The sequence below is a fragment of the Emys orbicularis genome, chromosome 7 (assembly GCF_028017835.1).
Source record: "Emys orbicularis isolate rEmyOrb1 chromosome 7, rEmyOrb1.hap1, whole genome shotgun sequence".
Taxonomy (NCBI): domain Eukaryota; kingdom Metazoa; phylum Chordata; order Testudines; family Emydidae; genus Emys; species Emys orbicularis.
In genome coordinates, this window is record NC_088689.1 from 61,683,893 (window position 1) to 61,828,071 (window position 144,179).

Consider the following 144,179-nt stretch of genomic DNA (forward strand, 5'->3'; position numbering starts at 1 on the left):
GTCAGGACTCTTGGGATGTATACGTACTTATGCCACTGACTCACAGCGTGCCCTTAGGCAAGTGGTACAATTTCTCTGTGTTTCATTTTATCTTTTGTGAAATCCACCTTACAGGAGTGTTGAAAAGACCTTCTGAGATCCTTGGACACAAGGATGCACTCAACAACAGATACGAGTGCACTCAACAACAGACAGACCTGAAATGCCTAACCTTGGAACCTGACTTTTGCTTGGAAATATTCATGAATTAACTAAAATTAAATTATTTCACAATACAAATGGGGAAAAATTTGGTTTTCATTGAACTATGGCCACAAAAACTCTTCTATGATACTGTTCCTTTCCAATACCTTCTTGATACATATTTGCTTGTTTTTCTGCTCTCCACCAAATATTCCACAAAAAAGACATAAAATTGAATTTATTATTAATTATTAATTATTATTATTATTATTAGTGGTAGCAGGGAACACACGCACACACACACACACAATGGCAAATTAAATTATTTCAATGCATGAGATACAAAAGACTTGACATTAATTTGTCAAGAGACAACCAGCAGTAATGTCCATTAAGTATTATTTCAAGGGCAGAAAAATGACCTGCATAGTATTTTTTGAAGAAAAAAGCTCCTTTAAAACATGACTAATAAATTCCATTGACAGGCACTGCAATTAAGATTTTTGTCTGTGTATCAAAAAACTATCATTTAACAGACCTCTTCTTTAATCTCTTTAATAAGTCAACTTTCCAGTCTATTTAGGAGGTAACGTGAGTGGAACAGCTCTCACAATACAATGGTCTGCTTTTCCAGAAATGCTCAGTATTTATGGAGATTCAACAGCCCTAACACTACTTCCATCTACACAGAAATCTCTCCCACTTGGGCTCAGAACTAAGGTCCTTGAACCCTCAGTGGCTGGAGAATTCGATCCCAAGCCAAGCTGGGACCCAGGGTTCGGGCCCTATTGCTTTGTAGGGTAAACACAGCTCCCCGACTCTGGTCCTGGGAGCCCACCAAAAGCAACCCACAATCCCATGAGCCAGCTTTCTTTGTCCTCTCTATCCCAAGGAACTCCAGCAGACTCCAGGGAAATGGGAGCAGCCCCCCTTGGTGTAGTGCAGCAGCCCAGTGGGTCACTGTTTAACCCTTCCATTGTCTTCTGAACACCAAGCTGCTAACAAACCAGCAGAATTTTCTGTGATTGTAATGGAGATTGAAGAGAAGTCTTCTGCAAAGCACACTGCTTCAAAGTCACAGGAGCACAGCCAGATTTTGGTAAATCTCTGGTGCTGAAACCAGACTCAGAGGAGGTTTTGGAGCAGAAGCAGTAACAGCACATCCTGGGACCATACTCAGAGAAGCTGTTTTATGCCCATCTCCTAGGGAACAGCTGGCTGCAGAGACTGCAGCAGACACAGAAGGGATAGGAGCTGCCCCTGAGCCTAGTAAGTTTCTGGCTCCATTTTAATGTTTATTAATACAGTAATGGGAGGGATTTCCATTCTATGAATGAATGCAAAATTAGAGGCCCCACCTAGCAACGTGTATCTGCTAATGCCAGATTGCATGCCACCAGCAGCTTGGCTCCCCTCACTCCCCATTAAAATGGTGACCAGAAAATGCAAAAGAGTAAAAATGCCTTGAAAGGGAATTTTAATTTGAGATGGCATAGATTTTTGCTAGGGCCTTCCTGTTTCTTAAAAATAATAACCTTACGTTGCCATGCCTGTAAGTACACTGCGCTGTAACCACTCAATAGTGTAACGAGCCACATGGCAACAGTGAGTCGAGGTGAGGGGAGGTGGAAATGTTTTCCATTTACAATCTCGTCCATTTCAATTAAAGGCGGTCCATTGGTGACAAAATCGTTTCTGGATAAAATTTCAAACCGAAACTGAAAATGGCACAAACATGGTGCGGGGAGGCAAGGGGGTAAGGAGGATGGCTGTGGAATTCCATTGTTTGCATGTCTCCATAACCAAAAGTCTCAGCCATGTGGAAGCTAACGCATCATCCCGTTGATTCCATCAAGAATTGTGACCCAATTCTGGGGGCTGAGCACTGCAAACTTTTCCATATTGAAGTAAGAACTCTAGATAGATAGTCACATTATAGGGAAGGGCCAACTCAAGAGCTGACCAGCTCACTCCACTCTAGATGTGCTGTTCAGTCATTATATGTTTGAATATTTGGGTTGCATCCACTACAGGTTTCCCAACAGAAACTTGGAATAACATCTCCCTTTGGCAATTGGGCACAACAAGAACTGTTATGTCTTCCAAAATGCAGAAGTCCTGAAATGATAGAAAAAGCTTTTGTAGCACAGCCACGGGCAGCACTCCCTCTGGAAACTCAAGTAATTTTGCAAAACAAAAAACAGTTTGAATATTAAACTTACCATTGTCTCTGCACTTCACTCACTGCTATTAACCAGGCCGTGTTCAAGGAGCTTCTGTGGTCTGAAGCATCCCTCTCACAATGTACACAAGTTCAGTTTGGAAAAGTAACAATTTATAACCTTGAAATTCAACAGGGATTTATTTTGTGCTCCTCCACTGAGCTATTTAAGACAATAACCTTGCCTTTGTCTTGTCCTATTCCTGGCTCCTCAACCTCTACCGGCTGCAGTACCATCACAGCTTGCCCACACTGCAGCAGAAGACTGGGACAACATTCCTTCACGGATCATTCCAAGAGAAAGCATTTCCATGATGAACACATGGTTGAAGTTCTGAACAGGGCCAAGCAGGACAAGTACCAAAGATAGAGGGACTTGCAGCTAAAAAAAAGGCATAGCAAGAGGCAAGAAGAAAGGCTCAAGCTGGTTGCACAGCTTGAGGAGAGCGTTTCAGCAAGGGAACAGGCACTTGCTTTGCAATTCCTGGAACAGAAACGGTGGCTAAGAGAGGAGGACAGAACTCAGCAGAAAGAACTGCTTGAGGGGCTCATCTCACTATTGGCTGCAAGAGTATTGACTCCTGCTGCATCAGCCACACCAAAGTCTGAGTCCCCTACCAGTACTCAATGAAGAAATCCAGAAACTGGTTGGAAAATTCCATTACTGAGTGACTCATGCAATCAGGCCCCATATATGACTGGGAAGGGCAACTTTGCCCCTTGAAGCCCTCCATATTGGCCCCCTCCCCTGTGGATACCTCCATCCCCCTCCCCGGGGCCAAGTGCATGGCAAACGAGGAAAGAAGGAAAAGAGAATGGGGGGGCTAGAAGACGTGCAATGGTAGGGAACTTCTGTTTTGTAGATAGAATAGTATAGGTGTTTGCACATCTTCATGCGCTTGTTTGTTTGTTGTTTTTTTAAGGTTCTGTTGTTATAGGTGTTTCAGTGTGGTAATGGCAGATGGCTTGCCTGGCAATGAGTGAGTGATGTACTTTTCTAATCTATGTTTATAAATAAAACTTTTTATTTCATCACCACAGTTTATTGTTATCATTGTATCACAATGAGCATTTAAAATAATAAAGTTAAACACATGATCAGGGACAAATGGTAATTACTTTGCAAACACTATTCTTCAATACAGCGGCCTACATCACTCTAGACATCAATCACTTCCTTACATCAATCCATATGGTGAATTAACTCCCCCCCTCCCCGCATTTGATAAGTGATCATGTTATTCACAAAGTACTTTGCAATCAACCCCCCACAATCAAGGAGCCCCATTCCCACGCCCCACAAGCACATTCATAAAGGTACTATTCCCCCTCTTCCATTGGGCCATGCAAGTCCATGATGTGGGAGCATCAAGCATCCCTGACCTCTGTTGCCTGGGTACATCCAGCTCCACTTGTGGTTGGTGCCCTTTCTGGCTGTACCAGTTCAGCAGCCCCTTGCTGTTACAGGTCCATTCAGGGGGAAATGGTTCACCTCTGGCTTCACAAAGATTGTGAAGAGCACAAGAAGCCACAGTAATTGTTTTTTTAAGGTTCTGTTGTTATAGGTGTATAGTAATTGTACAGCATTGATGATACTGGACTACAAACAGGTCTGTAGACATCTCCAACAGGATTTCAATCTGCCAAAAGCACACTGAACTGAGAGTGTAATTAAGCCATCTTTTTCCAGGGCCTCTTAAATCAGGATACAATTTCATAAGCCAAGCTAAAAGGGTGTATTGTGGGATCCCCCAGAATAATGGTGGGTACAGTAGCTCTATTTATGTTAATGTCATTTGGTAGGAATAGTATCAGAGCCTGTCCATGAATTCAGATTCCCGATCGGCAAAAAACCCTGGCACCATGAACTTTCCCAGTGCAACCCATGTTGACATTCACAAATCGCCCTCTGTAGTCCATGGGGGTCTACATAACAATGGAGTTGTACCCTCTGCAGTTTATGTACTCATGTGGTCCTTGAGGAGGGCAAACCATGGGCACGAGTCCCATCAATGGGCCTGGTGCAGTTTGGAAACCCCCATTCTCTCAAAGTCAGCAATTATATTGAAGTAGCAGAGAGGTTATGTTGAAAAGGAGATGCTTCATTAAGCATATATTTGCTTACTGCAAAAAAAATAAATTGTATATCTACCCATAAAAAAAATATGTAATGGTTTCCCTAACCACTTTCTCAGGTAGGGTGTATTTAATGGATAAGCAGCTGGTGTGATGAGGCCACTGCATGACCTGGTGACCAGCACTGTCGTTTTATTTTCTTGTGCTTCCCCATATCCGTTTGTTGTATCCCCATCGGTTGTCTCTTGTCTTAAGACTTAGATTGTAAGCTCTTTGGGGCTGGAACCATCTATTTGTTATGTGTTTGTACAGTACCTAGCACAATCCATTCCCCCATTCATGACTGCGGCTTCTCAGTGCTACTGAAATACAAACAAATTATATGTAAGTCTGAACATGTTTGTGCCCACACTATATAAATTGCAGATGTTGGGGAAAAGGACAGTTACCTGTTCCGTAACTGGCGTTCTTTGAGATGTGTTGCTCAGGTGTATTCCACAGTAGGTGTGCGTGCTCGCCACATGCACCGGTGCCGGAAGATTTTCCCTTAGCAGTACCCGTAGTGGGGGAGCCCCGCTGCGATCCCTAAAGTGGCGCCTCTATATCACGCTATAAAGGGGGCTGCGCGCTTCCCTCACCCTCAGTTCCTTCTTGCCAGACAACTCCGACAGAGGGGAAGGAGGGCGGGATGTGGAATACACCTGAGCAACACATCGCGAAGAACACCAGTTACGGGACAGGTAACTGTCCTTTCTTTTTTGAGTGATTGCTCATGTATATTCCACAATAGGTGACTCCAAGCTATACCTGATGGAGGTGGGTAGGAGTTTAGGGGTTATCCAGGTGGAGTACTGCCCTACCAAACCCGGCGTCATCCCGCGTTTGGGAGACGATCGCATTGTGTGATGAAAAGGTGTGGACCAAGGACCATGTAGCAGCCCTACAGACGTCCTGAATAGGGACATGAGCCACGTAGGCAGCCGACGAGGCCTGAGCTCTCGTCGAATGAGCCTTCACTATAAGAGGCAGGGAAACCCCTGCCAGGTCGTAACACGTGCGTATGCACGAGGTGATCCAGCGGGAGATCCACTGGGTGGAAACCGGTCGCCCCCTCATGTGCTCGGCCGAAGCAATGAAAAGCTGAGGGGATTTCCGGAATGGCCTGGTTCGGTCTAGGTAAAAAGCCAGCGCTCTACGCACATCTAGCATGTGCAGGCGTCATTCCTTATTAGAGGAATGGGGCTTAGGACACAGGACTGGGAGGAAAATGTCCTGATCAACGTGAAAAGCCGAGACTACCTTCGGCAAAAAAGCCGGGTGCGGACGGAGCTGGACCTTATCCCTTTGGAAGACCGTATATGGGAGTTCAGAGGTCAGGGCCCTATGCTCAGAGACCCGGCGGGCTGAGGTGATAGCCACCAGGAACGCCACTTTCCATGATAAGTGGGACCAGGAACACGTGGCCAAGGGCTCAAAGGGGTGACCCGTGAGGCAGGAGAGCACTAGGTTCAGGTCCCAGAGCGGGACCGGGGGTCTGGAGTAAGGGAATGCCCGATCCAGCCCTTTTAAAAACCAGGATGTCATGTGGTGGGAAAACACCGGGTGACCATGCACCGGGGGGGTAGAAAGCCGAAATGGCCGCAAGGTGTACCCTGACCGAGGAGGGCACCAGCCCTTGGGTCCTAAGGGACAGGAGGTAATCGAGGATGATCTGGATAGATGCGGAGGAGGGGGAGGAGCCCCTCTCCCTCGCCCACATGGAGAACCGATACCATTTGGCCAGGTAGGTTCGTCGTGTGGACTGTTTCCTGCTCTCAAGAAGAACCTGTCTAACATCCTCAGAACACCTCCCCTCCTCCTCGTTTAACCATGGAGCAGCCACGCTGTCAAATGAAGCGTGGCCAGATTGGGGTGGAGGAGACATCCTCCCTCCTGGGAGAGGAGGTCCGGTCGAAGCGGCAGCCTGCGCGGGGGGGCCACTAAAAGTTGCAGGAAGATCCCGTACCAATGTTGACGGGCCCAATCCGGGGCTATCAGGATAATCTGCGCCCTGTCTACCTTCACCTTCTGTAGTACCTTGCTTATCAGGGGGAAGAGCGGGAAGGCGTAGAACAAGCGGCCCGACCACGGAATTAGGAACGCGTCCGATATCGCCCCTTCGCCCTCTCCCGCCCTGGAACAGAACCGAGGGCAGAGAAGATTCTGGACGGTGGCGAAAAGATCTACCTGGGGAGTGCCCCATTCTAGGAAGAGCCTCTTGGCCACCTCCCTGTGTAGAGACCACTTGTGCTGTTGGGAGAAAACCCTGCTTAAGCGATCCGCGAGCGTATTGCGCTTGCCGGGCAGGTGAAAAGCCCTCAAAAGGATATTGTGGGCTATACAGAACTCCCACAGGTGCTGGGCTTCCTGGCACAAGGCCACGGAACGTGTGCCCCCTTGCCTGTTGATATAATACATCGCGGTCGTATTGTCCGTGAGGACTCTGACCACCTTTCCCCTTAGGTGCCGGCTGAAAGCCACGCATGCCAGGCGTACCGCCCTGAGCTCCTTGACATTTATGTGCAGGGACAATTCCGGGGGCGACCATCTGCCCTGGGTTTTGAAGCTCCCCACATGGGCTCCCCAGCCCAGGTCCAAGGCGTCCGACACCAGATCGAGTGAGGGAGGGGTCTCCCCACAGGGGATACCGTGAAGCATGTTGCTCGAGAGGGACCACCATTGCAGGTCGGCCACTACATTGGGTGGCAATGTGACGACCTTGTCCAGGCCGTCCCTGTACTGGGAGGCCAGCCAGAGTTGGAGGGGCCTCATCCTGAGCCTGACATGTCGCACCGTGAAGGTGCATGCTGCCATATGGCCTAGGATTTGAAGGCACACCCGTGCCATCTTCACAGGGAAGGCCGTGACTGAGGCGATGAGACCTTTGAGCATCTCGAACCTGTCCCGGAGGAGGGAGGCTGTGGCCTGCACCGAGTCTAACATCGTCCCTATAAAGTGTATGCGCCGAACCGGGACTAACGTGGACTTGTCCTCGTTTACCACTAGGCCTAGACTCATGCAGGTATCTAGCAGGAATTTCATCTGCGCCTGCCCCTGGGACCGAGACCTGCCCTTGAGCATCCAATCGTCCAGGTTGGGGAAGATCTGCAACCCGTTCCTCCTGAGGTGGGCTGCCACTACCGCCATGCATTTGGTAAAAACCCTGGGGGCCGTGGAAAGGCCAAAGGGAAGGACCGTAAACTGATAGTGGTCTCTTCCTACCAGGAAGCGGAGGAAGTGCCTGTGGCCCTCGAAAATATGGATATGGAAGTACGCATCCTGGAGGTCCAAGGCTGCGAACCAATCCCCCGGGTCTAGGGACGGAACAATAGAGGCCAGGGACACCATACGGAATTTGCAGGGGACCAGAAACTGGTTGAGATTCCGCAGGTCGAGGATGGGCCTGAGCCCGCCTTCGGGATCAGGAAATACCGGGAGTAAAATCCTTTGCCCTGGAATTCGTGAGGTACCCTCTCCACCGCGCCCAGGGTGAGGAGGCGCGTCACCTCCTGATTTAGAAGGAGGGCGTGCTCCGGGTCTCCGGGGACATCATGGGATGGAGGATGGTGGGGTGGGGGTGAATCGAACTGCAGCATGTACCCCTGGGAGATGGTACTGAGGATCCACCGGTCCGACGTTATACGGGACCATTGCACTCGAAAGGCAGATAAACGGTTGCCAAAAACCAACTTTATTAATTGAAGGGGGGGTTTCCCTGGCAACAGGCCAGGTGGCCCCCCACAAATAGTCAAAAACGCCTCTTCCCCTGCCTCTTGCCCTTCGAGGGGCCAGGGCATGGGGTCGAACGGGACTGGCGCTGTGACCTGCGTCTCTGGTCCCTAGGCCTCTTAGGCGGGGGCTCGTATATGCCCCTTACGGGGGGAGATGAGGGCTGCAGCCTGGGTTTGTCCTTGGCTGGCGGGACACACAGGCCGAGAGTCTGCAGGGTGGTGCAGGAGTCCTTCATCCCGTGCAGACGAGTGTCCGTTTGGTCCGCAAATAGGGCCTTTCCGTCAAAGGGCAGGTCCTGCATGAGGGACTGGGATTCCACGGACAACCCCGACAGCGAGAGCCCCGACGCCCGTCGCATGGAGATAGCCGAGGCCATCGAACGAGCCGCTGTGTCGGCCGCATCCGACGGCGCCTGGAACGCCGCTTTTGCCGCTGCCGCACCTTCATCGACTAGAGCCTTGAATTATTTCCTGTCCTTTTCTTGGAGGGGAAGCTCGAATTTCGGCAGAGACCCCCACAAGTTAAAATCATACCTGCTCAGGAGTGCTTGATAGTTTGCCACCCTGAGCTGGAAACTCGCAGAAGAATAAACTTTTTCCCCAAAAGTGTCTAGTCTCCTGGCATCTTTATCCTTGGGGGTGGGTGCAGGCTGGCCGTGTCTTTCACCGTGGTTGACGGACTCCACGACCAGTGAGTTCGGGGCAGGATGAGTGTACAAGTACTCATGCCCCTTCATTGGCATGAAGTACTTCCGCTCTGCCTTCTTAGAAATGGGCGGCAGACAGGCCGGGGTTTGCCAGAGCCCGACAGAAATATTGGCTACCCCTTGGTGAAGCGGCAGGGCCACACAGCCCGGTGCCGAGGACAGGACATTAAACAAAGTGTCCGACGGCTCCTCCATCTCCTCAGCCTAGAGCTGGAGATTTGCGGCTACGCGTCAGAGAAGCTCTTGATGAGCCTTAAAATCCTCCTGAGAAGGAGGGGGCGCTGCCGCTATGGACTCGTCCGGTGCCGACGAGACGACCGGTACCGCCCCTAGGGCGTCGGGTGGTCCCGTCGGGTTGCACTCCGCGTCTCGGTCCGGGCACGGTGCCGGTGGTTCGGTACCCGAGGACTGCTCTCGGTGCCGAGACGGGGACGCCGAGTGGACCTGGGATGCCCCAGCCACTGAACGGGGCCTCGCTGGTGCGGGCGCTTGGGGCCACGGTGCCCACTGGCACCACTGTCCTTGCCAGGGCGCCCCTTGCCACTGAGCCGTCTGAGGTCCTAGCAGAGCTGCTTGCTCTTGAGGGATGATGCGGCCCAGGGAAGGACGGCAGGGGGCCGAGGAGTTACCGAGGAGTGCACGGTGCCGTACGAGCGGCTGGACCGGTCCCGGCCATGTCGGCTTTGACCGCGGGATTTGGACCTCGACGACGAGGAGATGTACACGTCGGAGGAGCTATGTCTGGAATCCCTTCGGCAACCGTGGCTACGACGCCTCGGTGCTGGTTGGGATGCACTCCGAGTATGGCACGCGCCATGGTCTGAGCGGCGGTGCCGATGGCGTCGAGATCTGCTATCACTCCGAGTGGAAGAGGAGCGTCGACGCTTTCTGTCCTGGCACCTGTGACCCTTCTGGGCAGAGGAAGACTCCGGAGACTCGCTCTCAGGTGACCCAGTCAACGGAGTGGAGATCTGCCGCGGGCTACGTGAAGGCCCCGCAGATCGAGCCGGGACCTCAACCTCCGACCTGGCAGGGGAGGGCTGGTGAGCGCCCAGCGGCCGTTTCCCTCGGGACCGGGGGCCCGACTCGGGCGGCACGCCCGGCACCGGCAGGACGAGGATATCACGCGCTGCCTGAGCTGCCTCCGGCGTCGACGGCATCCTCACCGACGGAGAGGCACGAGCAGACGGGGCCGGACTACTCCGCTCAACGGGAGTCGGAGGTCTGGATCCCGAGGGGGATCGTGGGCTGCCCAACTCGGGTCCTGCCTCACCCCTGTCCTTGTCTCGACGCCGCTGGGTCTTGCCTTGTTTCTTAGCGGGGGAGCGGTGCTGACTGGTGGATGGGGACGTGGTGCCCAGCGCTGGGTTGGGTTGGCGCGTCGGTCCCGGGACCAATGCCGGCTCCATAAGCAGGGCCCAGAGTTGGATATCTCGTTCGCACTTAGTCCGGGGCTTGAACGACTTACAGATTTTGCAACGCTCACTTATGTGAGTCTCGCCCAGACAGCGAAGACACAGAGTGTGGATCGCTTCTGGGCATGGAATTGCGACAGGAGTCGCACGACTTGAAGCCTGGGGCTCAGGGCATGCCCCGAGCCAGGCCACTAATTATAGAAAACTATTTACGGTCGAAGATCGTTCTACTAAGGATAGACGCTACAGTAATGCTGGAGCATAAAGTTCCGACTACCTTCACTGGAGGCAAGAAGGAACTGAGGGTGGGGGGAGCGCACAGCCCCCTTTATGGCGCGATATAGAGGTGTCACTCCAGCAGTCGCAGCGGGACTCCCCCACTACGGGTACTGCTAAGGGAAAAACTTCTGGCACCGGTGCACATGGCGAGCACGCACACCTACTGTGGAATGCACATGAGCAATCACTCGAAGAAGAACTTTATTTCATGTGTTATTTGCTCGTTATAAGAGGAAAACTAATCAATTTGAGTTGGTCAATGTTAAGGGACCAGTGGATGGCGTGGAGAACAGTTCTAATTAGAGCAGCAACATTGTTTTTACTTCTTATTAATATAACAGAAAAGTAACATCATGCTATATTGAATGGAAAGTGTGTGAAACGTTACTTATTTGATGAGGATTTTGCCTTTCATTAGACTATTACTGAAAGACTCCACTAAGATTCTGTATGAAATACATGCCCACATTCAATTAATTACTTTGAACAGAATAGCACTTAAAGCAGGAGATCTTATCAAGATGTAGGAGTAAGAGGATACTACCTGTTTAGGGTGAGATTGAGTTAAATATAAGATCAATAAAAAGAATAGCATTAGAGCTGCTGAGCTCTGGAATAATAACACTGCTACCCCATTAGCAACAATATCAATGTCAGCACCCAAGATTTCCAAAAGGTGAGTCTCAACCCAGAAGCAGTTTGCTTATCATTTGGTTGCTTTGCCAGCCACTGCACTGGGAGATGGCTGACTTAAAAAAAAAAAAAATCACTAAATTTAGTTTGCTATTGTTTGACTGACGTCACTTCTAATGATTTTTCCAGCATGGCAACTCTAAGGAAACTAACACATACTGAACAGTGTACTGTAAACAAAACCAGAGTCAAATTCCAAGCGGGGCATCGCATCCAAATCTGCAGCTTTCCTGCTCTCCGTGAGCCAACTCAAATACTGGATTTCAAGGTATATTTGCTAGTTACCTTGGCACACCCATCAGAGAGGCCTGGTTAAGCTTCAGCTGAACTTTATGGTGGGACAATCTATATGGAATAAGTAATTCACTCCAGGAAGCCCATGAATGTGAAAAATTAGTGTATGCTGGTAAGACAGTCTGGGATAAAGATATAAGGAAATCTAAGCATGGGGACAAATGGGGAGGGGGGGAAGAAGGGGAGGAAATAACCTTGATATTGATAAATTCCTGATTCAGGATGTACACACTCTTTTCTCCTCCCCCTGATCTCTAGAATAACCACTGTCATAACAACATACAACATTTCTGCAGGTGGCAAAACATCTGACAAACACTCTCATTCTACAAAAATAACAGGAGTACTTGTGGCACCTTAGAGACTAACAAATTTGTTAGTCTCTAAGGTGCCACAAGTACTCCTGTTATTTTTGCGGATACAGACTAACACGGCTGCTACTCTGAAAACTCTCATTCTACAGCACTTTAGCTATTCATGGTCCTCCTTCCTGACTACGGCCAGTCCCAGTAACACTGGAAAACCGAGACGACGATTATAATTGCTGGTGCTTCTCAAACCTAACAAATTACTTGGGTGACCACATATAGCTAGCCAGTAATTCAGTTATTTCAGAAGCAAAATGCATTGACATTAGAAGTAGGGCAAACCACCACAGGTAGGAACACCAGGCAGAACTTTAAATGCATGATTGTGTTAATATCAACCAAAGTATTTTTTAAAATGCTGGATTCAATTTAGCCAATGCATCCAAATAGATATGACAGTAATTTATAATACAGTAGATGGAAAGGACAAAAAGAGAACAATACGAGACAGTTCAACGATTACCTGTGTAAACAGAAATGGATCTTAACCTTGTTGTAGCCTCACAAAATGCAAAACAATGTTTCCTCTTCAATTTACGTTACCCCTGAATTCTCACACAGCAGACCTATAATGCAGCATGTACACAGCTGTGCTTTAAGGTCAAGCACATTATTTAGTATAAGGTCCAGGCCAGCAAGGACTCTACCAGAATACAGTTCAAAGCAGTGCACACTTGACAGAGAAAGGCTGACCCGACTGCAAATAGTTATTCCTGAGTAGCAGAAGCCTTTTTGGGGCTGTGATTTGGTATCATAAACCCCACATTTTATTTAAGAAGCAGTCTGGGTTTTCCCAGAGACAGAAGAATAATTTCGTATGGGGTGAACATTTATTTCCCCCTTTGGTTTGCCAGACCGGCAGTCATGGAGGCAGAGCCCTTAGTAGAAAAAGGTAAAGCACAGTGCAGCACAGAGTGTTTCAATCCGATTGTTTGGAAAGCATATGGAGAGCTTTGGATGGTAAGAGCTGTGTAAATGCAATGTATTACTATGTATTATTTAATTATTGTAAGGGAACCACTGACAGCGCTGATAAGGCACTTCAGTCCGATTCAAACTTCAACCTCCATGGTAAGACTGACAGGCTCCTTGGTTTGCAATGGTAGTGTCTGTGACATGGATAGCTGACCACTAGCAATGGAATCAGAACCATACAATCATTTCACAAAGACCCAAGAACAGTCAGACAGTGATAACATCTGGTTACTATCAATCACCATGTCTAGGCTACGGGGATTATAGCAGCATAGATATGGCACCACAGCTGAACCGGCATAACCCCTTAAGTGCAGACGCAGCCTACAGCAACGGAAGGGGTTTTTCCATTGATGTAGGGACACTACCTCCCCTCAGTGAGGATAGCTAGGTTGACAAGAAGCATTCTTCCATCAACCTATCTGCGTCTGCAGCTGGGGTTAGGTCAGCATAGCTAGTCGCTCAGTGATGTAGATGTTTCGCACCCCTTGAGTGCCATAGTTGTCGACCTAAATTTCAAGTCTGGACCAGGCTTTTCTTAGGATGGATTTCAACCAGTGAATCATTTAGAGGTGAAAAGCTTCATAGCCCCTTGACTACTGAGCCTTCCAGAATTGGGCATTTTTTAATCTGTTCCTTAGAAGGGCATTTCTACTAACTGGGGGATACACAATGGATATCATAAAGTGGTTTGATAGTATTAAAATTTCATTTTTAAATGCACGTACAGCAGAAAACAACGGTAGGCAGTGACGTAAATATAGAGATGTGGTTTCCTTACCAAGGCCAGATGTGTATTTCTAGAAGTAGAATGAAAACTGAACAGAAATGTCAGTGTAGATCCCACACAGTAAATACTACTTTGATTAAGATAACATAACTTGAAAAAAATTAAGGTGTTTATAAGACGATAGCCGTTTGCTGTTAGACATGACACTTACTTACCAGGCAACATTAAAAAAAAACAGACCAGCTTAACAGCTCCCTTAATACTTTAAGTGTTCTCTTAACCCTTGGCAAAGACAGTTAATTTCTCAGTGCCTGGTAATATTTCTGTAGGCTACCCAACCCTTTATCTTTTGACATAGCTGAATTTTTTTATTATTATTACCCTCAACCATAAAAAATGCACTTTTTCCTCATCATTTCCCATTCCCAAAGAAGAGGTGGAAATAAATTGCATACCTGTTAAAAACAACAAGATTTAAAACTTTACGACAGAACAAGGCTCCTGTTGTACCATCTGGTTAATAAGCTGTCTGTTCGTTTATTAAGAACTGTACAGATCTGATAGAATTTGGGGGAAAGGGTTGACAGCCCATCATATTTCTAATGGTAAGGTACATCCTGTCTTTCAGTTCATTTTGAATAAAACACAATTCCACATGCCAGCTTTGCAAGTGAGCTGCACAAAGAACAAAGACACTCTGAGGGAGGCTTGTAAAGATCTAAGGCTCTGCAGTGTCTAGAGAAATTTATCTATAACGAGGCACTGAAGCAGATTCTCATTCTTCTCCCACCCCGCAATTTCTCCCCTCCCTCCTCCACTCCGTACCACCTTCTTTAGAGCAACACTGTCTGAAGGAAGGTTAGCAGAAGGTAATCAGTCTTCGAGGTTGGGAGGAGGAGTGGGGGATGCCTCATCTGAGTGGCTAAAGGGAGGAAGCTGATCTTAATGGATAGCATCTGTAACTGTTCTCCGGTTGGCTTTTTCAGACTCACTGAAGAACAAAAACAACTCTCAGCTTGATCTGAAAGAAAATGGAGGGGACGTAGGGGAAGAGAAAACCCTTAAGAGTTGTGTTTCACTGCAGCGTAAAGTAGTCTTTGAAAAGAGTTCTTGCAGCACAGAAGCTAAAAGTAACAAAGGTAGCTTTTAGTGCCCTTCCTGGATGTTTTACTACCTCCTCACCAGGGTCTCCATTAAAATCCTATTTAAGTTTAAGTTGCTGGCTGGTTGCAATGGTAAAGTGGCACCCCTGGGATGCTGCCCGATGTGATTAAAAAGCACACCACAGAGTGTCACAAATTGTCGCTTTTTCGATTGAAAATACTTATGCTCAAAAAACCCCTACATTTAGATTGAAATCTATTGTGTGTAAAAAAAAACAACTTGTGTTACTGGGGGGGGGGGGGGGGGGGGAAGGGCACAGCACTAAGTAGTGGGACTCCAGCAAAAGACTGGACAAGTGGTTTGCTTTGATAAAATACCATTTGCCCATTGAAGAGCTTACCTGCCAAATAACCAATAAAAGGAAATTTTCAACATCAAGGAAAGGCAGCCCTGGTTCTCTCCAGTCTGACTTCTATCTTCTTTTCCTGGATGTTCATTGCGACCTTCTGAGACTCGAGCAAAAACACCATAGTATCTATTTATAATTATTTGTTACTTTTATTACAGTAACCTTGAGAGGCCTCAACTGGACATTGTACAAACACACCATAAGGGAGAATCCCTCCCCAAAGAGCTCACAACCTAATACAATGATCCTGCAAAGGCTTAAGCACAAGCTTAACTTTATGCATTAAGAGCAATGCCAGCATGTACCTATCTTTGCAGAATTGGGGTTTAAATAGACATGTCCATCAAAGGGAGACTGTGAGAAAAGATGTATTATCACAGATGGAGAACTCAGACACAGAGAGGCTAAGTGACTTGACAAAGATTACACAAGGAGTATGTGGCAGAGCCAGAAACTGAACCCAGAGCTCCCAAGTCCCAGTCCTGTGCCTTTATTTATAGTTTCACATTTTTAAAATACAGCCATATTCACAAAAACATCTTTCCTCTTAGTTAATGTTTAGTCAGCCCTGTTTATGAATTCTTGGCTGTGAAACACCTTGAACAGTATAGGTTGTGCAACAAGTTTAACTTAAAAATGTTACAAAAATGTCCCTGTTACTAAGGTTGATCTAAATCAGCAGTTCTCAAACTATGGTGATGGCCTACCTAGAGAGGCACAGGACACAGATGTGTCAAGGGAAGCGCAAGCTGTGTGCCCTTTTTTTTTTTTTTTTTGAGTGCTGGCTGTCAGCCCCAGGTGGCTGGGGCAGAATGGTCGCGCACATCTGGGAGGCGAGGATAAAGGGGACAGCCAAAGCCCCACCAACCTGGGGCTGACAGCCAGCCACCCAGGCTCTCCGCCCCAATCCCCCACCGGGAGGCAGCCTGGGCTCAGGCTCTGCCCCCCAACACACACAAAATCCCTCACCTGGAGACAGCAGGGCTCCGGCTGTGACAGCAGCAGCATAGAAGTAAGGGTGGCAATGGGGTGCTAAGTCTGCGGTGAAAAGTGATATTGATAAATATCACTTTTCACATTGCCACCCTTACTTCTGTGCTGCTGCTGGCATGACACTGCCTTCAGAGCTAGGCGCCCAGTGAACAGCCACTGCTCTCTGCTCTGCCTTCAGAGGTGGGTGGCGGTATATGTACTTGTGGGGGTGTGTACAGACACAAAGAAGGGGGGGGGCGATCAAATAAGTTTGATCTAATTGATAAATAATGTATTCGATTTCAAAATTTATTTTTTCTTTGTGGGGGTGGGGGGAAGAGAAGGGATAGGAATCCAGTACTGCTACCTTTATTTTACCTGGATTCTTATCTTATATATATATATATATATATATATATATATATATATATATATATATATATATATATATATATATATATATATATATATATATAAAGGAACTTGATTCTCATAATGCCTACTCTGTTATGTAGGTATTATTGTATAGCCATTTACTGATGAATAAAATGGAGAACCCCATGAAACAGAGAAAATGAGGGGCATAACCAGAAACAAGACCCTTTATTCCAGAGTTCCCATGCCATGTTATTGGCTATTAATTAATATTCTCTGAATATACTAAGGCCATGGTAATATTTACATAGGCCCCAAGCACAGCTTGAAAGAGGGTTTCCTACACAGCTTTGAAAATCCTCCCATCCTTCCTAAAATGTCTGTCTAACCCTTGCCCTGCTCCTGGTGGCTCCTCACCAACCCCATCCTACGAGTTCCTGCTGGCTTTGTCCCTCACCCAAGTTTCTCTGCCCACTTGCATTTGAGGTTAGTAAAGGAAGCTGCCATCACTGTTTACCACGCCCTAGTGTGGGTGGCTGCCTTCCTATATGTGCTAATCCCTTGGCTGGCTGCTCCAGGGGCCACCGCATGGGCTGGTGGAAAGGAAAAACATGAAAGCAGCTACACAATTTTTCTGGCAGTGTAGGGAACTTCCTGCAGTGACAGCTGAGATCTGGCAGCTTTCCTCCACTACTCGTGGTCCTACCCTTCCCCTCCACCATTCCCTGCTGTTCCTCCTCTGCCACAAAACTTGGTGAACTGGGCCACAAAATGGCAGATTAAATTCAATGTTGATAAGTGCAAAGTAATGCTCACTGGAAAAAAGAATCTCAACTATATATACAAAATGAGGGAATCTAAATTAGATGTTACCACTCCGGAAAGAGATCTCAGAGTCATCATGTCTAGTTCTCTGAAAACATCTGCTCAACGAGCAGTGGTAGTCAGAAAAGCTAACAGAATGTTAGGAACCATTAGGAAAGGGATAGATAATAAGACAGAAATTATCATAATGTTACTATATAAATCCATGGTACAACCACACCTTGAATACTGCATGCCGTTCTGGTTGCTCATCTTTAAAAAGCTACTGGTATATTAGAATTGGAAAAGGTACAAAGAAGGACAAAAAATGATTAGGGGTATGCAGAAATTTAAAAGATTGGATTGTTCAGCTTAGAAAAGAGACAACTAATTGGATGCAGGGGAAAGGGGAAGATATGTAAGATATGAAATATTGGGTTTGTTTAGTTTGGAAAAGAGAAGACAGAGGAGACATGATAGCAGTTTTCAGGTATCTAAAAGGGTGTCATAAGGAGGTGGGAGAAAACTTGTTCATCTTAGCCTCTAAGGATAGAACAAGAAGCAATGGGCTTAAACTGCAGCAAGGGAGGTTTAGGTTGGACATTAGGAAAAAGTTCCTAACTGTCAGGGTGGTTAAACATTGGAATAAACTGCCTAGAGAGGTTGTGGAATCTCCATCTCTGGAGATATTTAAGAGTAGGTTAGATAAATGTCTATCAGGGATGGTCTAGAGTATTTGGTCCTGCCATGAGGGCAGGGGACTGGACTCGATGACCTCTCAAGGTCCCTTCCAGTCCTAGAGACTATGAATCTATGAATCTATGTTAGAAGTCTATAAAATCATGAATGGTGTGGTGAAAGAGAATTAGCAAGTTTTATTTACCCCTTTCACATAACACAAGAACCAGAGGTCAATCGATGAAATTAATAGGCAGCAGGTTTAAAACTAACAAAAGGAAGTACTTCTTCACACAACACATGGTCACTCACGGCCTGGAGACTTTGTAAGAGACATTGTAAAGGCCAAAAGTAAAACTAAGTTTAAAAAAAAGAAGTATTTAAATTCGTTGAGGATAATTCCATCAATGGCTATTAACCAGAATGATCAGAGATGCAACCCCATATTCCGGCTGTTCCTAAACTTCTGACTTACAGAAGCTGGGACTGGATGACAAGGGATGGATCACTTGAAATTGCCCTGTTTTGTTCATTCTCTCTGAAGCATCTGGCACTAGCCACTGCCAGGAGACAGGACACTGGGCTCGACGGTCTATTGGTCTGACCCAGTATGGCCATTCTTATTTTATGTTCTTTCACCACAAGCAGTCAGCTGTAGAGGAAGTGTCAGCCTTTCTGCAATTACCTCCATGGCAACAGTTGTTTTTGCAGGGCTCCCTGGACTGGCAGGTCCCCACACGCCACTGGGGCTGCTAGGGCAGGGTTTATTCCCCTGTATCTAACTTGTACAATTTTTCCTAATATTACAGCCCTGATTCAGCATAGAATCAAAGTATGCAAAACATGTGGTCAATGTTAAGCATGCATTTAACTCCCATTCAAGTCACATGCTTAAAAGCTTTGCTGAATACAGCAAAGGTTACTCTTGTGCTTCAAGTTAAGCATGTCCTTAAGTCCTTTTCTGAAACAGGGCCTATCCTGGAGATTTTCCCACCATCTCATGACTTTTGGGAATCATGCTTTATATCTCAAAATCCATTCACTGGTTATAGCACCTCAGATGTCTATAATGAATAAGCTTTGGGTGTGCAAAATGTGTTTTTAGAAAAAATCTACATTGCACCAGTTCCTCACTGGCCAGACACAATCACCATGTTTGTTTAAAACACAGACAGTACTTGTTTTGTAATACAGATCTGAGCATGGCTCCCTTATTCATAACCATAAGGAATACACAAGGGACTAAAAATGTAGTCATTTTTAAAACTGGTCATTATTTTTCAACACATTGCTCTACTCAAAATTGCAGTTTATTCTCTTCCTTAAAAACAGAATAATGGTAATACTGCAGAAAGGAAAATACATCAGCTCTCCCTTAGGTACTTGTGTTTATATTTCAAATGTAAGCTTTGTAGCAGAGAGCTGATTTGTGGAAACACCCGGCATCTGAACACTTTGAGCTGAATAAATGTAGAAATAAGAATCAGCAAATTTGGTTTTGGAATTAAAATTAATGGTAAATCTCAAAAAATGTTCATTCCAATTCTAAAGGCCCAGTAAAGCAAACAGGCTTACCAAAAGCCTCATAAAACCTGCAAGGAGCATGTCATGGTGGGGGAGAGTTTTCTTGGAGTTATACTTTCCCTTCAAATCCACTGGGACCTGCAAGACTCAGACTTCAATCAGAACACTATTAAATAAAACTCGTGTTATATCAAACTAAGCTGAAGGTTCCAGAGTGGCTACAAAATCATCCATGAAGTACGATAAAATGGCTTTAGCCCTCATTTTCTAGACACTCCTGGAAAGCCACAAGGCGTCCCAACGTTGTCTTGTCCCTGTTCTCTCACCAATGGCATGTAGCTCTGGACCACACAGCAACAGCAGAAACAGGAGGTTGGGTCAGTGGCACATCCATTTGCTTGAATGAGAAAATAAGCAAAAGTTCTAATATCAATAATCCCACTCCACATATATTTATAGCTAATCTCTTGGAAACTAGAAACCCGAAATATGAATGCTGCATTGCTTCCAAGAACAGCCCATTTCTTTTCTTCAAAATTAAAAACAAACAAACAAACAAACAAAAAGCAAAGGGACTCTCTGGTCAGGTGGCTAATGTCTGAAAGGCAGGTTTTTTGGTTAAATTAAAATTTTGAAAAGCCTAATATCAACGAAAACTCTTTAATAAACATCTTTTAAAATCTGTGATGACAGTTCTTACTTCACTTGCAGAATTTGCAAATGATATAAAATTTTGCTAGTGTAGAAGAACGAGAAAGATAAACTGTTAAATGTCTCTCCATTAAAAACTGGAAGTCAAATCCTAGTGAGGAAAATAGAAAGAAGCATAAACTCTGGCAAGTGAAGTGTAAAAGTATGCTAAAACAGACCAAGAAAGAATTTGAGGAGCAACTAGTTAAGGACACAAAAACTAACAGTACATTTTTTTTAAGGATATCCGATTCAGGAAGCCTGCCAAACAAGTCAGTGGGGTCACTGATGGACCGAGGTGCTAAAGGAACATTCAAGGAAGTCAAGACCTTTGCTGAGAAGCTAAATGAATTATTTGGATCAGTCTTCAATGCAGAAGATGAGGGGGAGATTTCCATACCTGAGGCATTCTTTTTCTATGACAAATCTGAGAAACTGTCTCAGACTGAGCTGTCAATAGAGGAGATTTTGGAACAAACTGATACATAGTAGAAATCACCAGGATGGAATTCCTCCAGGAGTTCTCAATGAACTCAAATGAGAAACTGCAGAACTACTAGCTGTGGTATGTAACCTATCACTTAAATCAGCCTCTGTACCAGATAACTAGAGGATAGCTACTGTAACATCGATTTTTAGAAAGGCTCCTGAGGTAATCCGGGCAATTACAGGTCAGTAAGTCTAACTTCTGTACTGGTAAATTGGTTGATGAATATGATATGTTGGAACAGTCAACATGGCTTTGTAACATGGCTTTTGTAAAGGGAAATCATACTTCACCAATCTATTAGACTTCCTTGAGGGAGTCAACAATCATGCGGACAAGAGCGATCCAGTAGATATAGTATACTTGAACTTTCAGAACGCTTTGACAAGATCTCTTACCAAAGGCTCTTAAGCAAAGTAAAAAGTCATGGGGTAAGAGGGAAGGTCCTCTCATGGATCAGTAACTGGTTACAAGATAGGAAACAAAAATAAATGATCAATTTTCACAATGGAGAGAGGTAAATAGCCGGGATCTCCAAGGATCTGTACTGGGACTAGTGCTGCTCAACATATTCATAAATGATCTGAAAAAGGGGTGAACAGTTAGGTGGCAACGTTTGCAGATGATAACTATCTTGAATAATTTTGTAAGTCCAAAGCTGACTGCAAAGAGTTACATGGGATCTAACTAAACTGGGTGACTGGGCAACAAAATGGCAGATGAAATTCCGTGTTGATAAAGGCAAAGTAACACATGTTGGAAAAAGAATCCTAACTATACATACAAAATGATGGGTTCTAAATTAGCCATGCCACTCAAAAAAGAGATCTAGAGTTATCATGAGTATTTGCCTAAAAGCATCCGCTCAATGTGCAGCAGCAGTCAAAAATGCTAACAGAATGTTTGGGACCATTAGGAAAAGGATAGATAATAAGACAGAAAATATCATAATGTCACAGTATAAGTCCACACTTTGAATACTGCACACTGTTCTAGTCACCTCATTATAAAATATATATTAGAATTGGAAAAGATGCAGAGAAAGGCAGAAAAAATGATTTTGGGGTATGGAACAACTTCCATATGCGGAGAGATTAATAACACTGGGATTTTTCAGCTTGGAAAAGAGACAACTAACGGGGATATGATAGAGGTTTATAAAATCATGACTGATGTGGAGAAAGTGAATAAGGAAGTGTTATTTTCTCCTTCACATATCACAAGTCCGGGGGTCACCCAATCAAATGAACAGGCGGCAGGTTTAAAACAAACAAAAGGAAGTAATTTTTCTCACAATGCACAGTCAACCTGTGGCTCTCATTGCCAGGGGATGTTGTGAAGACCAGAAGTATAAGAGGGTTCATAAAAGAACTTGGTAAGTTCATGGAGGATTGGTCCATCAATGGCTATTAGCCAAGATGATCAGAGATGCAATGTGCACATGCTCCAGGTGTTCCTAAACCTCTGACTTCCAGAAGCTGGGACTGGATGACAGGGGGTGGATCACTCAAAATTGCCCTGCTCTGTTAATTCCCACTGAAGCATCAGGTACCGGCCACTGTCAGAACAGGATACTCGGCTACACAGACCACTGCTATGACCCACTATAGCCATTCTTATGTACTTATAACTAACTGAAGAGAAAGTGGTATGAGCAAACCTAGTATCTGTCTCCAAGCTGGAAATTAAGGCATGCACTACACAGAATGATACTTTAAGGCCAGAAGGAACCACCAAATGATATAGTCTGACCTGCTGTATATCACAAGCCACCTACATATTAAATCCAACAACCAAAAGCTTTGTCCTTTATGTCCCAGTGCAGGATAATGGATTTTAGCATGGATTTTTTTATTTAAATCAATGAGGGGCTCTGGTCTTTAAAGGAACTATGTACAGTGGGACCTTGGGCCTGTTCAGAGCTCAGTGTTAGATCAGGGCCTAAAATACTACTAGTGACACAGGTGAAGAAATTTCGTATGCTTGAACCAATCTGTTTTCCTGAAGCAAAACCAGATTGCAAGTGCAAAACTGGAATTCCTTAATCAGATAATGGATATGGTCATCATGTTTTTATACATAAACATAAATAAAACAGAAAGAACCAACAGCCAACCCTGCACCATTCTACCCACTTGCCAGCAGTAAACTGGGGCCACTATTCTGGGTGAAGACAAACCTAGGACCTGGATTCATCCCAGAAGACGTGCATGCAACTCCCAATGATTTCAATGGGAATTGCATGCACAAATCTCCGGAGGGTGATCAGGACACTTATACTCAATTAACTCTGACTAGCTGGTACAACTCAAATGAGCACAATCAGAACTTAGGTCAAAGACGCAGAAAGTACTAAATACATAGTATCATCATCTTTTATTATTTTTAAGTAGTAATGGGGTTAAAGATTAAAAAAAAAATACTTTCTCGAATAACAGAGAGCAGAATGCTGCTTTGTGTCCTGTGCTTAAATATAGCTGGCTCTGTTACTGCATCTGCAGTAGACATTTCTTAGAAATTTCCCACCACTGTCTCTGGTGCAGCTCCACTGGTGTACAAACAGTAAAGAACCAGGGCAGATTGCCTGGTGATGCTTGAGCCATCTACTCAAAGCCAGTGGCTAAAATGCAAGCGGGCCAAGAGCACCCTTGCTTCCACTGGTGCAGCTGTATCAGATATAGCAAAAGAGGAGATTTTTAAGAAGAAAAGCGCAGGGTAGGGAAGACCCAAATTGATCAGTTTCTCATCCCCAAACCACTTTAAAATCTAATACATTTTATATATTGTTGCAAGTTTCCTGTTTTTCAAAGGCAAAACGTGCATCAACTTTTTTGACATCATTAGTTGTGACTAGCTTTGGGCAAACCTCAAAATTCTCAGAGGTTTGGGCTTGTATGCACAGCTGACATACCGGCCAAACATCTTTGATCTAAAAATCCTGAGAGATTTCCAGTTCTTCCTGGTTCCAAACTGGTAAGAAAAATTTCAAGAATAGACCTTTCTGTGGCCTTTCTCTTTCTTATTCCAAACAAAATCATTAAGTTCAGAGGCATATTAAAAATGTTGTAAAAGTTTATCTATACCTTTTTCAAGCTTCTAAAACGGTTCAGTTAAATTTTTGGATGAAGACTTCCTTTTAGAGTAGAACATACACATGATTATTAGGTGCTGTAGAAACAGAAAAAAAATTACCCCAAAGGACTTACAGTCTAAGTTTAAGACAAAAGACAACAGATGGATACAAACATGGGGGAGTACAAGGAAACTGTGGTACAGTACTGGTTAGCATGATAGGTACAGATCGTGCCAACAGCCTACTCGTCATTACATACAAATGTGACCCATAACGACTACAAGGTATGTTCAATGCAATAGTTTATTCTATTGAGCAAATGGGGCATCCATGTAACAGCCCTTTAGGACTAGTTAATGCATTTAAACCCTTCTACAACAAAGGTCAGAATCTCAACAGCGTCAGCAACTACTCTGCATCATTTACAATGCAGATATGTTTATGTCCATACTTTCCCAATGGAGTTACTCAAGCCAATAGCTGATCTGTCCCTTTAATTTTTAGTTAACCTTGTAACAATACAGGCACCCTGAAAGCAATCAGGTCTTGCTATTCATTGATTTCAGTGGGAAGTAGATTTTGCACAAGGATGCATTATCATCTCAAGGTTGAAAAAGACTTATATAATGAAACTTTGATAAAAATCAACTCCTAAGAGTAGTTACAGGAGAAATCAAAGGCTCCAACTATTTGAGGCAGCAAATAGGCTTCAAATTATGTTCAATTTAACACTGCTGGGGCCAAACACTGGATGTGTATCTCCATTAATTTCTACAGAGCTGCATCTGCTTACACTCCGGCTAAGTCTGGAGCCCTATATTAAGGGATGACCTAATGATCCATTCTGGCACTAAAATCTATGAAACATTACATCTATAAGAATAACTGCATTCTGTTTTTACAAATGGCTAAATGTTTGGAAAAGTGGTCAATTTGTTTTTAACAGTGCGACTATTCCTGTTTCTGATTACTCTACATTCGCATGTTGTATACCGATGGTGGCCGGCTAGTAGCCTGTTGAAGATTCTTGGTCTCAGTTTGGTTGTGTCCTCATTGAAAAGCTTCATTACACTGGAATCCTTAAAAGGTAGTTTCAGGCCAATGACTGAATGGACAAGGCTGTTAGATATCTTCTCCCCTTTAAGGATTCTCTTCACTACAAAACACAACCCAAATTAGAGGGGCCGAGTTTAAACATGTAGCTTGAACAATGTCGCGGCTGGGTTGTGTTCCCAGATAGGCATGAGCTTTAGACACAACCAAAGCTTTAGCTCAGTTATGTAATATGGATACACGCTAACCACGACATAGCAGGGTCAGGGAACAACTATGTTGTAACTGGGTTCCCCCAATTTTATTGTACTGCAGACAAACCTGCAGAGGAGGTCTATCCCAAAAGAGCACTGGGGCACATTGCCAAGACTGTGAAGAGAAGCTGATATTAGTTCTGCTGCATCTGTTCAGTGGACAAACAGCTGACTTCACTCTCCAGGCCTGTTGAGCCGGTACTTTTTCACAAGCATGTAATTCATTCAAAAAATAGTCACCCTCCTTCCACAAGACTAGCGATGCTAACTTATGTTGTTATGTTATTTCCGCAGCCTGGTTACAGAAAACATTTACTGCTTACATAAAAGCTCTGAAGAAAAGTCTTAGAAGAAATAAGGTAGTTGGGCTTTCTATACAAGGACCTGTCTAAACAGGCAAACTGATCATAGTTTAACATCAGTGTTATCATTATAACCATCAGGGGGTGGTCCACCTACATCAAACCATATTATAATATGGTCAGGGACAATCTAAAGAGATGAGGGATAGGAGAAAGGATGTACTATTGTCCCCCTTTTAGACAAGGAGGAACTGAGGTGCAGTAGGATTAAGTACAGTGCCCACAGTCAGATAAGAAGTTTGTGGCAGGGCCAAGAATTGAATCCAGGTTTCCTGAATACCTGAACCACAAAAACATCATTCTCCCTGCCATCCCTAGGACGATCAGTCTACCCAGGTAAACTTTTCATATCTCTCCAGTTTGATCACAGGTCTCCACTTATGGAGAAGTGTTGTATCAAATGCTCTAATCTGATGGTCATGGGAAATCTTAAGTGAGGAGACTATAGTTTATTAGTAAACCAATTAGCACCTCACTAGCACCATGTTCATATTTAATTGTATTCTGGAAGTAATTATCAGCACAGGCCTTTGCCAATATCCTCAGCACTGTTAGCAAAACCATGCCCAGGGAGATGATAAATTGAACACTATTCAACAGTTTAACCACTTGACTATTACTTTTTATGCCTGCCGTACACTGGCCCTCTGCACATTTTTAATTTTTTTTTATTGCTGTATCCAGTGATTGATCTTTTTAAAACATTGATAAATAAAATATAAACTTGATGCAGAAATTATTGCTTGAGGTTCTGTGACCTGAGTTATGCAGGAGGTCAGACTAGATGATCACAATGCACCCTGCTGGCCTTAAAGATCTATGAATTGATGAAAATAAGACTTTCCTCCCACTATCAAAATACACACAAACTTTCTAAAGCTACCGCCGAGGCCTCATCTGCACTAGCGATTTGCGCTGGTTACATCTATCGGTGCTAGCTCCCAGGGCAATTGAACCAATCTAAACCTTTAACGGAAACAGGTAAGGCTACAGTTTGCCCCCATCCAGCTTTCCTGCTTATCCCAGTAGGTAGGGATGAGCTTCCTCAAAGTGCAAAATGCCAAAAATGTCTGCTCAGAATATTGCCCATGGTATTCTGTATGCCTGGAAGATAAAAAGCTGAAATGAGAATGTGATTGGCTATATACCAGTTCCACAGTTTTATTACTTCGGCACACAGAGAAGGGAACTTTGACGAGCTGCCGGTACCAGAGACACTGGCTGCCTCAGCAGTAGCCTTTCTGGAACATGAAGTCTCCAATTTTGACTGTGACACAAGTTTCTTTGAGGTAGGTAGGGATGAGCTTCCTCAAAGTGCAAAATGCCATTTATAGCAGCTTTGCCCGTCTGCACTAGGGGGTTTCCACGAGGGGCTCCTATCACTGGCTGAAATCTCCAATGCCGACAAGGCCTCAGAAGCAGATTTCCCCTGTAGTATGAGCCCTCAAGATCCTAGGAGAAGAGCTGATCTGTTCTATCTACTCAGCACTCTGCACTGTTAAAAGGGCCAGCTGAATTCCCTGTGCATGCAGTATGCTCCTAAGACTGTACAGGCTAGTTGCGACCGTAGTTTGGCACGGCAGTAACAGCAGTCATCATCTGAAAAAAGTTACTGAATTGCACTGGTCGGAGGGACTGTTTGATTGTATCATGATGTTAGCAATAGTTAATATTTACTTAAGTCACACCTCCTGCACACAAGTGATTCTCAACCTTTATTAAAAAAAAATTAAGTTATTAACCCACATAATTGTGGAGAAAGGCTTGAATATATGATCCAAGCAAACTGTAAAGGCTCAAAAACCAGAAGGCAAATAAAAGGAACCCCAAATGAATTTTATCTCATGATTTTTAAAGCAATCTTATGATATTTTGGCATCTGACTCATGCATGATATTTGAATGGTTGGTGTTGGTAACTCCAGGATTATTAATTTTATTTTTTTTAAAAGACCTATTAAAGCATCTCATTGATATTAAAAGTTCTAAGTCTTTTAGTTAAGTTCTTTCTGTAGGGGTAAGAGGTCAGAGAAGGTACAAGCAGCTAAGATTAACCCCCCCCCCCCAATGAAACATCTTTGATGCTAATTCTGCAAAACACAGGGCTAGATTTCCACATGAGCCACACACATTGCAAGTCAAGCTCTATGTGAGGCAAGAGAGCAATCCTCTAATAATGGCTGGTTGTACTGGTAAAGCATTTTGACATGACCTATTATGCAACAGGCTATTTTTCTACACAGGCCATGGGCTAAATAAGAACAGCTCAGCAGCTACACTGCATCACAACGTAAGTAAGTGGCCTGGACACAAGTCAATCATCCGGAGAGGCAATTTCCCTTTGAAGATTTTTCTCCAGCATCAACACAGGCAATAAATTATCAGCTCAAAAAGGGAAAGTGTTTGGAACCAGAGCTTGATCATGTATAATAATCCAGTTACTACGCGTAAGTAACAAAAGCCAGGCTCATTATGATGTTTATATGAATGCAGGTAAAGTTATGACTGGTTGGCTGCCTTTCTCAGAGTGGCTGCCTTCTACTGAGAATGCATGCATTGTGCCTCCAAGTCTAATCACCAGTCAAAGGGGAAACTGCCAGTAAAAACTGCTACATTAGTAGAAAACACTAGTGATAGTTATTTTTTGATGTACTTTTGGAAGATCACTCAATTATCCCATTTATTTAATGTAATCAAGTGGCTATGGAAAGATCTTTAAAAATGACATAAGCAGGTTCCTCTCTGGCAAAAATCAAATCAGGAAAGCAGCAGTATGTAGAAGTCTCTATGTAGCTACTTCCTGCAGCAAAGCAGGGGATCTAGGTTGACACAGCAGCCTTGAACTCCATATAAGTCAGAGAACTGCAAAGGTATATGGCCAATCAGAGGGGAAGGTCTTCTGAGCATCCCTTGACAATCTAAGCAGCAGTTTTTAAAACATGCCCAAACAGTTGCTATAGACAAGAAGATACTGGGAAACAGATGATCATTTCCAAGAATGAAGTGTTCAAGTGTGTGACACAAAGGGGCCACCTTATTATTGTCTATATTACAGTAGCACTGAGAGGACCCAACTGACACCAAGGCCACAATACACTAGAACCTGTACAAAAAAAATACAAGACAGTTCTTGCCCCAAAGAACTTACATTCTAACTAGGCAAGACCGAGAGGGGAAGTGACTTGCTTGCAGTCACACAGAAGGTCAGTGACAGAAGCAAGAACAGGAGGAGAGGTTACTCACCTTGTGCAGTAACTGGAGTTCTTTGCAATGTGCGTCCCTCTGGATGCTCCACTCCAGGTGCACATGCGCTCCATGTGCCTTTGATCAGAAATGTTTTTGGTAGCAATGCCCGTTCAGCCTGCGCATACTTCCTACACATCCTTGTGCCCCGTACCAAGGATATATAGGGCTGCACTGGAGAACTTCCCTCAGTTCCTTCTCCACCACAAAGACCCGGAGAGGAAACTTCAAAGCAGAGAGGAAGGAGAGTGGGTCTTGAAACACCCCAAGGGACACACATCTCAAAGAACTCCAGTTACTACACAAGGTAAGTTACCTCTTCCCGTCTTCTTTCAATGGCATCCCTATGGGTGTTTCACTTCAGGTCACATCCTAACGGTATCTCCTGTTAGGAGGAGTGGGCTTCAGAACAGGATCCAACACTCCAGAAAGGACTGCTGTGCCAACAGCCGCGTCTGATCTAGAGACAGATATCAGAGCATAGTGTTTGGAAAAGGAGTGCACTTATGCCCACGTTGCAAGTTTTAGCAATTAGAACATCTTTTCTCCCAACTGGGTATCAGCTGCAAATTTTATAAGCATTCTCTCCACTCCATTATCCTAGTCATTAATGAAAATATTCAACTGCACCAGACTCAGGACCGACCACTGCGGGACCCCACTAGATATACCCCTCAATCTGACAGCAAACCATTGATTCTACTGTTTCAGTATGGTCTTTCAACCAGTTCTGCACCCATCTTATAGTAATTTCATCTAGACCATATTTCCCTAATTTGCTTATGGGAATGTCATGTGGAACTGTGTCAAAAGCCTTACTAAAATCAAGGTATATCACATCTACTGCTTCCCCCCATCCACTAGCTCAGTAATCCAATCAAAGATATGCATAAAGAAGGTCCCTTGTTCAAGGGATGAGGAAGGCATCTCCCAAAAAATGAGGACCCAGACCTCCTCTTGAACAGAACCTTTTGCACTTCCTGTTGATGGCAGTCGGGAAAAGGTCCGCACGGGGAAACCTCCATGTCAGGAATATCTATCTGCGGATCTGAGTGTTCAATTCCCACTCATAGTCCAGAGAAAAATGTCTGCTCAGAATATTGCCCATGGTATTCTGTATGCCTGGAAGATAAGAAGCTGAAATGAGAATGTGATTGGCTATACACCAGTTCCACAGTTTTATTGCTTTGGCACACACTTTGACGAGCTGCCGGTACCAGAGACACCTGCTACCTCCAGCCTTTCTGGAACATGAAGTCTCCAATTTTGACTGTGACACAGGTTTCTTTAAGGTAGGTTCTCTGTGGAGAGATGAAGAACTCTTCTTGGAAGCTCTAAGAGAATTATCAGAGCTCTTACCCAGTGAAGGTCTATGTTCTGAGGTTGATGGGGCACTCTGTTTGCTTGGAGGTCAATGTCCAAGGATGGTATCCAGGCCTGGACCTGAGTCTGGTCAGAGGGAGCGTTCCACCATGAGAAGCTTAAGTTTAATCTCCCAATTTTTACAGGATCTGCTTTTAAAAGCTGAGCAGATCTTGCTCTTTGATGGGATGTGGGTGTGTCCACTGTCTGGGTGATAGTGGGAATGTCCATTGCTGACGAGATAGCTTCCAAGCAGTCAAGACAGCATCTGAATCACAGAAATCCCAGCATACCAGTAGAAGAGAACTCCTGAACAAAACCCCTCTGAATGGGGGGGAGAGGGGAGAGGAAGGAGGCGGGGCATGGAAATGGAGTCCCTCAAAATAAAATCAAAGTTAAATCAAGATAAACTAAACTACACTGACTGAAAATCAAATTTTAATATTAGAATTTGAGGCTATAGTTATGAAGTAGAAGGCGGTCACTGCCAGACACTCCATCGTAGGCCATAAGTCGGTTGAAAAGGAATTAAGGGCAGTTCGCCGGTGCAGCCCTACATATAATCAGTACGGAGCACAATGATGCATAGGACCCATGTGCAGGCTGAATGGGCACTGCTACCAAAAATCTCTGATCAAAGGCACATGCTCACCTGAAGTGGAGCACCCCAGGGGACACTACTCAAAAGAACTCCTGTCTCCTGACTCTGAGGCCAGCACCCTCTCCACTAGACCAGTGGTTCTCAAAGCCGGTCCACCGCTTGTTCCGGGAAAGCCCCTGGCGGGCCGGGCCGGTTTGTTTACCAGCTGCGTCCGCAGGTTCGGCAGATCGTGGCTGCCACTGGCCGCGGTTCGCCGCTCCAGGCCAATGGGGGCTGCGGGAAGTGGTGCAGGCCGAAGGATGTGCTGCTGCTGAGAATATAAATGCTTTCAATGAAGCCATGAAGTTAACATCTCTGAGGTGATGTGGAAAGGCTGGAGGTAAGGTTCTTGAATTTGTATTATTGCAAGATGAGAGTGAAAGTTCCTGAATTACATCCATAAGGTTACTTTCAAATGGACAAAAGAAACCTTTAATTAAAGTTTATGACCCTAAAATCATAAGATCTGACAAATTGTTCCTCTTGAGATGTTTATTGCTGCTAATCTTCTATGAGCAACATTTTAGGGAGAACTCAAGTAATAAGAAGCATAAGCAGAACTACTATCCTCCTTCCCTGCTTGCCTTTGTTTACCATTTAAATTGCCACCCACACACTTTTCCATATAGAACACTGTGGGGTGTTATTCACCAGCACAGAAATTCAACAAATGCAACTCCTGTCCCCAGCAGAAATAAGGTTCTGCCTGGCGTTCCCTCTCTTTAAGTCATATAAATTTATTTGGGGGAACAGAAAAGAGGTCTGAAAACAGTCACTGAGCTAATCTGACTTTCGCCTAATGGACTGGGGGGAGGTGAGAATAGAAAACACATAGGAATTAGCTAATTTCATACAAAGTCATTTTTAGTCACATGAATTCTCATTTTATTTGGTTCCTTACCAATATGTATAGCCTACATATTTCATTTAGAATCTGACACGGTTTAAATAACCCAAAGATCCAGAATCATATAGGTTTCAATTCTTTGAGCAATGAGAGTTGTGCATGAGTATCAGAGTTGAATTTGTCCCTCAGAGTATAACATCTTCCACCTTCAAAGTGCTTTAATAAATACTACATAGATTCATAGATTCTAGGACTGGAAGGGACCTCGAGAGGTCATCGAGTCCAGTCCCCTGCCCGCATGGCAGGACCAAATACTGTCTAGACCATCCCTGATAGACATTTATCTAACCTACTCTTAAATATCTCCAGAGATGGAGATTCCACAACCTCCCTAGGCAATTTATTCCAGTGTTTAACCACCCTGACAGTTAGGAACTTTTTCCTAATGTCCAACCTAGACCTCCCTTGCTGCAGTTTAAGCCCATTGCTTCTTGTTCTATCCTTAGAGGCTAAGGTGAACAAGTTTTCTCCCTCCTCCTTATGACACCCTTTTAGATACCTGAAAACTGCTATCATGTCCCCTCTCAGTCTTCTCTTTTCCAAACTAAACAAACCCAATTCTTTCAGTCTTCCTTCATAGGTCATGTTCTCAAGACCTTTAATCATTCTTGTTGCTCTTCTCTGGACCCTTTCCAATTTCTCCACATCTTTCTTGAAATGCGGTGCCCAAAACTGGACACAATACTCCAGCTGAGGCCTAACCAGAGCAGAGTAGAGCGGAAGAATGACTTCTCGTGTCTTGCTCACAACACACCTGTTAATACATCCCAGAATCATGTTTGCTTTTTTTGCAACAGCATCACACTGTTGACTCATATTTAGCTTGTGGTCCACTATAACCCCTAGATCCCTTTCTGCCGTACTCCTTCCTAGACAGTCTCTTCCCATTCTGTATGTGTGAAACTGATTTTTTCTTCCTAAGTGGAGCACTTTGCATTTGTCTTTGTTAAACTTCATCCTGTTTAACTCAGACCATTTCTCCAATTTGTCCAGATCATTTTGAATTATGACCCTGTCCTCCAAAGCAGTTGCAATCCCTCCCAGTTTGGTATCATCCGCAAACTTAATAAGCGTACTTTCTATGCCAATATCTAAGTCATTAATGAAGATATTGAACAGAGCCGGTCCCAAAACAGACCCCTGCGGAACCCCACTCATTATACCTTTCCAGCAGGATTGGGAACCATTAATAACAACTCTCTGAGTACGGTTATCCAGCCAGTTATGCACCCACCTTATAATAGCCCCATCTAAATTGTTTTTGCCTAGTTTATCGATAAGAATATCATGCGAGACCGTATCAAATGCCTTACTAAAGTCTAGGTATACCACATCCACAGCTTCTCCCTTATCCACAAGACTCGTTATCCTATCGAAGAAAGCTATCAGATTGGTTTGACATGATTTGTTCTTTACAAATCCATGCTGGCTGTTCCCTATCACCTTACCACCTTCCAAGTGTTTGCAGATGATTTCCTTAATTACTTGCTCCATTATCTTCCCTGGCACAGAAGTTAAACTAACTGGTCTGTAGTTTCCTGGGTTGTTTTTATTTCCCTTTTTATAGATGGGCACTATATTTGCCCTTTTCCAGTCTTCTGGAATCTCTCCCGTCTCCCATGATTTTCCAAAGATAATAGCTAGAGGCTCAGATACCTCCTCTATTAGCTCCTTGAGTATTCTAGGAAGCTCCTTGAGTATTCTAGTATCCATCTCACAACAACTTTGTAAAGTATCACCCTACCCGTTCTAGAAATGGGAAACTGAGACACAATTTAATCAACTTGCCCAGACAAGTCAGTGGCAGCTTTTGCATCTTCTCCCAAAGATTTAGTATATACTAGACAAACCCATCCACTAGAGAAGTTTGGTCCATTGATTAGGATGCTCCCCTGGGACTTGGGAGACTTAGATTCAACTCCCTGCTGCACAACAGACTTCCTGCGTGATTGGTGGGCAAGTCAGTCTCTCTGTGCCTCAATTCATCATCTGTAAAATGGGGATAATAGCACTTTCCTACTTCACAGGGTAGCATAAGTACATTAAATACTGCAAGGCCTAGACACTTGTACATTGTAGCTTAGGGGGGGAAATAACACTTTGTGCACAGAGCAACTTTCATCCTAAAAGCACTTCATAAACTTGGGTTTTTACAGATGGGGAAAACTGAGACACCGAAAAGCAAGCCACTGCAGAGCAAGAAACATGATCATTGCCTCCTACAACTGACACACTGCTGCTTTTACAGCCCTGAACACATGTACCCAGAAAGTCCAATATATCTATATTTATTTAGATATAGATACAGATATATACACACACGTACATATGTTCTACTTTAGTAAACCCCTAGCGTTACTGCTTTCCTATAAAATTGCGTGATGAAACACATGCCACCAGGGCAGGAAAGAGCCACAAAGCAACTTAATTCAAAATGCATGTCCAAGCATTTCCAGGTATCGCTTTTCAAGGTACCTCGGTAATAATCTTTGGGTAGCTCATAAACACAGCACCGGAGCCTCTTCCAGGTTTCAATTAGTCCTTACTATCTGAAAGTCTTCACTTTTTTGAGTGTGTGTGCACGCACGTCAGTGAAATGCTTTGCCATTAAACAAAATGGAGGATTAGGAGTAATTACTATTAATGGAGTAAATGTTTGTACAATGAAATCATGCTTGTATCTGCAAACAAAGCAAGACAACGAGGATAGCCTTCCCCATTCCAGATTTGCTACTGTGTAGCCTCAACTATTACAGGAAAACAATTTAGAGTGAAGGATTATCCTCCGGCTCTTGATCTGGTGTTGTGTTTACTGGGAACAAACACGGGCAATATTATCCCAAGTGACATGCTTAGCATGTTCAGAACTTCCTTTCTTATTCTGCTGCCTATTTCTTTCCCTCCCTGCCACCTTCTAAAAGAGAGATCTTGTGAAATACTTTAGTATTTTTAAAGGTCTGTTTATTCCCATCACAGAACAATTTCCAAGCTGATGAAGTACGGTGTTCAATACCTAGTACAGCCTGTTTCAATGGGATCCCAAATTTCTCATTTTACAGACCACTTTATAAGAGTAAGACCCTCTCCTTCCAGTCCCAATCTCCCAGTACTTGGTTCTCAAAACATTCCATTCCATGGGCCACCTAAAAGAGATCTATGGCCTAGTGTGTGTTCAAATTTTACAAGAGCGCTATATTTTCAAGAGCCAAATTCTGCCTCTGATGTACATAGGTGCGATTCGCATTGAAATCCAATGGGAGTTGTGAGGACAGAATTCAGCCATAAGAAAAATTCAAAGAGTTTGAATGACAGAAATTTCCTGGGAAACTTTTGCAATTGAAGCTGTGTTGGAGAATTTTATTCAGATGGGTTTACCGCGAGTTAAGTTCTGAGTTGCCTTGTGACACATGAGAGCATGATTTTTCACAAATAATTTACTAATTGCACAGTTATTCATACAATTGCCATGACATATCATAAAATATTAGGTCGCTTATTTCAGTAGTGACGTGATTTATCCTGAGTTAGTGAGTGCATACCGAGCTATAGCTATAGAAATAGATATTACACCAAAAATATGATTAGGACATGATGAAAATCAGATTTTCATGTTATTGATTACTGTGCACCTCTCTAGATTGTAGATCTCAAAACTATAAAGAAAAACACCTGGTTCTCACTTCTCTGATCATAAACTGCAGTGACACAGTCACGCCTAATTTTTGAATCAGTGATTGCTTACATTACTATTAACACTTTTAGATACACCTCTACCCCAATATAACGTGACCCGATATAACATGAATTCGGATATAACGCGGTAAAGCAGTGCTCGGGGGGGGGGGGGGGCTTGCGCACTCTGGCGGATCAAAGCAAGTTCGATAAAACGCGGTTTCACCTATAATGCGGTAAGATTTCTTGGCTCCCGGGGACAGCGTTATATCGGGGTAGAGGTGTAGTTAAAACAGACATTTAGAAGTCTAGTTTATTTCGCATGGTTTATGCCAGTTGCTTGTCGCATTTAACTTAGCAGTCAAACTAGACTGGTTTGTTTATATTCAGCTTCATGCTCTGGCCCAATGCTGTTGTTTTTGGAATCCAAACTCTGTAAGGGGATATTTAACGGGATCTCTGGGGCCCTCTCCTCCACAGCCCAGGCAACAGGAAGGGGCACTGGGACTCCCACCCTCCACTGTGGCCAGGGCTCCTTCCCTTATTCTTTCTGTCATCCCCTGCTCCGTTTCTCTGCCTCCTTTTCCTAACAAGGAGATGAGACAGAGAGAAGGGTATGACACTGGGGAACTGTCCAGGAAGGGAGACATGACACGCACTGGGAAGCGAACATGGGCAGAGGTATGGGTGGTGCTTAGAGTATGGGCCTAAAATGGGAGATTATCACCATTTTCCCCATAATGTGAACCCCTTTTTCTTACATATACGCACACCTATGGAGTGCATGACAATATCCACATGCATGTAAATGGGGATTTGCCCTCACATATCAGAGGTCATAGCCCAGAGAAATCACTGAAGATTACCCTTCCATGAATGACAAGACCTTACTGACTCAGTTCATGTTCAATCATGCCGTATTTCCTCAGATGCCATGCCTTCAGTTATTCACAGGTGAGTACTGCCCCCCAAATGACAACAGCACAATTACTGAGCAAGCAGCTGCACCAGACCCTCATAAGGGAAGAATTATGTCAAGTTTGTTTGCTATGTAGAATGTAACGCTGTGCTTTTCATTAAAGACCTTCCCTTCCAGAGTGGAGTGACAGCAATTTGTACTTATAGTAACAGGTTCTATTATGGAATTCGTTAGTAGTTCTAAGATAATGATCTGTATTATTTAGGCAACTGCACCTGTGGATTTGACTGGTCAGTGTTGTAGTTAAACCGTTTTAATTAATTTATTTTATTTTTGATGGAAGGAACACAGTCAAGGAGATGTAGATACTATAATCTTCCAAAGAATCCCTAGCAGAGCTCAGGGAGCAGTGAATAGGGGGATACAGTGTAATAAGAGGAGAAATTAAAAGATAAAAGGGAAAAAGGAGTTTCACTTTCTTGTCTTTATAATATCAAACAAACCTTAGAAACAGACATACAGTATAATGTAAAGGAAAGTCAGACACTATCATTCTAAATCTAAATCAATATTGCTCAACTGACTTTTTTTTTAAACAGTCAATTTTCTGATCCTTGGAAAGATTGGTTATGTACAGTATTGTATCCTTCATCCACGTTCCCAGTTACTGCATCTCACTGTTAGTTAACCTATTGTTTGGTCCCTTGTGTGCTGATAATTTCTATCCTTTCCTCTGTGCATGTGTGGGTAGCATGGTCAAAACATTGTATTTTAACTATACAAAGAATACTGTTCTGCTAAATCACATTTATGTCTCAAGTGAGTGGCAGAACTAACCACCATTTTTATCTTATAATCAAATATTTCACATGTATTTTAAAAAACTGAAAGGCATTTTTGAGAAAAACACTACCTCCTTCATCCCTGCCTCCCTCTTACCTCCAAAGGAGCCAAAAATACATAGAATCTACAGACATATTAAGACAAAGATTTGAAGGTTTTGAGCTTCTCCTTGCATACATGCAAGCGACGCTCCACTCATGCCTTTAACTGATAAAGTAATACAGCTGTCAGAATAATGGGTCAGCCTGTAATAAATTTCTTCATACAATATTTGCCTTGGGACAAGGTACAACATACCCCAGGCTGCAATTCAATGTCTAGTAAAAAGAACTTCCAACACATATAAGAGAATGGGGAGAGGGGGGATGGACATCATGTTAAAAATGCTTGATTTATCCTCTAAACTATTGTAAACAATTTTTCCCCCTCAAGGAATCCCAGAGATGCACCTACATTTAATTATACTGACAGCATCCCTGTAGGTTTTATTTATTGGGAATGGTGTGATTAGAGTGAGTAGAATTTCCTAATGCTTTCATTTAAGGGTAGTCAACAATAATATTACACCAAGTGCACAAAAACAAGGACTGACCTTTTTATGGCAGGTCCAAGATACCACCCTATCACCCTTACTGGTGAAGATGGGTCTATGCCACAAAATTCCCCGAAGTCCAGGGGCATTTACGTCTGAGGCTTTGGTTCAAACCCATCCTTCGTAATTAATAGTTAAGTTTTAACTGCCAACCTAACACACATGCTCGCAGATGTTTAATGGAATGGTAAAGTGTGGTCACTTTATCAAAATTAGATTAGATTTGTGCTGTTGCTTAAATTTGGATTTGTTCAATAGCACATGCTGAAGGGCAGCAGTCTGTATCTGATATCATCGCTGATATCCCAGGTGTACAACCTCAAGCAGGCCAGACAACATGGCAGCTGGCTCCCCTGAGTCCCTTATAAGAGAAGCCAGCCAGCTATCCCCAATAAAACCAACTGTGGGAGAGGAGACTGTCAGCTGCCCCAAATTCTCCCACCACCAAGAGAAGCTTGCAAGCAGACTGTCTCCTGTTCCCCATGACAACTTGGCATAGATATGTTACTGTACTAGTCTTTAGGCACTGAAGTGCCTATGAGACCAATGAGATTAAGGACTTCAGGGTATTTAAAGAGAAACAGATATAGTAATGGTTTGTCCAGGGACATTACAAGAAGTCAATTTTACTGCTAAAAACAGCTCCTATGGCTGTGTACATTACCTTCTAGCTTTGGCCAATACTGGATATATCACAACCTCAAGAATAATTTCTACAGATGAACATTTTTTTACTGCTATTGTCTTCTGAACTATTCACTATTTCCATGCTTTAACAAATTTAGCCAATATTTTGCTGACTGTTCATGAAAGGATCTTGATTTCTATGAATACATTTGTTATTCATCAAAGAACAAATTTCAGCCCATGTGTTATTTGTGACCTGTTCACCTCTACTATATGCTATTCATGGTATTCTTGCTGCTCTCTGATCTGGCAATCAACTAAGGAAGAATAGCAAATAACATGCTTCCAACATGAATATTCAGGAGAATAATTTGTGCTAAAATTCAGGGATCTTTCACTTCACTAACATTTTCATGAAAAACCCAGTTTTTGCCCAAACACTTGAAAAAAGTAATAATGTGACCCCAGAAACAATAATAGAATCAATTTCTTACATTTACTTACAGATCACTTCTTGTATCCTTCACCAGCTTCATTTTACATAAGTATATATTCAGATACTCATATACAGCATATTATTGTTAATTACTCTGTCTGAAAGTCTGTAAAATTCCTCTATCCTTTTATTTGTAGCCATTTCCAAGTACTTTCCATCAGGGTTTGAACACTGGCAAAAGGTATGTAAATTTTTATTAATCAATCAGTGATGGCAGTGGTGGTGTGTTCTAGTTTTTCATTCGGACTGCAAAGCAAAATTAAAAGCTGCATTTTGCAAATTTACGCATTATACATTGCACTGGCAGCTGGTGGACTGCTGCTGAGACAGACCGTCTTTTCCTTTCCAGTCCCCTGTGACCGAGATGGAAGAATTACAGGACAGCAATAGCAGCTGCTACTGCCACCCCACAAGCAGCAAGCCAAGGTCCCGGGGGGGGGGGGGGGGGGGAGAATGGGGACGGACAACGGCAAAAAGGAAGAAGGCAGTGCCAACGCTGGCAACACAAAACATTGCATCTCACTCACAAAAGAAACAACAGTGGAACTGGTTTTGGCTTCCCCTCAGCTGACACAGGGGCTCTTGCAGTGCTATTCACTTTGAAAACACTAAAAATTTTGATCAGAGCTTTTAGGAATCAATGGCATTGTTCTCTCCTCTAGATGATTGAAGCAGCTTGTTTTGGGGCCCTCGGTCATTCATAGCCAAGAGTTGCCAATTCTGGTTGGACGTATTCCTGGCGGTCTCATCACATGACATAATCTTTAATTAAAGGTTAACCTTTAATTCCTGGGGACTCCAGGACAACCCTGGAGGGTTGGCAACCCTAGCATAGCCCCTCTATTAAAAATACAGCGTGGCATAAGGAGCCACCCTTTGTTTAACACAGGACAATTCAATGGCGTGCCACTGAGTAGTGATGACATGAAAACCACATTAGGTGCATCATTTCAGCAATCAGCTCCCCCGCTCCAATGATTGGTAAGCCCCACCACTCCTGCCATGAAATAATGGCTAAGCCACACCACTCCTCCCCTGCAATATTGGCGAAGCCCTTTCAGCCAAACCATTCCTCTCCCGTAGTAATGGTTAAGCCATCTTGCCCCTACCATTCCTCCCACATCCCCCCCCCCCAAAAAAAACCCCTCATGCCCATGTTCGGTCACAGTTGCAGTGCCTTGGCACAGGGAGACAGCACCTGCCCATGCTGCTCAGTGCACCGAACGCCAACAGCATCTGGCAAAGACAAATAGCAACCTGCACAAACACAGTGACCAAGCAATGTTGGCAGCTCCCTGTGCCTACAGTACAGACCCAAGTTTTAGCCCAGAGCATTCATAGATCTTAGTGGATCTGCCAGAGGCCACAGCTATCCATTCACAAACTCTGAGCTATCCCCACTTCAGGCAGCTGCAGAAAGAGACCTCCTGGAACACTCGAGCGTTGTCAAGTGAGTAAAAAAAAAAAGGAGAGAGTGAAGAACACATTTTTCTAAGGTCATTTTCACTATAGCACAACTGCTCTAGTGATTCATATTTTCACAGAGATATGGTTACAACTTGTATTACACAGGACAAACAAGGTCACTCTTGCCCAGTGTTGAAAAACAATGTTCCTAAGTACTCTCTACACATAGGTAACTACACAAATTCTAAATACTGTTGTGTGAACTGGAGACTGCTTCATTCCCACATTTTTTAGGACAAGGAAAAAAATATCTAGACTAACCACAAGAGAGTCAAATTCTATGAAACATTAGGTTATTGCTTCCTTTTTACATACTAGGATTCTATGCAGGATCTGTGTGGGCAGATGAGCATAAAAAACATTCAAATTATCTAAATAATTTTTGGCTGCATAGAAGAACTGATTTGCTGTTTAGGTGTTGATTTTGTGTCCTTATCTTTTAATTGCAAGAGTTCTTTTTCCCAGTATGTTTGGTCATTCAAAAAAAGAAAAACATCAAATCCTCTTTGAATGAATCCTATACACATAAACTAAAGGATACTTAAGGTCACAAGAAACCACTGGTGGTTGAAACTGTTTTTTATCAGTTTTGTTGTGTGTCAGAACCCCCTACAAGATAAGAGCAGAATTCTGAATACAAAACAGGCACCATTATAAGCGGATACAGGCCTCTCTCAATGCTCCAACTACACGTTCATTTTGGGAAGCTAAGCCAACGATTACTATCTGGTGAAACAGCTTTTGAAATATCATCAATTTCCTGAAGAATGTATCAGTTTATTGAGCAGAGTTTTTCAGACTCCTCGTATCTCATTCGATAGGATTATGCCTCACAATTTTTTATGAACCGTATTTAAAATATTGATATGCCTGCACAAGACACTTATTTCCCCAACAATCTAACCACTGTTATCTGCTGTTAAGACTGTCAGGGGCTCAGCCTGTTAAAAAGGTAAAAAGAACAACAACAAAAAACCTGTCGTCTGAGCGTATTAGATGAAATCCTGTCCTGTATCTAAATCCGAAGAATATCTAGTCAAAACACTTGTTCATGTGTCACAGACTCAGCCTATTGTCGTTAGTTTTTAAATATACATATGGAAGCACTCTCAATAGCATTAAGTCCTTTTTTTCTGCCACAAACCCTTCAGAGCTCCTTCCGCACATACAGGGCTTTACTAAATACACCTACAAGCCTTTATCCAGCAACAAAAATTTCAGCCTCATGTCTGCACAGTGTTCATTATGAAACATCTTTCAGATTTAGTTCTATGGTAGTACTGGAAGTTAGCAACCCAAAGTAGGTATCATTTGATGCCTGTTGTAGGGCCACTCTGAAACGAATTGCTCATCTCAGTCCAGCTCCAAGTGGACACGTGACCACAACACAAACTAGTGACACAAATGGCAGGAACCAACATCCTTTCTGGCAGGCTTCGCAGAGGAGCCAAGAACTGAATCACCTTGTTACTCATAGCAGGGTCTCTCACGATCAGGACTGAAGCACAATGAAAGGGCACAACAGGGAATGCTGTTCCCCACAGTATCAGAGTAAGAATTCTGCTGGTCAGCCCAGTTTTAAAGATTGGGAAACAAGGTTCAAGTACAATAAAAATGTTTGTGCTCCTGAGGATGCAGAGACACTAAATTGCCACGGATATCCTAACCTGGCCTCACTTGCATTTTTCTCGGCTCTCCTGAAAACATGGGGAACTTTGTTTCATACCTCATTCTTATAATTTGCATTTTCAGAAACAGAACACCTGCTCACATTCTTAGCATGACGTTTCGGGAAGATAATGGGTTGTGTGCGTGCATGCAAGAGAGAGAGAATTACAAAAAGCATTCAACTAAAATCATTTGTAAGACTGAAAAAATTTAAAAAAATAGAATCTCAGTGACACAATGAAGTTATTCTAATAAAAGGAAACACCTTTAGGTGCTTCTCACATTATAGCAGTGATGATGGTAACTTATGGTATTTCATCCATGCTATAAACACAGACAGACAGACAGACATGGAAGACTGAGGCACGTCAAAACAAAACAAATCAAAAACAAAACAAACAATAAACCAAAGATTGGATTATACTACAGGTATATGCTGGGCCATTACACAACCCAGATTCAAGTCTGCTTTCTTCAGACAATCCCTAATGGCTTTATTTAATAAAATAGGTCAGTTTGGTTAATTCTCTGGGGACATAGAATCATAGAAGTGTAGGAATGGAAGGGACCGCAATAGGTCATCTAGTCCAGCCCCCTGCACTCAAAGCAGGAATAAGTATTAATTAGACCACTCCTGACAGATGTTTGTCTAACCTGTTCTTAAAAACCTCCAGTGAGGGAGATTCCATAACCTCCCTAGGCAATTTGTTCCAGTTCTTAGCTACCCTGACAGGAAGTTTTTCCTAACTTCCAACCTAAACCTCCCTTGCCGCAAATTCAGCTCATTGCTTCTCGTCCTATCCTCTGAGGTTAAGAAGATCAATTTTTCACCCTCCTCCTTGTAAGTACCTTTTACGTACTGTGACAGACCCAGACCAGTGGGGTACAGGAGTCTGGTAGAGGGCAAATATACTGGTCACTGGATGAGTAGTTTTCTGTTCCCTGAGTGACCAGAGAAGGGGCTGCACTAGAGTAATCAGGAACCTGCTAGAACCAGTTAAGGCAGGCAGGCAGGCTAATTAGGACACCTGGAGCCAATTAAGAAGAAGCTGCTAGAATCAATTAAGGCAGGCTAATCAAGGCACCTGGGTTTTAAAAGGAGCTCACTTCAGTTTGTGGTGCGAAGAGCTGGAAGGAGCTAAGAGGGTGTGCTGCTGGAGGATGGAGGAGCACAAGTGTTATCAGACACCAGGAGGAAGGCCCTGTGGTGAGAATAAGGAAGGTGTTTGGAGGAGGCCATGGGGAAGTAGCCCAGGGAGTTGTAGCTGTCATGCAGCTGTTACAGGAGGCACTATAGACAGCTGCAGTCCACAGGGCCCTGGGCTGGAACCCGGAGTAGAGGGTGGGCCCGGGTTCCCCCCAAACCTCCCAATTGACCTGGACTGTGTGTTCTTCCAGAGGGGAAGGTCTCTGGGCTGTTCCCCAACCCACATGGTGAATCTCTGCGGCAAGAAAATCCGCCAATAAGCGCAGGACCCACCAAGATAGAGGAGGAACTTTGTCACAGTACTTAAAAACTGTTATCATTTACCCTGTCAGTCTTCTCCAGACTAACAAATCCAAATTTTTAAATCTTTCCTTATAGGTCATGTTTTCTAGACCATTTTTGTTGCTCTTCTCTGGATTTTCTCCAATTTGTCCACATCTTCCCTGAAATGTGGTGCCCAAAACTGGAAACAATACTTCAGCTGAGGCCCTATCAGCACAGAGTAGAGCAGAAGAATTACTTCTCATGTCTTGCTTACAACACTCCTGCTGATACATCCCAGAATGGTGGGTGTGGTTTTTTTTTTGTTTTTTTTTTACACAAGTGTTAAACGGGTGACTCATATTTAGCTTGTGATCCACTATGACCCCCAGATCCCTTTCCACAGTACTCCCTCCTAGGCAGCCATTGCCTATTTTGTATGTGTGCAATTGATTGTTCCTTCCTAAGTGGAATAGTTGCAACCCTCATGTGATGAAACCTCCAGGAATACATTCAACCAAATCTGGCAAACCTATTAATTTGTCCTTATTGAAGTTCATCCTATTTACTTCATACCATTTCTCCAGATCATTTTGAATTTTAATCCTACCCTCCAAAGCACTTGCAACCCCTACCAGCTTGGTATTGTCTGCAAATTTTATAAGTGTACGCTCTATGCCATTATCTTTGATGAAGATATTGAACAGAACCAGACCCAGAACTGATCCCTGTGAGACCCCACTCAACATGCCCTTCCAGCATGCTGTGAACCACTGATAGCTACTCTCTGGGAACGGTTTTCCAACCAGTTATGCACTCACTTTATAGTAGCTCCATCTCGGATGTATTTCCCTAATCCGTGTATAAGCTCACAAAGGCAGCAGAACAGAAACCAAGCTAGTCACTGGTGAGCCAGTGTCTCTAATGAGCCATAATTTGTTATTACCTTAACACCACTCACACTGAGCAACTAAGGGATAAACAGTCAAAGATAACTTCAAGGAGGCTCCTTCTAAAATGCTCTGAGGGTAACCCATAAGGCTGTCCTCTGAGTAAAGCACCTTCCTCCTTCAAGTATGAGCTGAAAAGTTAACTTGGGAACAGTGCAGCCAATAAACTTTGTTAACATTCAGACTCATTTAAGAGGACTACCGGTCTTGTTGCACACAACTCCCATTCACACTAATGGATATGACATGGTTGTATCAATGGGGGAATTTATACCTCTTACAGTTCGATACCTTTTTAAGAAGCTCAGTGGAAAATGAGTATATACAGGGCTAACCTAGCCATAATTTTGAAAAATTGAAAACTAGATCCTCATTCTTAAGCGTTTATAACTTTTAAATGGAGACCTTAATTTGTGATGTTATAGCAGTGGCCAGAATCTGAAGTGGGGCAGCCTCTGATCATTCCAGACAAGTCAGCTGGCACGATGTGAACCACACTACACATTGGAAGCTCTCCAGAGTAAAGTTGCGTTGAGGTTTGTACTTAAAGCTGGATTCAAATCCCTCTATTTCATGTTTTAATGATCAAGTTCAGTCTCCAAACATAGCACAGTAAGTCTGCATGTGATTTTTGTGGTAATATTGTTACTAACTTTTGTCAAGGAAATGTTGGGGGGCCCTCTTGCAAAGAATCAGTCCCTCCAAACTTCTCTCTCACACATATATGTACTTTAACGAGATCCCAGACATTGGCCACTTTTCAAACATTTAACTTAATCATAAGAAGACAGTCTGAAATGCTAGATTTTAGCTTCTATTTTAACATCTAGTACTTTTAAATATAATTTCCCCCAAACTCTAATAATTCTCCTATGTATCCATCACTATGCAAGTTGGGTATAATATGTTAATATAAATACATCAACAAGACTTCACCTCACAGAAATATTAAACATTGCAGACATATGTAGACTTGCACACACCTACCCACCCTTCAAGTCCAGAAACTTATAAATTATAAAATTGCCAATACAAACACTATTCTGTGTAATTATCATCCAATTATGGAAGGAATCAAAGGTAATTAGTTGCAGTCCAAGTGCAAGAGCACTTATCCATAATTTGAGTAGCATTTATTGCTACTGGTAACCTAATGTTTTTAGCAGTTTGTATTAAGCTACAATTGCAGAATGAACCTAGGATAAACTGCTATATGTTTGGGGAGGGAGGAAGGGGTGGAGGGGCAGTATTTGCTGTAGATATTCATCTTCCTCACACTGCTCAGTCAGCAGCATGCTAGGTGCTGTACAAATGTATAATTAAAGACTATCCCTGCATTGCCCCACCAGTGGTCTGACGTGGTCACTTCCACTGACCCCAAAATCTGCCTATAAACATACTGTAACACTTTTAACAGTGTAGCTCTCACCAGGACAATAGCTGGAAAAATTCCATCACATTATATTGTCATGGGTTGCTGCCTGGCAACAGATATGAAGATATATGACAACATGATATAATTCCCAGTTTCTTACATAAACCTCTATATATTGCCTGAAAAAGCTTTAATTATATAAACATATGATCTTAAATTATTTAGCAACTTCACTTAGAAACACTTTTTACTTTTTCTTTTTTTTTTTTGCCTCAGAGCCTTACAGATAAAATGTTAGAAATCTCTTGGATGCCAGCGGAGCAATGCACTATCCACTGATCTGTAAATAAAGATAAACTAAACTGACAGCCTAGTCAACAAATTTCACCAAGGCAGCACAGGGCACGTGTGCTACCCTCTCCATATCTACATAAAGAAGCATCCAATTGACTCTGTAATAAGTAGAAAAGCCTGTTAAATATGTATAATCTTATACAGACATTTGTGTTTGTTATCAGCTGTGCTATGCTCACTACCTCCCTAACACTCATAAGGGCTTAATGAGCTGTAGGTGTAGCTGGTTTAGTTTATTGCACTCAAGCTTCATTTAAAGTCTAGTTTTAACAGTCAGACAAGGGAATTTAAGCACAGTGTGGCAAGTTTCCAGACCAAATACTAGGCCAACACTGTTTCAAAATTAGTCTATCCAAACAGCCATGATGGGTGAAATTGCATGTCACAGAATGCCAAAGGAGTTTGTATTCCAGATATCTGCCTCCAGTGAACTAGGGGAGAAATAGTTTTCAATTATTTACCATCACTGAAACTGGCAAGATTATTTCCTGCTTTGACTGAAATTTTCAGCTGTTGGATCATCCGAACACTAACTACAAAATGTGAAAACGGGAGTTGGTCCTGCCACAGATATGCTGAAAGGGCAATTGAACTGGCATGGTGATGTTAAGCAAATAAAAGCATGCATTAAAAGTCTGGGGTGGCACAGGGTTAAGGTTTCTGCCCAGCCTGAACTTTGTGTTACTTCTATTTCACCACGTATGCCTGTGCCCTTCAGGCAGGAGTAGGGGTAACAGAAGGTCCCCAACTTTATTTCAGGCTAGTGCAGGGGTTCTCAAACTTCATTGCACTGTGACCCCCTTCTGACAACAAAAATTACTACACGACCCCAGGAAATATTTATTGATACAATAAAGGGAACAACATCAGATTATTATGTATTTTGCCCTATTTTTTCCTAAGGGATCACTATGCTGACACCTTTCTTATATTTAAGTTTTACAATGACTGTTTTAAATTCTCTATTTTTACTTAAAAATGACAGCTCGTGATTAATCACCAGCCTCCTCGGTCACTAGAGACCCATCCCTGGCTGAGATCTGTTTGTCTAGGGAAATTTCTGAAAAAACACCCATTGACTTTCACTTCAAAAACCCATCCAACATGGAGCAGGAAGCTAAGGTCATGCTGCTCATTTTAAAATGAAGGCTGATTACTTTTAAACCACCATCAAAACTGTGAAATGACCATCTGCTCTGATTTGGGTGGAAATTACCTCTGTGCAGAGGGCCAGGACTAGGTCTATTCATCACTTAAGTCCTACTTAACTTCTGTTATAAGTATTTACATGGTGCTTAGGCCATTCATGATACTCTGACATGGGTGAATTTAATCCATTTGTAAACCCAAACCATTAATGTGATCAAACCCAAGGTTTCCCCCCCACACACACACAATATGCATTCCAAAGTCAGAGAGCCCTCACACAAAACACCCTGTCAGCATCCCCTTGCCTTTACATCATATTCAATTCTATCAACATTGAACAGCTGTTATTAGTTTCAAATATAGGTTTATACTAAGATACCACCATCTCCATTACATTTGGAGCATGCAGTGCCTCAGACATTCAGGTGTGTTAGCTGCTAGTAAATGCTGACTTTCTAATGGTGATCATTATATAGCATCACAGCTTGCACTGTATTCTGTTCTCGGTGCAGAAAAACACTAGCAAAAACTACAGGTGCTTGGCAAGGATCACACCTTTGACAGGTGAGATAAATTTGCCATGTTCTGTTGCAGAGGTTAAGCCACGTAATGGATTTGGTTGGCAAGATCTTGCCATCACATTAAAAAATATGAACTTTTTAAATGTTACCTTATCTCATTCTTCTAATTTATTATTGCAACTTGCTTTAGACTGCAACCTTCTCAACCACCAGCACTATGCACTGTTTATAGGATTGGCAAGTTGCCGTCAGCACCGCTCCTGCCATTTTAAATAATTTCCAATCACATGGAACATAGCAAGAGGGAAACAGAGTTGCCATACTGTACAGAATCTATCTACTTAGGCCAAGATAAATAAGTAGCTGGATTTTCAGAACTGCTGAGCATCTAACATCTCTCACTGAAGTCAACAGGGGCTTCTGGTGCTCTGCACTTTTGAAAAATCAACACACTGATTAAGCTGTCTAAATATGAATTTAGAGGGAGATTTTCAAAGACATGAAGGGGAGCTAGATGCCCACTCCCCATTGTGCTTTCAACAGGCAGTGGAGGCCTAATTGCCCTTTGTGCCTTTCAAAATCTCCTCATTAGGAAGCCAAATTTAGCCTTGTATGTTTGAAAGTCCTGGCCTTCATTCTGAACCTTGCCAATAACTGGTGCTTTATAGGAAGACCAAATCTTCAATTATGCACCTAGCCACTGGCTGCTTAGATTAGATCAGAGAAACTCTCAATAAATGTAGAATTACCAGTTGGCCTCAACAGAGAAAATCTTTAAGCAGATATTCTTTGTAAAACTGGTCTGGATCTGAAAATCCCTCAAATTCAGGTTTTCCCCATTATGTCATCTACCAGTTGAACTATTTATGTAAATGGCCATGTTTCTTATTCCCACTGTCTTCTGTCTCTCTCTCTCTAAGCATTTGTTCTGGTAAGTATTTAGCGGTACAAGCAGCAGATAGATGATGTTCTGGGCTGAGGAAGAGAAAGCGCTTTGGTCCGTTAGGTGTAATTGTTTTTATAAAACCTCTAATCTATGTATTTGGAGAGGCAAAGTAAACACAGTTTATACAATTCACCCTTGACATTCTGCCAAATATCCTCAATCCTATAAAATGCCTCCTAATGACCTGAATGTAATACTGTGGTGCTATAGTGTCATTTAACTACTTTAGGGTTCTTTTAGTAGCAGCACTATCTGCAGACTTAATATGAAACGTACAGGATTATGCTGCCACTAAAATATTATTCAATGCTCCTGAAATTTCAAATTAATTCCAAGAGACAAATCATTATTCAGTTCTGTCTTTAGCACAGATACAATCCCCCAAGTTAGTTTAGCTGTAAAATTGCTTTTATTAATGAAGGTTGATATTGTCTTTTTGAGGATACTGGCTAAATGGAAAAATTACTTTTTAAACAGCAAGTGAGTTAGTATCAGCGATGCATTAAGGTTTGTGTGTGACACAGAAAAACTTTGGAGGAAAGAAATAATTTGAGGACCATTGAATCGAGTTACAGAAGAGTTGGTATGAAATGTGCTGAGGAAGCATTTTGTTATTTCATTAAAAGACTAGACTGATCTAGCTTTCACTAGATGTTTCAAATTTTTCTCTCTCACACACACACACACACACACACACACACACACACTCTTGCACGCACATGTCTTCTCTATGCTGGCAACCCTTCCCCCCCCACACTTCTAGTAATATCGGGAAATTTCCCAAGAATTACCGGCCATGTATGTAGGGACAGAGTCTCAGCTGACGTAAATACATATAGTTGCCGCTAAACCTACTGAAGTCAACAGAATTAGGCCAATTTATGGCAGCTGAGGATGTGGCTCGCAGGCTTTGCTGTGCAATGGTTTTCCAAAGTTGAATACACAAACTCTGGCTTTTCAGTTTTGTTTTGACATAATTCCTGTTTCTAGATGAGTATTACATACCTTTAACTTTTTTCATAACTACTGGCACTGAGAAATACCAGTCTGGTACACTCCTATAACCAATGTATAATTCAGCGGTGAACATTTGCTAACTGACAAGCAAGGGCATTCGTTGCAGAAAGTGGTCGGGGCAGAGGGTTGAGATCAAGAGCAAACTTTCCCCCTGTGGAATTCTGTGGGTTTCTAAACTTGTATTTTAGGTTAATTTCTCTTCTCCTTCCCCAGTTAGGACATTGGGCTACTCACCTCCCTCATAATGAAGCAGCTTAAATCTGAGAGAAAATACCCTGGAAAAATTAAAGAAAAAGTGTATTTTGGTAGTATTCTAAAGAACAGGAGAAAACACACTGAAGCCAAAGACAGGGAATGAAAACCATTTATGGTGGCAAGCCTAAATCTGGAATAATCAGGCCTTTTCCTCTTTAATACTGCTACTCACCTCCTCATTCATTAGTCCACCCATTCACCCGGACATAATATTTCCCCCTCCCCATACACACAGTTTCCTACTATTGACAGACCCTTTCATGTCCTGATCTCCTGTGTATCTGCTCCTGGCTATTTTGAGCCTGTTTCTTTTCTATTGCCTGCCAGCGCATAGACACTGAAGTGCTCTGAATGCTACTACAGCATGATTGATAAGAGAAAAGCTTGCTGAGGGTTACTAGTGCCACTACAGACAGCAGATGGAAGAAACAGGGACCACTGTCACTCTGGGGATTTCAGGGGAGCTGCAAGAGCTAAGGCAGCAGATAAACAGCTGTGAGTGTAGGGATGGGAAGGAGGAGATGGCTCTGGGGACTGGTAATGGGAATAAGGAGTATTTCACCTCTAGGTCATCAGTTCAAACCAGGTCCAGGATGTTAATGTCTGAAAGGCATTACCATCTGACAGATGTTCAATGGGCTCACGCCAGCTCCTAGTGGGCAGGAATCAATATGACCAAACAAAGGAAAACTACACCCTATTTAGCAGCCCTACTGGTAGTCTCAGCAGAGAGACCAAAGGTGGAATGAGTATGGAGAATGAAATATCTCATATCACACTGCAATGGAGGTTCATACAGAAAGTATTACAATGCCATTATGGAAATCAATGGTGCAGCTGCACCTACTGTACTCTGTGCAGTATTGGTCACCCCATTGCAAACAGAATATTACAGAACGGGGGGGGTCAGAGAAAGAAAACAAAAATTAATAGGGCCTGTGGGTCTCCCAGAGCCTCACAGGCTCACATGTTATGGAACTGTCAGAAGTAGGCAGGAGGAATAATATAATGGAGCCCTCCTATGGACAGAAGTAGGCAGGAGGAATAATATAATGGAGCCCTCCTAAAAAGTACAGCCCTGAACTGTGTTTTGGGATGTATCTAGGGCCCTATCAAATTCACAGCCGTGAAAAATGCATCATGAACCGTGAAATCTGATCTCCCCTGTGAAATCTGTCGGGGATGGCAAGGCAGGGCTAGAGATGCCCCAGCCAGGGCTCCTACCATGCCTCAGACTCCAGCTGCTAGTCCTGGCTGGCCTAGGGAGGGATGGGACTTCCTCTTCTCCTGCAGGGGCTGCTCTGCACTCCTGTCCCACTTCCTGCCCCATCACTCGGGTCTCTGCACAGGGAGCAGCCGCAAAGCTTCATGCAGCGCGGGGGAGGGGAAGGTTCCCAGTGCGGGGTCTGACCTGGCCCTGGGAGCGGCCCCTGCAGGAGGAGAGGAAGTCCCATCCCTCCCCAGCCTAGCTGGGACTAGCAGCTAGAGCCCACCCTACGGCAAAAGCCCCCGGCCAGGGGCACCCCAGCCAATGGCACAAGAATGGGGGAGGGGTCATCCAGGGGGCCATGCCCCCAACTTTTTAACATGGGCTTAGTTTGGGGGGGCAAGGGGCAGCATTGCCCCCCCAAACTGCAAGCCTTGCTCAAACGCAGAGCGGCACTGACAGGGGCTACACTTCGTGGCAGAGGAACTGATAACAGTGATCGACTCTATGCCTGCCCAAGGTTGCAATTTGGGGGGGCAACAACACCCTGTCCCCCAAACTATACCCATGTTAAAGAGTGGGGAGCATGGCCCCCAGCCCTCCTCAGTTCTGACACCAGTGTCCCCATTCCCCCTCACTTCTACAAAGGTTGTGGTGCCCTTGCCTCCAGCCTTGCACCTCCCCGGCTCCAGGCCCTGCACTCAGAGGTTAAAGGGGCCTTGGGCATTCTGGGGGTTGGGGAGGAACCACGGTGCTCCCTTGACCACAAGGCCTTAAGCAGTCGCCTGCATTCAAGGCTGGTCCTGCCCCTCCACCCCCCCAATACCATCTGACCCTCACGTCTGCACTGCCCATTGCTCTCCAGCTGCCCAGCTCTGAAGGCAGCGCCTCAGTCAGCAGTAGTGCAAAAGCAAAGGTGGCAATACCACAACTCCCCTACAATAGCCTTGCGACCCCTCCCACAACCCTCTTTTGGGTCAGGACCCCCATGGTTATAACACGGTGAGATTTCAGATGTAAATAGCTGAAACCATGAAATAGATTATTTTTAAAATCCTATGACTATGAAATTTATGAAAATGGACCTTGAATTTGGGAAGGTCCTAAATATATCCCATCATCTTTGCAACTCTCCAACTCACGGAAAGTGTGGTTCTCCAGAGCAGTCCTTGTAGCACAACGCCACATTATTCAGCAGGAAGAACAGACTGCCTGCAGGGATAGGAGCTTGGGTCAGCAATCTGGCAGCTAAAGAGCAGGTAACATTTCAGAGAAGACGGGCTTCCGACATATTTGAAAAAATTTGGCATGACTTATTGGAAATCCTTGGTTAATTTCTGGCTCATGGAAATCAAGATGTCATTCTCTTTTCCCATCCCTGCCCTCCTTCCTTCTTTTCCTTTCTCTCCCTTTCCAATACTTTAACTTCTTTGTTATTTTTGCCTGTTTTTGTTTTGTTCTCTCCTTATTTTGGAGGGATGGGAGGAAATTAATAAAATATGAATAAAAAATTATTAGGACCATAAGGAAATTCTCATATGAAGAGATATTGAAAGGACTGGGATTGTTTACCTTGGAAAAGGGATATGATAAAAGTATATTAAATAATTCATAGAATAGAGAAATTAAGTAAGGAGCTTCTGTTCTCTCTGTCCCATAATGCAAGAACAATGGACCATTCAATTAAATTAACAGGTGGCAAATTCAAGACTAATTACAGCAAACACTTTTTCTAATGTGTAATAAGACCGAGGAACTCACTGCTACATGATGTCATGCTTCAGGAATCAAACCAATCTTTAAATAACTATTAGGGAGTACTAGACAACTAACATGGGAGACAGATTATCTGACATCTGCCTAATGCAAGGTTTCTTGCATATTCTCCGAAGCATCTGGTGATATTGGAGACTAGATGGACAATATGTCCAATCCAGTCCAGTCCAGCAACTTTCAGAACTGTTGCTTCCACTTGCACACCTCTTCTTACCCCATTTGTAAAGTACAATCTTTAATGTTAGTTTTTATTTTTGGCTTTATACTGCATATGTTTCAGGGTAGAAACCAGTAAAAGGCAATTGCCTTCTGCAAATAAACCATCAAGAAGACATGATCTTTTCTTGTTACCTTTTTTAAGCCAAATTTTGTTTACGTTCATTAGGAGATTTCAAAAAAAGGATTTTTTAAAATTATTATTATTATTATTATTTTGTATGTGGGGACATTTGATGTCTCTCTAACTCAAAAAGCATCCTTTGAAAATCCTGTGGTCCTTAGGGTAAAATAGACATTTTCAACAAATAGCTGATCTACTTTGAACTGAAATCAATTATATTCACATGTTAAATCATAATCACATGTTAAATCAGTTATATACATTCACCAACCTTGTCTCTCTTCCATTCACATGTGCAGCCATATTACATAGCACTGTGTGTGTGTGTGTGTGTGTGTTATACAAATAAATAGAAATATTGCAATTTACATATCTTTATGACTTTAACCAGCATTTACATGAACAGGTAATTAATGATTCCCCCCCCTCCCATTTTTATATATTATTGTAATAAATCTAGAGGAAATTTAAGAATACAAACTAGATTAAAGTAACATAAAAAAAGATTAAAGTAAGGTAAAAAAAAAAAGATTAAAGTAAGGTTAAGAAACATATGTAGATATATACAAGGGAAGGAAATTCAGAGTTAAGATTGAACTCGCAATGTGCCTATGTATCGAAGCTTATATGGTATAAAGGTGGTGTGAACAGAAGTACATTTCACCATCCAGAATCTAGTCCATGTGTTTGTATTATGCCAGTGGCTCTCAAACTTTTTTACTGGTGACCCCTTCCACATAGCAAGCCTCTGAGTGTGACGACCCCCCCCCTTATAAATTAAAAACACTTTTTATATTTTAACACCATTATAAATGCTGGAGACAAAGCGGGGTTTGCAGTGGAGGTTGACAGCTCGCGACCCCCCCCCCCCATGTAATAACCTTGCGACCCCCTGAGGGGTCCCAACCCCCAGTTTGAGAACCCCTGTATTATGCTTTGTTTAATTTTATAGAAACATATGCCACACAAGTCATACCACCCAATTATCCCTTCGACATGCATTTCACTAAAACATGCCAATTCCTAGAACAGCTTATGAAAGACCCCTAGAACAATACATTTCTGATAGCTGGAAGAACACTGAACAGATAAACAAGATTAAGAAAAAAAGTAAAAATGTAGCCAGTTAGCCAATAAACTGTTTTTATATAGCAGAAAAAAATAAAGACGCGGGCAGTATCTTATTTCTTTTGGAAATATTTCTCTACACACAAAGAAAAAAATGCATGCTAACACCCTTTAAAAGGACACGAAAATATGCTTGGATCTTCTCCATAGCAAAATAAAATGTTTTCTAGTACAGGATACAGCAATAGCCATCCTGAAAGGTTACATGATGATAGAGTATTTGAAAAATTGCTCTTATTTAGTCTCCTTTAAAGCAGTGCAGACCAAAAAAAAACCCAAACAGAAACAAAAAACACCCCACAAGAAGCCCTATTTTCAGAGGAAAGTACACCAAACTAAGGGCCTGTCTACACTGAGTTTTTCTTTTTGCACCCGTGTAACACAAATTCCTGATATGGAAGTGCTACGCAGTATAATTTATCCCAGCCAGTATGGAATCAGGTCGTAGCGTGTCTACATTAGGGGGTTACACTGGTGCAGTTATGTCGGTATAACTTCGCCAGTTCTAAGACCGCAGGGTCAAAAATAGAACCTATTCTGCCCGCTTTTCGCTACCGTGAAGCTCCATCTTTCCCAATCACTGTGAAATTTAATGAAGAAAGTGTAGCTCGTGAAAAGTTAGTTTCAACTGTGAATCCCTTTGGTCTACCGTATACAAGATTTCCTTACAAAGGCTTAGAGGACTTAAGATGACTTTGGATGGCTAAGTCTGTGCATGAAAAATAGCCTCCCAAAAATAAACTTCCGTTTAAAAAAAATGAGCTGCAGAAACTCCCTTTGGTGTTCCCACTAAGACACAGCTCTCAGATAATGGCAAGATAAACTAAGAGACAAGGGAAAGCACTGAGACATTTTAACTCCAGGAAATGAAACTCACATACAATGTTTGCACTATCTAAGAAGTCATGTTAGTGTCTTTTATTCCAGTTGGGCATTTACCAGGGTGTTACATGTGACAGCCTTGAAGACAACTCAAGTATAAGATTAATAAAGGTTTATTCAGTTCTATCCAATACAGAGTTAGTTGGGTATTTCTCTATATTTATCTGTGTTCATTTCTCCTCTGTATCAACTTTTTTTTTGAAGGAAATATATGCTTAAAGATCTGGCATACTTATATTTAATCTGGTAAAGACAGTATTTGTTTCACATGTAAAAAACTAATGTTATTTAAGGAATCATTTTACCTGAGATTGTTTTTCTGTCACTTGGCTTCTCTAGTCACAGGCCGATGAGTATTCCCGTTCTGGTCTATGCCAGTCTAACAGAGGCAACCAATAACCTTCATATGATTTTTATGACTCAGGACGCAGTAGTTTGCTCTGGATTCCTCAACTGAAAATCCTTAGGGGTATGAAGGAAAACTACGGTGTACACTTCTAATCCCTAAATGAAACTCCACTAGTGTCAGGTGAGTAGTCTTGCAACAGGTTGATAAGACCCCCCCAAAAAAATAGAGCATTAAAAAACCTACCCATTTTTAGGTTCAGTGCAGGCATCAACCCAAATTTATGGGTTTCAAACCTTGAAGCAAGGTAGGCTAAGGAACCAGACAGTGCTAACACCGCTGCCCAAGGTAGCACTTGCTGCAGCCTGTCTAAATTTACAAAATTTAATGAACACGAGAGAGCACTTCCAAAATAGTCACGGTGTACAAAGGGAATACAGCACAGGTGCAAACTGCTCTTCAGTTTACAGGAACTACATCGCTTTCTGACCTGCAAATCTGCCTGTTGTTGGCTTCTATTTCTTCGGGCATGACAAACCTACAGACACTGTCTCTTTCTTGAGATGTCCCAAAAGGACAAACTAGGCATGAGTTTTTACAGGCCAATCAAGAGCTTTGGAGTAAAACTGAATATCAATTCATAGAGGTTAAGATGGAGATTAATTCACTGAGATTGCATTGTATGCCATGTTCCCCTTCCAAAGAGGAACTATAGTCTCTTCCCAGGCAAGGAGACTTCCCTTCATTCATTCCAAGCTACACTCACGAAAAGCAGAGCAGGACTAGTTAGTGGTGTGCTGTAAAATATGGCATCCAGTTTCTTATCCTCACAACCATGATACAGCTGCTAGAGGATAAAGCCTTCATAGTAAGTGTAACAAGCCCTATAGTTTCCTCCAAACCAGGCTAAAGTACCCAACAGAGGCCGAAAAGTCACTGAATGTAACCTGCAGCCTGCGCTGAGTGTGGAAAGAACTCTTCTGATCGAAAGGCATTCCTGGACCATTTCCATTTCCTGAATATGTCGATTGCTTTTCAGGGACCAATCTACAAGAACAGTTAAACACATCTGCTGTGGTGACCTCTTGATGGTAAAGGGGAGGAGAGATAAGAAACATCTGCTTATCAAGGAAGAGTATTTGACCCAAGCCCTCTAGTATGCCTGTAGATCTTTCCAAACACCCACCGATCTGACTAGCATACTATAGCTAAAAATAGCCTCTCAGAAGGCCAGTGTTACATGTGGAATTTTCTAACTGCTCTCTAACATTGAATATGTACATCAGAGATCGGCAACCTTTGGCCCGCGGCCCGCCAGGATAAGCACCCTGGTGGGCCGGGCCGGTTTGTTTACCTGCCGAGTCCGCAGGTTCGGCCAATCGCGGCTCCCGCTGGCTGCGGTTCACCGCTCCAGGCCAATGGGGGCTGTGGGAAGCAGTGCGGTCCGAGGGATGTGCTGGCTGCTGCTTCCCGCCGCCCCCATTGTCCTGGAGCGGTGAACCGCAGCCAGTGGGAGCCGCGATCGGCCGAACCTGCGGACGCAGCAGGTAAACAAACCGACCCGACCCTGGCGGGCCGTGGGCCAAAGGTTGCCGATCCCTGATGTACATGTTTATTTGGGTCTCTTTTTTGATCATTGATCTTTAACAGTGACGTTATCACACGATCCCTTAACGCTTAAGGCTCGCATTAACAATTCAACTCATCCAATGGTGCACGCTGCAGGAAGACCTAGTAAGACCCTATTCGCTGAGGTAGAATTATAAGAGGTCGAGCTGTGAGCTGTACTTCCATTTTGGTCTTGGGGAAAATAATGGAAGAAAAGACGAATAGCATGTGACCTCCATTTCCAGTTCCAAAACCCAGAACTGCTGTTACTTCCCACCCACACCTCCTGCAGCCTTGAGACCCAAGGTTTGGTACATTTACTTCTCCCTATACAGGTTACTGGCCCCTGCCCTTTCCTTTCATGTAATATTTTCCTTCTATGAGCCTTGCTTTTTTTTCTCTTAATCTCTTCCATTCCTCTCCTCCCTCACAGCTCCTACTTCTTCTTGTCCTTTGCTACTCTCCTTCTTTCTTTGTCATCCATTATTGTCCTGGGTTTTTTTTGTTATCTCACCTGCCAACCGGAAGATTGCCTCTCCCCCTCTTCCCCATGTAAGGTTCTTCTCCACTCAGTATCCTTTACTCCCTTCTGTCAGACTTTCCCAACAGACCCTTGACACAAGTCACAGGAGTTCAGTGCTAATAGCTGAGACAGACAGGTGGCACCTGGTGTGATCAATATCCCAGAGTTTACTGGAACAGGAAAATATTCCAGTTTCAATAAAGCCACTGAGACTGCATTTGTAGACCAAGATAGTCTCATTCAATAGGAATATCCATTCACAAGATGAACTGCTGAAGAAAAGCTTAAAAGAGAAGGATGGTTTGTGGTTAATGAGCTGGTCTGGGATGCAGGAGCTCTGGGCTCACTATTAGACTCACCTACAGACTTCCTCTTTGACCTCATGCAAATCACTTAATCTCTCCTTGCCTCAGTTCCACAACCATGACATGGGGGTAATGCTACTTCTTTTCCCTGCCCTTTCTCTGTCTTGTCTCTTTCGAGTGTATGATCTCCAGGACAAGGACTGAGTCTTACTATGTGTAGCGTCTAGCACAATGTGTCCCAGACCTCTGCTGGGGCCTCTAGAAGTACCATATTATAATTGAATGGAGCATGTCAAAAGCATTTTTTGTTTATGAAAAATGGCCTTCCATTTTTAAAGGTGAGTATTTTCACAGAATTGTTCAAAAATTTCTAATTTCAATGAAAACCTGAAAAAGTTAAGGTTTTTTTATCTATTTTTTTCCAAACAAAAAAACCTGACAATTTCAGCAATATCTTTAACCAAGTTTTTTCATTTCTTTCCATTTTTTCATGGATTATATTTACCATTGTCCAAACAGCATTAATGAGAGATTAAAATAAGACAGAGAGTTTTCAGAGAAGTCCAGAGAACTCCTTTTTAACAGAAGGAAGATTACTTCCTCTACAAGAAGCCTGTGTTTGCTATTCTCGGGGCCAATGGCTCTTCCCTGGCTAGATGCATCTACAGTATGAAATTTTGCAATGCTGTTTCAACACAGTCCTTGAGAGCAGGTATATATTTTTGAAGTTTAAACAAGGCCACGGTGTCATATTGTGCAATTGCAATGGGACCGGTATGTTCGTCTCTAATTTCATCACTCATCACTAATCTCACTCATGCATAAAGCTGTATCGATATGGCTATAAAGCTTCCACTAACCAGGTTTCAGAGTAGCAGCCGTGTTAGTCTGTATCCGCAAAAAGAACAGGAGTACTTATGGCACCTTAGAGACTAACAAATTTATTAGAGCATAAGCTTTCGTGGGCTACAACCCACTTCTTCGGATGCATATAGAGTGAAACATATATTGAGGAGATATATATACACACATACAGAGAGCATGAACAGGTGGGAGTTGTCTTACCAACTCTGAGAGGCCAATTAAGTAAGGAAAAAAAAAAAAAACTTTTGAAGTGATAATCAAGATAGCTCAGTACAGACAGTTTGATAAGAAGCAAGTGTGAAAATACTTACAAGGGGAGATAGATTCAATGTTTGTAATGGCTCAGCCATTCCCAATCTTTATCAGGATAAGATTGGGAATGACTGAGCCATTACAAACATTGAATCTCTCTCCCCTTGTAAGTATTTTCACACTTGCTTCTTATCAAACTGTCTGTACTGAGCTATCTTGATTATCACTTCAAAAGTTTTTTTTTTTTTTTCTTACTTAATTGGCCTCTCAGAGTTGGTAAGACAACTCCCACCTGTTCATGCTCTCTGTATGTGTGTATATATATCTCCTCAATATATGTTTCACTCTATATGCATCCGAAGAAGTGGGTTGTAGCCCACGAAAGCTTATGCTCTAATAAATTTGTTAGTCTCTAAGGTGCCATAAGTACTCCTATTCTTTCCACTAACCAGTCACTCGAGTGGAATGGCCCCATCCTGTCCAAGATCGAGGCCCTCACACTTCATCCTCCAGCCCGGTCTGGATTGGTGTTTACAGAGTCTCAGAAGGAATGTGTGCTCTTCTTACAATGAGAAAGAGCAGGTTTGCATAATCTTAACTGCAGGATCCCAGGAGCCAGAACTAATTCAAAGCTCTCCTAATTTGACTTGGGGATTCTACACTGTGACAGCAAGACTTAGGGAATGGCTCTTCTCTATAACCTTGTTTGAGTGATCATCTTTTGTTTCCATTACTCCAGTTTGCAAGATGACAGCTATCAAGACAGATTCCAGAATGCCTTTTAAAATGACACATGTCAAAAGTGAACTGTTAAGAGCATCTAAACAGAGGGGTTTGCGTTAATATTTAGCTTGCCAAGAATCACATTTCAATAACAACTGATTTATTCTCTCACACATGTGCAACAACAAAAACATTGCCTGACATTGTTTTTCTGATTTTTCTTTAATTAAAAACATGCACTTTAAGACACACTTGCACAGTTTATAACAGAAACCCTCATCATTTGAGCTTTTAGCACTCTCGGATTGTAATGTCCTTGTGCTGGCAAAAAAATAAAAAACCTGCTCTTTCTGTGTGTTTATGAAGCCTCCGGAAATACCATAGCAAACATTCCTGCTCTACAGCAGTGAAACCATGTGACCTGAAGGCACAGCCAGGAACTTCTTTCCCCTGAGTTTCTTCATGGAATGGAAAAAGGAAATTTTTCCTTTGAAGCCAGAATCCATGGCCAGGACAGCATACACAAGGTTGTTTTTAAAGATTATTTGGCTTAATTCTCTAACCTATGGCTGGATACGTCATATTATTTTGTACTGAAAGGGTCAAGTCTTTAGACATATATTCAGATGTAGGACACAAACCCGAACGAACCTTTTAGGACACTGCTACAAAAATATTCCCAGGGTATTCTAAAGCAAGGTTTATCATTCTTGTTCTGCAATATTCTATTTCTTGGTATAAATAATTAAGAGGTCTTTCCCTCCAGTGAAGACTTGGTTAATTGCTCTTCTTTTTTTTTCGGTCTTCCCATTTTTCAGTTTGGTTTTTGTTAGTACTGTTAATGAATGGATTTGTCCATGCAAGTTCTGCTAAGTGTGACCAAAGATGACTTAAAGCATAAGCCTGAATAATAGCTTTCCATTTTTATCAGTATTTGTAAGTAATCATTCATGATGTAGGGGGTCGAGGGGGGTCATACAATGCTAGTTTTATACCAGTGAATATTTGTTTTCTTGGTTTAAAAGAAAAAAACACACAAAAAAGGAAGGCAGCACTGCAGTAAAAAAGTACAGCAAATGGCAGGCACACACCACTAACTGGTTCTAGTGGCCATGTCAGAAATGTTTCTAATTATCGGAGGCAAAACTGGGATGGCATTTTCTGCTGGAAGCAAGATTTACACTATACCCTCCTCCCCACACACCCCCAGCATATAAATATTGGTCAAACAGTTTTTTCTCATTTGGTTCTTGAAATAAGCAGTGGGCAGGAGCAGGGGGCGTTTGGAGGTGAGGCTGGGAAGAAACGTTGATGAAGAAATGCTTCAGGTCAACCGTCTGCACCTCACCAAGATGTATCATTGAAATGCTGGGGAGCAATATTGGTAGTAATAGATAAGGGAAGTCTATTCGATCATTAATGCCAATCCCTCTCAAAGTGGGCTTTCAAATTATGATCCTTGGACCACTGGCTGGTGAGCTGCAGAAAGCTGGATGGTCACATGGTACTAACACCACCTCCTTATTTCCAGCTGCTAATTTGCATTAAAAACAACTGAAAATACATTAAACATTTCCCTGAAGTCACTTCCCCACCTATGCAGTGCCATGTAGACATTCTTGAGAGTTGAAGTGGAAATGGTCCACATGATAGCAAGTGAGAGGGCAGTTGATTCATAAGACAAAACGTGAACCACACTGCAAAAACACTTGAAACCCACTAAGGTACTCTGGAACTATGCCAAAGGCAGAGATGCAACAACCTATCATCTTACGTATTTTAAATACTCTAAAAAATAGATTGAACCAAACAAAGAGTAGAACAAGTTTGAAGGAAATGTCTAAATATGACAAAAACAAATAAAAAAATATTTGTTGTGTACTTTTCATTCCTCACTACACCTGGATATAAATACTAAACACTACTTCATTGAAACTACTGTTGAATTTCTACTAAGGGACTGCTAGTTTGTTTATTATAAGTGCATGTTTACTGGGAGCGTGCAGAACATACTATTTTACAGCTGGAAAGGCCAGTGCAAGCATCATTTGTTTGTACTGTATATTAGAATCAACAGAATTAAACCAAGGTAGCCAATGAATGTTTATACCGAGGGCTTTGCTAGCAGTGTTTTGTCATTGCCATCAATTGAACTACTTCTCAAAAGAGCTGATGAACCTTGATAGCAACCAGATGAGTGGTTAAAGCATAAACCATGATGCACTGGCTAGAAAAGACAAGAGGCCCATATGTATTTTACCAGCTGAGAATAAAAATCTTCCTACCTGAGTTCCACAAGTGCCTTCTTCCTCTCAGGAGCTGATGACTATTTCCTCAGTGCCTTCACATAACACGATCCATTTTCCTACAATGAAATATAGATGCGTTACTCACACATCCTCATTGGTATAATGCAGCAGCATTTAAGCTGCAAGAGCAGATCTGCAAAAATTCATGGAACTTTAAAAGTTCTAAAAAGCAAGATGTGGGGGGAAAGGATTAAGATTTGGGACCCCAGGTTCTATAACAAGCAATTCCACTGATTCGTTGTGGGACTAGGGTGAACCCCTTCATCAGTTTAAACCTCAAAGTTTGCTCATCTGTAAAATGAAGATGAGAAGCTGATAGTGAATTCTACTAACGTGAGTATCCAGATTTATTAACCTGAAAAGTAAATATTTTTTCTTCAGTTAAATGCCATGCTGAACTCTCTTTCATTCTCTTTATGGAGAGTCTTTGCTGAATGTTATGAACTATCATTTAAAAAAAAAAACAAAAAAAACCAACCCTGAACTTTGCTTAGGTGGAGGAGACAAAATACCACAAAACACCACCCTGTCTGAAGCAAAACAAAGCAAATTTACAGATTACTTTGGCACGGGCCCTTGACTTCTAGGAAATGCTGTTTAAATCATAAAAGAAATGCTGTAAGGGGGGACAGTGGAATGTTTACTGGCAGCATGGGTTCTGTTACATGCTGTCTCAGCAATCAAGCAGGGTATCCTTATAGGCTTCTGTTAATAGGCACTAAAACTCAGAATACTGGGCAGAAAAAATGAAGAACATTCACACACGAATACAGTTTGTAATCCTTTTTATTCATTTTCAACTAACTTTTACACAATGATTTTTTGTTTGCAAGAACGTTCATGAAAAGCCAGTCTTCTAAAACAGAAAATATCCCACGTGATTTCAGTGCCCAGTCCATCAGCAACCGCTAATGATCAATTATCAGGAGTTGAAGCCAGATATTAGGGAACAACTCAGACACCGCAAAATACTCACATTCAGGGTTAGATGACAAATGTAGAATAATGAAAAAATGTAAGTTATGATTACTTCCTATTTGGATTGCAGGAGCATTTAGTTTGTTAATGGATAATTCACAAAAAGTAAAAAAGCTAAAAATTAAATTGTTTCCTAAGAACAGCATCCTCAACTGAAATAAGTATATTGTCATGAAGACACAATCTGCCTAAGAAACGGATTCGGCTGTATTTCTTGTCCAGGTAAAAAATAACCATTTTAGGAAGCCTGCATTTTGACAGACACTATTGGTGAAAAATTGATCTTTAAGTCTCCTGACAATAATCTCTTCAAAACTCCATTATGTATTTGTTCTCTTCCACAGATTCCTTCCCTCTCCCCCCACAATTTTAACTTCTTTCTACTAGAGGTTAAACTTTTGTTCCACCCAGTAGAGGAGTCAGGAGTCCTGGGTTCTATTTCAGGTTCTGCCACTGACACTCTATGTGATTCTGGGTAAGTCACTTCACTTCTCTGGTCCTCAGTTTCTCCATCTGTAAAATGGGAAGGATGATACTGATCTTCCCTTTTAAAGTGCTTTCAGATCTATGGCTGAAAAGAATTATGCAACAGCTGAGTATCATTATTATTAATGATCCCACATTATGGATTCTCCATCGCTTTTTTAAAAAGCTGGCCCAAACCCATCTCTTCCATGCTGCCCATATCCTATACCCCCGCTGACACTCGCTATCACCAACCCATTGGTTCAGTATCCCAAACTTCTCTCTGTCCTTCAGTCACTTTCCTGTAAGTACTGCACATGCAATGAGGCAGTTGTATAAGCAGTGCACCATGAAGAGGAACTGTGTTATACGAACATGGACAATCTCTCCTAACAAAGCTTCCAGTTTGTTTATCAGCACTGTCAGTGCAATCATGGCTTGGGGAAGAAGACAGTGCATGTCTGCTGCTCCTGCAGAGCCAGCAGAGGGAGCACAAGAACCAGTTTGTGGGACCCAAAGGAGTCATTTTTTTAAATAAAGTTTCTTGGCTATGAAATGCTCAATCATTAAAATCCAAGGCACTTGGTATTAGATTATTTCTAGTACCAAAGGCATGTGTGGTGCATTACAAGTTATAAAAGACTAAAATCTGTGCTCTGAGGCAATGGCGCTCTAAGATCAATAAATGAAAGGACAACCAACACATTACATACAGACTAGGAACGTTGTGGGGGTGATGGAAAGACAACAGTGTTGTCTGCCAACTCTTGTGATTTTATCACGAGTCTGACAATATTTGGTGTTTTTCTTTAAGCCTCAGCTCCTGGAATCCTGTGATTACAAGAAAATCTCTGTTTCCGTTTTAAAAGAAAGGCAACTGTCCAATTTCTAGCCCCCATCGTTGTGCAGAAAAGTTCAGAAACGTGACCCGAGTGCACACCCCAAAGACTCAAAAAACAAAAGACAAATAAAAAGAACCCAAAATATGGGGTGCGGTGGCGGCGCGTGGTTTTACAAGTATAATGACTTTTAAGCCAATCATAATTTTGGGCACCTGACTCATGGTTTTTGAACACTTGGGGTTGGTAATTAGCAATTCTGCAAGAGTAAAATATAGCTTGAGATTGCGTAGGACGCACACAGAGCAAACCATGCACGATGGCTAGTTTAACATATTTCTCATTTAAATGCATCTCCTCGGTGGCTTATTGTCAGGCCTTATGGAGCAGGGGTTTTTTAAGGCGGGATTAGAACAAAGCCTGTTCCAAGCACAAAAGGGCAGCAAGGAAAAGGTCTGAAGGCAAGAGTGGGAGCAGGATACACAGAGAGCTCTTAAACAGGAGGGGCTTGTGCAGGGAAAAAAAGAAAGAGGTGAGCAGAGAGAAATAAGCAGTGATTTAGCCGGAGAAGAGCTGAGCAAAAGCTTGGAAGGCTGAGGGAAGCCAGTGAAAGGGTACAAATAGGGAAGTGACACGATTCAGCGTTGGATCTTAAAATCTGCAACCACTGACAAGGCTCACAAGAAAAGAAGGCTTTCCCTTCCTTCTCACATACACTGGTCCGACATCACAGCTACCAGCCTTTTGACATAGGACGGTCAAGACTTCTTTTCAGAGCCAAGCAACTCTGCTCTGTAGTCATCTGGAGAGGTCACTGCTGAGAAACACAAGATATTCCTCCTCAGCCGGAAGAGCAATCACATTACATCCCCTTGAGCTCCCACCTCTGTTGGCCCAAGGAAAAAGAAGAGAAGTTATGACCAGGAGTCAAACCCCCATCTCTTGAAAGACAGTATAAAAAACGAAAAGCAAAACCCAGGGAAAGTGAAAGCAGGAGAGACCAAACAAGTGAACCCCAGGCAAACCAAAATGGCCTCAGCCCCCAAACCTGCAAAAACTTACACATGTGCCTTAAGCACATAACCTCAGTCTCACTGAGGCCTAAATTACGGTGGGTGCAACTAAAAATTTCATTCTGGTTTTAGAGTTATTACCTATTCCACTAATAATCTCATTAAAATGGATGATACCATTCAAATCAGGAACACCCCCAATACCAGAATGAACAGTTTAGTGTGCTAGAAGCTTTGCCTCCTCCTTCATAAACACCATATCCAGTATTATAATTGTATCCTACATGGGAAGCATTCAACAGACACACTTCCTAAATAAGATTGTTAACTCACAACTGTACTATACTATTCAGGAAAACAAACAAACGTACAAAATAGTGTCTTTAAACATCAAATATAACCTTCATTATGCAGCCTGTGTTATAAGTTAGTTAACTGAGCCCTCTATAGGCTTGCAAAGTTTTTGCAATGTTATTGCTCCAAAATTTGGTGTAGTAATTTATATTCAGCATCATTTAAACTCTCTACATATTTATTAGGCCCCTACAGAGCTCCCACCGAAAAAAGGGGAGGTGTCTGCTAGTTTTATAGTGAAGAAAAGCCTAAGAACTAGTGGTACCGATTTTAAGTGCAATACTGGTAAAGAAATAATGGATATAGATCAAAGAGCCCTGTCGCAGCATAGATGTAATAAGACCATTTATTTGATTTAACTAACCTCGTTAACTCTTCTTTCAAAATGCACACGGGTGCTTTCCTGTATAGCAGCACATTATCAGTCTGTGCTCTCTCCAAAGCACAAGCACTGCTCCCTTTGTGTACCCCCTGTACAACACCTTAAAAAGAGGACAGGCTTAGATAACCCCACACTCATCAGCCAAAAGAACTGGCTGGCTGCACGGGGCCACAGTCTGTCTCTTTCCCTGTAGTTGTGGACAGACCCCTGCTGCACGCTTGTGAGCTTCAGGGAGAAGCCTGTTTTCCCTGAGCTCCCACTGAGGGCAGTGATGGCTCTATAGCCATTATTTCTTTACCAGTATGCCCCTCCTCCCAGCAGAGGGCTGGTGCCCTAAAGGCATAAATGAACCCTTCGTCAACAGCCATGTGCTACATAATTTCTCTTCCAACAGCAGCACAGGGTTCTGTAGGTGCAGATTACACAATGAGGCAGTGATTATGAAGCTGCCTTAGGTGTACACTTGGGTGGCTTATCCATACTATCAAATTTGCACTGTATTATGTTTACACTGTAACATGTTGCTTAAAAACAGCTTACTATGTACTTTTCTCCTAAATGACTATAACGGAATGACTAGTGGGTGCAGTAGCAAGAGATTACAGCTGGTCAGGAAAGGATTTTTTCCCCTGTAAAAAACTGATGAATTTTTTAATTTTGTCAACGTTGTCAGGTTTAAAACTGGAAATTTTTGGTTTTCAATGGCTGGGTGGTGGGCAGTTTTGTTCCATTTTACAACAAAACCCTGTTTTTGTTTAAAAGTAAGTGGGCAATTTTTTAAAGATTTTTTTTTCGTTTTGTCAAAAACAATTTCCATCACAAAATAATGAGGGTAAATTTTCAACCAGCTCTGTACAAGATGCTTCACGTATGTATAGAAGTTTATACATTAGACTGTATTATTTGAGAGAGAGTATCTAATCACAAACTGGACTGGACTGTGTATACGCTTAACTTTGCAACTTCCTGACTTCTAAGTGCCTAACAGTGCAACCTTAACATTCTGTTACTTTCTTATTAAAGCGTATAAATCCTCAGACTTCTCCATGTGTCTTATGTGGCCAGGTACTCCCAGAAATGGAAGTAGCCTCCCCCAGCCCATCAAAATACCCAGACTCCTTTGCTTCAATACAGCCACTCCTAGCCTGTTCTGCAAAGATCCCCGTATTAGAGGGGTAGGCTTTTCAAATCTGTTCCCTGACCCCCTGCTGTTTGAGGACCTGGAGGCCAGTGATCCAAGACCATGACCCATGCAACCTGGCTTTGCAGTTCAGTCAGATCAAAATGCTATGTACAAATTACCCCTCCACGAACCACCAACCTGAAAGGGCTACCACTAGGGTGACCAGACAGCAAAAGTGAAAAATCGGGATGGGGGTGGGGGTAATAGGAGCCTATATAAGAAAAAGACCCAAAAATCAGGACTGCCCCTATAAAATTAGGACATCTGGTCACCCTAGCTACCACCCAGTCAGGTGCAGTGCATGTGGAGCACCATTTGTATGGAGAGCACTCTAATACTGACTCACGAGCATCAGTCAGTGGTCACTACTAGAGCGGGTTCAGCATTTTTCAATGGCATAGATCTGAGAAACAAAGAGAGACATCCCAGAATAGCTGAGAGCATGGTAGTCAGGGCACTCGTGGGAGGGACCCAGGTTCAAGTCCCTGCTGAGAACCAGGCAGAGCAAGAACTTGCATTTGTTTTCCCCCACATCCAAGGGTAGTGCCTTCATCACTGGGCTATTGGCTAGTTTCTCTCTCTCAAAAAAAATTCTTTTGTTTATGGAAGGGTCTCGTATAGAACAGGGAAATTTCAGAAATTCTGTGAAAATTTTCACACGGTGGCAAAAATGTTTCCTATCCATCTCTAGTCATTATAAATCTTGGCTGGAGCTGAACCACTCAGATGGGAGAGCCCGCTCTGTATCCTGTTACCAGGAGCACCAGCCATCCAACCCCACCGCAAGCGTTCTTAGTCTATTTCATATTTCTAATTTACCTGAATCCTTCCCCCCCACACCCCCCGTAGCTAAACGCACAAACTATCACCCACTCTAGCAGAGCAATAGAAGTGGTCTGTAGGCACAAAGGTTCTGCTTCTGTCATTATTAGAGCATCAGATTCTTCTTTACGTATGGCCACTTGCCCACTGAACACATTTGCAGAGAAGCAGAAGTAACTGATTTTTTTGGTGCATGTGTTGGATACCAAATAACCTGTAGGCAGAAAGGGGTCTCTTAAAACTACACGTAAAGCAAAGACTAATGATATAGATGAATCACCAGGTAGTTCAGCAGCTATTACTGCTAAAAGAAAAGGTCTGAGCAGGATAACAAGGATAGAAAGCAGTATGCATTAACAAGACTTGTATACAAGACCAAATACAGGGAGGAGGTAGGGAGGAGAGAAAATGTCTCAGGTTCTCCTAAAGTAGATTATTGCCGCATCCAGCAGTGAGCCTCCCACCCAAATGTGTGCTATAAACTTAATTCTCAAATGACAGTATCGCTACTGGGTGCATAAACACTGAGACAAGATTAGACATGCTTGTTTTTAACCATTCATTTCTCTCTCCAATGAAACGCTAACAGCATAACTTTGCTATCAAAATTATTACCCTTCAGAATGTATGCTTTTAGCTTTATACATAGCAATTATGTCTTAGTGGGTTATTAATGTAAAGTGGCAAAAAAAAAAATCCAAAATGTTTCAAGAAGGACAAATTTGCTTGGTGAGAGTCCAGAGAAAATCAATCATGCACAATTCGTAGGGTGATTCTGTAATCTGGACAGAAACTGAGTTGACACTAAAGCCATTTTAACTGTGGGTTAAATGAAATTTAAAGATATAAAACACCAACATCTAATGAATTTAAGACTTTATTTGCTGGGTCTAGTAAATCTATCATAGTAGTTCTGGCCACACATGGATACATTTTTAAAGAGAATTGTTTGCCTCTGGGATCTCCACTCAAGGACTATAGAGCAAAACAGTGTGGACTCTCCAAAGATTTTAGTATATAAGTGAACTTAGCCAATGTGTTTTATTATAGCTGACTGAAAAAGAGAAGTATATTTCACTAAAACTATTGAAAAAAGAAACATGTTTTTTCAGAAATGACTGATATAAATGATTTTTCTTTTTTTTTAAACAACTTGCTCATTAATGGAAAAATTTGTTTCATTTTGGTCAGAAAAAAAAACCACTCCCACTCTTTAGGAGGGATGGGGGAGAGGGGAGAACTGGAGGGAAGGGGTGCAATAGTGAGAGAAAACAAGAAATTAAACCAAAAAGGAAACAAAGTGTTTTGGAAAACTGCCAAATTTTTCATCAAAAAATGAAACACTTTAGAAAAAAAAATCAAAATATTTTCACAAAACATTGCTGTTTTGGTTCAATTGAATTTTTCAGCAATTTATGCATGTGGGGAAATACTTCAGCCAGCACGAAGGTTTTAGTTTTGCATCAGATAAGAACAGGATTCTTTATTTAGGTAAATTATTTAGGTGAAAGGTCCTGTTTTAGTTCAGTCTCTCTCAAATAATGATATGAGGAGGTTTCATCATTTTGAAGAAAGTTTAAACTCCTTCATTCTTGTAAAAAAAGAAAAGAATGGAGAATGTTCCAGGTGGTAAGCTAAAGGCCTGCATTAGCAAAAACAAGGCCTACCTGCCAGAAGAAAATCATAATTCTGATAACTCAATTTTGTCACCAACCAATATAGATTATTAAAAGTCTACATATCATACACTTACCTCACTGGTTAGCAGATATGTAAAAGCCTTGAGCTATCAAACTGTATCCTAAAGCTGGGTATTTAACACAAGAACACCCAAACATTGCTCACATGTACACCTGCACAGCCAAGACCTTTTCCTTCTCATTTTTCTGTGTGGCATCTGCAACTTTGGCTCACCACAGCAGAAAGTATTCTAAGTTACAATACTGTATCCATCTCCTTCTGTACCACTATACATAGCACAGAGCAGTAGAAGGTTTGATTTTGCAGCCCTTACTCATAGAAGTAGTCCCATCATTTCTAAGAACAAACGAGCAAAAGCTGCAGCATCACAACCTAAAGGAGATACAAGCACATTATCTAGTTTGATTCTACAGTTCCAAGCCCTTTACACTGGATTAATGTCACATAAATCCAGCACTGAAGAAAACAACTAGTCACACAACCACGCCTCAAAGGAAAAACCTTCATATACAGGGGTTTGTTGGCGAGAAGCAGAAGGCTTGAGGGCTTTTTTTTCCCACTGCCTTCCAATTTGTTCAGTTACAACAGATGATCGTCAAGAGCTCTCCTCACTGATTTAATCAAATAAGCAGTTATGCAAGTACACCCAAACCGGTAGCCCTAGATCTTGATTTTCTGATCTTTGGAGATCTTTGGATTTGGAGAGCTTTAGACTAGGATCCAGGGCCCGCCCTCATGACAAACCTTGTCAGCAGGCCCACGCTGAAATTCTAAACCATCAACACAGAGAAGCAGTTAAAAGCAGAAAACATTGCAAAATTTGTGTCCAATATGCAGAACTGACTTGAAAGACAATCTGAAGTTTCCCTCAGGATCTTTGAGATTTTACTACAAGCTCTTCCTAAATTCTGCCACTGATGAGGATGGCAAAATTCAGTTAAACTGCTATGGCATTTAAGGGGAAAAGCTACCTCCTTGCACCCCACTACTCACACCCACCTAAACAGTCCATCTGTATCATTGTCTATTCCCTCCACAACAAAAAGGGTCTGATCCTGAAAAGTGACGAGAATTTGTCACTCTCATTAAAGTCCATGGAAGTTGCTAGTCCTTAGGACCCCTCAGATCAGCGGCTCTGGAGCAGAAGATACAGCTCAGCTAAGGTATATTTCCATAGAATGAATACTCCCTATCCAGGGGATTCCTCCTCACCCCCGCCCCCACTCCCTGAGCAAACAAACATATAAGGGGGGTTGGGAGGGATAAGTGAGAGAAAGGAAACAAGCAAAACAAGACCCAAGCATTAAATATTTACATAAGAATGAAATGTTTCATTAATTACATACAGAATCAATTTGCAGCTATTTTCCTTAAATTTCTCAGTCAAACCCACAGATTTGCAGCACTTTGAACTGCGCTGCACCAGTAATTGTGGATGAATATTTTAAATCAGTCTTGAATCACTGTATTGCATTCACCAAATGAACTAATAAGTTGCTCATGTGTGGACTACTAATGTCTTTTTTCTTTCCTAGACAGATGGAGTGCAGCCCTGAAATCAGTTGCATTTGCTATTGGGAATCTTCAGAAAAAGACTTAAAGAAATTCTTAATTTTTCTGTTTTATTAAGAAACACAACTCTCTAGCCTGTGTGTTAAAAAAGGAAATTATAACAGATTAAGAAAAGCTCAAACAATTTGCAAAGATGGGACACAAGTGTTAGAGTGATATAATTCATCAGAACATTGCAATCTTCAGAGAGAGGCAATTGTGAAATACGATTATAATCTATCTAAGGGACAGACATTATTGCCAACTATGGCGTATATATTACAATATTTCTATTTATAGTCAGACAGTTAAAATGACATACACTGGCACACCAGTTTCCCAAATCTGACAGATATGTTCTAAGCAATCTAAGCAAAAGAACAGGATAGTTAATTGTGACGATTTTTGAGGTGGTTTCAGAGACAATAATCTAAATCCCCAAATTTAAAGCAACTGTAAAATTCCCCATAGATTAACCTCCCATTCTTAACTAGAATTAGGATATCCACCCATGCTCCATGGTCATTAAATGTAAGTATGAACAATACAAGAAAACTTAAGGAATGCTTTGCTCCCCTCTTTGCAAACACAGTCTTAACTGTGATGCAAAATAATACAGTCGAAAAAACAGCTTATGACCCTCTGCATAATTAATGCCACTTCTATTGACTTGATACATTATGCAGGATATTAAGCTCCAAAAAGGAACTTCCTTTAAAATAAGGGACAGGTGAATACCCTCACATCACACCTACAGAAGGGTGATATTTGCTTTTTTTCACTAGGTGTCTATAATGCTCTCAAAACAAACACACAGGGGGCCAGATCCTGCCCAGTGATGGGGAAGTTTTGAGCCAGCCCTTCATTCAAAGATGCCGCCTAAACCCATCGGACCTGAACCCTTGAAAAGACACACACACACACACCCCTGTGAAAAGGTGTGGGGGGTTTTGAGTGATACAGAGCCATTCAATAGCAGCTCCCATATTACAAACCATCCCCCATCACTACTACCTCCCTAGCAACCAGAGTAGGAGATGAGGCCAAGTGTCCTGTACCTGGATAATCTGTAGGTGCTGTAAGAAGCCACTGTAGATTAGGGGAGCCTTTGGGCTGCTCTAATTTATACCAGGGATTGGACCATATTACTCGCCCTCCTCCAAAGCTGTGCGCTCTAATTTATACCAGGGGTTGGACCATATTACTCGCCCTACTCCAAAGCTGTGCTGACTGCTCCTTGATTGCATCTGAGGATCTGGACCAGGATCTCAGTTTCTCTCTCTCTCCAAATGGAAAATTATTAAAAACTTAAACCAAATACACACACCGTGTTACGTGAAGCCTACATGTGTTTTGCAAATCCAGAGGGGCAGCCTGAATACCTCCAGTGCTCCCAGCCCTAAAGTTCACTAGAAACTTTTGAATTCACAGTTATATGTTTATTTTCACATTGGGTTAGCAAACCTCATTTTCAAGAGAGGGTTATAAACCCTAAATTTAGAGTTTAAACCAAGTCAGCAGTATCTTTTTAACAAGATGAAGATAGGTGCAGTCTCTCTATTTATTGGACATCACTAAATCCGTGTGCTTTGTGGCTTACAGATCATTGGGTTTTCATGACCAATCTAAATCAACCTAATATTTATTTCACTAAGTAAGTGATCATAAGGCTCAGGTGTTACTTAGTAACCAAGAACTCAAGGATAGAGATACCAATCTTCCATCTGTCTTTTGTTTTTTCTATAAAACATAAACTGACAACCCATCTTAGCCACTGTAACGAGTACATTATTCTTGAGCACCAAGGAAATCAAACCTAAAGTGAGAGTGTAAAAGTTGAGACAAGTCCTGTTAACATGGCCAAGCTTTAAAGAAGGTACCTCGTCGTTTAAAAGTTACTGCATATCCTTTCACTGCTGAATTAAACTAAGACTGCTGTCTCACTTGCATTAAATTATTAGCTAATTAGCCCTGACTAAGGACAACAGAGTGTTTGTACTGGCAAGCTGTGAAAAGAACACTTCAGCAAAGAAGATCAATGGCATTTTTGTCTGGCTCACAATAAGAAAACTGCTGGCCCGGGTTATGAGTTTAAGCCATCTTTCATTTGGCAGACAAGACAGCCCTAGTGACAGATCAATACAGTAACTTTATGATAGGCTGCTGCTCCTGCAGATGGCAGAATCATAAACAGGCATCATTTTTAAAGCCATGAGCAGTGTATTACTTGGACAAAAACTACCTGACCTTTTGTAATACTTACGCATTTTTTTTCCTTTTTATGTAGCAAAGAGATAAAACTAGTATGATTTGTATCCAACGCAGCACAGTGATGTCCCTCCAAGATCAGATGTCCTTTGGGGGGTAGCAGTGGTGTGAGGAAGTCAATTTTTTTGGTTGTGTGCGTGTGTCTTGTCCCTGAGTTATTTGATCTGATCTGGGGTCACTGATGGATCTGTTTATTCATCTATTTTTAAAATATTACCAAGGTTCCCCAGAGTGCTAGAGGGGCACTCTTTCATTGTTGGTTAGTCAAAATTTGACTAAAGAAATTTTCACATGGTCATTTTATTCTTCACAGCTCCATAAGTACGAAGCATTCATATGTCAGTTATTGCTCCACATCAATATTGGGGTTTTACTAGGCATGTTGCTGCTTTTTCAAAAAGATGACTGAAAGCAAAAGAAGGAATTCATAATTCTATTGCATAAATGATTAGCTCTGAAACCAGACAGATAGAACATAAAAGATAAGACTTTAATAAACTTTTTAGGCCAGATTTTCAGCTGGTACAAAGTGCTGTCACTCCACTGAGGTCAATGGCGCTACACCCATTTACACAAATTGATCATCTGGCTTTTTGTTGATAGTAAGTTTTTTTACCATAAGTATGGCGTCAACACAGAATATGGTAAATAAACCCTACGTACAGATGGATTTCCTTTGCCTCCATTCCCAGGACTGTCTTCTTTTAATAACAGCAGCATCTGCCCAAGAGGGAAACATTCGAAAAAAGCACACAGGCACTGTACTTTTTGGTCTCTGCATTAGCCTCAATACAAGGGTGGGGGGAAGGGAAGCTATTAATGAGCACGATGCAATAATTGAGCTGGCTGCTTCTTCACATATGGCACTGTGGTGCAAATGGAGCCAATTCTATACTGCATCCTGGGCACCTGAAAATGAATTATGAATTTGATCACTTATTTTACCTCAAACCTGAGAGAAAACAGCACTGTTTTCCCCTAGATAAAATTACTTAATGATCATCTATTAAACTGTTGACTTTATGAAAACATAGGAGAGATAAGGCACTGTTTTTCTAAAAATAACTCTGGTGGCTAAGTCACCCAAAACTCTACTTAGCCCAAAAACTAAAACATCAAGGTCTTCTGTAAAACCTTATAGGGATCAGGTTTCACTAAGGCAGGGACACCCCATATTTAATGTACTTCAAAAACAAATCCAATTTCATTATGCTAAAGGGAGGGGGAGAAAGGTTTGAACAAAGTTTCATGTTTATAATCTCACTTCTTTGCAGTCTAAATTTTCCATGGTGCTGTCAGAGTGCACAAGGGTTCTTTATACCCTGCTGCAATTAGACATTCTGGCTGCCAAGCCTGCCAACCACCGACATTTGGTTTCAACCCAGAGACTCTGCCAGTCTACCGCAAAATTACTGACACATGACATTGAACTGGCACAAACACACAAAACTGTGGCCCAGAATGCCGGTTCACAGGACACTAAATACACTTGGACAAGATGCCTTCATGTCTCCATATAAACAAGACATTTTGAACTAGCAAGTTTTGTTTGTTTGTTTGATATACATCTTCTAGGTCTCTCAGAATCTAGGTTTTTGTATGTAACTGGTATACACATTTGAAAAAAATATAGAATATAGCATTTAGAAATAAAGACTGATACAATGTATCAGTAATACGGTTTGGCTTTTAAAATAATAAAAATTGTCATCGATACCAAAAAGCCTCAGATACTTAAGTCATATTGAGGCAAGAAGTGATCCTGCACTAAGAGCTCCAAAAACATGAACCATTGCATCAGCCCTTCCCCATCCTTCCCAACTGACTGAAGCCTCAAGCTTAGATCTAAGAGTCACTATCCACGATAGCCAAGCTACGAATGGGGTCTGAAGGAAGGCCCAGTCATGCAGGTCATACTGCTCCGAATCTCCAGGGGACCGGACTACGTCAGAGGAAGCCTACTGTACTCGCCTGGAATACCGTCAAGATCAGTAAATGGCAATACTGCAAAGGCATAAAGAAACCACATGATCAAACCAAAATATGAGGATACATTGCTACTTCCTCCTACCACTCCCCTCATCATATACCCTCTGCAGGAACACCTCAGTGTTTTATCTGTTAGGACAATGATCCATAAGCATTCAAGATCCTTTTCTTCTGAGTCATCAGTGACTTGGGAAAAGGTAATGCTATTTTTGACAAAGTGCCATTATCTCTCCCCTTTTCCTACTTGATCCTTCCTAAATAGATTATAACCATTGACTTTAATATTCCACTCATGTGAATCATCCCACCAGGTTTCAGTAATACCAACTAGACTGAAACTATGCTTATAAATGAGCAATTCCAATTCCTCTTGTTTGTTACCTAGGCTCCTAGCATATAGGCAATTCAAGAATTTCTTCTCTTCATATGTTTTGGTTCCTTGATTCATTTAGTTCTCAACATCTTGATGTTGTACTGAGTGTTCATACCTTCCCTCTTTTTACCCTCCCCTTTGGTTATTAGTTTAACGCATTCCTGACTACTGTAGCCAGCCTACTCCCAAAGAGATTGGTCACCCTTGTATTGAGGTGGATGCCATCCAAACTATTCAATCCTTTCCCAACAGAAGATGGGCCAGGGTTCTGCAAAACCAAAACCCTCTACCCTATGCCATTTACCTAACCAGCAGTTCACATCCACAATCTACCACCCTCTGTCTTCCTTTGCTTGTGGGACAGGAAGTATGTCAGAGAAGATTGCTTCGACATTCTTTTTCTTCAGTATGCTTCTGAATTCCCTGAAGCCATCTACTGTCTACGAGATATCCTGCAACACAGTGTCATTAGTGCCGATATGAACCATCACCAATGGATCCTTGCCCATCGATTTCAGAAGCCTATACAGTCTTGGAGTGACATCTCTTGTCTTGGCTCCAAGAAGGCAGCACACTGTCCTGTAATCTGCCTGTTCCTTGCAAAATGTTCTTTCAGTTCTTCTGAATACTGAATCTCCAACAAGGATTGTCTGTCTTCCTCAGACAGCTGGATAACTCTTTGCACACAAGCTTGATTTTCTTACAGATTGGCCTAACCTGTCATCCACACGTGTGCCCTGTCTATCTCTTTGTTCCCTTAGACCTACTTGATCTTGAAAGGAATCTTCCAAAGTTTCCACATTGATGCCCTGGTATAGATTTGAAACTTCTGTCTGTGTGGAATTCCTCCTGTTCCTCTTCTCTTTGGTAGCCTCCCACCCTCATCTGTCTCCAGCTGTGTAGAATGCCGCCATGACCTGCTGCCTCTGGTGGCGGCCATCTGCTCTTATCACTTATTTCCCCCAAAATCTTATTGAAATCGGTGCAAAGACTCCCACTGATTTCAGACCAGGCTTTTAAGTGTTCATGATATTTAAGATCTGAAACTAAACAGCAATCTCCTTCATATCAAGGAGGAGAAATAATTAGTACATTTTCTCCATTTCTTCTTTTAAAATATTGTTTCAGCATTAACTATTTAACAAAATACGTTTTGGGGAAGCTTCTCCCCTTCTTTTCAGAGCTACAAAATACTCAAAAAAAAAAAAAGAGAGAGATTTTTAATACGTAAAAACAAGTACAAATTAAGTACACAAAACAAATAGCAGGCTAAACAGTTTAATCCTCACAAGGCAGATAAAGACCATAAATCATGGCTTTCATACGGATGAGATGTGGGTCTATTCTTTATCAGTGGAGATAAATGCTCCCCTCCTCAATCTGTAATATGTTATTCTTACATAACTACGGGGTACATTTCCAGGTCAATCTGTGGGAGATTTAGATACACAATGTTAATCCCAGGGCTGAAAACTGAAGCAACACGAGCACATTTTCTAAGTGGTGCACAATGTTTTAGCCACAAGCAGTAACTCCCATTAAATAGGACACCATCAAGATAAAAATCATTTATTACTAACCTCCTCAGGGCCTGATCCTGCCAACATTTAAATACATATCAAACAAACGCAAATAGCATTGCCTACTAGTATATATTGGCAGGATCAGGTCGTAAATAAGGATTTTATATATTTTAAACCTTACATTCAAGTGAACATTTATTAAAATTCTAATGACGTGTTCATCATCTGTGCTGCATTTCACCTAGACTGCACAATGACACTAATCGGATCAGTTTCTCACCAATTTCATCACTTGGTTCTCATGTAATTACGATGTTGTTCATGTCTGGTAGAAACATTTACACTAAAGTATACCTTAAATTTTCAGAAGTAACTAGTGACTTTCAGTGCCCAAACTGAGACACACTGAAGAAGCCTGGCTTTCAGAAAGTACAGGGCGCAGCCTGCTTTTGAAAATCAGGCTCCTTCGTGGAGTCACAAGCTGGGCATCTAAGAACTGAGACACTCAAAACTGGTCATTTTCAGAAGTGCAGACCTATACTTCTGACATTAAAATAAATAACATTCTTTTATCACACAAAACCTAAATATTGGGCATTTATTTGCACAGGGATTCTGTTAATTTAAATGCCACGATGAAAGCCAGATACAGCACGTGAATCAACAGGGTCCTAAACTACTTAATAACGTCCCTTTAAAATGAATGGGAGTCATGCAACTAAATACACTGCACAAGTCTGAAATTATGTTCTTATGTCCAATTTCCCCCAAGGCAAAGCACTAAAATAATCACCATTGTTGTTACATTTGCTGACAATGACCCTCACAAGGTGATAACATTTTGATCTCACTTGATTAAATTCTTTTTAATAGATCCTAATAGAAATACAAGTAAATCCTCTTTCTTATCACTCATTCTCATTAACTTCAGCAGTCACTGTAACTTAACCTCTCAAGGGCCTTCAAGCATACCTTGAGCGCCATTGAAGGGGAACGCGTACTGCCTTACATGCTTCATAACATTCTGAATGAATTAGGATACCTTTATCTGGATACTGGGGGGCACTTTGCTTAAAGTGGGGTACAGTGTTCCAGGAGGAGATAATCCTATTAATTATTGTTTGAGCACTGACAGTGTGCTCAGCACTGTACAAGAGAGAAAAAAATCCAGCCAGGCCTTCTACCAAAGAGCTTGCAATATAAATAAGACAGACTCAAGAATAGACAAGATGCACTGGGAAGCCCATAAAAGAGAATGAATAGGATTATTATTATTATTATTGATTTACTTCTTGTTGGCATCATGAAAGAACTGAGTCTTTAGGAGGGATTTGAGCAAAGTGAGGCCATAGTGGCTTGACTTATTTGGAAGTGCATTCCATGCATAGAGGTTGATGTGGACAAAAAGAACGAAGACTGTTGTGGGAAAAGTGGATGAATGGAGCACCAAGACTTGCACTGCCAAAAAGAAAGCCTTCTGGCAAATACAAGTGCAATGCAGTCACAGTGTCCAAGAAAGGTATTGGAGAATGAAAGAAAAGCGCAAACCACATTGAATGGCTGCTGTTTACGCTTAAGCCACCCCTTAGAAAATAAGACATCCTGACATCAGAAATCAGACTGGCCCATAAATGAGACAACTGTGCTGAAATCTGGTTTAACTGCAAAGGTCAGGGAAGCTCATCAGACAGCTGTTCTGCTATGTAAGTGTAACAAGACACCCGCAGCTCTCTGCTCCTCTGGCGTAATTGCACAATTTTGTCCTTTGTAATAAAACATACTACCTATACAGTGTTATAGAGACATAACTAATCCTCACAGATCCCACTGAGAGGCAGTGGATACATATTATCATCCCCATTTTACAGATGGGTAATATATATAATAAAAAAGAACACATTCGTGACTGGCATAATATGATGCAATTCAATAGACTTGTAGTCACAGCAGCACTAAACTTGGCATGAAGAGGTTGAATGATTTGTCCAGATCCACAGAGATGTTTAGAATGTATTCCCGGCTCCCAGATCTGTGCTCAAGCCATTATACCGGTGGTGGGCAGCTCCCACTGGCCAGGAACGGCGAACCGCGGCCACTGGGAGCTGCAGGGAGCCGTGCCAGCGGATGGTCCATGTCAGCAAAATGTCTCGCGGCCTGCAATCAGATTACCCTGATGGGCCGCAGGTTGCCCACCGCTGCATTAGACCATGTTGCCCTCCTGGAAAATACCTTTAATAAAAACAAGTCATAATGAATTGTATAAAAAGTTGTTTAAGCTAAAATAAAGCTAGAACTTCGCTCATTATTCTCACAATGGAAAGAAATCTCATTCTTCCCCAGCTCCACTTATTAAAGGTCTATCCTGCAAACAACTATTTATTATTTGTTTTTGGCAGCACTCACAAAATGCTATGGTAGACGATCTCCAAGTCACAGCCTCTGACAAAGACCAACAGTAGGGGGAAAGAAGGAAACATACAAGTGACATGCAAAGGGGGTACCAGGCTACATTAGCTAATTGGTAGTGTTCTTGCTACACTGTATTTCTTCACTTTTCTTTTCCTTGGTTAATATTGAACTATACTGATTATCCCCAAATGCCCAGGACTGTGCTATGATCACCTGGTTAGTTTCTTATTGACAATGCACTGGATCTGGATGGAGCAGAGGGTAGCTGCCTGGCAGACTAGCTTAGGAGGGGCATTCCACGATTGGAGCAGTATAGAAGCAGATGGAGAGGTTCTTGTTAAAGCAGGGAATCATAAAAAGTGCTTTGAGGCTGGCAGTGGGAAAGGGACAAAGATGGTGAAGCCAGGACTCGTCCTCAGTCATGAGCACTGTGCCTGAGAGTATGTGTGCACAGGATTGATTTGTAAGTTCTTCTCACCATGGCGTGTGTCTTACTGTGTGCCTGTGAAGTGCTCCAAGTTTAAAGCGTTGGACAAGTGATTTTTAATGATCAATAATGCTTCCTTTTCAAACCTGAACAGTCAGCATGTAAGCAGACTGTCATTTGAAAAAACAAGTTTATAATTTTTGTATTTCATGGGTTTAAAAAAAAAACAACCCTAGCTATTTCAGTACTGGCAACCTCAAATGTTCATGATAATGAATCAAACCTCATCCCAAATTCATATTATTACAAAATAATACATTTGGGCTTCTTTTTATTTGCCTTAGTTTTTGAGCCTTTAGGATGTATTGGGGTCATATTTTCAATCTTTTCTCTGCAACCAGACGGGTTAGAAACTTCAGGTTTTTTTAAATGACAGCTGATAGTCTCTTATAGTCACATGACTCCAGGAACTGGGGCTTTAAGTAAAACAAAGCATCACAAGACTCATGATAAAATCACTAGTGATGGCAACACAGCAGTCCAGCTCTATTTCCCAGTCTCTCCTCAACCAACACTGATGGCAAGTGGGGGTTGGTTATTTACTGTAAAACCTTACACTGATATAGTTTTATTGCACTGTTTTTGTGATCAACAGACAACATCTGCAAAGCAGTTTTGAATCACAGCATGAAGTTCTAGATGGTCGTATAAAGAGATTACAGTATAATGGCTATCCCCTGCTTTTCACTAAGGCAAGTCTTAGAGTACGTCTACACTGCAAGTGAAGGTGCAACCCTAATGCACGTAAGCATAGCAGTGCTAGCTTTAATCTAGCTAGCATCGGTAACAGTAGCAATGAAGACATAGCAGCATGGGTTAGCAACCAGAATATAAACCCACCAGGGGGTCCTGAGTATATTCTCTGGTTACTAGCCCATACTGCTACATCTTCACTGCCTGTGCTAGCTAGATTAAAGCCAGCATGGGTATACCTACCCGAGCTGCAATTACACCTTCACTTGCAGTGTAGACATACCCTTAGTCATGTTTACTTTCAGCCCAGTGGCATTTCCTTTATCACCATCATCAAAGGTTTCCTCTCAAATCATTTAAAATTTTGGTGGAAAGAGGAGGGAAAGGGAGTTTTGCCCCAAAAATTTAAGTGTTTCCTATTAACCACCAGTCCTCTGGGGAAAAGTGGTGGCTAGAGCTAGGATTGAGGTTCAGGATTTCGCTGTTCTGGTCCCAGCACTGCCACTGGCTTCCTGAGTAAGTGGGTCATCAGCACCTATGTCTCTCAGCTTACTCATACATAACACTGACAATGCCACCTAGCCTACAGGGAAATCATGATATTTGCATGTTGCTTGCAAGAAGCTTTGAGATTCTCTGTTGAAAGACACGATAAGGGGTTCTTATAATGTAATCTAGTGTCACGTTTCTGCCTATTCTTTGCTTGAGGATTCCAGCTAGACTGACATCTTTTTTGATTGTTAACCAGTTTATTGTATCTAAATGTGAAAAATAGATTTTCCTTCTCTCTTCGTAGAGAACACAGTATACAATACACTTGATGCAACTGAATTTAGCAAAGATATGAAGGTAAATTATGTGACACCATACACACCAAAACCAGCATTAAAGCAAAAATAACTGTTTTGGGTAATCAATCCAGCCTATTCACTAAACTAGCTGGCTAACAGCCAGAAGTTAGCGGTCTGAAGGGGATTTATACAATCACTTCCCCCATCCACCCAAAAAAACAACAAAAAACCACACACCACTTTTCCAGAAAGCATTCACAATTCACCAATTCCTTCTCAATCAAAAGGAACAAGTAGAAATGCTACAGCAACCTTCTGTTCATTTTAGAATGTAGACACAGTTCTTGTGATCAATCTCATCTCATGTTTACCCCCCTTTTAGGTTTCTGAGTTACAATTTACCCACGAGTTTTTATGGATTATGTAAACAGTTATTAATAACATATGGTTTCAACTAATACAGGAAAATCCGGGATGAAACAGTTTGCCAAATGACCTTTTTTCTCCCATTACATTCAAGATTAAGTCTTCTGATGAGAATATCTGCTTTTTAAGTGACATTATTCACTAACAAAGAAGAGACCTATTCACATCTTTTTTTTTTTTTTTTTAAAAAGAAGCCAGGTTCATACAAAATACGATGGATTAGATAGCTGCTTTAGAGAACATCTAAACAAATTAATACCAACATACATGAAAAATGAATGCACAGATTTTAAGGCCAGAAAGGCCTACTGTGATCATCTAATCCAGCATCCTATGTAACACAATCCATAGAATTTCACCCAGTACAGTAACTCCTCACTTAACGTTGTAGTTATGTTCCTGAAAAATGCGACTTTAAATGAAATGATGTTAAGCGAATCCAATTTCCCCATAAGAATGAATGTAAATGAGGGGGGTTAGGTTCCTGGGAAATTTTTTTTTGCAATACAGTACAGTACTATAGTTGGGAGGTGCCCCCACCTTACCCCACACAGGCACATCCCACTGGCTCTGGAGACAATGAGGCAGGCAAGGAGGCTGACGGTGCTGTAGGCTAGGAGAAGCACGTTGCGCAGCAGCAGCTTCCCCTACTCTGCAAGCACCAGGGGCGGGGGACTCAACCCTTGGCCTGCCCACACCACCCCTTTCCCCAAACCCCCACCCTTAACCCGCCTCTTCTTCTCCTCCTCTTCCCCCTTTACTCCGCACGCCGCGTCCTCGCTCCTCCCCCCTCCCTCCCCTGCCTCCTGCCCGCAGCAATCAGCTGATAGGAGGGCTGCCAGCTGTGGACAAAGCAGGCAGCCAAACGTTATAGCGAAGCATTGCACAACTTTAAACGGATCATGTTCTGTAATTGAGCAGGGACGTAAGATTGAAACAACGTTAAGCGAGAGGACGTTAAGTGGGGAGTTACTGTATTTGTGAATCAAGCCCATGACTTCTTGCTGAACAAGAGCATGGTAGGGTCACTTTATATTAAGTTTCCATTTATAACTGGGTTATGAAGCATTAATAAATGGTTAATAGATGTAATAAGTATGTTACAGACACACATAGTATGTTTTATAGATGGTTATAAGCCAAGCCGGTCAGAAAATTGGGTTCTACCCCCCACCAGTGGAATATTTCAGTGAAAATGAATTTTTTCATTTTTGTCAAAATTTTCAGTGGAAAAATTTAACTTTTCATCAAAAAATAAAACCATGAAAACCAAGTGTATTTTGGGTTTTGACAGATTTGAGCCAAAAACTGCCAGAAGCCAAAATAAAAAAATGGTTTAAACCAAAACCTAATTTTCTGTTGAAAAAATGTTTTGATGGGAAAATGTTGACCATCTCTAGTTATAAGCCATGGTTACAAGAAACCAACTGACATGTTGGTCTGTATAACTTTAACCATTTATTAAAATATCTACTAACCATTTCTTAGTTTTTATTAACTATTTATTTACTATTTTATTAACTATTTATAAATGGCATCTGAATATAAATGTGACAATATAAATTGTAGAAATGCCATGTTATATCCAAAGGATCCCATGTGCTACATATTGATCCCAAGCCTCCTAGCTACTGTCCAAGGGGGCTCTACCTACTGGTGAAAGGGAATCAATGCCCCATGTTGCCAGCCCCAGAGGTGATTTAGACCACATTAACAAAACCTGACATTGCAGCAGGGCTCCCAGGTTATGGAGATACACAACCCAGGGACAGATTGAAATGTTAGGGTGTGGAGATTATGGCCCACTCTCCAGAACCAACTGAGGTATAATACAGCCTGCTTTGCACTAACAGAGCTCTTGAGACAACGGGAAGTTCTTGCGCATTCAGGGTGTCTTCCCTTTTTATCATACCTTGGGGGGGAGGGGGGGGATTCCTTCCTTTTGTGTTACAACACAGAGCCCAGTTCTGCACACATTCTCCCTTCTATTCTCCTTCCCAACAACTCTTCACATTTGGGGCAGATGGGAGGGAGGAGGTATCTTATGGAATCTTGGGCCTTGGTGCTAGCAGACAAGCACTGAAACGGCTTTTTTTGTCCTGTGGTCAAAGTGTAGGAGAATGGTGTAACCTGAGCACAGGAACGCCTGGCTCAGACTCAGCTGTCTAAGGACACAAAAGACAAGTCACATAACCTTCCTGCCTCGGTTTCCCCAATTACAAAACTGGGACAAAACTCACTTACTTCCGAAAATGTTCAAAGTGCTTTGCACACATTAATTAAGATGAAAATACACTTTACTTCTAGGCTCTGAGCTACTGCCCTCTACTTCACAGAACTCACAGCAGCTGGGAGCTTCCTATTCAACTGGATATAAAAGAGACGCCGCTCTCTCGACAGCTCTGTGTGACCCACATCTCCCCCGTGAGCCAGCTGATGTAGTATCTAAATGTCAAAGAGTTTATCAGTACATAATTGAAATGCTGTGGGGGGTGGCAGGAAGTGTATTAGTGAAATTATGAGGCAAAATTTATGATATATAAAAAGTGCAGCTTATTCAGACTAAATTTATTATAGACCATTTGAGATGAAACATCAAGTATGCATGAAATCTTAACGCTAGCATAATCCAAAAGGGAGACGAAGAGAACAGAAGTCACTGCACGCTTTTAAAGAAGAATCTAATTCTGCAGCTTACCAGGTAAAACCATAACTAGCTTCAAGTTTATGTTATATTTGTCCTATCCAGGTATCTATAGCATATAAACAAAGATTAAAAATGAAGCTCTGGAAATTAATGGGTGGGAGGGAGGGGAATATAGGAACAAGCTGGTAAAGAGTGGATATCAATGGTTTCAAATGTATTTTCTATTATAGTCTGTGGGGTAAAAGCATAATGATTCACAAGAGATCAGGACTGGGACTGTCTCTTATGTGTTTGTACAGTGTCAAGAAAAAACAGATGGCTGATCTCTGTTGGGATTTCCAGGCACTTCTGTAATAAAAAATAATAATGTCGGTTTCCACATCAGAGGTGTGTACTTCAAGTTGTTTTCAAGTGAAGCTTTTCTGGTCCATTCCACGAGTAGTGCTGAGAAGCTCTGGAGGCTGCTGTCTTAGGCCCTCCTCTACTTGCGGTTATGATTTGCCACACTGCAAGGTCTCTGAAGGCAGGTGTGTAAAGGAAGGAGAATAAGGGACAGAGAATAAGGAGAGCAATCTAATTAGTCTTCAGTCATGCAAATGGCTTCAGTAGGTGGTGAAAGAGGAGCACAAGAAACACAGCTGTGACCACCAGTGGGCCAGAAACTGAGCTGCCTTCTCAGACCTAGAGAAGGGTCCGTTTAGGGTGTGACTTCAGCGTCTAGGAATGTCACGCTCGCCAGTATCATAAACAGGGCCAACTCTAGGCACCAGCAAAGCAAGCAGGTGCTTGGGGCGGCACATTTGCAGGGGCAGCAAGGATCCAGCATGGGAGCTGAGAACCAACAGGGGGCCCTGGGAGCTGTAGTTCCTTGGTTAGCTCCCTGCCTATAGAGCCAGCCCTGGAGCAGGGAAAGAACTACATTTCCCAGCATTCCCTTGGCAGTGATCAACAGGAAAGGGAGGGGGAGGGAGTGAGGTAGCTGAGACCTCATGCTGCAGCTTGCTGTGAATGGAGAGCTCACTGCTAGAACGGGGTGGCACTGTAAACGGGGAACAAGTATGCCCAAGGAGTAGAAGGCTTTGGCCCAGATATCCCCTTCAGAAGACATCCCCAGACTGGATTAGGGATACTGGTGTGACCTCACCTTGCAAAGAAAGAATTGGGTGGACTAAATGGACAGTGCCCCTCTCTATCTGAAGCCTAGCAAGGGAGGTACGTGGATCCCACTAGAATTTAAAATGAAAAGTAAGGGAGGGGAGGCTCTACTAGAGGACCTGGGCAGCTTTAGATACAGTACCAAGCACGTAGGAGGATTTCCACTTCTGAGCCATGGAAGCAGAGATTGGCTTTTTCCTTCCCAGATTTATCTAATATTCAGAAAGGGAATCTAGCACCTGCCCTCCAGATTTGAACACCCTCAAAATTCAGGAGTGCTCAAGCTCAATTTGGGCAGCTGTTACTTCATTTCTCCCAAATCAAATATACTGATCCACTGTAACTTGCTGTAGAAAAAGTAGGATAAAATTGAGCAAGAAATGCTTCCCAGTGGTTATTAGGACTGGAATTGCTATTTTCAACAGCCATTGCTTTTTTTATTATTATTATTTTTAAGTTTTAGTTTTATTTGTTTAAAAGGAAGACAGTGATATTGCATTGGCAAATTCCCCATAGAAACAAAAGTGGAACAAAAAGCACCTCAACTTTTCCTCATTTATGTAGGACAGTCTTATAATAAGCATCCAGATATCCTTCAGTCACACAAGCTGAAAATTGTTGCACTTTACTGCAGTTCTGTAACCATATGGGAATCAATCCTGTCTGTGTTCTGTGCACATCCAAAATTCCTGCTGAATGACCCGCCCTGGGAGCGAGTTACCAGTGACCCAGGGCTGGGACGACAGGAGGGTGCAGTTGGGGGCGGGGGTGGAGGGAAGCCCAGGGCTGGGGCAGCAGGGGCTGTGTGGGTGGGGGGCGGGGCCCAGAACTGGGGTGGCAGGGGGTGGGGGGACAGCCCAGGGTGGGTGGGGCCCAGAACTGGGGCGGCAGGGGTGCGGGGGGGAACCTAGGGCTGGGGTGGGGGGCAGCCAAAAAATTTTTTGCTTGGGGTGGCAAAAAACCTAGAGCTGGCCCTGATCATAAATACTACAATCTAGTTCCCGGCACACATTCTACCAAGCCCCTCTCTTAGCTCAATATTTGCACCAGATGAATACATCACAATTTTAAATACTGGTTTACAAGGGACTAGATCAAAGCAGCCAATATAAATTGACCAGGTCACTGAGGCATTTTAAATGATATCCTTTTTGAATGCTTTATTTTCCAGATTAAGCAACAATCGAGTACATTGGCATGGCAAACCAGAGCAGTCTTTGGTGCCAGTTAATTAAGGCGTCTAAAGAGGAGGTGACACAACAGACATAGAACTGACTGTTGTGTCAAAAATCCATACACTCTATTATGGCCAGCCAAAGCCTGGACATCAAACTGTAATAGTTCCAACCATCAATATGATTGCATCAACAGCACTCATGTTAACAGCTCCTTCAGAATTCAATAGTATAATAGGTCTCACCACCTCCAGTGAGTTTTGTTTATTTATTCACTTTAATAATAGTACTGGGGAAAATAATTACCCCACAAAGTTGTATTAAAGTTCAGGGCCTGAATCTGGAGAAAGCAACAAGTAGGGCATTTGAGAATACACTGCAAAAACCTATGCACAATGAGGTGAGTCGGGGCAGAGGGTAACTGAACTGTGATTCCCCCTGTTTTTATAGAAAGTTTTTTTACAAAACCCAGTATGAAAAGAAATATCATTAAATGTAAACACAAAAAGCAGGTTCGTTTTGGTTACATTTAAAAGTCCTCTGCAGCGTTGGACAATATGAAACTGCCACCATAGAATTAGTATTAAAGAACAGTAAATAATAAATTTATGATTCCACAAAACAGTAAATGTACAGTAAATTGCTGCTAAATAGTAATTCGCAATTTTTTAGTAAAAATTAACTTAAGTTTTCCAAAGTAACTAGTGATTTTGGGTGCCCAACCTCAGAGAACAATTCTGGAATAGCTGCCATCGCCATAATACCACCTGCCTTCATGGAGATGTAGTGAGGCTTAATGTTTGTATAGCACATTGAAAGCCCTGGACGGAATATACTATGTAAGTGTTCTGGGGGTGGGGAGGAGAACGATGTTTCAGCAGAAAACAGTGTTCTTTGGAGTTAAATTAAGAACCTTCATACCACTTTATTACACATGTAATGTAGGATCTGCCTGGGTTTAATAACTATATTAATTATTGGCTAAGGGTATGAAACTTTATATCAATGTCAGCTAACAGTGTAGAACTGCAAGGAACAAGATGTTTCATACTTCAACATGCTGGTTTGGGCAAGTATTCTTAAAGCAAATAAAAAATCCAAATCACGTTGGCCAGTGGCCATCAGATAGAAAACACAATGAAAAAAGTTATGGTTGAGCAGCTACACAAGTTTGGGGGGGTTCTTTTTTTTGGGGGGGGGGGGGTTAGTTAAAAAGAAATCCATACTTCTTGACCAGTTTTCTCTGCTGGAGGTTTCCTAATTCACCCTCAGGCAAATCATGCTTTCTTTGAATTTTCACTGTGAAATTAACTGCTCATAATTTTATCATGGCATTGTTCTTAAAGCCCCAGCATCTGGATTCAGGTCATTATTTGAAAATTGCAGCTTTCACATGTTTTGAAAAGCAAAATTTTAGCCCTCATTGTTGTTAAGAAATGTTTTAAAAGGGTAAAGGTTCAAAAACCAGGCGGCTAATATAATAGACCCCAACACGTGTTTTCGTTAAAATGGGTCTGACTTATGATTTTTGAATGCTTGGGGTAGTGATACTATTAACCGGAGAATGCTGAACCCATTTACATAGTACAGGAGTGGTAAACTATGGTACTGTTCTAAAATGCCTACATGGAGTAAAGTGTCAGCCTGCTATTTAACTTGAGGCTTTACTGACATTACAACAGCAGATTCTACCATGTTCCTAACTTAAGGATCACAGTCAAATAGGCAGCTTATAACTACTCTTCTAATTTTAAATGCACATATATGAGAACCTATCTTTTTTGGTGCTCTCCCTCAAGCATGACAACCCTCCCTCTTACCCCACACATACACAGATACTATGATTTGTGCTAAAGAGACAGAAATAGCAGTTTGACAGAGGCCCAAGTGCATGATCCGACGCATGCAGCTGTCTAAATAGCACCACTCTTGGCTTCACTATGTGCTAATGGCATTCCTTCTGCTTGGTCTCCTCTCTCCCCTTTTCACCAGAGCTTAAAAAGTCAGCCACTTCCAACTCCACCAGGACTGAAGTGCTTACTTAAACAAATAGGAAAAATAGTCACACAACTGGGTAAGATTTCATTCACTTTGGAAGAGATTCAAAAAATCTTGGGTCATATGGCAGCAACCCGACTGTCTGACTTCAGTAGCTTTATGGAGTAACTGTTTGATTGGGGGGAGGGGGGAGTATTTTCTTTCCATCCTTAAGGTCTCTTTAGAAAAACATCAGTTTTATTACCTATATCTGAATGACAAATGCAGAGCTGTGAAAATAATGGCAGAAAGATCTTTAGCTGTCTGGTTGTCATTTTCAGAGTCAGTTTTTTGTAGTAAAAACAAGACTTCTGCTTTTGTATGTGCATGCTTTTTTTAGGTGTCCCTCTTAAATGCTACACAGTCTGGAACAGTTTTTAAAAAATTAACATGAACTATTCCTGCTAATTTGCTAGCCTAGCAGAGATATGTCTTTGTAGCTGTTAGGCACAGACACTTTACCTAGATCTAGAGTGGCAGGGAAGAGAATAAGTTCCAGCATTCCTCTTCTCATATTTTCAGACATATCCTCCATCATTGGTGGACTTGAAATCCTGACACAATGTGGTGGCCCAACATTCCTGTCATTTAGCTTCCCTCTCCACAGCAGCAGTGCAACTGGTGAGCTTCGAGAGCTAAAAATATCAGCCAAAAGATTTCGCTTCTCCAAAGGATTAGGTGTACCAGAGAGAAAACCCACTGGATGATAGTGAAATCCAGGTAACACAAAATTGTATGTAGGCCTTGGGAAGCATTTAAAACTTGTAAAATTGGGATATCATAAAAATGAATTTTGGGTTGGATGTGAATTTCAGATACTGTTCCAGAAAGGAGTGTCAGACAACGTAGATATCTGGGGTTTGGAAAAAAAATAAAAAAGGGTTTATCTGTGATGTTGCAGTCATGGGTGAGTATTCACTAGACATGGGTTAGCTTTGCAGGAACAAGCTATGAGAAACCACCAGCATTCTTTACCAAAAGATAAGAGGGAACCCTTTCAAAGAGGTGACAAGAATCTCAAATGTCATTTCAAGAGATTGCTAGCAGAATATGAAGCTCTTATGCCTCTATCACCAGATGGAATCCAGCCTAGATAGCAAACAAAAGTTATCCAATCCTATTTGGTGACCTCAGCGCAATTCCTAGTGAACGACTATTCACATCACATAAACCCCTATCTCACTTAACAATAGTACACGCCCAACTTCAGTGAGAGGGAAACTTGCACCATATGTGTTCTGTGAATACAAAGGAGGCTTTAGTCTCCAGGACTGTCAATCTGGGACTTTTCACCAGCACTCAATTCACTAAAATGGAAACCATTCCTTCAAAGAAAATTAATCCTAGTTATCAAAAGAGATTGAGAAGAGAGACAGAGAACATCACTATTACAAAATAAAGTGATAGAATAACATCGCTAAAATGCTTCCAGAGTTCATAGAACCTTACATGTGGCTTAAATGTTAACTAGTGTACCTAGGTATACTGTTAAAGGTTGAGCTGATCTAGCTTTAGCAATTAAAAAAAAAAAGTCTTCCTTGTGTTTGCCAATCTGAGCACAGAGCACAAGATTTCTGCTTGGCTCCATCCACAAGAAGAGTTTACACCTGTTAATTTCCTCATCAATGGTATAGTGTTGGGTTTAAGTTAGTGACGGTTCCACACACCTGGAGAAAGGGATGTGTGTGTGTGGAGTTTGAGGGAAATATAGAACATCTGCACAAATCAATGAGTTCAATTTAATTACCTGCTAACAGAAAGATTAAATAGGGTGCAACAGGTGACGTTGAATCTTCCTAACCGACTCCACTATTTGAGGGGATTGCTCATCAAATTGAATATTTTTTAAACAATGTAAAATCAAACATCGCTGTAGCTGGGCAACAACTCACCGCTGCGGCGCCTCCTACTGTTTGTCCAGGGAATTAGCTCGCCAGCCTCCGGAGCGCCCTCTGCAGGCCCAAGTCTTGCCTGTCGCTGGCCCCCGTGTCCCTCCCAGACCCCAGTGCCCCTCTACGTCCGGGTTTCTGCCCCTGCGGTACCCTGCAGTCTCTCGGGGTCTCCCCTCCCTGGGGAACCCCCAACCCCCTATCCCCACCTCGCCTCAGTCTTGGGCTACTGTCAGTCACCATCTAGCCCCCGCTCACTGGGGCGGACTGCAGTATAATTTCCACTCATCATCGGCAAGGAGGGTTTGGACCTGCTGCCTTTGCCTGCCCTGGGCTGCACCTCTGCAACCCCATTACCTTTCCCAGCCTTTACCAAGGCCTGCAGCCTGGGGGTTTTCCAAGCTGGAGCTCCCCTGCTCCTCTCATCTTCCCCCAGCCCTGCTACACTCCTGGTACCTTGCTCAGCTCCCAGCAGCCAGGCCCATCTCTCTCAATGAAGCTAGAGAGAGTGTCTGTCTCAGCCTCTGGCCCTCAGCCCTCTTAAAGGGCTAGCCGTGGCCTGAATGGGTGTGGCCTCACCTGTGGCTGCTTCCCCAATCAGTCTCTCTTTTCCCAGCTGTAGCCCTCTCCAGGGCAGGAGTGGGATGGCCATCGCACTACAATTGCTCATGAGATATTGTCACAGTTCCCATCTCAAACTGAGTACATTGTATATAGAAATGTGGGGGTTTTGTAGGGAGCTTTGGTTTCCTCATCTCCCTCCAGTTCCGCTGTAAATGAGGTCTGATGGACTAGCAGTGATATACGGCAGCATTGGAATAGTAGCTCCAACTCAGGATGAAAGGTATACAGGCATACTATTGGTAGGATTCTAAAAACTCATCACACTGGTATAACTCCCATTAACTTCAATGGTAGAAGAGTTAGGCCAACACTTGGAAAGACTACCTCATATCTAAGAGCAAATTTGTGAGTATACAAGTGACCTCCACAGAATGGTTAACTCATGGTAACCTCTCTCTCATACGGAGACAGCGATCCACATTAAGCACACGTCAAGTCTGTCCTGTACCACTCTGGATTCAAAAACATGCCAAGTAGACATAGGGACTTTGGTATAAGATAGTTGAGCTTACATCCTGGGTAGATAATCTTTGGTCTCTTCCCTCCCCTTCCATACTCATGTACTGTTGCAGGAGACTGAACCGGAAGGCACACACAAGAGTATAAGTTCCATTCCACCAATCCATCATCTTATTTTAATACTTAAAATATTTTTAAATGTTAGGATTTATGCACAGTCTGATGAAGTAAAAAGGGGAAGGTGATATCAGCATTTTCAAGAAAGCAAAAAGAGGACCAAACCCTAAATGGTGCCATGTAACCATGTAATCTGGGAGTTAATTTCATAAATTTGCCTCGGAAATATGATGAATAAAAGCAGACTACAACATTAAATAGAAATTCAAGTTTCACACTATGTTGTTAGAGCAAAGATTTTCAAATGTCACTCGTGATTTTGGGTGTCCAATCTGAGACACCCTAAATGGGCCTGATTTTCATAAAGTGCCTACAACTCAGCTTCTGAAAATCAGAGACCTTTAAAACACGTTCAGTTGGGGACCCAAATACGGAGGCACACAATATCACCAGCCACTTTTTAAAATCTTGGGCTAGATGGAAGAAGAATGCTAAAACATACCCTCCGCTGCACGTTTTTGCTGAATATATTTATTAAAAGGTCCTTGAAGAAACTACACAAGTTATATTTTTGTTTCCTGGAAGAGGCTTCCTTCCTATCACGAGCGCAAACAAAAAACAGTTAACTCAACTCTGAACATTTCAGGTTCATTTTACCCAATATGGATGTTTCAAAAATGCAACTTGGCAAGTTCTATCTTCACCAAAGTGATTTGTAATTTGACTGGTTGCCAAAGAAAGATCCATTTATTCATCAGAGCCTTGTGTTGGGCAAGTGTTTGCTAGGAAAATTGTTATCCGTGTCAGAAAGCCTCAACCCTAATCATTAAATGCATTACGTGCTAAAACGCATCTGATATTTCAAATGAAATCCAAGTGCTGTTGGCATAAAAGGCTCACTGAACAAGAGCAATCAAACAAAAGAAGGCCATATGAAAAGAGCACAAAAGATGTCTTTGGAATAGCACAGTTACACCTGTTCAATCAATTTTATTTCTTTGCTAATCAATAGATTAAATACAATATTTCCAATATCGGTTTTGTGTAACTTTTCCTCATTCCATCATGCATGCATGGAAGGAAATCATACTCATCCAGTCTAAAAGTGAAGAGTACATTCCATGTCAGGTCAAAAAGTAAAAAGGGAGGGAAAAGAAGGAAAAAACCCACACCCTGCACAATGTTAAATACCTAACAGGAAATGATAAATCAAATGGGAATTACTGTAGTAAAAACATAATTAAAAACTTGATTGAAGTTAAACAGAATTTACATAACACTGCAAATTAACTTTACACTGAAAGTCTTCACTGAGAAAGCAATAAAAAGGCATTTCATTAGTAATCTATATTTAAACAATACACACAATAGAGTTGTTCTAATGAGAAACATAGGGTTTTTAATAACAGCCGTTTCCAATGGCTGCCAAGAGACACTGCTATCACTAAGACTGCTGTGTATTAGCAAACAAGCTTTGGGGATATCATTTGTGGACTGTAGCCACAAGAAACCAATGGACAGATAAATGCAGGTTCTTTTTGTATAGCTATTATAAATGGACTGAGTTGAAATCACAAGTACAAAGCCCTAAATTTAATGCACTGTGTGAAATCCTGGTTCCATCTTAGTCAACGGTAACTGAGACCTCAATGGAGCCAAGATTCTACCAATTTTTCTTAAAAATAAGCCTTCAGGAAACCACATTTCTATTGGCTAAACATTACATTTTACTGTAAATTCTTTGGCCAGTGACTTTTTGTTATATGCATAGACAAGTACATTCCACAATGAGGCCAGAAAACAAATATTAAATGGAAATAATACCATTTTTATAAAGTGCATCTAATCCCTGCACAATGTTTAGCTAATGTGAATTTTTCTCAGATTAACAGGACTCATCACCAAATGAAATAACTAAAATGCCAACAAGATGAGTAAGAAAAGAAATGTATTACAACTACCCAATGAAAACCAACCTGAAAAACATGGTGCAGGACATTGATTCTGAATTTTACAGATTCAGACTAACACGGCTACCCCTCTGATACCTGCAAAACATGGTGCAGGACATTGATTCATCTTATATTTTGTTTGATTTTGTGGGTTTAGTTCATTTTAACTTTTGTCTTATTCTTTACAATGGAGGAACACTGGATCAACTTTTATTTAGGCAACTCCCAACAATTCTTTAATGCTGTTCATTTTGGAAGTTTACAACAGTAGTTTTATTTCATTTTTCTGAATAAGTACTGATTTTCAATGTTTTTAAGTGCCTAAAGATGGAGATAGGCACCTTGTGAGATTTACAAAACTATCCAAGTGTTTAATTTCCATTTTGGGCTCTTTATCTTTAGACACCTAAAAAATAAAAAAATTGTCCCTGAGCTACCAGGCAACAGGGACTACAAAAATAAAGAATCCTAATCAATACATCAAAAAGCAAAGACAATAAAAAATGTCTTGTGTAGATTTCAAGGGTTCTGGGTCCAGACCAGGCATTTTTATGCCTCCTGTAAGATGCGTGGCATGCTGCCCTTCAGTTGTTATCGAATATACATATATATACACACACTAAAACAATGAAATAATAACAACAGGCTCCATGACATTATATAACAATGATCCAGACATAGGCAGAATTCAGCTGCCCAGCAGGGGCATGAGGAAATAGATAACCACTTTATCATCATAGCTGTAACAGACACTGAGGTTAAAATGGAGGGCTAGAGTGAGAAGAAAGATGGGAACTCACCTTTTTGTTCCACTTGTTTTTATGTGTTACTGAAATATCCTTACTCCAGATAAAGCATGCAAATTATTTTAAAAAACAGAACTTCTACTTTTATACCCATTCCTTTCTGTCACCATTGGCATTTCACTTCATGGTCATGCCAGCTTCTACCCTTCTCTAAAAAATTAGCAACTAACATCAGAAAATTATTAATTCTCCCAATTTACTTTTTAAACAACAAATGTAAGCTAAAAACCCAGCATAGCCACAGGGTTAAGTGCCAATTAATCTTATAGCCTTGCAATTAGTTCCTAAGAGGGAAAGGAAATTTTGTTTTAAATAGTCATCCAGGCAACTTCACCTTCCCATTGACAGCCATGATGAATTATCACTTTCACAAGGAAAAAAAACCACCCTACAATTGGAGAGGTTCAATAACTATGAGAACGACTGTCTATCTTCTCCCCAACCTGCTTAAATATTCATCCAAAACATTAGCCCTCATTATTTTTCATTTTCAGGATCTTCTTGGTTCTTAGGCCTATTGCCATCTGACAGCAGTGAGCTAAGCTGGTGGTAAACTGGGATTGCTGCAGCTACTGTGCATAACATGTTCCTGTTAACTGGTTCCAGTTTCAATTTTGTCTGTGTCTTCCATCTGCTGTGCTTTGCCATAATTCTGGATGGTGAGATGTGTGAGGCTGGGATGGTCTAACTTATAAGCATCTAGTATAATGGGGCCTGGGATCCTGGATTGGGGCCTCTGGGCACTACTGTAAGACAAAATACACAACAATGAAATAGGTTGTTGCTGGGGAATGTATGGTACACACAAGCATATTTAGTACATAACTGCAAATATGGAATGACACAGTCCCTGCCTCGAAAAGCTTCCACAGTCTATGTTCCTGACAGGCTAAAACAGGAGAGGATGACAAACAGCAGAGACAGAATCAAGTTAAGAAGAACAAGGAGTTACGTAAAAAGGTTCATGTCACTGCTCAAAATATAGTCACATACACATCCACGGAGGTGCTCCTCCCCTTTCACTGACATTGGTGGAGTAAGTGACTCACTTATTGTGGTCACCCCAGAGGAAGTGCTTTCATAACAGACTTAAATGATGAGAGTGCGGTGGTTAGCAGATAAGGGTTGGAAGGGCATTTCATTTATTGGAGGCTGGATAGCCATCTGTCTTGGATGGTTTAGACACAACAAACCCTGCATCTTGGCAGGGGGTTAGACTAGATGACCCTTGCAGTCCTTTCTCACCCTATGATTCACATAGAGTACCATGAACAATGGTATGGAGATACTTGTAGTAGAAACAGATTAAGGTATCAAGGCTCATGTTGTTGGCAGAGCAGAGGGAGTAAAGACAACACAGTCAGACTAGGTGGGATAAACAGGAAAGAGTCAGAGTGGCATAAGACCTTTAAAGCAAGGGCAAACCCTTTAAATCAGAGGTGATGTAGAAAGCAGTGTCAGTGGAGTTATTCAAAGACGATGATAATGTGGCCTTATTAGTAGGCAATTTTACAAGCTGCATTTTGTATGGCTGAGAGGGGATGGTGTGGATGTCCGGAACACCAAAGATTAGGAGGTTGTAGTAATCAAGATGTAAGATGATCAATGCATGGATGAAAGATGGTCTGGATAGAGCTAGAGAGTAAAAAAATAAAATCTCATTAGAAAGTGCTGTGGCAAAGTGTACTCATAGTTGGCACAGCTGGGAGACTTGTTCAGTTTAACAGATTGGGATGCAGATATGGACTAGCAGGTTGATGCTCCACCCAGATAACACCTAAGTAGTTCTTATAAATGGTGAGATAGCAACTGGAAGGAGTCTTGGAGATTACAGTCTCATTCTTGATATCAAGAGCGTGTCCATTTGTTATAAGAACTCTCAGTTTATGGGTCTTGTTGGATTTCCATATGCTGTTGGATGACCACATAGGATCAGTTGTCAGGAGTGTCTTTTCATCACCTGCAGTTGCCAAGGAGGCTGAAACATTTTCCTTTGAATGAAGACCATGCCTTTGTGACTCAAGGTTGAATTATTGCAATGTGTTCCACATGGGATTATATGTTTGGACTATTCAGAAGCTTCAGCAAGTGCAGAAGAGGGTTGATCGTGCATTACGTGATACTCCGCACGGAACACATTACACCAGTGCTCTGTGAACGGTATGGGCTACTGTTACATTTTGATGTAATTCATAGCACATGTCAATATTAAGAACCAAAAAACTGTGGGGGGGGGGGGGTTTACCACGATGTCTAACCAAAAGTGGCACTGCCAACCAAAGTGGTCTGTGAACGGTTGTATCTGAGATATCTTATCAAGTCTTTGACAGACAGCTACTCATCACTGTCAAGGGTTTTCTCTTCACAATGGACAATCTCCTAGAAGGTAGAGAATGAAACTGTTTTACTAATGTCTATTGTGTGCCTCTGTCTCCAGAAAAGAGCTTGGAAAAACTTGTTCCATTTAAAAAATTTAATAAGGATGTTCAGGGGGAAAATTGAGGTTTTGTTGGTATCTGGACAGTAATTGATGCTGACAGTCAGGCCAGACTGGTGAGAGAGGGGATTGCTTTCAAGAGATGTAAGCAATTCACTTTTTTCCTCACTCTAAGATAAGAAGACCTTATCCTGCTTACAAGAAGTGTAAATCTAGAGATGTTAAGCAAACTATTTATTTTATTTTAATTCCACCTCCTCTCAAATAAATCTTGGTTTTGCTAAGATTACTGTTGAATGGGTAATTTCATGTAAATGCCCCCAATGAGAAAAGAGAGTAATCCATCTCCTCTAAAGAGATGCCGAGGAGAAGGGAGTCACCTGAACCTATAATCAGGCTTGAGAAGATTACAGTTTTATCAGTAAATATTGGTAAATGTCGATTTCACCATGCACATACAAACCAACGAAAAATATTTTGATCGATAATAGAAATTTGCACAAAGACAAATGCTCCTTGAGATTATATTAGAGTTTAAGGATATTTACTTTGTATGTTTTGACAATTTGTGTTTTAACGTTTATAAACCTTTAACTTCTTACAGTTGGTATGGATACTTCCACCTTTTCATGTTCTCTGTATGTATAAATATCTTCTTTCTGTGTGTTCCATTCTATGCATCCGATGAAGTGGGCTGTAGCCCATGAAAGCTTATGCTCAAATAAATGTGTTAGTCTCTAAGGTGCCACAAGTATTCCTGTTCTTTTTGCGGATACAGACTAACGCGGCTGCTACTCTGAAACCTTTAACTTCTTGAATCTCAACATCTGTTATTAAATAATTATTGTCTGACTCCCCCATAATTTCCAGAAACTCTGAAAATTTAAACTTGAAAAAATATAGAAAAATGCTAAAAATAAAAATTGATAGCTATCAAAATTATAAAAAAATAAAAATTGAATTCTGCCAAGTCTACCTATAACACATCCCCTCGGTCTCAATCAAGGCACACAGACAAACGTGTCCTCTCCCAGCGATTTGTTTTGCTCAGTCTGCAACAGGAGAACACAAGGGGAAAACCCCAAAACACCAAGAGATTTTGCCGTGGTATTAGTCACTGTTCCCTGCTGATTTCCGTATCATGATTAAGGAGTTGGTTTTATCCAAAAAAACCTTAAACAGTTTGGGCCCTGCCTATTGTAAAGGCCTCCTCTCTTCATGAGAGATTCCATGGCAGCTGTGATCAATGCTAAGGTAATCAAGCTCTTATTCCCTTTGTGTAAATGAGAGGGGGATGAGGATAGGGCTCTCTGCAAATGGGCCTTGGCTCTGGAAATTAGTTCCCTTCTTGATCCATCAGAGCCCTTTTTTTATAACTTTTAGGGCCCATTTGTCCTTCTGGTCTTTCTTGGGATATGTGATTTTAGAGAGTTGATTGTTGGGAGAGTTGACTGTTGGCTTTGAGTCAATACGTAAATGTTTTTGCCCAATTAGTTTTTACAATATCGGACACAATGCTTGACAGAGTTATGAACCCATTTAAAATTATTTAAATGAAGAAAGATACAAACTTTCCAACAGCATTTGTTTAATAATATTGCCCACCTCTCAAATCTCCTCCTGTTCCCAGACCTTAATGCACTCTAGACCCACTGGTTATTACAATTATATCATGTCCTACAGGAAAGCACATGACACATTCATTAATAGGACATGTGCACTTTAGGAAGTGGTAATAAACCAATAACTACAGACTGATTCTTGTTCCTCTAGGACAGCGGTCCCCAAACCTTAGAGGATCGCACCCCCCTTACCCGTATCTGTGTCCCCCCGGAGCCAGCGGGGCCACAGCTCAGGAGGCGGATGGAGGTAAGGGGCTGAAGTTGGGGGTGGGTCTGGGGCCGGGAGCAGGGCCATGGCCAGAGGCAAGGCTACGGGCTGGCGCAGTAGTCATGGAGCCATGCCAAGACTGGGGGTGGGGCCAGATGCGGAAGCAAGGGGGCGCACCCCACACTTTGGGGACCTCTGTTCTAGGAGGTGACACTTCAGAAGACCACTCCGACAACTACTCCCCAACCTCCCCACCAACTCAAAAAGCAATCGCATTCTGCTAAATATGATGTGGAGCCTAAACTAACTTGTGGTTCTTGCCATCCATGTGTACTCTGTACAGAAAAGTCCTCTCAGCCTTTCCTGCTCTTGCCCACTGAAAAATTACTAGCTTAAAGCAGCGCAAAGTTATGTTTTATTCTAAAAGGGCCTATGGCGAAATAAAAAAATATTGTCTGGAGAAGGGATGTTTGGGGAAAGGCCCAGTAACTACTGAGAGTGCTTCAATCATAAAACTGATGGCACTGAAAAGAGAAGCTCTAGACAAGAGGTTTCCAATCATTATTACACAGATACTTCAGCTTCTTCTGATTAGTGCTCTGTGCTTCCCCCATCCCCACCCTTAATGATCTGCTTCTGTGCTAGGTCACCCCAGCGCCATCTCCCAGTTCAGCTGTTTATACTCTGCCCCACAATGGCACACGGGATGCTCACAAGCAAGGTATGGAATAGTCCAAGCTCATTTGTGGGTGGTAACTGAATGGAAATTGGTGGGCACTAGCTGAGAAAGTTGAGCATAAAAGCTATGAACCAATGCTCAGCATAGTATGTCATGAAGTACTTGTACAGCTACTGATTTTGCCACTGGACAAAAGATATATAGGGGAGTATTTTCAAAAGGCACAAAGGCACCAAATTCCCACTGAAAATCTATGGCAGCCAGGGGCCTAAAGCCTACCTGTGCCTTTGAAAATCTCCCCCTTAGTGACTTACACTCTCCACAGAATTGCAACAGCTTTTCAGTAGCAATTAAAGTGCCTTTCTCTCATCGAGGAGAATTCTATAGGATAGATGAGGAAGAGGAGCAACATTTCAGAAAAACAAACCAACCAACCATGTGGTGGCTGGAACCCTAGAATTTCCATCTTTTATTTGGATTTCTGAAAGATAAAATGCACTAGGTACACGTTCATTAAAAACTCCACAAAGTATATAAGTAACATGTTTTGGACTGACCAATGTCACATCCAAAGATGTTTTCTGGAGCAGAAAGCTTACTTTCATACCATGGTGATGGGCAACCTTAGAAAAAGATAGATTAGATAGGAAAATCCACCTGACACCGGGAAGGAGCATGCATGGAACTATTTGAAAAAGATAGATTAGATAGGAAAATCCACCTGACACCGGGAAGGAGCATGCATGGAACTATTTGAAAAATTGTATAAACATTAGTGACTCAAGTGGCCAGGTTATATGTTGCTGCTTTGCCCTGGGTAATGTTTCTTGAAAATCTTTGCACACAATAACCTGTTTATTACACACTGGTTTTTATGTGGGATGGAATAAATTAAGGATTTTTCACCCAGCTGAGATTTACTCAAATTAACTTCTCTGTTATTTCTCCATTTCACAGTCATAAAATGAGCTCCTTTTGGAGGAGAAAATAAAACAAACAAGCTATAATAAAGGTCAGGTGAGAAGTAAAACAAGTGGTGCAATAAACCTAACAAGAATCTATGTCTTGGTAAGCAGATAATCCTGGAACGTTTGCTTGTTACTCCGAGAGCTGATTTCTCCAATTGGCTGCGGGTAGGTATTGTCCCTAGACTCACTCTGGAATGATGATCTCAGGAGAAAGGAATCATCACCATCAGTTCCAAGAAGAGGATCAACACACCAGAAAGCATGCTGCTCTCAGTGCTTTTCCTTTTATACTGTGATATATTTATACCCAGGAGAACGCTGTTCATGTGCAGCATCTGCTCTGGTCAGGGAGGCCCCTGCTGTTACCCAATTTTACAACTGAGGCACAGGGAAGTCTTATGCTGGCTAAAATCCTCCCACATATTCTATAACCACAAGACCACACATGAGCCAAGGAGGGTTGGTAGCAAGAAGAAGATTGATTGTTTTCAAAAATACTCCTCAAATCCTGATTAAGCACCCTTTACACAATACATACATAAATAATAATAAATGCTTTTCATCCCTAGATCTCTCAGTGGTTTACCAAGGAGATCTGTATCATTTTTTCCATCTTATGGCTAGGGCAACCGTGCCACAGACAAAAAAGTGTCTTGCCCAAGTTTACCCAGCAAACCAGTGGCAGGAGCTGGCACTAAAACCCAAAGCCGATGTCCAGCACTTTATCCATTAGAAGACACTACCTCTCTTACCAATTTATATTTATATGGTGATCTCTCCATAGAGGAGCCTTGCAAAATTCTATTTGTTTAGTAATACATAATTAGTCATTTACATAATCATCATGTTCCCCCACCTTGGGTGGGCAAGCAGATTTTGTCCCTGTGCGTTCATTATAATTTTACCAGGCAACCGTAGAGTAGGCTTCCAGGATTTTATGTACAATGGTGCTTTATTTTAGCTCATTGTTTTCCAGCCTCTGCCCCCTCATTCCGTGTCTTAGACTATAATCTCTTTAAGGTGCGGCCCATGTGTCTTTCCTATGTTCTATAAAGTGTTGTGTACATTTATGGCAAATATAAAGGTTTAATTAAATACATGACAATGAAAACAAGATCAGAAAGGAGCGCTGCCCTCATGCTGGATGCAGTCCAGCTCCTCAGGGCATGGAAAAGGAATGCTCCAATAAGAAATGCTGGAACACTGGTCTAGTGGTTAAACATTGGAGTGAGGAAAAGGAGACCAATGGTGCATTCTTGGGTCTGTCACTGACCAGCTATGTGAACTTGGTCAAATCAATACATCTCTCTGCTCCTGCTTCTACTCCCAGCTTTTGTGTGACTTGTCTATTTGGACTGTGAGTCTTTTGGAACAGGGATTGTCTCTTACTAGGTCTGTATAGTGCCTAGTACACAGAGTGGGGGGCTCCCAACAGAACCCTGCCATCCTGACCCCAAGCCTCCTGCTCTGACGTGTAGAAAATGTTTCCTTTAAAAAAATTAAAATTTATAATTCTAAATACTGAAAATACATCTTAGTACTAGCATAACTCTTCCAATGGCTTACACTAATTGCCCTCATTTTTTCTCCTTATTACTACTGCACATTTGTTCCCCATTTCAGAATGCTTTTTCCATAGATTCCTAACTCAAAACAATGTGCTTCTAAAATCCTGACTGTAATTAATCAATACAAATCACTAGCTAAAATCTAGCCAGCCTAAACAAAGAGCATGAAATATTTGCTTTACTACAATATCAACATATTAATAAGCAGACAATCTGGTGTAGGCTTTGGGGATTTTTCCTCTTTTGGAGAGAGTTAGGCAAATTGTCAGGGAAAATTAAGTTTAAAAAACTGCAAGCTAGACAAACCAATATACCTCCAGCTATGAAATCCCTACCTTTGAATTACATTCAACCATAACATTTAAAAGTATTGATTGTACCTAAATTCCCTCCTACATGAAAACGATTAAGAGAAGTTGGAGCACTGAGAAAAATACTAGCTCCTCAAGAAAATGAAAGAAAGAGCATGAATGGCAAGATCCTGACACCCTCTCCCGAGTAGTAATCCCGTGTGTTAATGAGACCACTCTGATAAATAAGGTTTGCTAGAGGTTCATTTTGGATCTGAACTAAAGGCAGGTCTACGTGGCAATTAGACACAGGTGGCTGGGCCATGCCAGCTGACTCTGGCTTGTGGGGCTCAGGCTCGAGGGCTCTTTAATTGCGGTGTAGCCCTTTGGACCAGGGCCGAGCTCTGGGACCCTCCCACCTCGCAGGGTCCTAGAGCCTGGGCTCCAGCCCCAATCTCTACAATGCAATTAAACATCCTCTTAGCCCAAGCCCCAAAAGCCCAATTCAGCTGGCACGGTTTTTAATTGCAGCGTGGACATACCGTGAGCCCCAAACTTACTCCTGAGTTCTGATATGAACACAACAGAATATCACGCTTCCCGCCCCATTCATTTTATATGTAAGGTGTGTGGTTGGGGGCGCGGGGGAGGGCAGACCGGGGAGAGCTTTGTATGAAATCTTGCTCTTTCATTAGCACCTATTATCGTAATTTACCAGTGGGATGCGATCACGCAATTCCCATTACAGCTGATGTGACCTATGCACAGAGAGGGGAAAAACAGACATGAGAGCATGCAAGTGATGCCACACAGGGCAATCTCTAACTCTCAGAGGATGACGTTTCCGATGGTTATTGGTAGATGCCCTTGGCTCTTCATCAGGGCTCCCATCATGATTAACATATTGCTTGATATCTTTAACCTGCTCGATCATTACCCAGCTTTTAACTAATGGCAGGTCTACCATGGGAGGAGCTGGGGGGGGGGGGGGAAACGTGGTACCTGGATCAGCCAATGTGGCGAAGCACCAGACTCCTGTGACACCAAAACCCCTTGGAAAAGAGTCCCCTGTTCTTTACAAACAACTTTCACCCCAGACCTGACAAACTCATGACAGCAGACATACGTCTTTCCGGATATTTATTCATAAAGGGTAACATGTAAGGTATCTACAGAAAGCTCGTAACTTGTCAAGATTCATAATCATGGTGAGATGTCTGTATGAATAATATTTAAGGAATAATGTCTTTCAATATAAAGTATGCTTTATGGACTTTGAAGCAACTGAAGGTACTTTGCAAGACGGGTTCGCCCTCTGTGAATGGAAACATAAGGCTGTTTTCAGTATAATACAGAGGAAGAAGAAGCCCGCTGAATCCTTTCACTGAGGAGACATCTTGAGGAGCAAGGTGTTCTCATGAAAAATTGGATCCTAGTTCTTGAGAAACCAGCCAGCTCTGTAACAGACTGAACTTGATAGGGAAAACCTACTTTATTAGATAGGAAAGGTAACTATTAATAAAGTATACGCAGGTTCGCCTTTTATGATTTTGTTTTGTATTGTAACCATTTGTTTCCATCACTCTCTCTTGTTTCTAGTTAAATCTTTATTGTTTCTTAAATAAACTGACTTTTGTTTTATAAATAAGTGCTCACAGGCACTCTGGTTCACAGGAGTGGTGGTCTGAGGTAAAACCAGTAAACTTGGGTATGCTGCACCTCGGGGAGCAGAGGATCTGGGATCTCTGTGAGTAGCCAGTGTCAAGGGCTAGATAGCACAAGGGGATGATTCAAAGGCACTTGGGGGTGGGGGTGCTCCTATTGTTAACCTGCAAGGCGAAGGTAGGGCTGGCATAGCCCAGAGGAGAGTGCGTGAGCAGCTGAAAGGCTGGTGGTGTCAGGGATCTGACATCCAGCCAGACACAGGCAAGACTCCCTCATGCTGGGGGAAGGGAGTAACAAGGTGACCCACAGTCCTGGCTGCCCCAAGAACTGTCACAGCTCCCATTTTATTAGGCGGGAAACTGATCCACAAAGCAGTTAAACAACTTGCTGAAGTCGTGGAGTTAATTGGTAGGATAGCCTGGAATAAAATTCAAGTCACCTAATTCCCCGTCCTGTGCTATTATTCAGGCGGAACATCACTGCTTCCCTCCTTTAGGGCTCACCTCTGCCAAGTGCTGAGTACCTCCTGCAAGGTGCCATGTGCTTTCAACATCCATTGACTTCCAGAGCAGCAGTCAGGTCACACAGGCATTGTTCAGTACCTTGCAGGGCCAGGCACCTCATTAGTATCTGAGCCAATCCACTCCCTCTCTATCTTGCTGGCGCTCATATCACAGTTCACATTACTACTGCTTGGCACTTAAAATAGCACCTCATATTTTCAAGGCTCTGTACAAGCATTAACTTGAAACTAGCTCCGTGTATGTACTAATATCAAAATCAGGACCAGCTCGCACCCAGCCACAACTAGCAACAACATAAGAGTTTCCTCTGCAATCCAAAGGAATAGATATTTAGCAGAAGTCCTAGACAGACTTTGCGTAAAGGTAGGTCTGATCAGTGGCAGAGCAGATTAGAGAGTTCCCGCCATGTGTCAATAATGACAAAAGAACAAAAGGTATTTGACGTAAACATTGCTTCCAGAAAATTGGCAAGTACCAAGTGTGGTGTCCCTGAACTCTCAAAATCCCAAGTGCTTTTCTTTTCCTTTTTATACTAAATCTGAGCACTATTGCAGCCAGAGACAAAACGTAGCGTCCACACTCTCCTGTGTGCAAGTGAGCTACTTAGATGAGGAATCAAAATGGATGTGGAAACATAACCCAGGCACTTTTGTAACTTCTTCAAAAAGAGAAAGTTTTACCTTTGCACTGTTCAGCACTTAGGAATAAACTATATGTCTGTTTCGAGTCATTCGTCGGACACTGCTGGCAAGACGTGTAATTTGACGACAAGTGGATCTAGTAGAGCAAATTGCTCGCACTCTCTCTGGAAAAAAAATTAAGAGGAAAAGCATTTTTTTACTTTGTGTAAAAAATCTAAGTCTTTGCTTGAGAAAAGTGAGAGAAAAAGCTAGAATTGTACTCTCAGAGGAGAAAGATCTGTTTGGGAATAGATTACACTTCATCTTCTTATGCAGATAATCTATGTTCTCATTGAGCAACTCATTGTGCAGCAAGCACTTTTGCATGAATTGAAAGAAACTTTGATTTATCCAGCTTGCCAGGTTTTGTTTAAGAAAAACAAAGTAATATCTTGCCTGTGAAGATGATAGTCACTATGACAGGGAAAGGCCAGTATTTTTAGTTGAATATACAAAGCCCTTGCTGTCTGTGTCTCTCTCCTCCCCTTTCCCCCCCTCCCCCAATCACCAACCCAGCTTCAGAATTATCTCACACAGCATTGGTTGCAGCAGCCGCATCCAGCACTGCACTTTGACCTGCTGTTAAGTTCTTTACTAGATATGAATTAGTTAGTAGATTCCTTACTGAGACTGTGTGTCTGCTCACACACACGTGTGTGCACGCACATCTGTATTTCCACTTTACACAAGACTTGCAAAATAAAAAATCACTGAGTGATGTGGCAAAGGCTGCTTTTAAATTTACTCTCCCCCCGAAAAGCTTACAGGAAATAGTTTAAACTCAGCAATCCTTAGAAATCATGTGTATGAATTAGTGCATGTTAGTTAATTCAAAACGTCTTCTACACAGTCTAATAATATTTAACGTTGATTTCATATACAGAGATCTCCATTAAAATCTGTACTGTTTTACTTTTCACAAGTGTGACAGACCCAGACCAGTGGGGTACAGGAGTCTGGTAGAGGGCAAATATACTGGTCACTGGATGAGTAGTTTTCTGTTCCCTGAGTGACCAGAGCAGGGGCTGCACTAGAGTAATCAGGAACCTGCTAGAACCAGTTAAGGCAGGCAGGCTAATTAGGACACCTGGAACCAATTAAGAAGAAGCTGCTAGAATCAATTAAGGCAGGCTAATTAAGTCACCTGGGTTTTAAAAAGGAGCTCACTTCAGTTTGTGGTGGGAGTGTGAGGAGCTGGGAGCAAGAGGTGCAAGGAGCTGAGAGTGAGAGGGTATGCTGCTGGAGGACTGAGGAGCACAAGCGTTATCAGACACCAGGAGGAAGGTCCTGTGGTGAGAATAAGGAAGGTGTTTGGAGGAGGCCATGGGGAAGTAGCCCAGGGAGTTGTAGCTGTCATGCAGCTGTTACAGGAGGCACTATAGACAGCTGCAGTCCACAGGGCCCTGGGCTGGAACCCGGAGTAGAGGGCGGGCCCGGGTTCCCCCCAAACCTCCCAATTGACCTGGACTGTGGGTTCTCCCAGAGGGGAAGGTCTCTGGGCTGTTCCCCAACCCACGTGGTGAATCTCTGAGGCAAGAAAATCCGCCAATAAGCGCAGGACCCACCAAGATAGAGGAGGAACTTTGTCACACAAGATTGATGCTACTAGAGTATTTCCTGTACTTAATATAAGGAATACCACTGTAATGTTAATTACCTGCAAACAGCAATTGCACAGATTTTAATGGGGAGCACTGTCGGTCATACAATGTTTTAACCAATTCATGCAAACCCAGGTCACTTATATTTTTCTACATTTATGTAGAAAACCTTTTATATGCACCAAACCAGACGAAATTAGATCCATTAAACATTGAGCTTAATATTTACTAGTTATGGGGAGAAAAAGAAGCAGAGAACAGGACTAAAGGTCACAAAATGATGTTGCACCTGGCTAGTGTGGTGACATAGAAATCATATAGTTTCCCCTAAAACTAGAAATAGTCCACAAAGCCCTGACTAACAATGCTGCATGCTTGTACACAGACTATTGAAATCAAGACAGAGGATATAGCGTAGGGTTACCATATTTAAAAAATAAAAAAGAGGACACTCCATGGGGCTCTGGCTCTGCCCCTTTCCCACCCCGCCCCCGCCCCAACTCCGCCCATTCCCCGCCCCTTCCCCAAAGCTGCCCGAGCGCTACCGGCTTCAGGCAGCCCCCTTGCCTCCGGACCCTGCGCCGCCAGAGCAGAGCAGCTGGAGCCCGGGAGAGGAAGTGCCTAGCAGGGTCCGGAGGCAAGGGGGCTGCCCGAAGCAGGTAGCACTCGGGCAGCTCGGCTCTTAAACAGAGCCGAAGAGTCAGGGGAGGAGCAGAGCAGCTGGAGCCCAGGAGGGGAAGTGCCCGGCCGGTATTTTTCCGGACATGTTCGGCTTTTTGGCAATTCCCCCCGGACGGGGGTTTGATTACCAAAAAGCCGGACATGTCCGGGAAAAAACGGATGTATGGTAACCCTAATATAGCGTCTAATGCCTTCCAGTTGAACAGAGAGAGGGGGGGGGGGGAAGGCTTTTCATTAATTGAAGCCCGGATTCTCCATCTATGGTCTGAAGGCCACTCTCTCATGAATCACAACTGATTGAGAACACCACCAGAGAAGCAGGAGGTTGGTAATTAGAAGGGGAGATAGGCCAGAAGAGGGTTGCTCTCTGATGAACTGATCCACAGAAGAGGAGGATGACAATTTCCCTTTCCTATTACCTAGAACGTTCACAAATATTTTAGCTGTGTGATGAAAAAGCCAAGCAGGAGGCGGGACCAGGAGAGTCAATGGTTTGGGAGTATTTTAAAGAAGAAATAGGCCTACACCCATTGCCCAAACTCTACTGCTCCCTAAACTTTGGATGTTCCTATGTGGAGGTATTTCAGAATTTGAGTTTTGCATCTTTGCCCTCTCTCCCAAAGGCAAAACCCAAATCCTGCCACACCTGAATTCTGGGTGACAGAACAAAAAAGCGTCCTCTACTGAATCAAGCACATATCTGCTTTAAAAACCTTTACAAAATGCAAACATCCATAAAATCAGGAGATGCACAACAACTAACATTGATCTTAATCTCCACTGGAGGTCAGAGGAAACACCCTCATTTCAATTTACAAGTGAAGCAAACCAGAAAGTTACACCAGCAGAGATCCTCATTTTAATCGGCCATGCTATCACTGTTTGCATTAGAATTAAAAGAAAAAGACATTGAGGCATATCAAAACGAGTATGGGGCGGAAGCTAGGAGTTCCCTATCTCAAAGTCCTAGTTCTTCAGTAGACGTGACCAAGTCAATCAACCTTTCTGCCTCAGTCTTCCCCTATATAAAATGAGAGTGACAATCCTTACCACATCAGGACATTGGGAGGAATAATTAACAAACATCTGCAAAGTACTTTTTTAAAAATGTCAAGCACTACATAAATGCTAAGTATTTCCATTATAATTATTTAAAATGCTAACAATGGTTTAATTTTAATAGGGGGGAACATACAACTACAATTTCATTTTTTTCCACTTGCACAAGTCAAAGAAAATCCTAGCCAGAGTCAAGCAAAGCCTCTCTTACTGCTCTACCAACTGGGATGGAGGAGACTACATGTGCGGTGAGAGGTGGTGGCGAGGGGAGGGGGAAATGAGGAGAAGGAACGTTGCTTTCCAAGGGCCAGACTGGTTTACCACACTGAGCTGAGTCCTGGACCGCACAGCTGCAAGTTATAAATGTCCAGGCAGGCAAACGTGAGTGGCATCCCTTCCAGTCTGCCAAAATTCCAAGCAATTAGAACAGCTAGCACTTTCAGCTCTTTTGCAGGTTGCCTAGATGGAGCCTCAACAGCAGGGAAGAATGAAGGGAGGGAGCGTTGTTTTAAGAAAATATGTTAAATCAATTTTATTTTTTATTTCCACTGCTGAATATTACTTGGCTCTCTCCACAGCCTTTATGAATGTTTGCCTTACGCTGTAATGTGTTTGCCAGAAATCAATATTCTCTTATCCTCACTAACTAGTAGCCAGTGTCATCACCTTTGCAGCTGCCCAGTGTAGCCGGAACAGGAGAACTGGTTTCTTACTTGTCTCATTTCAGACAACTCATAATGTTCGACTTAGACACCAGAGATAAATACTCCTATTGCAGCTGGTTGCCAACAGCTTTTAAATCAAATTCTTTGTCTTTCAAATGCACTTTTCCACTGAGTAAATATGGAGGGGCCATTCCAAGACCTCATTTAAAAAAATAGCGCATGACCAGAATATGGGGAATTTTAAATTGACCCACCAGGATGGCTGGTGAAGGGTGCTTACCCTCAGGAGATGTGGAAGAAAGGAAGGGACAAAGCAAGAGATTTCAAGTGCTCCCATAGAGTACAAATGATGGGAACAACAATTATTATTTGTACGGTAGTAATGCCTAGAGGCCCTGATTGTGCTAGGCACTATATATACTTGTAACAGTGGGCAGTCCCTAGAGTTAACAACTCACAATCTGAATGGACAAGAGAAATGGTGAAAGGGCACAAAAAGGAGAAATGATCCCAAGGTCAGTGATAAAGCCAGCAATCAAACCTAGTCATCCTATGTCCCAATCCCATGCCCTAATCTCCAAACCATCCCACTCCCTCAGTCATTCAATGGTCCCTCAGCTCCAGCATTTCTGACCCCTAATGCAAAAATCAGAGTAAGTTCCTTAGAAATGGGGGTTACAAATTTTATAAAAGCTTATAGCTTTTTTCCCTCTGCTACAAATCTTCCCAACACACGAACAAATAGTTTCTAGATCAAATTTATGATATGACAGTATATCCCCTTTGTATTTTAATCTTGCCTATGCTCTTCATTTTCTGTCTTGTAAAAGAGTGTTAATAACAAGCTATCATTCTAATTCTCTGCAACTGCATGCTGGGTTTGTCTACACTAAGGCGGAATAGCTCCATAGTGTAGCGAAGACACAGCCTAAAGCGACGAAAGGGGTTTTCTATCAGTATAGGAGCACCACCTTCCCAAGTGACAGCAGCTAGGTCAATGGAAGCATTCTTCCAGTGACCTATCTGTGGCTACACTGGGGGTTAGGTTGGCATAGCTACTTTGCTCTTGGACGTGGATTTTTCACACCTGACTGACACAGCTAAGTCAACCTTAATTTTCAGTGTAGACTAGACCTCTATTGAAAGTTTATCCTCCCAGAGCATTGAAGATGGAGTTATTCCAACACCCATCAGCTGGGTAGCATCTGAAAGCAATTCCAGACCATTGGGACAACAGTCTGACTCAAGATAAGCTGGGAAGACTTTACCACAGAGCAGTGCAACCCTGGATGCCTTTTTGAGTGCCTTCAGGCTCCACCATCTGACAATCACTGCATGGAAATGGTATCTATGTGCCAAGGAGAAAAGTTGTGACACTGCCTCAGACACGGCCACCATTCCTCTTTTGGAAAGGACAATGCAAAAATCCAGCTGTCTGAAAAGCATATGTGATTCTACAATGGAAAATAACAACCTTTAATGATCAGGCAGAAGAAATCCCAAAATTCCAGATGACCCAATATCTTGCTTCCGGGAAGCATGTGCGACACATCTTGGTATATGCCCCTTGGATTAGTCCAATCAGTGATAGAAAGCCTGTATTGTTAAAAAGTGGGGAGTGGGGGCTATTTCCTCATCAGCACCACTAGATAAACAAATTCTCACCTAAAACACCAGTGACCCAGCCACATAAACACTGCCCAAGTTAGGGCCAAAATAGCAAGTAGCCAGGAGGCTGAGAGGGAGCTAGTGGTTATTTTGGGGGAGGGAGGGAGAGGTTGTATAAAACCCATCTCACTTAACACACAATTGTCCTGTGAAGACTGTGTGAGTCCCAGCATGCAATGTTTGATGTTGCCATACACCGCATTATAGAACTGTCTTTGACCCACACACCATACAGTACAGGCTGCATGGAACCCACACCCACTCAGGGTGGTGCTCTGTCTCCCTTTAGTGGTGGTTGGGCCATATATACAAGCTGATGACCCTGCTGCAGCCTTGGTGAAAGGAGCCGTGTTTTAGATCAAACAGCAAAGACTCACACTTTCAGATCCTAAAGGTCCCAGTTTTGATTCCTGCTGCTGACCTCACTCAGGGGTGCAGTGTATTATGCACATTGGCCACCCCAATAGAACATAAAATCCTCAAGACATTATAAGCTACTCTGTTTATACGCTTGCCTCCTTACACTCATCTCTGGGAATTAAACTGATCAGCTGTAACCTTTATATCTGAATTTCATCATACAGATGCTGGAAAGGAAGCGTCAGAATGCTGCTGTTGGAAATGCCCCTACATTTTCCTCCCAAAGGGATTTAGTATTGCAGTCTAATACATTCTTCTAAATGGGCAAGTGCCAATTTCGACTCTGTTAAGACGAGTACATTTTAAATTTGTAATGCATGCTTAGTAAAAAGACAACAGGCTTGTTCATGAAACACCAAGGTTGGTAGTACAAAATAGTGAAGCAAGAAGTGGCTTATAGTAAAGCAGGATCCGTCATTCTGGTTTTATATTATACCTCTTCAAAACCGTAAAGCTGCCTCTACGGGGAGAGATCCATCATTCAAACAATAGCTTGAAATAAACCACAATCTGATGACTGTCATAGCCCCTTTGACACCGCTGCCTACCATCTCCCAGCGTTTATACACTAATCAGTTTAGTCTTCCCACTTGGATGCGTGTGAGGCAGCTGTTTCTAATGGCTTGTATTTTCTTAAAGCCTCATAGAGCAGACAGCCAGGGCTCTACAATTTCCTCTGCTCTCTCGGCACAGACTGCCCCAAAGGAGGAACAAAACAACAAGAAAGAGGGCATGGGAAAAAAAACATTCATTTTCATGCTTCCTGAATCATGGAAAATCTCAGCTCATTTCTAGTTAATGCTCAATTGTTCTTTTCCAGTGTTTTAAATAAATGCCTTTCTACAAATCTGACAGTTATCTATTACTAAAGTTAAAATTCAATCGCTGGTCTCTTCACAAATAGCATAGGGTTTTCCTTTTTTTTTTTTTTTTTTTTTTTAATTAATATATTCAATTTTAAAAAGATCTTGCCAGCAGCTGAAGTTGATGCACTTGAAGTATATGTGTCACTCTTATTTGTAACTTTGTTTTATAAATAAATTATATAAATAGGCTTCTTTGATTGCTCAGAGCATCCAGCATTAAGTACTGGGGCATAGCTTTAGGCATAATTGTACTACTGAATTCATCAGCTGCCTAATTATCATTCATTTTGCATCTATTTCTGCTAATTAAAAAGAAAAACTCTTAACAACTTTTACATAAATACTATATTTGTTCTCTGTAAAGACATGAGGTTAATTTACCAGTTATTAACAGATTATCTAATTTTATAGCTGTCATTCTGCAGAGGCCAGTACCCCACAGTCCTGGCAAAAGGAAGCAAAAAAGGAGAACTGAAGTTCTCTCTCTCTCTCTCTCTCGCTATAACCCCCCTACCTAATCTTAGTCACACTCATTTGCTGCATCATTTCCAACTTTGGATTGTAAGAGGACAATCACCAGGGACTGACCCCAGGGGCTCTCCCAGAGCTAACAGCGGGAACCTCCACACCCTGAGCAAAAGACGACTCACATTGAATTCAATGACTCTTGGATCAAGCCTTAAGGGTCTTCACAGCAATTAAATAACCACAGCTGGTCCAGACCATCTGATTCCTGCTCAGGCTGTGGGGTTGTAAAATTGCTGTGCAGATGTTGAGATTTCACGAGCTCTGGGACCCCGCGAGAGGGGAACGTCTCAGAGCCCAGGCTTCAGCCTGAGCCTGAACGTCTACACAGCAATTTTTAGCCCTGCACTCTGAGCCTCAGTTAGATGACCTGGGCCAGCCATGCCATGATCTTTAATTCCTGAGTGGCCTAGCTGGGAGCTGTAGTAATCTCCTCTCCACTAAAAAGAATGAGGAGTACTTGTGGCACCTTAGAGACTAACAAATTTATTTGAGCATAAACTTTCGTGGGCTAAAGCCCACTTCATCAGATGCATGGAGTGGAAAATACAGTAAGAAGATATATATATATATACACACACACACAGAACATGAAAAAATGGGGGTTGCCATACCTCTCTAACGAGACTAATCGATTAAGGTGGGTATTATCAGCAGGAGAAAAAAAACTTTTGTAGTGATAATTAGGATGGCCCATTTCAAACAGTTGACAAGAAGGTGTGAGTAACACTAGGGGGGAAATAGTTTTTAGTTTGTGTAATGACTCATCCACTACCAGTCTTTATTCAAGCCTAATTTAATGGTGTCCAGTTTGCAAATTCATTCCAGTTCTGCACTTTCTTGTTGGAGTCTGTGTTTGAAGTTTTTTTGTTGAATAATTGCGACTTTTAGGTCTGTAATTGAGTGTCCAGGGAGGCGGACGTGTTCTCCGACTGGTTTTTGAATGTTATAATTCTTGACGTCTGATTTGTGTTCATTTATTCTTTTGCGTAGAGACTGTCCAGTTTGGCCAATGCACATGGCAGAGGAGCATTGCTGGCACATGATGGCATATATCACATTGGTAGATGTGCAGGTGAACGAGCCTCTGATAGTGTGGCTGATGTGACTTGAATGGTGTCCCTTGAACAGATATGTGGACAGAGTTGGCAACGGGCTTTGTTGCAAGGATAGGTTCCTGGGTTAAGAGAGCATGACACAAACACACTGAGCTCTTTGGAGCAAGGTCTCGCTCTTTCTTTTTGTATGTCTACATGGAAAAGATGTGTTCTTGACTTGCATTAGCTAACACATTTTAAAACAGCAGTAAAAACAACGAGGAGTCCTCGTGGCACCTCATTGTTTTTACTGATTCAGACTTAACACGGCTACCCCTCTGAAACCTGTCATAAAACAGCAGTGAAAACATATCACTGCCCTATAGGGCAGCCTGGGCTTGCTTGAACTGGAACTGCTAACTCGAGTTAAAAGACAAGTTGCTGTATCTTCACTGATATTTTAATCCAAGTTACTTAACATGGATTAAGATAACCTGAGTTAAATTTCCAATTTCAGGAAATCATGGAGCGAGTCAGACAATAATTATTTAACGACAGTAGAGTAGACACATTCAAAAAGTTAAAGCTTTATAACTGTTAAACATAAATTGTCAACATCACATCAGAAGATATAAAATAAATATCTTTCAAACCAAAAACTCTAATACATTCTCAAGAAGCATTTTTCTTGTTTTGCCTCTCTGTAAATTGTGATGATGTTCATCAATGGAAATATCTTTTTCGTTGGTTTGTGTGCAATAGACATTGGCCAACATTTACTGATAAAAGTCTACTTCTTCCAAGCCTGTATATAGATAATAAAGAGTAGCGGCATTCCCATTTTACCCAGGGGCTGTCCCTGATCCTACCTAGCCACTCCAGGCAATGGGCTCTCCAGCCAACCTCACTGGTCTTGGATGGGGACCCAGCAGCACCTTTCCCTGCTGTTCAGTAATCCTCTCCCCACCTCCTCTGATTACTACCTTAGCTGCAGCAGCAAGAGCTCCTGCCTTCCTGAGGGCTGCCTCTCAGCTGTGCTCAATGGGAGCCTCTGACTGAAGGTGAGAATCGGCTGCTAGCACTTACTTTAGGCTGAGAAGGTTGCAAAGCCTGCACTCCATGCTGGCATAGAGGTCTGTCCCAGTTCGAAGGAAGGGAGAGAGAGAAAGAGCAAGAGCACAAGTGATCAGTAGTGAAGGTGAATGACTGGGGTGAATAGCCAATGTAACAAGACAATTCTGCTTCAAACAACCCAGGGATCTGGGGGCAGGTGGATGACAATGCACATTCAGGTGAATTTTAGTTCTCTCTCTCTCTTTCTTTCTTTTCCTATCACCATTCTAAGGGAAAAAATAACTTAAAACACACCCTACTGCACACAACCCCTTAAATGGTTGGTGGTGAAGACCACCATGCCTTCCACCCAGCACCTCAGCTAACTTGGAGAACTGTCCCTTTCAAAAGACAGCTGTCAGCATTTAAAGCCAAGTTCCTTCTCTGAGTGGAGAATGCACATAACCTGATGGAAGTGGAGGGAAAAAGGAGAGCTGTTTCAGGTACATACCTAACCCGTCCAGTCGGCATATGTGCTATCTGGACAAAGGGATCAATACCCAGCCAGCCTCCACCAAAATACAGGGCTTTAAGATGGGCTGAAGGGCATTTAAAGTAGGGAGCCAAATGGGATGATCCTCAGGATGACATGAAAAGTGCAGATAATCCGGGGGGAAGGAAGTTAAATACCAAAACTACAATTCATTGGTACACCCCCAAAAAAATGTTTAAGGGCCAGATCCTGAGCTGGGGTAAGTCAGTGTAGCTCCACTGACTTCAGTTTACGCTAGCTGACAATCTGGCCCTTAGTTTTTAAAGACAGACAATGCAACCAAAAGTTCAGGCAAGAACAAACAAGGCTGATCCCACCAGCTCAGGTTTTGTGGGCAAGCAGCATTTTAGCTCCCCATAAATCTTCTATTGGTGCATTAATTATAAATATTACCACTCCAGAACTCCTCCCCTCCCTGCAGGTAGTAGCTGGGTAGCCAAGTAGCTCAGTTCAAGAAGCATGGGTAGAAGTTTTAATTAAGATTAGACACTACTACTTAGGGTTAGTCACTCTGTACATCAGAAAAGGGGGAGGGAGTGTAGACATTTGTATATTGACTTCTGAAGGATTCTAGTAGGGATAGATAGTATTTAATTTTTTTATCTGAACTGAAATTTAAAAAAAATATTCTATGAATAGTCATTAAAAAAAAAAGAATCCCACCAGACCACAGAGATGTGTAGACTACTATACTATTAACAAACTGTACATGCAAGAGCTAACTGAACATTCAGGAAGATGTAAAAGATTAATTTCACTACTAGCAAGGACAGCCAGTGCTGGCCTAGAAGTCGCCAGCCATACATACAGAGTGTTAGATTGAATCATTCATCTGGTAATAGCTAAAATTTGGGTTGGCTCTTTTTATTTGCCTAATGTTTGAGCACCTCATGAGTAGCTCCTTTTTGTTTAGGATCCTCTTAAATTTCAATACATTATTCAAATTTGAAAAATACACAGCAATAAAATGGAAAATGTTGTCAGAGGAAAAATGAATTCTCTTCACCAGTATCTGGAGTTCTACTGATTCGAAATAGCCCACCCTATTAACTGTGGTATATGAACAACTGTTCATTGTTTTGGGTTTGGTTTTAGGGTGGGTTATTTTTTATGTTTGTCTTGAAAAATTAAGAGTAAGTTTAAAAATAAAAATTACAATTAATAAAAACTAGGTTACATTGTTTGATCTAAGCTATTCCCTTATATTACAAAAACAAAACAAATGAATTGGCTAAGTATTTCTTTACCTCAGAATTTTATTGAAGGACTTCATGATATTAAAATGACAAACTAGATCATAGAGTTCAAAAGGCAACATATACTTTATATAAAAATAAAGTGTTACCTTCATCCCCATGGTGTATTAAGAGGGCTAGAATAAATTTAGATAAGATATCCACCAATGGAAACGGGATTTGTGATTACAAAGCCAAATAATGAGACCCAATTCTGCAGAGACTTACATGTGTACAAGTAACTGGATGCACTGTGAGTAGTCCCATTAAAGTCAGTGGAACTAGTCATAGGGGCAGATCCTCAGCTAGTGTAAACTGTCCCAGCTCTACTCAAGTCAATGGAACTGTAACAACTGAAAAACAGCTGAGGATCTGGCCCACGGTGCATAAACTTAAGCACACAGATAAGTCTATGCAGGATCAGAGCTAAGAGTTTATATTTGGAAAGGTGATTTGTTATCCCCATGTTTAACCCTACCAATGAAAACTAGCTCACTTTAATAGCCAATGAAACTACTAGCCCAAATGAATGTACGTACACCCATCAAAGCTAAAGAAAAAGTGGCCTCATGGTGGAATTTGATTAAAATATGGAACAAAGCAGTAGGAGCTCTAAAAGAAGTCCATTTTTTGACAATATAAAATATAGACATTATTCCAATGCACCTTCAAATGAGCATTGTTAACTGATAGGAAGTAATACCTTATCAGTTAGATTTAATTAATATAGTACTAAAATTATTTCAAAAGACAAATTAGAAGAGTTAAATTTAGCATTTCATAAATATTTACAGATGAGAGACTGCAAATATTTTGGACCAGATTTATTTACAAGTTTGGACCGCTCTGTATTCCATCGTACAGAAATCTTGTCCATAATTTTGATGAATAAAAAAGCCCTACAATGTTTACCATAACGCAAACTAGCAATGGCCTCAACAAACAGATATTTTATGGATGAAAGAGTAATGACTAAAATTTTAACTGAAGATATATTGCCTACAGTTTTCAGATCAATTAAATATCCTCTATAGATACTACTCTAGATGATTAGTACACTTTTCTAGATTCTTTTTTCATATCTACAGATGTAAAGTGACATTGGACACTTTATTTCATATGCTGTGTTCTAGTGCTTCATTAAGAAAATTTTCACGTATTTTGTGAACGTGCTACACACAGTTACTCAAGTGGTCAGACCTTCATGCCCAACTGTGTGTGTGTTTGGCATCTATGTAACCATGCTAGAACGAAGAAAATAAGGAGAAGTTCTGTCCTATGGCTTAAGTAGGTGGCCAATGAAGCCGCAACATTGGCAGTTCTGTGGTAGAAGTCTTGAGCAGTATTGTCTAGTGGATAAAGCAACAGCCTATGACTCAGAAGACCTGGATTCTAGTCCCAGCTCAGCCACTGGCCTGCTGAATGACCTTGGGCAAGTAACTTCACCTCTGGGTCTCAGTTTCCCTATCTGTACAATGGGAATATGATGGTTGCCTCCTTTGTAAAAGGCTTTTGAGATCTACTAATGGCAAGTGCTATTTTAAAGAATTAGATACTATTAGCAGTAATCTCATTGTGCCTCTGTTCCTGCAAAATGGGTGAAATATAATCCACTCTCTCTCACTCATCTATTTAGACTGTAAACTCTTTGGAGCAGGGACTGCCTCTTAGTACATATTTGTACAGGCCCTAGTATAATGGTGTCCTGACCTCAGCTGGGGCCTTGAGATGCTATTGGAATACAAACAAACAACAAATGCAAAATTGCTGTCCTTTGGAAATATGGCAGATTGCCTAATATGCTTTCTTGATTTAGTTAAAATATTTACTATTTCTAACTAGAAATAACGTGACAAGGCATAAGGTTAAGTATATTTTACTCGTCTGGTACTCATAGATAGCCACTTAATTTAAAGATTATATGGTGTAATTGTGACTTTACTCAATGACAAGAACAACAGAAAGGAAATTTTGGACACAACTAGCAGGATTTTTGGTTTCTGTCACTCCCCCTTTTGTGTGTGTGTGTAAATGATAAAATTATGTAAATAAATGCATTACAAATAATTGACAATTATAGGAGGTACACATATTTATTACTGGCTTTATTATAACTGCATATAATCTGTGCAGGGAGGGGGACTAGACGATCTTTTGAGGTCCCTTCCAGTCCTACATTTCTATGATTCCGTAACAATTATAAATTGAGATATTTGAATTTATATGTAATTGATCAGAAGTAATAATATTCATGAGCATTTTATTATAATGTTCCTTAATGGACAGAGATCATATTTAATATAACAATTTGAAATTGAATAATAGTATTGTTAGAACTTATTACGAATGGTGAACAGAACAATTTCTGCCTCAGGAATTATTTCAGTAACATTTTATGTCATAAGATATTCATACACTCCCTTTTGTATTTTTATTACTAAATTCAATCTATAACATTTTTTAAACAGCCAGGCAAAACCAGAAGCTTGTCAGTGACACAATAAAATACATTCAATGTTGGGTAGTCCTTTTCTCACTAAATTTTGCAGATTACAGAGAAAGGGAGGAGGAGAGAGAGGCACAAACATCTGGAATATCTTTCCCCTTTCTATTAATCAAGAAATCCTGTTAAAACCCTCTTCTTCCACCTCACCCTTCATCTCTCAGATCCAGTCTGCTCCCACTTTCCCCCTCATCTTTTATTGCTTGTATTGTAGCTACCTGAGTTAGTCTGTAAGCTTCTGAGGGTAATAAGGGGGTTCCTTTTGAGTTTGTATAATCTAAATTTGAAATTCTGGCTCATTGAAGTCAATGGCAAAACTCCATTGACTTCAACGGGGCCAGGATTTCACCCTAAGTTCTCTGTAAATAGTCACGCTCTCTCCTCTCTTCGCATTATTTACAAGTGGCAAAGCCATTCCCCGGTTTCGCAGGTCTTCCCGAAAGTGGTAACAGAAACCCCCAAAACTTTATAGTACTGCCCCCCACACACAGTCATCTATGTTGTTAAAATCACTGTCTCCCGCTGAATTTTCCCATTTGAAGTCTGTTAGTTAGTGGAACAGTTGGGGCGGGGGGCTGACGCTGCTTAGCAACATTTGCAAGTGCAGCACTAACTCTGTTTTTAGAATCATTTGTAATTTAAGCAACCGTTTGTGAAAGAAAAGAACCATCACAAACGCTTATATCCATAGACTGGTATGTGGAGAGCAAGTATATGCCCGCTACTACACATTCAGTGCGGGGAAGCACAGAGGAGCAATCCGAAAGATGCCAGGGTTGCAAGGGTTAATATATCTGCTCTTTATTTAGATAGACTGAGAACCAGCAACACTCTTGGCAACATTTAGAGTCAGTCTGTGAAAGGCACAGGCATACACAACCTCTCTTTATATTCCCCTTTTCAAAGCACATTTCATGTTTTAATCATTTTGTTTTTAAATTGAGTTCACTTCCAAATATCCCCCCCAGCCCCAGCGCCCCCTCCCCCACCACACACACATGCATGCAGCCCTTTATTGCCTGGTTAATATCGTTCATACACGAGGGCAGGCCTGGGAAGCATAATTACATATCTAGTACCTGGCTGTATATGAGCACTCCCAGTGATAGGGGGTTCATTGCCAAATCTAATTTGTGAAGAGCACGATTTGCAGCAGATGGATAGAAAAGGCCCCCGCATGGGGTTGCCTTTCATTCTGCCCACTGGCCTCAGCAAGAAGCTATTCACTGCCTCTTCCCAAGGCTAATGATACAGAGCATTCTGCGCAAGACTGAAATAATCCTCGTCCAAAGATTCCAGCATTAATTAGCCTTCCCTTGCAAAAGGAGCACTGTCATATTATAAGACAGAGAATGGCCATATCACAACTATGATTTAAGGAGATTCAATATACAGTATATTAGTCACCTTGCATTCCTTTGCAGTCTCTAATGGCTCTCTTTAGGCATATCGACATTGCAATTAAAAAAACGCTGGCTGTCCCGTGCCAGCTGACTTGGGCTGATGGGGCTCAGGCTAAGGGATTGTTTAACTGCAGTGTAGAAATTCAGGGACCGTCGCAGGACCCTAGAGCCCAGGCTCCAGCCCAAGCCGGAAGGTCTACACTGCAGTTAAACAACCCCTTAGTCAGAGTCCCATGAGCTAGAGTCAGCTGGCACAGGCCAGCCATGGGTTTTTAGCTGCAGCGTAGACATATACCCTTTGTGTCATGCTTCCTTTTGACCTCTTAGCTTCTTCCTGCCAATAAGCTTGGAACAACCTCTAACTTTTGTGTTCCAAATACCTTCCTATTCCTCTAAATGAGTCCTTTAAAAAAAAAAATCAGCACATAGCTTTTGCAAACACACAATGAAATCACTGACATGTCTGATCCATTGTCTTGTGTATTTTTTTTTCTGCATTCTATTATAAGGAACTCGGGGCAGAAATTTGATCTTTACATGTCTTATAAGTCACTGCATACACTTTTTTTCAATTTTAGAATTGCAGAAAAGGTTCCACATGTAAAATTCTCCCACCAGTTCCTGTTGTTAGTTCTCACTATTCATACCATGGTTTCTCTACGTGCAGAGAAGCCAGATGGGATTCCTGCTTTCCCTCTCTCTGCACCCCACCTTTTGGTGTTCCATTTATACAATGATTGTTAAAAGAGGAAGCGGAGGAAAACTTGTATGGCTCTTGTTTTGCCATAAAATTGCCAGGTGGGCCAAATGCACATTTGCTGTGAATTGCCATTTGCTTTTCATAAGTTCAAGCTTCATGATGCTAGACATTAGGGAAACGCTTTCATTTCGTAAGTGAGCGGCCTTGTCTGGAAGTATCATTAGCAAAAAGAAACCTACGTTTCCTCTTCACTTTGTCTCATTATCCAAAATACCATGTTCCTTTTTATTAAAGTAAGAAGCATTGGCACTCCCAGCACCCATCCTGCTGCACTTTACCAATTGATTTTTAAGGTTCATGGGGTACCAACAAATGTTTAAGCAAAAATGGCAAACCCCTAGGGTAGTCATATATTAAAGTGTCCTATCTTTACTTCTGTATTTCAAGCAGCAGAGTAGTTCCCTGCACAATATGCAATACTCCATGACTTGTTGCAGATGAGAGGTAGTCTATTCTTAGAACTCCTGGTACTGGTATACTGTGGTTAAGCAATGTAAGCTGAAAAGGACTCAGTAGCAGGATTCTCTACTGCAGTGTAAGATGGATCATTTCAGATTGTCATCCCCAGTGTGTAAAAAAATTTCAGAGATTGGAAAGTAAAAGGTACCTTATTTGGATGATTGGTAGGACACAGTAAGCAATGGCCAACAGCAGCATAGCAGTGCTGTCAGAATCTGCACAGCAGTCCCACTGCTACTATATTAATGTATTGGAGTGTTTAGACAAAGAAAGTAGGAGGAGGGAAAGGGTAGCGAAGGTAGGAAATTTACCTGAATCAGATTTTCAATCAAGCTAACTACGCCTGCCATGTATGCACAAAGCCTAAGCTGGTACACTTTGCATAAGGGTAGCAGAAAAAGGAGAAAATCAGAACATAAAACAAAAGCACCCAATGAAGATCAAGTAAGAGTCAATGCAAGTTCACAGACAATTGGGAGAATTTTCCTCTTCCTAGTCTTTTTTTTATGTTTTCCTGGAAGCTGAATTTGCCAAGAAACAGTTATGAAAATGTCGGGGGGAGGGGAAGAGTTAGCCTCGCGCACCAATTATTCTGACTTTGAGTTTACAAAATGTAAACAGCAAGATCAGATTGTCAGAGCAAGTGCAGGATGCTTGCATTCCGATCAGCCCGGCTGCTGAGGATTTGGTTCTCTTTGGTGAAAGATTCAGGGTCTGATGAAGTTCATGCCCTGGTTGATAGGGCAATGCTGACCTCAGCTACAATATTCTCTTAGTAAGACAGAGAGTGTCTCTTCCACCCGCCCCCATGAAAGCTCACATTCCCTTGTGGGTGCCATTTTATTGCTATCAGGAGCCCAGCTTGTTCCACCCAGTGCCTAGTCTTCATGCGTGGGGGGGAGAGGGGGGGAGAAAAAGGGGTGGGGGGTGTTGGGAAGAGGGCAGGGAGAGAAAGTGAGGTGGGGGTTAGTCGTGGTTTCTCCAAGCTGCCACAAAATGCATCTCTCCAGAGTTATCCCAGTGCTATTGGTCAACTGTTTTTCAGGGCTGTGAAAAATCAATGAGATTTGTGCTGCAAACTGATCATTATGACAGGAAAAACTCTGCAATGAAATTGATTTGCTTAAATATAATAACAAATTAACAGTGAGTTGTAGGAGGGGAAAACCCTCAAGATCTGAGACAAAAAGTGAGATAAGCAATAAACCTCCTTGCTATGCTAACTAAACGGATTTTTTTTTTTTAATAGGCTTCAGACTTGTTAAAATGGAGATTCCCCATTCCAGCTAACACAATGCAGAAAAAGGATAGCCAGGGCAGCCTAATCACAACATGCCTTTGGCTGGGCAAACAAATGAATCCAGATTAGTGCATTTATAAATTACATGCAGCAGCAACAATTAAAGACTGTGAGCTGTCCCAGTCTTTTGGCTTTATTTCACCCTTTTGTAAGAGTGTACAGAGCGTATATCTAGCAACATTTCCATGAAATCCCAACCTGCTCTTCTGCAGGGCTCAACACCCTGAAATCAGTGGTAGTCTTGCCATTCAGGGTAAGGAGAACAGAAATTCAAATAGGACAAAGTAAGTTTTTACTTCCATTTCAATTCACAGCTATTAAACTAACATTGTAGCTCTTCTCAATCACCAATCCATTGTAGGGTAACTGCTGCACTGGTCTGGATGGTGTATAATACACATTCCAATCCAGTGGATAGAGCTCTGGACTAAGAGTCAAGAAATCTGGTTTCCATTCTTGGTTCTTCCACTATACACTTCATCTTTCTAGGCCTGCATCTCCTCTCCCATTCTGTATTATTTGTATTATCATAGCCCCTTTGTTTGTCTTGTCTATGTAGATCGTAAACCTTTGGGCCACAGACTGCCTCTTATTACGTATTTGTACAATGACTAGCACAATGAAACCCCTGCCCCAGTCTCAGCTGGGGTCCCTAGGCACTACTGTAATGCAACTAATAAAAATAATAAGAAATAATTCCATTATATGGTTCTATATTAGCATCAATTGAGCTAGAAATGTTACGTATGCTTCATTCAACAAGTTAACGAGGTCAACAGTGAGAAGATCAGCTCTTCTCCTTTTCCCCGTGAAGGAAGAAAAACAGAGGTAGATCACACTGACACCACACCATCATTGCTTTTAGTGGCTCAACGCTTTTATGTAGAAATTCAATAGTTTGCATACAAGTCAGAGCATTTTATTTTTGAGGCACTCGCATTCCATTATGCACAAGAATAATGTTTGCACCCAGAATAGGTGCATATTTGAATCCAGGGCTAGAAATACAGTCACAAGAAGCACACAGCTAACTGCTTGATTTACAGGCACAAACAGGTAGGTTCCTATCAGAATCAGCTCTACCTCCACTACCCCCATGTAGATGAATTTCAGTTTATGAAATGCCGTGGTGAAGCACATTTCGTCACCACAGGTGAGCACGTGCAGCTTAATGAGTTGGTATGCTTCCGATCTCCTTCACTACCCTCACTGTAAGCATCCTAATTTCCGGGTCAGTTTGGGGTCATCCTCAGAGAAAACTTGCAAGATAAGAACAGAGTAGTTAAGGACATATGATACGAGTCCCCTTTCCATCTCACGCAGTATTCTAGTAGAGCGATTTTATTCCAGAGATTGCACCAAACCCTCCGACAGCAGCCACATGTTGCTCAGAAGTGGTCAATCATGCAGACTGACATTTAATCTCCATCACAGATCCTTTATTTAGAGAAGTGATGGACAATGCTACCTGGGCACATTACAATGGATGAGCTGAAGGACTCATTTCTATGAGCCAATCCAATTTTTACAAGAACAGAATCATTGTTTTCTTCCCCCATTGCAATTTTTTTTTAAACATATGCACTTCAGTCTACTGGGAAGACAACTTCTTTTTCTGCAGGCTACTGTCAGCAGCCTGTTTGCGTCATCATGCAATGGTATGTTTCTTAATATAGCAATAAAGGATTAATCGTTCTGCTTGAAAGAGGAGATTCAGACAACCATGGGTGAACACAGAACCAACAAATGAGCGATCAGCAATGTAAGATGAACTTTGTGTATAGCAGATAGAGAAAAGTAAGTATTTAGCATACAGCTCTTGCGAGTGCAGCACACTTCTGAAAACGAATACACTGCAGGTGGAAAGGCAACTGTAGTCAACAAAGAATTATAGTCACAGCTATTTCTCAAATTCAATCCCACCTACAGTAAATGCTTGTAATTGCATCAGTTTTAAATCTGCAACCAGGCGATCGACTGGGATTCAACTTCATGCAGTATTGTGCCATCACTACCACTAAAAACAATGGCTATAGGAGATTGAGAAGTTACAGTTCAATATGTCAGGTGACAACAAAGAACAGAGAAATTGCACGCGTTAAAAATTAAGGGCCAAGATTTTCACAATTTAGGTGCCTAAGTGAATTGTTTTTTTTGAAGTGTTCAGCACACAACAGGCAGACTTCGAAGGCAGTAAATGGGAGCTTCCAGTTGCTCAGCACTTTTCAAAAACAGGATCCTCACGTAGGTGCCCAATTAAGGATTTGGGAGATTAATTTTTGGTGCCAGTTTTTGTTTTTTAAAATCTTGACCAAAGAATTTATCTGGTAATCAGGCCAGCATAAGGATCTAGCTAATTCTGCCTTTTCATTTTTAAATTCTTTGCATGAGTTTGATTCCCCTCCAGATACCAATGTTCTTCAGGATCTATAATATAGGTCCAATTATTCAATCTACAGGTGAGTCCACTTCTATTGGTGCCAGAAACAAAACGTTCACGTCTTCTCATGAGCGCACGCTGGAGTTACACGTTGTTTGGGTGGTGCGGGGGGGAGTTTATACAGAGGAAATCTGGACAGCCACAAGGGGCAATTGCCCAAATCCCATTGGCTTTCATTAGACTTAGGGACCTAAGTGCACTTTTTGAAAGTCTCCCCATCGAAAATTAAATTATATTATCAGACTTATAAAATTACTTTCTAGTAAGAAAAAAATGCTCCTGCTTAAGTCAAAAATCACTGCTCCTGTTTCTTCTGCTTCTCTTGTTTCCTGCAAATCTTAGCTTCATCCAAGACCTAAATCACAATACTTCATTATAATGCAAAAACCTCTCATTTCTCAAATCTACTCATATACTTTCTTACTTCTTAAAAGTAAAGAAAGATGGTTTTGTCAATCTGGACAATGCTGACAATATTGGTTCCAAAAATGAGCTGATTTTTTAAAAACTTGATTGTGATTTAATATTCAATTAATGATTATTCTGAAAGTAATCTGAACTATAATTACTGTATGAGATTAATATTATGGCTCCAAGATATGTAATTTCTCTGTTCTTCAAGATGTTTGGAGACTTTACTTTTTTTACACGATATGTGGATATGAACTATTGATATATAATCTTTCAAAATTCTGTCCTTTGCTATCAGTTGATGTCAGAATTGGAGTAAGTGATCTATAATAAGGTATCCAAGTTACATAACCAAGGTAACATCCTAAGAGCAAAGTTCATACTGCTTACTAATTATTATGGTTTCAAAAGCCAGATGATCCAATGGTTAGGGTGTTAGCCTGGATCTGGAACACGCAATTGCCAGCTCTGCCACAGATTTGCTTTGTGACCTTGGGCAAATCACTTAGGCTGGTCTACATTGGGAACTTATGGAAGAGTTCTTCTGTCAACCTGGCTACCACCTCTCAGGAAGGTGGATTACTTGCACCGACAGAAGAACCCCTCCCATCAGCATAGGTAGTGTGCCGCTGTAGGGCTTTAAATATAGACATACCCCCAGTCTCTGTGTCGCAGTTCTCCCACTATAAAATGGGGATAACAGCACTTCCCTACCTCTTAGGGGTGTTGTGAGGATTGCTATATTAAAAGATTCTGAGGCACTCAGATGGTATTGGGGGCCACAGAAAGTATCTAGGGCAGATAGACACTACATCTTATTGACCAGATTGGTGCTACCACAACAACAGTAATCGACTGCTCCCACAGCAAATAGGGAAGTAAACCTATTTCATTGGTACGCTCCCCACCCTACATTCTCCTCCCTCACCCCAGTCACACCTCCCTCCTTTACCTTCTTATCAGGGCATTCTTTTCTACAATGTGAAAAAAGTAAGTGCCTCTCCTGAGTTGCCTGATGCCTTTGTTAATCTAATACTCAATCACCACATGTGGATGCCTCCAGCAAGGAGTGGTGAAAAGTCTTTATATATTCAGCTTGGAGAATCCTCCTTAAAACCACAGATGACTTCTCTTGTGGTTGCTAAAGTCCATCTGGTAATAAGCAGCTAATTTCTATGGTTGAAGCCCATATTGCTGCTCCACAGAAGTCCAACACAGACCCATCTTACTAAAGCCCATGGGATCCAACAGCCAGCCATACTTTCAATAGAATAACTGTTCATTCAAACACATGGAAGTCTGTCCTTGCCATTACAGGACTAGCTGCACTGACTCTTTAATCTACTGAGAATTAATAATCAAAGATCTTTGAAGCGTCGATGTCTCTCTTTGTGGTGTGTGTGTTGTCTTTCTTTCTTTCTTTCTTTGTCCTTTCTGAGCAATAGAACGTCTTCAATTTCCTGACAGGAAAAATGTCAGACCAGACATACAAGGATGGTCTACAGTGGACACAGGAAGTGTTAGCGAAACAATATGTTCACTGGCATGTGTGTACACAAACACACACAACCCCCCCTTCACCAAAACAAAGACAAAGAGAAAAAACTCCGCATGTGCTCATTGGTCAAGAAATCCAGGAGCAGAAAGAAATTACAAGAGTTTATCTCAGAAAATTAAATGAAGACAAAAAGGAATCACTAAACAGAGCTCCCTACTCCCCAAAAGTGCCCAGCTTTCCTGGCCGATATAATGCAATGTCCAAGACCATACTGCTTTAACAAACAACACTGTCTCAGACAGGGATTTGGAGCAATCACATTTTTGAATTGCTCTGCTCCAGCTCCGCTCCGGCACCAATAGTGACTGCTAGAGCTCCGCTCCAGCTCCGGGCAAAAACCTGCAGCTCCACTGCTCCGCGCTCCAGCTCCAGGCTCCACTCCAAAGCCCTGGGTGCCCTGGCAGCTGTGCTCTTCACCCAAATCTGGTCTAACTCTGGTTTACCTTTTGTGAAAGGAGATTATGCTAAATGAAAAACCCTGAACAGGATAGCTCCTTTGGGTGATTTGAGCCCTGCGTGATTCCCACCTTGAAAGATGACACTTCAGCATGATAATTTCCAAACACGCAACCAAATTCCAAAGTCACAGGACAAAGAATCACTATCCTGCTTGCTCTTCTATACACCACTCTTCAAAACATATATAAAAGCAAGCGAGTCAATTGCAAAGATGGGAACCTATGGAAGACATCACCAGAATCCTCCACAAGGTCACTAGAATACCCTTCTTGAAAGCAATGGAACTCTTTGTTAGGTAACATCGTGGTTCAACTCCCTGCTGATTTCATTTGGCTGACTGTCAATGGTGTACCCCTTCTGCCAAGTGTATTGGTCACAGAAATTTTGCTCATCACTTCTGAGCCAAGAATTCTTGTCCCCCTGTGGTACATGCTATCCAAAGCTGGCAGAGTATTAATAGTAAACATATTCACTAACTTTCCTCACTCATGCTACTGATGGACATTGGTCCCTAGCCATTCTAACCAATGAATCATATTCAGTCTCCTTCCATGCGCTCAGAGTTTTCAGGCCCTAAAATATTATGTTATTCCATTTGGGGGAATTTTTTCAAACGTACCCATGAAAGTTAGGCACCTGAAGGAGAACGAGAATTAAAGTACACAATTCCCATTTGTTCTTTTGAAAAATCTCCCCTTTCCTTAATTGGAAAGAATATCATCACCTCCTACTCCATTCTGTGTATTTTCTTTTTAATAGGAAAAATAATTTTTCAGAAGTCACAGCAGTTGGGATTTCATATTTACAATCACAATAGAGTAAATTAATTCGCCGTGTTATTTCCCTCAAGTAGGCAGAAGCCAGAGGCATGATGGTGCAGTCTTATCATAGTGGCAAAACATGCCTTGCTAAATGACTGCTCCAGCAGCTGCAGCCCATCTATTTGTTTTATTTGGCCTTTTGAACATCTGCATAACTTGCATGCTTCAAATACTGGTTTACTGTTTTCCTTCTCTACAGGGGGGGGAAAAAAGGGCAAAAAAAAAAGCACAGCCTTGGTGTTTACCTGGCTTTCAGATTCACAATAAGTGGGTGAAAGCCGACACCCAAACTAATGCCATAATATGCTTTAGAGGCTTTGTTTCCTTATATAGAACCAATGTATGGTGTTTCATCCTGGCTCAAGTTACATCCATCAATTACAAAGTTACTAGAAAGAATGATATCCACATAACTAGATTCTTTCTAACTTAAAGACTACCAATCACTATTATTCAGCCCCTTAGCTTACTTGATAACATGTTTGTAGAAGATAAAGACCTTACTACAGATACATTATTTAGAACTACTGAACCCATGTTATCACTTAAAGATCAGATCAAATAAATTCACCTAAATTAATTTCTTCCTTCCCTCCAGCCAGTCCTCCATGTTGGCTGTACTACCTTTTCCACTCTGTCTGCTACACTAAGATTTTAAATGTAGGGTCAACTGTACCAGACTGCAAGATACATTAAAAAAAATAACGGGGGGAAAGGAGGAGACCAAAAGTGAAAATTCATGTGTCCTGCAGTGGCAAAAGAGGATGACATCAACTGCACAGTGAAAAGTTTGTGTGGTATAGAGTTTTGTCACAGAACCAGTCCTTGAGTTATGGTGCCCACAGCTCTTGTCCCATCCTGAAATCTGGCACCCTAGGCACTGCCTAAAGCTGCCTCTGCATAGAAATCAGTGTTGCATTAGACAGCACTGCTTAGTTGCCTTAAAACTGGGTCACCATCAAAGATACTACTATATGGTGAAGTAAAGTGGAATTTAATGAGAGAAGAGATGTAGTGGCCAATCTATGGGTCAGATTCTCAGCTGACGTAAACTAAATTGAAGTCAATGAAGCCACACAAATTTACACCAGCTGGGTATCTTACCCTGTAACCAAGTGATGCACAGCTTTTAGAGTCCCTGAGATGGACTAGCAAACGCACTATGAGCAAAAGCCTTAGGCCGGGCAATGTTGGCAGTGGAGGAAGGATCAGAGGCATACCGTAGAAATAAAGATGCTAAACTAAAAACATTTTTTAAAAAAAGGTTTGATCTTGTTTAAACCGGTTGTAAAATTAAAACACTCATACAAAATACGTTTCCCAGTATAGTCTCATCAAATTGATCTGTTTAGGAATAGTGACTATTGCAGTGGTTGCAACCTTTTCTATACCATGACCCCCCCCCCTCCCATTTGGGCATAAATGCAGGGTGGTCTTGAGCCACCAGATCTTTGAAAGGGCTGTCGCATCCAGGTTCAGAACCCACAGGCTACTGAACTGGGATTAAGAAATGTAACTGAGATCAGTTAGACTATAAAACTGAAATGAATGACATTAAGCTGTTGTATCAAAAGTTATTACGCTCATGTGCATACACACCCATTTTAAACAGAAGCATTTGTTTTGGATATATTTCCAAACAAAGCAAGGAAAAGTGAGCCCAAATTCTTCCTAAATTAAAAACAATGTATTACTACTAATTTCCCAACAATCACTTCAATCAACTTCAATCTAAGAAAAAATGATAAAGCGATCAGGTGGGAACATATCAAAATAAAATATTATTCCTGTCTCTTTTCATCTGGCAAAAACGTAATGATTCCGTACATGTATTTTTTTTCTTACAGCCCAAGGGGACTATGATGGCATTTAAGTGAAACAATCTCTGGGTATTACTGAAAACTATCAACAATTGTACACTCTATTTTGGTTCCATTCACTCACAAATGAACATTTTTCTATAATGGCTGTTGAGACAATCCCTACTGCCTTACAGAAAAAACATTGGTATTAAGTGTATTTTAATCAGGCATTTAAAGCATACTACACACACCCCACTATATCACAAGTACGAATCAGTTGGATAGATTCACTCTTGGTGAAATTTACATGAATGTCAAAAACATCTGAAAGTATCAGTCTCAAGATGTCACTGAGCTTGCATCAAAAATCAGTAAAGTAAAACTTACAAATAACCCTAAAACAAGTCTTCCAGGCACATGGTCCACCACTCTGCCTGGAGTTTCCTGTATTTCTAAAATAAGAAATCAGCAGCAATTCTCGTTCTTTTGGGGGGAGGGAGGGGGGATAGCAGGGCAGAAGAAAATGTAAGGGGGGCGGGGAAGAGAAAGCAGAGGGAAATTTAACTTTACAGGCAATCAATTCATATAATCTGCAAAGCAAGTGAAATTCAAAATTTCTAAATGGGCTACTTCCTTCAAAATGAAAATGGTAATTTTTCCCCCATTAGCAAAATCTGGACCTCAGTGCTGTCTGTTAAACATATTCAGACATTAGCATTTTGACTTATGGTATACTCAACAAACCTCCACTCAGTAACACTTAGGGAATTAAATAGGTACTTTAAATAAATTTTAATAATTTTAATTATAATTTTAATTAAATAGACACATCAATACCATGTCAAGTTGTGCTTTTCTGCTTCTATAGAATTTCCTCTCTTTTTGCAATGCACCATAACTGGGGACCTTATCTTTCTGACTTCTTGTTATAAGAATCTATATATGGCTAATTGTAACTATTTATATTCCGCTGTGTGTCCGGTCCTATCTATCTACTATAACATCATAAATGGAAATACTTTGGAAGGTTCCACCTAACAGCGATATATTTCATTCAATAATTTTTAGCTAAGATCAAGTGTAATATCAGATAGGGACTTCAGTTGATGAACTATATCCTGTACATATACAGAGATGGATCTGATTATCTAACAGGTCTGTTTAATCTCCAGACATGTTATAAGTTTGATTAAACTGTGTTCCTGGTTGCAGACTTTCACTAAATGAAATTTATAAAGGATTTTCAGTGTTCCAGTCCAAATGAGTATAATATTTGTGTGTGTGTGTGTGTGTGTGTGTGTGTGTGTGTGTGTGTGTGTGTGTGTGTGTGTGTGTGTGTGTGTGTGTGTGTGTGTGTGTGTGTGTGTGTGTGTGTGTCAGACAGAGAGAGAGAGAGAGAAAATTTGAAATAAAATATAGGATAATACTGACAACCCCTCATTAAACAGATTCACTCTGCATTCTACAAGAGAACTATGTTCTTATCTGCAATCACATTAAAAATTGCATGTCACAGAATTAAAATCAGTGTGTAGTCCATAAATAGAAAAACAAAATCAAAACAGCACACCATGTCATGAGCACTATTTTACTAGTCTGCTATCAACCCACACTAGAAATTACCATCAAATCCATTAGATGGCAGGATTAGCCCCATAGTTTGTAAACATCTGGCCCTTTAGTGGGTGGAGGCCTGACATGATGATGGTTGTTATTGGTGGCTAAACTTCTAACAGATTTATCATTTGGCACAAATTGTGGAGCTGCTGCTTTTTGGCTCTAAGGGACTTTGTTTCCAATTTCAGGGACATATTGCATGCAAATTAATGAAGACTGAAAACCCTGGTGCAGTGGTGTGATCACAGTTCTCTTGGGAGCGGGGTGAGGTGGAGATGCATCTAACCAGGTATTTGTACAGTGCCATACCACCATAGTTATCGGAGCACTCGGTCTCATTCAGATACCTTTAGTCCTGCATTCTATGCTTTCTATGAGTTTCTTCATTATCAGCCAAATTTTGCTACAACAGATAGAGCTAAAAGTGTTAGATACTGACTAGAAGGATTAAATAGCCATAGAATAGATGAACTAATAGAAGAGGGATGTGTTCTATTTTAAATGCAATCCGAACAAAATCATCTCAGCTATTGTAAATTTCCACCAGTTATACCACAACTAAAATATAAGGGGTGGAGGAAAGGGAATAACTATCAAGAAAGTCACGCCAACTCCTGACAAGAAACTTTTTACCCCATTTAACTAGAAGGACTTACTACATTTCTGATCTACACTGTCACATTTGACACTAGCCAGCTTGAAGGACAGTATTATTATACTTTGTACCTATGAATATTATTTAATCTAATGATTACATACATTTCACAATATAAATAATTTTGGGCTCTCTAACAGGATTCCATTTGTAACCCTAAGTAGTGTAAAATACAAGAGTTAATTGCCTGTGCAAATATTTCAGGGTAGTGTTTACGTAATCAACAGTACATTAAGTACTAGAGTTGTGCTCGCTGATAGGTGAAAGAACAAGTTTGAAAGGCAACTGCACTGCCAATTAGCTTTCAACAAATATGTACACAAGCTGTGCTTGCAGGCTTATACTTAGCTTCCTCATTCTCTGTAGGATGCCAGGTTTTAGAATAGCTGATTCTTCTATACTGAAACCCTTAGTTAGCATAGGAGAACTTGAACAAAAGAGGGTGGCAAATTTTGGTCAACCAGAGGTCTAAAATATCAGACTTGAAATTTCAAGTCATTATGGTCATGAATATTGAAGCCACGGTCTGACTTGGACAAAAACCCAAACCAGAGAAACGTGTGTCTTCAGATTACCTTAATATCAGGGTCAGTCCAAAGAGGAAGACTGAAAATTGCCTATCCATCCAATGCCTTTCTATTCATAGAGAAGAATACACAGATACTTTGCTTTCTATAGGGCCTCCTACAATCCTCAGATCTTATGCATCTTCCAGGTACCCCCATTCAAAGCACTATATCCCACCGGTGGTCAACTGGCTGGGCCAGATGTTTTTCTTAAAAAACACACCACAAGACTTCCATGGATGGCAAGGAGACATTTCATTGCCAAGGTGATGCTCCACATTCCTTCTACCCTTTCCCCACATTCCTAACTTCCCCCCCCCCCTCATTAGGGCCCCTCCTCAGGGATAGCTCATGGAAGTTTGTTGAGTGGAGAAAGGGTAAAAGGAGAACACCCTTCAGATGGTACAACTTCCTATCAGAGCAATGGAACAGGATCCAAACACCATCAATAAGCCTAATGAAGGAAGTCCATGTATAGAAAAATGTAGCAATTTCTCTCCCAGGCTAGGTACCTTGGATGCTGTGGGTGTGGGCAGAGATGTAAGGTATAAACAGCCCAGGTGTCCCGCAACAGAACAGTTTCCTTTGAAGGAGGACTCATGCTCACAGAGATTTATATTTGGATCCAAAACTGCCCCCAAACTCTGTCCAACAGAACTATTAGACTTCATGGAAAGACTACCTGACTACATGTTTCTAAATAAACATGTCCAATTGTAATCACAGACTAGTCAGGAAAGAGGTTTTCTTCTATACAGGATGTAATTTCTCTGCATTTTGGAATATGTGCCTTTTCCCACATGGCACTACAAATGCCATCACTGGGAAAAAATGCAGAACGACCGGTTCTACCCAAACATTTCAACTGCACTGTATTTTATAGTGAATACGGTTCTCCAACACCCAAATTTGCTTATTAAGGGATTGAAGGTATTCCATTCATGATTCAAAAAAATGCACTTCTGTTTGGCCATGTTTACAGATTGTAAATCCAGTATATCAAGTTGGGGAAAACAGGGAAACCCAGCCATATACCTAAGCAAGTCCACACACAAACAGATCTTTAAACTCTTAAGGGCTGTATCAAGTTTTAAAAGCTCTGTGTTACTCTAGCAAATCTTTAACAGCCAGGAATGGTGACAGTGAGTAAACAAAGGATTTTTCTAGTAATTCATTAGCTGGGTTATGTGGCTAACCAACAGATTAACAACAGTCTATTTTACCCACCCCCTCCTTCCCCACAGAGCCTATGTGGGGGGAGGGAGAAACACATTATAACAGACTCTTCAAGCCCAATCATTCACACACTGCTATTTCCACTGGGGATGTAAAATGAAGATGACAGCTTATGTCCCACACACACTATACTTGCCACAGGAAAATTTATTTAAAATGCAACTAACTGCTTTGATGCCCTGTTCCAGAAAAGACCAGTATATCCATAGTTGCTCCTGATTTAAACACACACACACACACAGAGCTTGCTTTTTCCAGTGAAAACCTTGAAATACACAAAATTCTACTAACCAATAGAAAGAAAAATTACACACATCGGCAGTATATGCGGCTCCCTCTCCACAAGGCACCGGCGATATTAAGAATGTTTTCTCCTGCAAAATATTCTTTACTCTGCTCTCAATCCTCTTTGCAAAAAGGGGACTTTCTACTGAGGCATGTGCAATATGCAATAAAAGGCTCTGAAATGGGCCATCAGCTCTAGATCTAATGGTAGCAATTTGCTACTACTGTGCAAGGGTTCAGGGTTTGATTTGCAGATTAGGGACCTTGCTCCCATGACTGGGAGGCTCATAGAAACAAACAGATTGAACCAAGGGAGAGAATGGATAGGATTAAATAATAGGATCTCTGCCTCTCTTGCAGTGACCCCCACTGGTTTTTCAAGAATGACACAAACTCAGAGACAGAGTCTACAACCAAAACAGAAATTGTGGGAAGAAATATTTTATATTATCTCTATATAAAATTAAACTGTAGACAGAACTAGTTTCACTGGGATCACCATTCTCCCAAACTTCTTTGCACTTTTTGTTTTGCCCTTTTATAGCAGTAATTTGAAAAAAAGAGACAAATAATCTCTACTTTTATTTTGAACATCAATCTGAAAGTCACGATTGAGTCCTGCACACCAGATTTGCCTGTCACTGGGGTTGTTGGGTTTTTCTTTCTTTCTTTTTTTTTTTTTTTTTTGGTGTGCACTTTCACTCACTCATTGGTCTCTGTACTGTACCAGTTCGAGAGGCACTTCAAAGCCAATTCCTAAAATGGAACAAAACCATTGAGACAAGGACTGCACATGTTTTTAAGCTAAGTAAAAATGATGTGCTGTCTTTACTAAATTATATTGAAACCACGCAGCTCATCAATATTATAGATTAATATTGGCCTTTGCTCTTCAGTTCACAGTATTTCTCCAGATGTATTTAATGGCTATTATCATACTTTCATCTGAATTTCAATTTATCAGCTTTCAAATTTTCCACTATCACCCCTTTCTCATAGTGTCCATAATCCGTGGAGAAGAGATTGCTGATGGTGTTATCACAGGCAAACAGAATGAAGTTAATGGTAACAGGCACTCCTTGCTAGGTAATTATTATAGGAGAAAGAATGCAAATGAGACCTAATCTGTCTCTCACAATGGCAGAGGCCTTGGATTTGCATTAAACCTTTTGCAGCACTCTGCTAGATAGGAGACTTTACAGATAACAATGCATCTGAAACACAGACTGCTTCCTCGACTCATTGCTGTTTATTAAATTGTTCCCAAGCAGGTACAGTTGTCCCTGAATGCCCTTCCCCTCCTCCTGCATTTCACTGCAATATCCCCCCTACACACAGACCTTTGATGCAAGAAGCTAATTGTGCGTGCCATTTCTGACCGATTCATGTCCACAGTGCATAAAAAGAAAACATTGTCTAGTAATTATAGCAGGAGACTGGAAGTAAGGAAATCGGGATTCCACACCAGCTATGCCGTTTACTTGCCATGAGTCCCTGGGCAAGTCATTTAAGCTTTCTGTGCCTCAGTTTGCTCATCTATAAAAAGGCAGAAGTAACATTCACAAGGGCCTAGGGCCCTCCTGCACCTGAGAATGACATCCACCAAAAAGCTCCCAAGACTTCCCGGAAGGGCTCACAACCAGCTCAATGGAATGAGGACTATGGGCCCTGTAGGAAGGGGTACTGTCTGGCTTCTCTAGCTGTTAATTGGTTTCAGGAGAACAATGGCAACTCCCATCTTTTCATATATATACTGCTTACTGTATTTTTCACTCCATGCATCTGATGAAGTGGGGTTTAGCCCACAAAAGCTTATGCCCAAATAAATGTGTTAGTCTCTAAGGTGCCATAAGGATTCCTCATTGTTTTTGCTGATACAGACTAACATGGCTACCCCTCTGAATCTTGCCCCTTGTTTCACAAGAATGATCCTCTAGACCCTTCAAGGAGGATTTCCCCAACATCCCCAGTGACCAACTTCGGTTACTGTGTACAGTCTTCTGCTGGAGTTTTCCTGGGAAGGAATGGGAGTAGTTAAGACACACTGAACCCCTCACCAAGGAGCCTACTAAACAGAGAGACAGTTCTCTTGGGAACAGTCAGGGGCAGCTACACAGTGCGGGTGTCCCAGTCCCATTACTGTCAACCTCAAGAGATGAACAAATCTGTTGTCAGCCCCCGCCCTCCTCACCCCCAACATCATGAGATTTTTTAAAAAATTATAGTGTGTGTGTTTTTAATCTGTTCTTTTGATTTTTGAATTCCATCTGCCCCTCCCCAGCAGCAGTGTATGACTGACAGCTAGTATTGCCACTCCAGAGTTATTAGGTAAAATGACTTTGGTCCCTGCTGCAGGAGCACCCCTTAACAACATCTGCCTGTCCCCTGACCAGCAACTAATGCTGCCTCCCAACCAATCCTGTCCCCCCAGTCCCTGCATCAATTCTGCCTCTCAGCTTCAACTTGGCTGCTCCTGGCATTCTCCCCCCCTGTCCCAGGCCTGAGGTGGGGCCTAGAGTCATCCCCCCGCTCCTCAGGTTGGGTGAGCAGGGGGGAATGGGGAAGAGCAGAGGAACTCTCCTGACCTCACTGTTCACAGGAGGTGTAGAGGTAGCAGAATCACCCTGAGCTACTGGGCTCTTAGCTCCCTCTCCCCTCTTTCGAGAATGCTTTTGGGTTGCTGAGGGGAAGGGGAAAAGACCAGAGCTCTTCCTATAGCAGCTCTGATTGGTAGGAGGCAGGCAAGGGGGGCAAAGCAGCCAATCAGAAGGGGCTCTCTCTTCCCCCACAGGCAGGGCTTTCGAGTCCTATGTGTCATAGGACAAGAGATATTATTACTTCCACCTACTGGAGATATTTCATTTCAAGAAGCACAAACAATCTGAAATAAATTTTGATGGGATTATTACATCACACCAGAAAGGCAGGGGAAGAAGGATGATATAAAAAAGGCACTTCCTTCCTGCAGAGTAGGATGACTGCTAAATGCTTCAGGTCTGTTAGATAAGAATCAGCTCCCTGGACTTTATCAGAGTGACACTTTTGCTTTGTCTGTGGGATGCTTTGGAGTACAGAATTTCAAAATTCAACCACAATATCTTTGTGAGCGACACTCAAACTCCAACCTAGAACACAGACTTCAGATTCTAAGTGCCTACTTAGACAACTCACAGACAACTCATATTGCTGTTTGGAAGGGGCCATATTCTAGCTTTGGATACTGGCACACAACTCCTACTGAAGTCAACAGAAGCCCGTATGTCTATCGCAAACCAGACTATAGTCCAAAGTGTTCTAGCTTATGGTTTCCGGTATAGGGTGGTGTCTATGTGACCATCACCTACTGGAGACAGCAAAAAGTTTGGTGAGCTAGCAAATCCCTGCCATACAGGGGAATGACTTTCTCAAGATGAAACAGAACACTGAATCTACCTGCTGGCAGAGAGGAACTCGACCTAAACCGATATAGGACAATGAAGAACGAAATAACCATGGCTTAAAAAAAAAAGCAACCAATATATATTTTGAGGACAAATAGAGGCAGAAGGGATGGCAAACAACAAATTATAAACACTGATATTCTGTACTGGGTGTTGCTTCAAAAGCCAACATAAGCGACAATTCAATATTATGTCACCATCTATTGTCAATATTTCACCTAAAGGGCCCACAAAAACAGTACATGTTTATTCTTTAGTTTGTATCTGTAAAACTAGCAGTATGGAAATTATTATTATACTTTTTAAAATTTAGATTTATAAACAGGCAGGGGACATGCACTGCAAACCTCAGATTAAAATATTTTTTGGAATATTAGTTGCTCACTCCCAAGTCACTGGTATACAGTATTGCCTTTAAGACAGACACATGGAAAATACATTATCAGCAACAATTCAAATGTAGCATACCCTATTTCACATAATTTATATTAACAAAATAAGAAACTTAAATTTTTGCTAACACTAGAAATTTAATTATTCTAATTTCTTGTACAGTAAGAATAATTAGAGCTGGCACCTGTGTAGGACTATGCTAAATGGCTTGTTTCCTTGCCCTTCAAGCCACAGATATAGAGTCTCTCATGCTCAGTCTAACTTATAAGCCTGTTGTGGGACCTCGTTCAGAGTTCAACTAAGGAGAAGAAATTCTAGCACCCACCTGAACAGACCAAGATGTCAAATTCCATTGATACCACGACTGTGAAATACGCCATTCTGAAACACTAATCACTTACTAGCTTCATGTTGGAGGAGATCACATGCATTAGTCCTTCAGCCTGTGAAACACTAGCATTTTCCCCTACATTTTTTTCATCAGACCCAGTTTCAAATTAGTTGCTGACTTCTAGGCTTCTTCCCTTCTTTATGTTCAATACTTTTCAATTTCCCACTGATGCTATTTTCATAGGTTTAGTGGCTTTTATCCTCCACCAGGCTTTAATTCAGCCAGTTTAGCATGTGCTAAAGTACAGTTTGCCTTGACTAGAGTTAGTTATAGAAGGTGTTAAGATTATGTTAGCTAGCTCAGTCTAACCCAGTGGTTCCCAAACTGTGGGTCGCGACCTCCTCTGAATGGGGTCACCAGGACTGACTTCCACTTGCTGGGGCCCAGGGCTGAAGCCCGAGTCCCACTGCCCAGGGCCGAAGGCAAAGCCAGAGGACTTCAGCCCTGGGCAGCATGGCTCAGGTTGCAGGCCCCATGACTAGGGGCTGAAGCCCTTGAGCTTCAGCTTTGACCCCCCTTCCCAGAGCAGTGAGGCTTGGGCTTGGGCCCCCTCACCCAGGGCAGCGGGGCTCTGGCAGGTTCAGGCTTCGCCCCCCCCCCCCCGCCCCCCCATCCTCTCCCGGGGTTGTGAAGTAATTTTTGTTGTCAGAAGGGGGTCACAGTGCAATGAAGTTTGAGAACCGCTGGTCTAATCTAATGTCATCTTGTTAGATCCAATGCAACACATGGTCCAAACAGGTTGCATGCACTTTTTCTTGCTTTACAGGAAAACAGACCACTTTTTGTTCTGAGTTCTACTTTTAAAGCTTTTCCTCCATAGCTAGCAAGGAAATTCTTATGGCAAAATTATTAAAAAATCAAAATGATGGTTTAGATGCAGAAATATAAAGCAAAAAAAACCCAGAGGTAGCTGGCACATTCTTTGAACAAAATACTTGGACTACAATATTGCCAAGCTGGGTAGCATGCTCTCTTCATAAGAGAATAATCGCACACAAAATGCAATTCCTGAGTTACTGACTCCAGCTTCTCCTGAGTAGCACCTTCTCATTCCCCTGGTTCAGCTGTGCTTTCAAGGCTCCCCCGGCCTTTTCCCTACCATTCTAGCTAGCTTTTTGAGAGTTTGTCTCACTATAATGGAATTATTTCGTTCGGTGGATTCAACCTTTCAACTTAAGCCTGCAATATCACTTACACCCTTGAACCACTAGGGACGTCAGTTTCTCCTTTGTTGCTAGGGAATTCATACTTGAATGACTGTAGGCAGCTTAGTCTTTTAAATAAATTTTCTTTTACTTGCTTATGTCTTACTATCAAGCCACTCAAATCCATTGGATACATTTCTCTAGTTCACACAAGCGTATTAACTTATTCCTACAAAATTTTGCATGTAAAGGGACTCGGGAACAATTTAATAGCATGAGTTGCGCATTAAAAGCCCTGCTCAGTCAATTTTTACACCAGTCTGAAATATAAACATTTAAAACAATGTAGGATAGCTCAGAGTAAATTTGCTAATTCCACCAAGAATACACTTTTCCTTTTGTAAAGGGGAAAGGTTCACATTTGTTATAACTGAAATACTGACTTTTCAGTAGATGGCAAAGCTCCTCAGCCATTTGCCTACTGTAATTTGCATTGCCATTCATATCCCAGAACACTCTCTTACAGTTTCCACAGCATTTCAGGTGACACCACTGGAACGAGCCCAATAGTTTAGAGGCACTGCTGATGGCAGACGATCATTTGGAAGGGACTAAGCAAATCTACTTCAGTTTAATAGCCAAACACACACTGGCTCATGACCCTCTGAGTCTAGATAAATAGCAGGTAACTCCCTTGTGGATTACTACCCTGAGGCTGCGAACTCCCCTAGATTATGCAGGCAATCATGTGTTGCACCAGTTTGGGGTACACCAACATTAACTAAGCAATACCAAATTATTTACTTTCACATATTCTAATTTCATTTGTGAAGCTGTGTAGTTTTTCTGTGAATGCCCAGTTATCCCCAAAGGCAAAATAAGTATCTGAATTATCAGGGCCAGTAATTATTGGCCTCTGGCATACAGGAAAAATGTACAAGGAACAATTTATCTGTTTTTAATTTAATTCCAGTCCCCTATTTCCCAGCAATTGCACATGGCCACACATTCTAAACACACACCCCTAACTCAGAGTGCAACAAAAGAAGCTAGTAATCTCCAAAGCCAATGCCTCACTACAGGCCCAATCAAACCCACATGTGGAGGAGACCAAATATTTTGCATTTTGCTTACTGCTAATAATGCTGCTTCACTTCATTAAAAGCAGCTTATCATTTTATCTACTCTCTCTGATTAATTAACCTCTGGTTAAAATGAATGAGCACTTGATTTCCGGATGCTATTAATGTGTCACTGGTGAGCCACTGCTTGCATATTTCCATTCTTTTCTTTTTATTCCCTGATCATTCACACCACACTAACATTGTTTTTCAGACCTCTCTGATTACTGTCCCTCCCCCTCAAATATGCCACAAATATGTTTTTTTTCCCCCGGGGAGGGGCCCCGCGGGAGATGGGGGAGAGAGAGAGACAGGAGCAGTCACCTAAAACTTTCAATGCCTCTGCAGGAAAATGCAATTTAATAGTCTGCATTTTAGTATAATTTCCATACTGACCAAAAGAATAGAAATAAAAGAATGGGAAGAAAGACTAGGCTGGTGAGGGCAGGTCAAAAGATACCATTAAGACATTCAAATCATTTAGCTATCAGGAGTAGGATACAGTTTTACATGGTAATCACAAACAGTAGCTCCATTAAGAAAACCTACATTCGGAAAGAAGGAAAGAATTCCCTTCCTGAGCCAAATTCCATGTGCTGTATATGAATAGAGACCTGCTACCGTATATACCTGCAAAGTTCACCATGGCACGTGATCCCTGTATCTTGATTTCTAAGAAGAAAATAAATAAATGAAATCACACCACCACACTTAAACTAAGTATTTTAGAACTGCAACAATCCCATTCAAACCTCTGGCTGATAATTAGGACTTCCCCTCACACCTCGAAACCCAATTTTACTGTTACCTACAAATCAGATATGCATCTTCTCTCCCCTCAGTTGATTTTATTAATACTACAGGTTTCAGAGTAGCAGCCGTGTTAGTCTGTATCCGCAAAAAGAACAGGAGTACTTGTGGCACCTTAGAGACTAACAAATTTATTAGAGCATAAGCTTTCGTGGGCTGTAGCCCACGAAAGCTTATGCTCTAATAAGTTTTTTATTAATACTACAAAATGCCAAAATGCCCTTCTTTCTGTTCATTGAAAGGTTAAGCATTCCTTCCTCACACATAAGACCCACAGTGCATTTGACCACCGAAGGGAAATCAGCCCCCTACCAAAACCTAAATAATAATGGTCTCATGATCTCGGGGAGGAAGGGGGGAAGAAATTCTTCTGTTCTCCACCAAAAATTAGATATGAAACATTTTAAAGATCATGACTACTTAGGTAAGTAATCTACCCCACCAAACAGACTAGGATTTGTTTAATACTTTGTTTCATTACCACCTAGGTCTCTTCCAAGATTGGGGCTCCATAGTGTTAGCAGCCAAACAGGAGTAAGAAAGTCCCTGCCCGAACAAGCTTACAGTCCAAATAGACAAGACAAAGGGTGAGAATGGAAGGGAAACAGAAGGACTGAGAAGGACAAGTAATTTGCCCAGCATTACACAGCAATTTAGTAACTGAGCTGGGAACAGAACTCTGGCCTCCCAATTCCCAGTCCAGTACTTTATCCACAAGACCACACAACCTATTGGGTTCATTTATGATTTTTGAATCACACACTACAATTCCCCTTTGACTTTGTATTTCTGAATGAGCAAGTTATTGAAATGTACAAGACTCTCACACGCATGTATATACAGAACCGAAGAATGGAGCAATGTGTACACACACCAGAGCTTCCTTAACAGCAGGGAACAATTCTGCACTTGAGGGGGAAAAAAACCCTTTTCATTGCCAATTTCCACAACTGGGCCTTAAACTTCCCCATTAGAAATAATGTGGAACATAGGCAAAAGTAATGATAAAAACTGTCATACACACACACACGTGTACATATAGACACACACACAAACACACACACTTTTCCTCCCAGTCACTGATTACAGATTAGCTCCACAGGCGCACTTTAAAAACTCCATTCTGCAGATTGTTAGGTTGCACTCCCACAACTCTGCTGCAGTCATTGCAAAGCATACTAGTCACAGCTCCTCTTAGGGTACGTCTACACTTACCGGAGGGTCCGGCGGCAGGCAATCGATGTTCTGGGATCGATTTATCGC